The sequence below is a fragment of the Lynx rufus genome, unplaced genomic scaffold, assembly GCF_022079265.1.
Source record: "Lynx rufus isolate CCGP_SWC_20201006 ecotype Redwood Valley unplaced genomic scaffold, mLynRuf1.p SCAF_1, whole genome shotgun sequence".
Lineage (NCBI taxonomy): Eukaryota > Metazoa > Chordata > Mammalia > Carnivora > Felidae > Lynx > Lynx rufus.
The window spans coordinates 9,430,831-9,575,009 of NW_025814823.1; the positions used below are offsets into that span (position 1 = coordinate 9,430,831).

The window sequence follows — 144,179 nt, forward strand, 5'->3', positions numbered from 1 at the left end:
TTGCTTAAAAAAAAAAAAATAGCCAAATCGTTTTCACAAATACCTGGCAAAACACTTCTATGGACACGTGCCTACAACCACTAGGTAAGCCACGCCAATGCTGGGGGCCAGAACCTTTTGGGCAATTAAAAGAATCTCACCTTTGGTAAAAAGCTGAAAACAGTGTGGGCAACTGCCTGGATAGAGCTCACCCTGTATTGGACAGGGAATTAAGGGGTAGTGCGACACTTGGGTCGATTTCTGGTATCTTTAGATTTCTATTCCGCTGCATTAAAAGTACCGGTGTAAGAGAAGAGAGTGGCCCCTAATCTTGACAGCTCCCCAACGGCCATTCACCCCGAGTCAAAAATGGCTCAATGCAAATCAACGTGACCCTATTCACCGTGACTGGCAGGGGTTAGGAACGTTATTCGTCATTGCATCTACTTAGTTCAGAGGGACTGACAAACAACCAGCCTGGGCATCCAGGGCTGCTTTGCGCGGGGAGGAAAGGGAAAAAACTGACACAAAATAAAAACAGCTAACCAGCGGTGTGCTCCAGGGGGCGTGCGGAGGAAGCCCCTGACTTGTAATTACGTCTGCTGGCTTCTGTGGCATAAATAGGCCCGCGCAGGCCAACTCCAAGCTATGCGTGGTTAAAAGGCCTGCCCCTTCCCTTAAAATTCAGCGATCGGCTCCGGGAGAGCCTGCCGGGGGCCAGCGCAGCACGGCGGCTCACGTTTCCTAAGGGCTCACTGCGGTGCCAGAAACTGATAAGCCCTTTAGACTCAGGATGTCATTTCGTCCTCCCGACAGTCCTCTACGTCCTCACAATACCACCACGCCTCTCGCGACCCGGCAGACGGACCCCTTGTGTAAACAGCTGGTAGATCTCCAGCCAGAGAGCAGGAGCGAGGCTTTGACCAGAGCGCACACAGTGCAAGTTAAGACGGGACATCTGTGGCGCGCGGCAGTCTTGGCCTGGTCACAGGAGTACACGCGGATTCCTTCCCTTTGAAAACGCCAGATCCTCCCTCTTCGGTTCTCCCTTCTAGCCGGGACTCTCATAGCTTAGCACTTTTCTGTTAGTAACTAGGAATCTCTGCTCTACTCTCGCTTCTCCCTTCAACAGTTCCATTCACATTCGATGGAAGGGTCCTCGTCCTCCTCCCTCAGCGAGGAGAGGCCACAAGCCGCTGCCTTGGGCGGCTGGCGGCTCTGGAAACGTCCCATGCGGATAAAAGGAGAGCCGCAACAACCTGGCGCCTCTGCGGGGCAAGTTTTGCACAGAAGCCGGAGGAATGGTTGTGCAGGTTGTGCACTGACAAGTGAAAAGGAAGAAATGGGCAGTGACATTCACATGGTATCTACAAGACAGGCATTCTTTGAAGACTGGGAGAGGAAAACTCACAACAGGAATGAAACTTGTCCCAAGGTGTTCAAGCGCTATCACGTCCAGACAGAGCAGAATGGGGGACACTATGGGAGGGGCTGACAGAACCAGGATTCCTGGGCACACACGGAGCAGGGAGGCAGGCAGAAGGAAGACCCAGGTCTCGACCTCGAGTAGGGGCTTCCACTGTTCTGTGATTTTGTTGCCAAAAACACTGAGTCTCTTATTAAAAACTCTAACATGTGCAACTTAAACTTGAATTTTCTTATTTGTTTAAACATCTTCCAAATGAAGCGAGCGGTTCACAGGCTTGGCCAAAGGTAAATGAAAACTTCTGCATAGTGAGCATGAATTTTAATCATTTTTAATAAAGCTCCTGACTTAGAGTTGCAGTCAATGATTTACTTCTTCCACTTGGATCTATCCACTTTTGTGAAGTAACCTTCTCACGACAACAGTCATTAAAACTAAGCAGTGAAATACATTATAAATCACTGTACCCAGTGAGGCGAAAGTTAAAGTTAAAAAAAAGAATGAGGTGTATTTAATCTCATGGCTCTCAGTACAAACACTCTTCATAATTTCTAGAGGGCATTTTTGTACCAACAAAATTATTTGGCAATGTTTTCATATGTTCGGTCTGTAAATTTTCTAATGTCGTGAACATTGTTATAAATTGCACACAAAAACTACTGTAAATTACAAATGTTCTGCAAGCTATCGATACAGTCAGGGTGGAAAACTCACAAATCGCTTCTTGATGGAGAGGCATCGCCACAGAAATTTGCAGAACACTGTCCCAGGTCACCAGTGACAACGGCCAGCACAGTCCTGTCCTAGGAGTCGTATGAAATGAGATGGAATCATGACTGACTTCTAGGCCAAAGGCTTTTGGGAGACAGAAACACAAGCACTGACCAACTTGATTTCCATACACACTGCTTTACGTGTAAGCATATTTCCTTTCTAAGTGATTATCACATAGAAAAATATAAGGTAAAAGGTAAAAATATCCCCTCATGCAAGAGGTTTCTCATTTTGGTTTGAATTTTTAAAAAGTAGGTGTTAATTCTTAAAAGGAATTCATCTATCATAATGCTTTTTCATAAAATATTAAGAGTTCATTTACAGCACAAACTGGCAAGCTATAGAAGAAATTGGTATGCCCTGAAAAGTACAGAAAAGATGTTTTTATCCCACATTAAAAACTTCAGGGAGAAAATGATAGTTTCCACCAAAAACAGGAAGTAAAGAGGTGATTTCTTGCAATTAGCAAATATGTGTTTCATGCAATTCTCTGATGAGAACCCAAGAAAATGGTACCTTTCTTTTAATGTGAATATTTCTGAATAGGGCTTCTAGCTGCCTCGAACAACCTCCATTCCTCTAGTGCTGTGTTTCAGCAAATCATTTCCAGAGTCACTCTGCTGTATGACATTCTGTCCAATTAGCTGTCAGCCTTCTACCTTCACTGCAAGGACCTTACTTTTCCGAAGAAGCTTTCATACAATCACCCCACCCCGTTGAATTAAAACCACACAAAAAGCTGTGCTCACAGCCCGACTGCTGGGCCACACAAACCCGGTGAACGAAATCTCAGGTGGGGAACATTTCTGAAGAGACATGAGAACAATTACAGTCATTGCACGATCAGTTATTAATTTCATCCAGAATACAGCAAAGTCTTGCTTGAATTTGTAAGTATAGGTAAAAACAAACAAAAAAGGTAATCTATAAGAATGTAAGCATTTTATGAATGTATGTGTGTATATTTGAATATGTACACATATTCATCAGTTACATGACGGACCCCCCAAAACAGTTCATTTTGTTTGCCATGTCTGATCGACCCACATTTGTCACCTGTGCTATGAATTCGGGAAGGCAGGATAGAACGTCAGTGCACTGTGTTTTCAAGAAAGCACACTGTTATTTATTACAAACTCTTTGCAGAGGCCTGCTTTGAAGAGAAACAAATTAAACCAGTTCTTTCAGTAAAGGCAGAACAACTTATTACACTAAATTCAGAACTAGCTTAGATTTTGAAATACGGGCTCTGCATTGTAAACCGAAATTTCATCCACATTTATCTTTGGAGGAAAAAAGTTTTGATTGGGGAAAAGGCTTTTAAAGGCTGACGGAATTCATGACAAGGGTTCCTAAGGCTGCTTGGAAACCAAATTGTTCTTAAAAAATAACTTTGATGAGTTAAGTGTAAATGAATCAGAAACATATGGATTAAATTTCCCTTAAAATACACAAGGGCTTGAAAATTAGAGGAAGTATGCCTGGTAAAGTACATTTGAGAAATGTTACAAAACATGTTTCAAAATGTTTGAAAAATAACTTGAGGTATTTTACAAATTGCAAACGAGGCTTAATTCATTCATCTCTAATTACATAATAATTACTAACACTATAGTTTAAGATTTATGTTCTGTAATACAGTAGTCATACCATGATTAGTTATTTGTCTAAAGAAGCTACTCAAGATGTGCTAATTGGAAACATCCTGAACGTTCAGAAGTAAACTCAGCTCTGGGGTAGTGCTTCAAATACAGACCCCAACCCCAGGGCCAGCTCTCCTGGTAACCGACGGTGACCATACACACAGCTCATGACTCTGGAGCTGTCATCCAGTGGGCAGAGCACTGTCAGGGATCTTATTAACCGATGGAGTTGGTGGTCTAAATATAATTTGTGGAACCTCTTAGAATGACTGGTTCGTATAATAAAGCCTGTCCTGAAAATCAAGGTGTATATTTATATACACCTACAGCAAATAACAGTGACATTCTCCAATTCACTTTAATCCCACAACACAAGAGCCTAAAAGTCTCCTGGCAAAAAAGCATCATAGGAAACAGAAGGTAACAGTGATTAATAACCTCAGAAAAAGGAGTGAGTGTAACATTTATTTCAAGAATTGAGTACTTTTAGGGGTGCCTGGGTGGCTCAGTCGGTTGAGCATCTGACTTCGGCTCAGGTCATGATCTCACGGTTTGTGGGTTTGAATCCCACATCGGGCTCTGTGCTGACAGCTTGGAGCCTGGAGCCTGCCTTGGATTCTGTGTCTCCGTCTCTCTCTGCCCCTCCCCTGCTCATTCTCCATCTCTCTTTCTCTCTCTCTCTCTCTCTCTCTCTCTAAGAATAAATAGACATTACAAATTTTTTAAAAAGAAAAGAATTGAGTACTTTTGCATTTACACTGTTAAAAGTAATCTTGGACTATGGCAAAGAAATAGGTTGTGGAGCTAAACTGACCTAGGTCCATTCCTTCCTCCGCTTCTTAGGGGCCAAATGACTAGAGCAAGTCACTTCATAAATCTCAGTTTCCTCTTCTGCAAAAAGAGAGTAACAGTAAATCTTAGAGCTAATGCACAGATTTAATAAAACAATAAAGGTAAGGTAAAGTGTCTAGCACATAGCAAACGTTATAAACGTTAGTGCCAATCTATGGTGTCAGTTTATCTCCTATTTCTTATTTTTAACCATCATTAACTTGGGTGAATAGTCTCCACTGCTATGCTTCAGAGGCTTAAAGGTCCTCAGGAAACATCTTGCTTGCTTGCTTTACAGCTTATCTGTAGCATTCTCTCAGATCAAAAATAGATACAAGTGCTACTTCCCCGTTCAAAATGTGACCTTGAATACACATCAGAACATTTCTCTGCGTTCCGGTCTTTCACCTGTAACACGAGGGGACTGGACCAAGTCATTTGCTCCCAATTTCAGGTCTCAGCACCCTGGGTTGCTGCTGAGTGCCTCTCAAAACTTGCGTGAAAGGTCCACAGAAGATCTCAGGAAACTCACAATTAGAGAAGAGTTGGCCATGAGACTTTTCTGATCATGAAGAGGATAGGAAGTAGCCAGTGAACACCGTCCTGGTGTGACAGGGGCCGTGGTGGCGAGCAAGGAGCCGGACGCATCCCAGGTGAATCCCCGTGTCTGTCTGGGCCAGCTGTATCTGCCTGAGGTCACGTCCAGCCAGGGAAGGAAGAGAGCACGCAGGTAGTCGCCTCCAGAATCCGAGCCTGAGTTGACAGCCCACGTTGCCTTTCCGGCTATCCATCTGCAAGGCGGCAGCTGACGCTGGCCGGGCGATACTTACGCCTTCCCCCACGGTTCCCAACTCAGTCCTGCCTCCACTGGGCAAACACCCCAACATTCAAGTACGCTCCGCCACGTGAGCCAATCCGCACGACACATCACGAGGCAGCATCGGAAACACGTACTGGAGAAAGTAGCAAGGACCAAAGGGAGTGGGAAGGCCCTAGCCACAAATGTTCCCTCTTCTTTTGTCCCATTTACCTAATTCTTTTCTGGACAGCCTGTAATAGAGCAAATCCTCAGCAATGGTCACATCAAGAAGACGGGTGGGGTTGTGGGATTAAAGGGACGCTGGGCGCCTTCCAGCTAGAACTATTATTCTACAACTACGTGACAGCATAATCAGGCATAAACATCTACTTCGCCCTTGGGTCTGCCAGGAACACCTCTGGGCACCAAAGATAAAGCTAAGAAGGCCACACACAGCCTAGGGAAATGACACACAGCACCAGAGCTCAGAGACGGCAGCTCCCTACTAGTCCTCATTCCCAGCTGGCTGTCCTCCTGAAGTTACCCGTAATTCTAACAAGCCTAACGACTCTTTCACTGGGTTCACTACAGACTGGGGGCAGGACCTGGAAGAGGAATAGAGGTTGTCAGTCTGATAACAGAAGAGTAAAAATGCTGTTAAGAGCAAACACCAAAACTCAAAGGCCAGTGAGCGACAGACAGAAAAACGCTGCTACTTCACCCCCCCCCCCAACAGCTGCTGGGGGTAGCATGTCTTCAGGATGACCTCGAATCACAAAGCAAAGGTGAAGTTCAAGTTCTCTGTTACAAACTCGGAGAACAAGTGTGATACATTTTGGCAAGGTTTCGATAAAAGCCAACTGAAGATAGATAAGCATATGAGGAGATGCGTGCCCTGTCACTACAGAACTGGGAATGACGACGGCAATGTTATACTGGGACACACTTTTCAGAGAGGCAAAATCACAACACTGACAACACCAGATGCCGGAGAGGATGTGGGACGACCGGAACGCTCACGTGCTGCGGCTGGGGACGCAAACTGGGACAGCTTGCGTGGAATATGGTTTGGCAGCTTCTTACGAAATTAAACATACTCTTTTGCACATATTCCAGCCACTGCATTCCTAGGTACTTACTCAAATGAGTTGAAAACTTACGTCCACGCAAAGACCTGTACATGAATGCTTTTCGTAGTTTATAGCGATTTCTTAAGCTTGGAAGCAACCAAGATGTCCTTCAAACAAACTGGAATATCCATGTAACATCCGTGTTAGCCCATGTTAGTTAAAAAGAAATGAACCATCACGCCACAGAAAGACACGGAGGAACCTTAAGTGCATATTGTTAAGTAACAGTATGATTCTGACTATATAACATTCTGGAAATGGCGAAGTGCAGATCAGTTAAAAAAAATCAGTGCTGGCCAGAGGAGCGGGGCGGGGGAAAGATGAACAGTCAGAGCCAGGAGGATTTTTAGGGCACTGAAACTATTCTGTATGATCCGGTGATGGTGGATACATGACATTATACTGTTATCAAAACCCACGCAACTGTACCACACAGAGTGAACTTTACGCTATGTACTTTAGTAATTATGTAATGATAACGTATCAATATTGATTCAAGTATAACAAATGTATCATGCTAAAGCAAGATATTCATAAAAGGGGCTTGAAGCATTGCGGGGCGGGGGAGGGAGCAAAGCAGGGAGGAAGAACTCTCCCCGCTGTTGAATTTCTCTGTAAACCTAAATTGCTCAAAAAAATAAAGTCCGTGAATGAAAAAATGGAGGGGGATTCATAAAATAAGATACAGTCATCTGGAAGAGTCACCATACGAAATATCCATTTTACAGTGGCGTCCTATAAATAAGGCAAGTATATTTATTAAACCAGTTAGAATTAATTGAAAAGTCTCTCTCATCTTCATCAACCCTGAAATCAGTAATATAACGCGTGGCAAACGGAAGAGGTCAGGTTTACCATATGTGATCTTTTAAGAACTGATACTTGGAAAAGTCATTTCTTACTAGTGAAAGGTTTCTTGCTCTCATTAACGGCAGTAAGTGCAGCAGTGACCGCAGATCAAATATGAACCACAAAGAAAACACCAACAAGCAACACTCTGGAGATTTATTACCCAATCGTAACCTATGCACAGAGACAACTAAGCTCATGAGACCAGCAAAGTAGCAGCACAGAATGTAAGGAAAAGCACGTTTAATAAATACAATTTAGAAACATCTTTTTCTTTAAATTAGGGTCAAAATACTGAGACAAACACGGAGACAAAATTCGTAACCATACATAAACCATCTTAACGTGTAATGATTCCCTGGGAACTGTCCCCACACAACGGTACCTGAAGTCGATGCCCTGTTGCCGTATCAACACGTGAACAGACGTGTGTCCACTTTTGTGTGTTTTCAGAAAACACATGTGGGTTCTTAGAAAGTGGACACAGGAACGGTTAGGTTCTAAGATTTTTCATGTCATCACATTACTTTGCGTTTATGAAGCCACGAGAAAAGAGGGGGATGTGTGTTGTGTTTGAAACTGCTTGTTGAAATGAAACACATCCCAATAATGAAGCCATACCAAAAAGGGAATTAAGATAATCCAGACATGTCACAGAGGCTTAATTTGGAATAGACGGTTTTGCAAAAGCCAGTATGTTAAATAAAAACTTCAAGATTTAAAAAAAGGCAGCGGGAAAAGGGCAGGAGGAGAGAAAAGGAAGCACTTGAAGAAACAAGTCTGCATAGATGATGAACAGAATTTAAATATGGTTTCAGTTCATTTCCTCCTAAAACTAAGCCTGGGTAACTGAGGTAGACTCTGGAAGTAACAAGTGCAAAGATTCAGGTTTTCCAAAGGGCAATATTTAGTCATCTCAGAGGTTGTCAAACAAAAGTGCGTTTTATAGTCTTGAACACAAAATCAAATGGGAGCCCGTTTATTGGAAGAAAACCTCTACGCTAATTCCCTATTTGTTGTGCCAAATTCCCAAAGGTATAAAAACCTACACACTGCTGGGGACAAAGCAGTATCTAGTTGATTTATAGACATAAATGAAATAAGGTTGATCAAGAAATAAGAATGGGAAAATAAAAAGAATAAGTGACATTACCTTAATAGTTTTCCTTTTTTTTATTAATAAATCACTTGGAAATTTAGAAATACCATAGAGCTAAAGAGTTGTCCAGAGCCAAAAAAAACCTAATAAATATTTCAAGAATTATTGTTAATCTGTGAATGTTTAAAAATGTATCTATTATCTTAGGGATTTTATTTTTAACGTACTCCCACAGTTTCCACATTAAGAAACAAAATTAAAAGCAAATGTCCTTAGGGGCGCCTGGGTGGCTCAGTCGGTTAAAAGCATCCTACTTCAGCTCAGGTCATGATCTCACAGTTTGTGGGTTCGATCCTCTGTCTCCTTCCCTCTCTGCCCCTCCCCTGCTCACGTGCTCTCTCTTAAAAATAAATAAACGTTTTAAAAAAAAGCAAATGTCCTTAAAAATTAAATAAATAAGTATGAAAAGCCCAATTTGAAGGTATAAATAGATAAATATAGTAATTATAATGGAGTTTCTAGCTTTCTCTGCAAAAATAAGTAGTGGAGATGAGAATATAACATTTGGGGCTCACATACTTTTGTTCCCTAACAAGCCCTCCAACTGTAATTCCTATTCTTTTCTGTTATGACAGATTTTTAGACTCACATACATATTATGTGCATCACAGATTAAGTGGTATGTAAAAAATATACAATCGAAACAGTTAAGGAACAAAAGTTACAAAAAAATGTTCAAAGAATAATTACTACTGTTTCACGCAAGTTAATGTGGCCCTTTCTCGGAAAAGGCCAGAAAATATCCTTAACATTTTATGCCTATCACACAGGATACAAGCTAAGGTGATTTATCACTTATGATGAAGGAAAGAGTGGGGCCCTACTATTACACAAAAAAGACGCAATAATCAAGATTAACACTGAAGAAGCCAAAGCCCACACAAGGTGAAAATACCTGCCTGAGCCCTTCACTCTAGCTGCAGTCAGAGTGGGGGAGAGTGACACATAATTATGCCAACGGGCTCCTGTTTTACAATTCCCATCATAGATTCAAGAGTGTACATATAAGAAACCTCCAAGGCAAGGGTTAACAGCAACTCAAGCTGTGCAAAACCCACAGAATATCAATAACTTTGTGTTCAGAGGAGTCAGGTACACTAGCCAAGTGGTAGAGTGACAGTCACATTATAAATCTGGGCTGTTAACGCACATTTTATTCTTGACGTGGTTGTATGATTGTTCATCGGAGATTCACCAGATATTTGCTCGCCCCCTTTTTGAGTAATTAGTGGTTTCAGCCTATACTTTGACAGTCAAATATCACATCATAAAAACTGTAATCTCAGGGGCTCAACTGAAGCCCATAATTATGCAGCTAGACCACGTTTCCTGTTCCAAGCTGTCTTGGTAGTTCAGAAGATAGAAGTCCAAGCCCAAAGCGTGTTTTTGATCATTCTAGAATTTCTACACTGCTACTGACTAGAAGATAAAAGTCTGTGATACCATCGTCTATTTTCCTGCTTCGATTTCTAGAAGGTTTCAGCCTACAGTTAAAAGCCATTTATCTGGCACATTTCATCAACACAAATTTCCTTTAAAAAATAAAGTGATTGTGAGAGCAAACTGTTCACAATACACACGGAACGTGCATACACAATTACATGGGTACGTGTTTACCGTAAACATGAACTTTAGGAAATGATTCATGAAAATAGCCAGATCTATAATAGTGACCTTGTTCAAACAAATTTCTTATTTTGAAACATTTAAAGGAAAAAGAGAAGCACCTGTAAATATTATCTTTCCAAAGCACACACAGATTACTGCGCCTCTCCTTTTATGATGTGGGCTCATCTCATTAGTTGCAGCCAGAAGCCACACGGTGTAATTATACAAAGGGCCCAGAGTCAGTACTGCACGACAACTTGGCCCAACTCTGTAAGCCACAGAGCTCCCCTTCCAAGGGTCTTGTACACAGTAAGCAACCAGTGCAAGGTGGCTGAACAAAGGGACTATCTGATCAGGTATGTGCAAGACAGAACTGCACAAAACTCAGTCCTAACATCAGTTTGTTGCAGAGCCCAAAGCACTCATGTTTCCAGATGAAGTAAAGGAACCAAATCCTTCTAATTTGATAATGCGACATAGAAAAAAAGCAAAAGACAACAATTTTCTCATTCTGGGTAAGGCAACACCCTGTCTTGCAATAAAGACAGTGGACACAGGATGTACAGTAAAGGCCGGATAGAAGACCTGGGGAAGCTCCTTGGGATCCTTTAAGGGGTTTAAGAAATACAAAGCATTAGGGTGCCTGGGTGGCTCAGTCAGTTGAGCGTCCAACTTCGGCTCAGGCCATGATCTCACGATTCATGAGTTCAAGCCCCGCATTGGGCTCTCGGCTGGCAGCCCAGAGCCCGCTTCAGGTCCTCTGACCCCCAGCCCCCCACCACCCCCGGTCTATCCGCCCCTCTCCCACTCACTCTCTCTCAAAGATAAACAATGAACATTAAAAAAAAAAAAGAAAGAAAAAAGAAATACAAAGCATTTGCCATCCACTGACAGAGCAAAATGAGAAATGAGGGAAATAAAAAACCACAGCTGACTCTCAACAAAGCAGATAAGCTTCCAGGAAGCTTGAGTGTCCAAATACTACTTAACTGATAGTTTTTTAAAAATCACGATCACCATGCTATTATCCGTGAAGAATTATAAAAGAAGAAGAAATACATACCAACACGAATAACACAAAACCTAGAAAAAGGGTCTAACTAGTCAACCAAAATAGAAGTTTTAGCGATCAAAACACAAATGTTTTAACGACTGCCCCTAGGACTTCAGGGGAAAAAAAATATGTTACTAGATGGCAACTGTTTGCAAGATTATCTTAGTGTGATCATTTATTTCTTTATTTTAAAAGGTCATGAATAAAAGAAAACTTATTTCAATTTTTTAAATGAATTAAATAAAAAAGAGTTAAAATAAAATTACGACGCCTTATGATTTTAACTCTTATAATCTATACCTCAGGGAAGCAGGGGGTAATTTATAGCATTCTATAAAATACTGGAGTTTAGAATCAGACTTAAGTTATCTGATAATTATGCAATTCTTAGTAGGGGGAAAAAAATCTCTTAAAGCAAGATACTAAGAGGGTTTTTTGTTATGTATCTAAAAAGTTCTATTATTTTTAGTTTTAAACCAGTGGCTGCTCTCCAAAATTGAGAATTCAAGATCTCATCAAATACAAATTTTAAAAAGCATCACCATTAAAGCATAGGATGCCCAACCAAAATGGGATAAATGTAATTTAAAACAACTAACACCAGGATATTTTACTTGTGATTAGACACATCTACTTTCTGGCCTCTTTTGACCGTGACATGTGCATGTCAGATTTCTATCCTAATCTTATCCTGTGTACACTGTGGTGTACAAGTTCTCAACCTAGACAAGGAATAATTCTAACACTTTCAAATGAACATCATTCATTATGTACAATGTTATTGTGTTAAACAAGCTATCTGGATAAGTATAACGATTTTTGTTTTGTTTTGCATTAGCCACAAAAGAGTGGACTTGTTTCGAACACCCACGCATTTATTTAGTATATGAAAGTCAAGTTCAGCAAAAATCAAACATTGCTAGAGCTGAGGAAAGTAAAGGTCTTATCTATTTGAATGTATTGAAAGAAAAGCGAAAACAAACCCAGAAGTCTAGAATGAAGAAATGCATCTGATGCAATCGCTACATTCTTCTCATCCTTCCAACGTGAAATGTTAAGTACCAGCAAAAAATACTGAAGCCCAGAGACACCACCTGACAAAACGTCTCAAAGACCACGAGGCATGAGGATATGTAAAGCTGAAGAAATGATGAGAAGGCTAACAGAAGAAATGGTGGGGGGAGGAAGGGTTAAAATTCAACCATATGATAGACGGCAACAGTAAGAGTTGAATTCTAAAGGTTTAACTAACGAGTTCATTATTTAATTCCAAACTCTCGTTTTTAACAACGAACGAGGAATTTGACACAAATGCAGTGTTGCTGTTAAAAGTCAACGTATCTAGGTCCCTCGTGTTCAGAGCAAAGAATAGAAGAAAACAAAGCAAAAAAAACCAACAGACGCACGTGAGAAAAAGAGGTCCCTCTGAACCTTTTGTAAACAAGTTTCTACAAGAGCACGCGGAGCGCTTCCTTCGGCCTCCCCGACACCTTGGTTTGGATGTGCACTATTCACATGTGCACATGTGGATACCAGCGCAAAGCCAGGTGGTGGAGACTACGAGGCTCTCTGTGTAAGCTCTTCTCATTTCTCAACTACGGTTATACTCTCGGTGGTTTGGGTTTTTTTTTTTTTTTTTTTTTCCTATAAGGGAAAAATCTCTCCAATGAGAAGTTTTAAACCTGTTTTTAAAAAAAACTGCAGGGAATTTCTTCACATTTTATAAGTAAAAATACCAGAAATGAAAGAGCTGACAGAAATTCAAGCAGATCCAAATTCAACCATCCATTTTTCATACTTCTCCAAGTCTGCAGCAGAGACAGACTTAGCAATTTTCTTAAGAGCCAATTCAAAGTCTCCTTTGGTAACAGGCATCTGAAGTTCCTCTTTAGAAAGTGCACGGATCTCTTCTGGACCTAAGCCATTGATTCGCCGTCTCATTGCCATTAAAGAGGCATCCCTAAAAACATACAAAATCAGTGAATACATACTGATGTAAATGTTTTAAACACTTTCAACTGTAAGAAAGTTAACACCAAACATTCAAAAGATCATTTTCTATGTTTTTACGATGCTGCTCAGAATTTCCCATTTTAGAGCTATCTGAGGGTGCAAGAAAGGTTAAAACAGGATGTAAATGACTTAAACATAAAATGTACTATTAATGAATCCAAAAAGTCTAGCTTAGGCTCAGCTAGTACCAAATTTCCTTTTCCTCACTTGCTCTTCAAAGACAGCCAAGAAAGTGAGGAAACAGAAGTGAATTGTGAACTACTGAATTGCATACTTGAAAATGAACACATGGCTAAGGTTAACATAATTCAAATCTTACACCAGTTTGTCTATAACCTAATTAGAGGAGGTAAAGCCAGGAAACTCCTTCTTTGGAACATGAATGTATCTACATATAGTGGATGTGGAATTCTCCACATGGAGCATTGCTGGGCTACTAAAGGGATAAAATCTGGCTCTTCCAGATCTTATTTTCAGCTCCACTCTGATCAACTGTAAATTATTATCAAGGTTTAGAAGAGGCAGATAATGCTCATGAAAAAGCTAATAGGAAGCCAACCCAACCAAAACTTCAAAATTTTATATATTTTATTATAGTGATACTAGAAACTACTGTGAGATTATGTGCCGCTAAACTTAGACGCACATGAAAAATACTAGTATACAGAGTGAGAAACAACAGATGTTATAGTTTTAAAGAAAGGCTACTGATGTCAATTTCAGTACAGTTAAGAAGGTGACAACTAAAAGAAAATCCTGTTGGGGCGCCTGGGTAGCTCAGTGGATTGAGTGTCTGGCTTCGGCTCCCGTCATGATCTCACGGTCCGTGGGTTCGTGCCCCACATCGGGCTTGCTTGCTGTCAGCCTGTCGGCACGGACCCCCTTTCTGATCCTCTGTCTCCCGCTCTGCTCCTCCCCCACTTGCACTCTCCCCTCCCCCCCCAAATCCTCTTCTTTGAGTGATGTAAATTGTCTATAAATTATTATGTCACTAAATTGAAAGGGAAATGTGTAATATATACTTATATAACATAAGTATGTATTTCCCAGCTTAAAAGGATTGAGTGATGTGAATTATCTACAAATTACGATGTCACTAAATTATGATGTTACTAAATATATAAGTATATATTATATATTTCCCAGCTTAAATTGATCAACTTTGCTTGCTCTTCTGCATGTGGTAAAATAATACTAACCAAAACGAAATATTATTTTATGTTGATGCAGCTAGGCTCCAATTTAGGGCTAAACTGACCTTAGCTTGTCAAAATCATTATTACCAAGTAAAATTTCTTAAAAACCAAAGACAGAAAAGGGGACCATACTGTTATATATTTATTCATCTAACAATGACCAATGAAGCTATGTAAAAAAAAAAGAGAGAGAGAAAAGAAGATAAATGAGAAACCATTTCAAGGAAATGGACTGCTGCTTTCACGTCAAAGGTTTTAATAACTATACTGACTTTAAGACCAGTCCTCATGTCAAATCTATACCTGATATCTAAAAGTCACAGACTATTAAAAAAAAAATACCTGCAAACATTAGTTATATCGGCACCAGAATAGCCCTCAATCTTTTCTGCTATATCTTCCAGCTGAATGTCAGGATCCAGTTCAACCTCACGAAGATTGATCTTCAGAAGCTCAGTTCTTCCTTTTGCTGTTAAAAGATTTTTTTGTTGTTACTGTTAGATGTTTTACTTTACAAATCATTTTGATGAGAAATCGCATATCAACATTTAGGAAAATAAAGAGACTAATGCAAAAAGGAGTCAATAACTTGAGTTCACCTAGTATCACCAACTCATTGCATGACTCAGAATTATTTAACTTCCTATGTGCCTTGGCTCAATAACTAAAAATTGAAACAAAACTCAGAGTTTTAAATACAGATTGTGAAATATAGGAAATATAATGACTTCAGAGTAAATATTCTTAAGATATAAACATATATATTCAAAAAGGTGTGAAGAAGATTATGAAATACAGATTTGAAAACAAAGGGTCTGTGATCCCTCATGAAAAATAAAATCCTTATTAAAAATAAAATCATTAATATTCAATATTAATATTCAAGTACCAGACATTCTTTTAGTAAAACAACATTTGGCCTAGTTTTATAAAACTATAGACTACGTGGACTAACTCCTGTGAATCACTTCGCTCACGTTTTAGTGTGATATAGAAAAGATTTCCTATGATAGAGGAAATTGGCAATTGTCGCAAAAAACATATTAATGTATTTTTACTTGGAGAGCTAGCCCACAGACATCTAATGTTCCAGTACGATGAGAATGTGTATTGTGTAAGCTCTAATGAAGTACAGAATTATTTAAATAACCAATCATGCTTGCTTTTTTTACCATCAGTTTTAGTGGCAAATTCGCTATTTAATACAGCACACTAAGAGAATGCAAACTTAGGTTGGATCTGGCTTTCTACTATTTCCTGATATATCAAATTAAATTTAATTTTCTCCAACTTTTCTTTTGAAAAGTTTAGATTTATTTTAAATCTACAGTTTAAAAAAAAAATCAATGAACACCCATTTATCTTCCATCTAGACTCATCAATTGTCAACATTTTGCCATTATCACTCCCTTCTCCTCCTCCCCACTGTTTCCTGAATTGGGAGCTAGCTGTAGGCAATCACACTTCATCTTAAATTCTTCAGCATGTACATCCTAAGAACAAAGGTATCCATTCAACTATCACACTTGCCAGGAAATTTAACATTGGTACTTTAGAATCATCTAATAGACAATCCAGATTAAAATGTCCCCATTTTCCCCAGGACTTTATAACTTTCTTAAAAACCATCACACATTGTATTTAGTTATCTCTTTAGTCTTCTGGCTTATCTCTTTAGTCTTCTTTAATCTAAAGCAGTTCCCCAATGTTTGTTTTGTATTTCATGACATTGACAATTCCTCCAAATGATCATACAGCATATAAAAATGCTTTTGCATTCCAGTAAAGACCACAACAATTTTGTTTGTGGATCTGAACAGTCAGATACTGAAATGTTTATGGCAATGGAAAGAAACAAGAACAACTAAGACAGTCTGGAAAAACAGTAAGATGGGAGGAACTGCTCTATCAGAATTTAAGACTTATGACAAAGCATTAGGACTCAGGTAAATAATAGATCAATGATACAGAATAGGGAGCCTAGAAGTAGATCAAAGCATACACTATGGATACCTGATTTATGACACAGGTGGTTCCAGCAGTTGGAGAAAGGATCCCAGAACTGCTATTTACTGGGGAGGGGGGGGGTGAAATTGGGTCCTACCTCGTACCATACATAAAAATCAGTGCCAGATATATTACAACCCTAAACATAAAATGCAAAAATTATGAGCATCTTAAAAGATAAAACAGGAAATATCTTAATGACTTCAGAGTGAATATTCTTAAGACATATATATATATATATATATATATATATTCAGAAAGTTGACCATAAAGGAAAAGACTGATAAACTGACCACATTAAAATTAAGAACTCTAATTCATCAAAAGACTCTCTAAATAGAGTGAAAACACACAAGCTACAGAGTTTGAGAAGATATTTACAATGTATATAAGTAACAAAGTTCTTATATCCAGAATATTTAAAGAACTCCTACAAAAACTAAAAAAAGATCAGACCACCTAATTAAGAAAAATGGGCAAAAGACTTGAACAGATATATAACAACAAAATCCAAGTGGCTAATAAATAAAGGAAAATATATTCAAATTACAGTAAAACCTTGGAATGTAAGTAACTTGTTCTGTGAGTGTTCTGCAAGACGAGCAAACATTTCTAATAAATTTTGACTTGGTAAACGAGCGACGTCTTGCAAAACGAGCAGTACGTGACACCAAATGTCACAGGATCACAACTGAGCCAATGGTTCTGGAAATTCGCTTCGATATACAAGTGCTTTGGATTACAAGCAGGTTTCCAGAACGAATTATGCCCATAAACCAAGGCTTTACTGTATTTAATAATGAAGAGAATAAAAATTAAACCACAGTGAGATAGCACTGCACACCAAGAGGCTGGTATAAATGAAAAAGGCTGAGGTTTTGGAAAACACTAGGTTTTGGGAAAATGGGAAGCAATAGGAACTCTCACACCTTGCGGGTAGAAGTCTAAAGTGCAACAACCACTTGGGAAGACAGATAGGACTTATCGACTATTGTTCCAGCTATGTAGCCTGACCCGCAATTCGCTGCAAGGATGGAATGCGGCATCTTAACCTAAGGAAGCTTAGACGTTTTCACCATGATACAAGTATAAAAATATTCACAGCAGCACTGTTCATAATTGCCTAAAACTGGAAAGAACCAAAATGTCCACCAAATAATATGATGGATAATCGTGGTACAATCACACAATGGATATCACAGGCCGAATTGTGTCCCTCCTACTAAAGTATTATGTTCAAGCCCTGACCTTCAATACTTCAGAATGTGACTGTATTTGGAGATAGGGCCTTTAAAGAGGTAATTAAAGTAAAAACGAGGTCATATGGGTGGGCCCTAATCCAGTCTGACTGGTATCTTTATAAGAAGAGGAAATTAGGACACAACGCACACACGCACGTGCACACACGGAGGAAGACCACCTGAAGACACTGGAAGAAAATGGCCACCTACAGGCCAAGGAAAGAGGCTCCAGAATGAAATAACACCTTGCTTGACCTTGGACTTGCAGCCTGAGAAAATAAATTTCTGTTTAAGCCACCCAGTCCGTGGTACTTTGTTGTGGCATACCTTGCTGACTGATACAATGGAATGCTATACGCAACAAAAATGAACAGCATCTAGAAATCGTAATATGGATGAATCTTAAAAATGTACTGGAGCCAAAGAAGCAAACTACAGAGGAACACAATCAGTGTGATTCCATTTAAGTTTTTTTTTTTAAAAAAAAAAGGTTAAACTTTGGGGATATATTATTAGGCGAGAAAATTATAAGGGAAAAAAACAAAGTATTTCCATAAAAGGAATAACAGTGATTACCAGTAGGGGGCAAGAAGGGAGCTGTGCTAGGGAAAGAACATACTGGGGGCTTCTGAAGTCTGATAACGTTCCATTTCTTGAGCTACAGAGGTAGTTATCTGCCTGTTTGCCAATTATTGGATAGATTGAACTAAATTTTAATACGCTTCCATTGTGAGTTCTATTTCTCACTCACACAAAGTAAGACAAGAGCAGAGCAACACAAAGAGCAACCACAGTGGAAAGAGAACCAAGCACGCATTATCTGGGATTGCCAGAAAAAAAGAGTGTGACTAGGCGATCTTTACCTCCAGAATTCCTTAACTTGGAAGTAAGGAGGCTCCTTATCTTTGTCCATCCCCAGCCAGCAGGCCCATCACTTGAGGTATGGGGCCAAAGAAGTCCTGTACTCAGGTGGCCAGCCAGAGGGGGGTGGGGAAAAAGAGGGAGGGGCAGGAAGCTCCCAGGTCTGCTGCTACACAAAGTGGCGGTGCTCCCGATGCCTCCATAAGAACTCCAAACTTAACGTAAGTGTGACTTCACAGTGCTCCACACACAACGTGTTAGTGTGAATGTTAGTGAACAAAGATCACTTTGCTCTTTTGGTCCTGATACTAGAATTCATTGTATTTGGAAATCAGAATGTTTAACTGCAGCCTGCCCTAAGAACTCAAATGCCAAGTTTAATATACTGTATTATCCCATAGAAAGAAAGTTCCAAAAAAAAAAAAAAGAAAGAAAGAAAGAAAGTTCCAGACAGTCACCTTAAATGAACTCTGGAGTATAAGCCAGTACTGAAGCCCTAGTTGGAAGCATCCTTTTCCCTCGTAACTGTAATTTGGGGAAAGTGACTTCTAATTCTGCTTGTATCAGTGGTTTGTTAGAAGGTTCCAAGTAGGATTTATCAGCTCTATAAAACTGTATGAATGATATTTAATAACCTTGTGAAAGGATTTAACAAGTAATTAATAGGTTGATAGTCAAGAACCACCAACACTACATAACCAAGTTAATATACATTCTAAATTTAAATAAACATTGTTAAAAGGATCATACACTTCTTGTGATAACAACTTCCCTGAGCACACTTGGAGGTCCAGTGCAGAAGAACACGAGTGCACACTCTGGGGCCAGACCGCCTGGGTTCACTGCCCTGCTCTGCCTCACTGGGTAGGATACTTAACCTCTCCGTGCCTCAGTTTCCTCACATGTCAAATAAAGATAAGAACAGAATCTACCACATAAGACTGTTGTGAGGGGTAAATGGGTTAATAGATGTAAAGCCTGGCCCACAGTCAGCACTCAAAAAACTGTTCATTGCCCCCGCACCCACCCACCACCACCATCAGTCAATCGACAAACAAGATTAGAGGGAGACAGAGAAAACCCAGATCCCTTCTATTAGGGAACATCTGGGAGACGGATAACCCAGGGAAGTGAAGTCTACACAAGGGAGCCAGGCCAGGCCAAAAGAAGCCTTCACAGAATGAGTATGCTTTAATGCCAACTTTGAAAAACCAGTAATTTTTTTTTAAGTTTTATTTAAGTGATCTCTACAGCCAATGTGGGGCTCGAACGTACAACCCTGAGATCAAGAGTCGTATGCTCTACTGACTGAGCCAGCCAGGTGCCCCAATAAAATTTAAATAGAGTGGAAAAGGGAGAAAATCTGGAAATGGGAGTACCATAAATAATGACATGAAGTAGAAAGAAGCACATATATATACCAGAGGCGGGGAGGGAGGATGGTAAGTAGAAAAGTACAAAAGAGGACTGAGAAACACAAATAGACAGATATAAATAAGATAATAAATAAATAATAAATAAATACATAAATAAGATATAAATAAGATAATAAATAAATAAATAAATAAATAAATAAATAAATAATAAATAAATAAATATAAATAAGACAGATATAAATAAGACAGATAAGAACTTACGGTAAACACACACACACACACACACGCACAACTAAACAAAGAACTCTGACCCTGATGTGATGGAAAATTAGACTCAGCTCTAAGAGACTCTATGATGCTTTAATGATTTAGGGAGGTTATTCTAGAAGCAAAATATAATTAAATGAAAGGGGCTGAAAAAGGGAGTTCATTAAGCTGATCAGGCGGTTGCTGCCGTAACTTAGATGCAAAAAGTGAAGGGAGAGACTTATGTAAGGCCAAGCTCCCCCTGGGCCTGCTGTTTTGCCTTTTGTTAACAATGGCAGGTCGTACTTCCCAGGATGGCTGCGAGAGTCTCTCTCATCCCACACACGCTTCTGCGGTGCGGTCTTGACGCTCTCCCACCCAGAGGTAGTCTAATTCCCACCTCTTGAAAATGGGTGGGCTTGTAAATGCTTCAACCCAGGGTACAGGAGAAGTGACACTATATGACCGGTAAGGCTAGGTTATAAAAAGCGACGCCCCTAGCGGAACGTCTGGAGCCACGGCCACCACATATGAAATCGGACTGTCTTGAAGCCACCGCGCCCGAAGCAGCCCGGGCCAATGGAATGACCAGAGACAACATGAAAGTGCTCCAGCAAGACAGCCTCAGCCGGGGCCTCCGGGTGGCTTTGGTTTTATCTATTCTCATTGTTTTACTTTTCGCCTTTTCCAACTAAAAATTTACTTTCATAGGTTGCGTGTGTTCATAAAATGTCCTCCAACTTCTTTTTACTTTCATATAATCTCTTCTTCCCGTTAATTTTACCCTAGATTGCTACATCATTCTTTCAGATCTTTCCACATGTTGCTGTTTTGTCTATTCCAGACCCTTCTATCCTACCAGATGCTTCAGCCACAAGAGCTATCTATCTATTCGTTTTCAAGCAACCACACCTTTGTTTCTGTTTTTCTCTTTTTTTTTTTTTCTGTTTTTCTCTTTGGAAATGAGTGAAAATGCAACTTCCTCCATGAAGTCTCCCCAAAGCACCTCAGTCAGAATTTATCAGTCCTCATTCTCCACTTCGAAGTACCATGGACCAGAGTGGGGGATGGGTTAAATAGGTGATGGGGATTAAGGAGGGCACTTGTGACGGGCACCGGATGTTGTATGGAAGTGATGAATCACCGTATTGTACACCTGAAACTAACATTACACTCTATATTAACCAACTGGAATTTAAACAAAAACTTTAAAAAGAAAAGGAAAAGTACCACGGAGAACAACGGCACCGCACGTTACACTGTTTTCCCTGCAGTTAGGTTAAGTGTATGCCTACTTTCCAACTACAAAGTGAGTTCTCTAAGGATGAGGCCTGTCCATTACTTATCTTTATATTCCCACAGAACCCAATAAATGTCTTTCTAATAGCAAAGAGCTACATAAACACCTACTGAATTAATACAGATGAAAGAAAAAGAGTGGAGTTCTAATTACGGTGATCTGTTTGGACGCACTTTAGGAGAAAGCGATTTCTCAAGGTCTGTGGTCACAGGTACAGACCCTCAGACTAGTAATGAGCAGACAGAAGCACTCAAAAGTGATTACCTATAATGGATATAATGTTTTCATAAGGGAAAACAAGTTTAGAAGAAAACCCTTCAGTCAGCCAAATCTATTTTCTTCTCCAATATTTCAAGGAAAGCTAAGTCCCTACCTTTGTATCATAAAGTATGTGTTTCTCCCCAACACCTAAGTTCTCCTTAGCAGTTTATAAAATCGCTATCATCAACTATTTTTCTAGTTACATTTTTTCCTCCCTATCATGGTAAATTAAAGTTCAAAGTACAAAAGTTTAAATGGTGTCAGTTCAAGTAGTAAAACTTTTATTTTCCCCCATTAGCATTAATTTCTTACTTATAATCATTGTATACAGTAGTAAAATTGAAACTCATTTCATACAAATACACTAGATAGCATAGAGAGATTTGTTTTAGAAAACAAGGAAGAGTAAAAAGAGGAACAAAGAGAAAGTAAAGAAACAGTAAATCAGAAACTGTAACAAACCACTCAAATTTCAAAATTTCATGCGGCTAATATGAGAGCGAGCCAGGCACTAAGGAGCTGATTCTGGGAGGTGTAATATTCCAGAACAGCTTCCAGGTTCTAAATTGAACCACTTCCATTAGTGCTTTAAATAAGTTTCTTATTATTGTAAATCCAACTAGTAATTTAAGCATGTTTTAAGAAAAAGAACATTTTTCTTTTTAAGTAACAAGATTATTAGAATTAATGGTATATACATAGTAGCAGGCAGGAAAGACAATGCGAGATGGAATCGGTGAGCCAATTAATTACACCATAGAGCTTGGAGATCTAGTCACAGAAGTGAGTAAGGAAGATGTTATAAAAATTAAGTTCCAAAAGTCATAGGTGAGGCTTCCACTTCTGATCATCAGGAAGAAACTGGTACCAGACTTGTCTTTTTATGGTAAGCAAATATAAAACAAAAGAGAAGAGGCAACTTTTTTCATGCATTAGCCAAGAGACAGCAAGTAACTGTAAATTGGCTTTTTCTTAAGTTCTGCCAAAAATTTGAGTGCCTGCTGGAATAAAATTCAGTACCCTTCAAAGAAAAACAACATGATCCAGACTCTCCACAGTGTAAAATATACAATAAAAATTACTGAACATGTGAAGAAACAGAAAAGGTGACCCACGGTCAAGAAAATTAAAAAGCAGCCAATACAAACTGTGTTCCACGTGTAAGAATTAGCTGACAAAAACTATAAAGCAGTATATCAATGATCTATTTCCTTATTTTTACAATATTTTTTAATGTTTATTTTTTGAGAGAGAGAGACACACAGAGTACGAGTGGAGGAGGGACAGAGAGAGAGGGAGACACAGAATCGGAAGCAGGCTCCAGGCTCCGAGCTGCCGGCACAGAGCCCAACGCGGGGCTTGAACTCATGAACTGAGAGATCATGACCTGAGCCAGAGTTGGAAGCTCAACCGACTGAGCCACTAGGTGTCCCCCAATTATCTATTTCTGAATAAAAAAGTTACACTAAAGCATGGTGGCCTAAAATAACAATTTATTACCTTCATAGGTTCTGTGCACCAGGAATTTGGGAGAAGCTTAGCTAGAAAGCTGTAGCTTAGGGCCTATGATGTCTAATTTTATGTGAACTTGGCTGGGCCACTGTGTCAGATATTTTGTCAAACATTATTCTAGATGTTCCTGTAAAGATGTTTTTGTATGATGTTAGTATTTAAATCAGTGGATTCAGTCAAGCAGACTGCCCTCCATAATGCAGATGGGCCACATCTAATCAGTTGAAGGCCTGAACAGAACAAAAGCCAGACCTGCCCAGAGCAAGAGGGAATTGTGCCCAGAAAGGGCCTTCAGACTTTAATTGTGACATCAACTCTACCCTGAGTCTCCAGCCTGCCAGCCTACCCTGAAGATTTTAAACTTGACAGTCTCTGTAATTCCATGAGCTAGTCCATTAAAATAAATCTGTCTCTTTATACACATGTTCTATTGGTTCTGTTTCTCTAGAGACCCTGACTAATACAGGGCCTCTCATGAAATTTCAGTCAAGGTACAGGCCAGGCCTACAGTCATCCAAAGGCAGCTAACTCACATAACAGAAAAGCTGGTGTTGGCTCTTGGTGGGACATGTTAGTTCCTTCTCACATGGGCTTCTCCACAGGCTCTTTGAATTCATGGTGTGGCAGCTGGCCTCCCCAAAAGCATATGATCTGAAAGAGGGAGAGCCAGGCAGAAACTGTCCTTTTTATGATCTGGCCTTGGAAGTCATATATAGATAGCATCATTCTGCCATATTCTATTCCTTAGAAACAAATCACTAAATCCAATCCATTTTCAAAGGGAGGGAAGGAAGTTCCACCTTTCGAAAGGAAAATCTCAAAGAATTAAAGGAAAAGATGGACAAAATGGATGAAGAGATGAGGAATCCCAGCAAAATAATGGAGACTATAAAAAATAACCAAATGGAAATGCTAGATTTACAAAATATATCTGAAATGAAAAATTCACTGGACAAGATTGAAAGCAGATTAGGCAATGGCAGAAGAAAGTGTCAATGATCATGAATATAAATGAACAGAAATTATCCATCTGAATAAGACTGAAAAAAAATGTAAGAGAGTCCCAGTGACCTATGAAACAATATCAAAGTCCAACATACATATAGGATAAATAAAAGGAAAACTCCACAGAGGTACATCATAGTAAAACTGCTGAAAACAAAAAGATAAACATGATCTCTTAAAAACAACCAGAGGACAACCACTTAAGAAAATCCAACCCGTTTTCTATAGTTAAACATATAGTACCACATGACCCAGTTATTTCACTGGTAGGTATTTATCCAAAAGAAATGAAAACATGTCCACACAAAGAATTGAACATGAATGTTGACAGCAGCTTTATTTACAACAGTCTCAAAACAGAAACCACGCAATATCCATCAATAAGAGAATGGATAAATAATCTGTCATATGGCCATAAAAGGAAATACTACTCACCAGTAAAAAAATAACATTGATAAATGCCAAAACAATTATGCTGAAGAAGACAGTCCAAAATAATTCATACTGTATGATCCTACTTATGAAATTCAAAATTATAATGGCAAAGATCAGATCAGTGGTTGCCTGAGGTAGAAGGTGTTGGGAAGAAAGAAGAACAGACAAAGGCACACAAGAAATTCTATCATAATGAAAGATATGTTCTGTACCCTGACTGGGGTATGGTTTCACGCTGTATACAACTGTCAACATCATCACATTGTAAGTGGATAAAGTTTATTACATATAAATCATTCTTTGATAAAGCTGATTTTGAAAAACAATAGCCAGGAGGGAAAAACACATTATATATACAATGAGATGAATGAAAGCTAACCTCACAGCAAAAAGCAGTGGAGGCCAGAAGATGACAAAATGATATCCTCATAAGTAATGAAAGAAAAAACAAAACAAAAAAACTTCCCAACCCAGAATTATTTATCGATCAAGAATATCCTTCAGAAATAAGGGTGAAATAAAGACATTTCAGATAACAAAAACTGAACTTGATGCTGGCACACCTTAAACCAGAAGAAATGTTACAGAAAGTTTTCCAGACAAATGGGAGATAGACCCAGATGAAAATCTGGACCTTAAAAAAGAAAAGCAGAGCAGCGGGGGTGTTAAATATGTAGGTAAATGAAAAACACTACTTTTTTGTGCTCCTCTTAAGTTTAAACTGACAATTTAAATCTCATTATATTGTGGGATCTACAATGAATGTAGGTGTAAAATACATGACAAAACAGCACAAAGGCAGAGGGAGGCAAACAGTTATTATATTTTACATGAAGTGGTACAGTATTAGCTTTAAATTGACTGTGAGAAGTTACAGGTACATATTATAATCCCTAGATTAACTGCTAAAAAAATAGGTACAGGTAAAGAAATCCAATAAAGGAATTAAAGTGTATAAAAAAATCAATTATCAAAAGAAATTAGGAAAAGAGGTACAGAGAAACAAACAAAATGGCACACTTAAACATAACCATATCAATAATTACATTATACTTAAATGGACTAAATACTCCAATTAAAAAACAGAGACAAACTAGATAAATAGCAAGACACAACTATATGCTGTCTACAAGAACTACACTGTAAAAATAAGGACAGGGTGAAAATTAAAAAAGAAAGCAGATATATCATACAAACAGTAAGCAGAAGAAAGATGGTGAGGCTGTATTAATATCAAAGTAAACATCAAGCTGGGGTGTCTGGGGGGCTCAGTTGGTTAAGCATCCAACTTGATTCAGGTCATAATCTCACGGTTTGTGAGTTCAAGCCCTGCATCGGGTTCTCGCTGTCAGCATAGAACCCACTTCGAATCCTCTGTCTCCCTCTCTCTCTCTGCCCCTCCCTTGCTCACTCTCTTTCTCAAAAATAAACATTAAAAAAAAAGTTAACATCAAGCCAAAGAGGATGTAACCAGAGACAGAGATATTTTATAACGGTAGAAAGACAAAGAAGGTATAACAACGATAACTATCTATGTACCTAATGACAGAACTTCAAAATGCATAAAGCAAAAATTGAGAGAATTAGGGCAAACAGTTATAAACAAATTCACAATCATATTTGAAAAGTTTAACAACCCATTCTCAGTAATTGATAAAAAAAAAAAAACTAGAGTAAAAACGTCAGTAAGAATCTAGAAGATTTGAACAATACTATCACACTAACTTGATCTGACCAACAATTACAGAATATTGTAATCAACAAACACAGAACAACATTCTATTTAATCGCAACTAAAACATGTCACCAAGAAAGACTATATGTTGAATTATAAAATAAATTCAATACAATTTAAAAATTGACATTCTACAGAGTAGTTCTTGACTATAATGGAATTGAATTAAAAATCAACAAGAAGATATCTAGAGAATCCTCACATATTTGGACAGTAAACCACAAACTTCTAAATAACCCAAGAGTCAAAGAAAAAAAAAACAACAACAAAAAAGGAAAATTAGAAAATATTTCTAACTGAATAAAGAAAATATGCTATAGCAAAATCTGTGGGATAAAGCCAAAGTGGTGCACAAAGAGAAATTTATAGCTGTAAATATGTATACTAAAAAAAGAAGAAAGGTTTAAAATCAATAGCATAAATTTCTACCTTTGGAAAGAGAAAATTAAAGTACAATGGAGAAATGATAAAAATAAGAGAAAAAAATCAATGACATAGGAAACAGAAAAATTTCAAAGCAAAATATTGAGTTTTTAAAAGATTAATAACATTGATAAATCTCTAGAGCAAGATGATCAAGAACAATAGAGATAAAACACAAATGACCCATTTTAGGAATGAAAACTGAGCCATTACTATAGACCCTACAGACAATAAAAGGAAAATTAGGTGTACAGATTTGTATTATGTCAACTTAAGCAAAGCTGTAATTTCATTTCCTAGAATTCTCCTCACTGAATAGTTCTGATTCAGTGTGCACCACATAAGTCATTATGGGTGAAATTTAAAAGGCAGAAATGAATCAACTCAGAAAATTAGTTCAGAATATGAAGTGAAGATGGACCACAGATTTAACTATAGTTTCTAAAAGAAAAATAGGAGAAAACCTTTGCCCCTTGGAGTAAACAAAGATTTCTTAAGACACAAAAAGTGCTATCTGTAAAGGAAAAGCTTAACAAGAAGACCATCAAAATTAAAGCTTTTCCGGGGTACCTGGGTGGCTCATTCAATGAAGTGCCCAGCTCTTTGTTTTAGCTCAGGTCATGATCTCACGGTTCACGGGTTCAAGCTCCGCATTGGGCTCTGCGATGATAGTGCAGAGACTGCTTGGGATCCTCTCTCTCCCTTTCTCTCTCTCTGCCCCTGCCCTGCTCATTCTCTCTCTCTCTCTCAAAATAAACAAATAGGGGTGCCTGGGTGGCTCAGTCAGTTAAGCATCTGACTCTTGGTTTCTGCTCAGGTCATGATCTCACAGTTTTTGAGTTTGAGCCCCGCACTGGGCTCAGAGCTAATGGTGCAGAGCCTGCTCGGGATTCTCTCTCTCTCCCTGTCTCTGCCCCTCCCCTGATCGTGCTCTCTCTCTCCTTCTCTCTCTCTCTCTCAAAATAAATAAACTTAAATAACTAATTAAAACTTTCCTTATCAATAGACACCATAAAGAAAATTGAAAGGCAAACCAAACTGGAAGAAAATGTTCATGATGTGTGTATCTGATAAAGAACTACACAGCATTAATAGAACAACAAATAAACCAATTAAAAACTGAGCAAAGGACTTGAAAAGACACTGCACAAAAGATACACCAATGACCAACAGGCCCATGAAAAGGCACTCCACATTATGAGTCATTAGAGAAACACAAATTAAAACCATAATTAGAGTATTTCAGACTTGTTAGGAGGACTAAAATTAAAATACCGACCATACCAAATGTTGGCAAGGATGTGGAAATACTGGAATTCTCGTTGGTTGATGGTGAAAGAGTAAAATGGTACAACCACTTGGGAAAAGTTTGAGTATTATAAAGTTAAACATATACATATCTACCCTAGGACCCACCTGTTCTATTCTTAGCTATAGTACCCAACAGAATCCAGAACACTCATCCACAAAAAGATTTGCACAAGAATTATTTACACCTTCATTCATAATAGCTCTAAACTAGACATAACTCAAATGTTCAACCAAAAAAGGAATACATAAATTGTGGCATAATCATATCAGGAATATACCAATACACGTAACCACATGGATGAATCTCAAAACATTATGGTGCCTGAAAGTAACAGACACACAAGAGTACATACATATTACGATTCCATTCATGTGAACTTTAATAATAGGTAAAATTCATCTATGGTGACAAAAACCAGGAAAGGTAATGCCAATTAAGGGTTTGAATTAACTGGTAGGGGGCACATAGAAACTTCCTGGGTGCAGAAATATCCTACATCTTCAGTAGGGTACCGATTAAACGGGAAGATTCATTTGTCAAAACTCACCAGAATACACACTTAAGATTTAAATTTTATCTCAATTTTATGTAAATTTTATTTCAATATAAAAAGAAAAAAATTCACTTATGAAAATTTCAACAGTCTTCAATAGGATGAAATTATATTTTTCGGAGCAGCATATTTTGAAGCAAATCCCAAGAGAACTTTATTTTTAATCACTTAAGATTTAATGAGGACTGTAAAAGTAAAAATTCAGGGGCGCCTGGGTGGCTCAGCTGGTTAAGCGTCCAACTCCGGCTCAGGTCCTGATCTCAGTGAGTGAGTTTGAGCCCCACACTGGGCTCTCTATTATCAGCTCGGAGTCCACTTCAGATCCTCTGTCCCCCTCTATCTCTCCCCCTCCGCCCCCCCCCTTGCATGTGCATGCAAACTCTCTCTCAAAAATTAACATTCAAAAAAAAAAGTAAAAATTTAGATATCCTATCAAATTTATTAACACGAATACTGCTCTGAAATGTAAGGAGCTCAAAAGAGAACTACTGTGGCCTCTCTTTCCACTTAAGACCAACTGGTTTTGTGATACTACAACCTTTAAGTAGAATGCCAATGGACTAAATTCTTACGTAAATGGAAAAAGGTAACAGGAAGTAAAATAAAAAAATATATATAGTAAAAGGAAGGCATCATACCTGTTGGGAGAGGTATATATATCCTTTTTTCTAATCTCCTTCTCAAAGCTTCATCAATGTCCCATGGGAAATTAGTAGCAGCCAATACCATAACCATTTTGGAAGGATCATCATTCTCTAAAGCTCCTCCAACTCCTATAAATGGTAAGGGCAAAAGAAGGAGTTTTTCTTACTGTTCCTTATTCTTTCATTCAACTCACATCTCTAAGCATCAGCCACAGGCTTCGTCATAGGCTCAATGACGAAAATAATGCAGTCCTTCTGACCTCTGTATGGTGGCAGAACCAGACACATCAACAGATAACTACAAAACAAGGAGGTAACGATTTACATCATCTAATCCAATAAGAAAAATATTTTTTTTCTGTAAGAAAATGAATATAGATTTAATTTGCTCTGAAAAGAAAAGGCATGGGAGATTATGCTGTTTTCTTCCTTATTTTTTTAAATCATGAAGTTCCTCAAAAAAAATTTTATTTTAGTTGTCAGTCTAATTTATTTTCTCAAGAATAAAAAGGTTCACATCTACTAATGTACTAGCATGCAATCATAACATTTGTTGCAGGTTATATACGGCAACAATTTTATCCTTCAAACTTCTAAGTGACTTGTTAAAAATCAACAAGAAATTTGAGAATAAACCTAATAATCAGTCACTACTGAAAACAGCATTTCTTTTCATACCAAACAAAATGTATGCACATTGAGTCTACTTTTTCAGAATTAAAATTTTAGAATAAGAAGCTTCAGATTACACAATGGCAACTCTGGAAAATGTTCAGTGAAAAAAAAAAAAAAACATCAAATACTCCACAAAGTTTATTGATAAGAGTTTCTAGTTGTAGCCTGGCATAACAAAGTAGAGAATTTATTTTTTTTTAATTTTTTTTAATGTTTATTTCTTTTTGAGAGAGAGAGAGAAAGACACGTCAGTGGGGAGGGGCAGAGGGAGAGGGAGACACAGAATCTGAAGCAGGCTCCCGGCTCCGAGCTGTCAGCACAAAGTCCAATGCAGGGCTCCAACCCACGTACCATGAGATCGTGACCTGAGCAGAAGTCAGACATTTAACCGAATGAGCCACCCAGGCGCCCCACAAAGTAGTGAATTTAAAGCAACCCAGTTCAATACGGTATTTTCTTAATAAATTATTACTAAACTCCTGATTCAACCATTGCCACAAAGAATCAAGCTCTCCAGGCTGCCTGTGTGGCTTAGTTGTTAAGTATCTGACTTTGACTCAGGTTATGATCTCATAGTTTGTGAGTTCGAGCCCCACACTGGGTGAGCTCAAGACCTGCTTGGGTAGCCCCGCTTCTCTCTCTCTTCTTCTCCCTCTATCTTTCTATCTGCCCCTCCTGGGATTTTCTCTCTGCCCTTCACTCACTTGTGCCCTTTCTCTCTTTCTCTCTCTTTCTCTCACTCTCTCTTTCTCTCTCTCTCTCTCAAAAAAAAAAAAAAAGAAAGAAAGAAAAAGTAATCAAGCTATCCAACTAACAAGCAACAGAACTGTAGTCACAAATACCCCTCGATGAAATTCAGCTAAATTTATATTCAGTGATATTTTTAAAACATCTAATAGGTTTCCTCTAGATCCCTCCCCAAAAATATAACATACTCACTCTTTTCTTTCATACTTCAGCAGAAATTAAAATGATAAACATTTTGAGGGGAGGACTTGTACTACATTGTTTTATGTATCTTACAGTGCCTGGCACCATATAGAACACACACTACAAGTATTCAGTAAGTATCTATAGCTGGTGTATAACCTTATTTGTTTTGAAACAGCACATTCTGGATATTAACACATTTTACATATACCACACAACTACCAGAATAATAAACCTCTAAAAGAAGGCTCTGGCCCATCACTCTCTTCCTTCAATGACATTCCTTTGTCTGAAAAACTTCTGCCAAAGCTTCAAAGCCCAACTCAGCTATTCCCTTCCATGATTCCCTTAGTCTGGGTGGCACCTTTCCTACTGTGTTTTCACTACACCCAGAGGTCAGTTCTACCACACAACTTATAATGTATTGTTAAGTTGCCTGCTTCCCAACTAGACCAGTGGTTCTACTTTCTGGTTTCATGCTCCTTTTATTTTTTTTTAAGTTTATTTATTTAGTTTGAGACAGAGAGAGAGAGAGAGGGAGAGAGAGAGAATCCCAAGCAGGCTCCGAGCTGTCAGCACAGAGCCTGCCCGACGCAGGGCTCGAACCCATGAACCGTGAGATCACGATCTGAGCTGAAATCGAGAGTCAGACATTTAACCAACTGCGCCACCCAGGTGCCCCTCAGGCTCCTTTTACACTCTTAAAAATTATTGAGCTCCAAAGAGCTTTTGTCTGTGTGTAATGTAACTATCAATATTTAGCATGAGAAATTAAAATGGAGAATTTTTAAAAATATTAATTCATTTTAATATAATAATGAATCTATTATTTGTTAATGTAAATAACATTTTATGAAAAATAACTATGATTTTCAAAACCAAAAAGAAACCAGTAAGAAGAGTGGCATTTTCTTACATTTTTGTAAATCTCTTTAATGTCTGACTCAACAGAGAACAGCTGGATTCTCATATCTGCTTCTGCTTTCCATCTATTATGACATCCGAAATGTCTTGTAGTCTCTGAAAAACTACACTGTATTCTCGGGGAGAGAATGAGAATCAGAAAGAGTAAATAACGTCTTGATATTATCATGAAAATAGTTTAGCCTTTGCAGACCTTTTCAAAGGGTCTTAAAGGGGTCCTGGGGCCCCGGACCACCTCTCCGGAACCTCTGCTCTTAATAGTTAAGTCCTTGCAGACCATGACGTTCCTTTTCTTTGTAACTTCAGAACCTGAAATGGTACGTGATTCATGACAGGTATGCAAGAAGTGCTTTTCCTGAGTGCACGAACAAATGGGGGGGGATGAACAAATGATCACAAATAAATTCAGGCTGCCTTCTAGTCCCTTCCCTGACAATTTCCACAATATGAATCTCCACAAAATTCAAAAAGGAAATATAATGGTTGGGTGACAGTAATTAAACATCAATTACCATCCATCTGAATGAGTAGTTCAGACTTGACTCTGCGACTTGCCTCGTGTTCATCAGAGGTTCCTCTTCGACTGCAGATGGAATCTATCTCATCAATGAAGATTGTGGTGGGTGCATAAAATCTAGCCTTTGTGAAAAATATTTTAAAGAAACCATTTAATGAGCTCATAAAATAATCTGATTTTTTTAATGCCATTTCCTCCTCCTAAGGAAATGGTAAAAACAAAAAGAGCAGAAATTTTGCACTGCTTTAATGTCACCATGTGGTTACCAACAGCGATTAAATCATTTATATCACATAAAGGAAATTTCTAAAAATAAAAGCTATATGGTTGGTGAAGGTAGCTGACATACATGGGGATTCATAATACTATTATTTATACTTTCTGTATTTGAAAATTTCCAAAATACAAATCTTTTTAAAGACAAATTACCAATCACCATCCTCAAACATACATACTTTCTTAAATAACTACCGCAAATCCCTTATGAAAAAGGAACAAACGTCAATGATAGATCAATTTGATTTTTAAAATATACATTACAAAATACTCTGCTCAACCAGCTCATTAGAAATACAGAAATATCAAACATACACAACTCCAACGTGTCTTCAACCCTCACTGGAAAGGATGCTGAAGGGCCTTCTCTTATGTCAGAGAGGAAAACACACATCAACTACTCCACAAAACCCACTACCCCATATCTTACTCATGGGTCAAGAACTGTTCAACTGTAAGTCCATTTGCCCTTTGAAAAACAGATCCCCAGGTGAATGGATCTAGATTTACAGGGATATCATTTGTCTACACAAACAGTACTTTGAAATCTGAATATATAGATCATCACTCACCATTTCAAACAACAGACGGACTAACTTCTCAGATTCACCTCTATATTTAGATGTCAATGTAGAAGAGGAAACATTGAAGAATGTTGTGCCACATTCGGTGGCAACAGCTTTAGCTAGCATAGTCTTCCCAGTGCCGGGGGGTCCAACCATCAGTACGCCCTGAAATTTCAAAAGATGTATTTAAATGTTTTATCAGATTAAAATACATTCTTATAAAGTATCATCAGCTATTGGCATACATAAAAATCCCCATCAAAAGGTAAACCCAATTATCACAGTGAAATCATGGTGCATTTGATATGAGTATCATTTTACAGAGTAAGAAAAAATGAAGACTGATTTCATAAAATGTCTCGAATCAGAGGTAGTCAGAAATGGGTGTTACAACAAAAGGCCCAGACAAGAAGAAATCTTCTGATACATTTCGAAAGAACCTACCCAGGGGCACCTGGGTGGCTCAGTTGGTTAAGCGTTCAACTCTTGGTTTCGGCTCAGGTTATGATCTCACGGTTCATGAGTTTGAGCCACACTCTGGGCTCTGTGCTGTCAGTGTGGAGTCTGCTTGGGTTTCTCTCTCTCTTAGTCTCTCTCTGGTCCTCCCCCACTCATACTCTCACTCTCAAAATAAACAAATAAATTAAAAAAAAAAAAAAAAAGAACCGACCCAATTTTCTTAAACCTGGAAGAAGATACGTATGTATAGTCTTGAGCACTGCTTAAGAATGACTGCTCTATTTAAACATAAAATAAAACCTTTTCTACCACATCTAGTAGAATTACATATTCCTTGCCCTCCTAAGGGACAAAACCAATCTTCCACAATACATAATACACAGTTTTTAATCAAAACTAGATCTACTTATCAGTTAGTAAGGTAACTGAAATCTAGTGGCAATTCAAGCATAACCAATTTAGCTAGCATTTCGTCAGCTTAATGTGCTAGACAATAGTTTACATACGGTAGTGTTACCGATGGAAGAGCCACTAAATATAACAGACTCAAAACTACATTTTAGTTACTTAATACCTTTGAAAACAAAACTATTCTGTAAAAATAAATCAATAAGGAGTAAAAATTATTCAAGAACACCAATCCTTTAGTGTTGAAGACTACTGGATTTTCAGATACTTCCTATTTTCTTCTGACACTTTTAATGGGAGTGCAGATATATAGGTGACGTTACATTTCTTTTGTATAATAGTGGATGATCTTAATAATTCCTTCCCATTTATTTGGCTTAATAAGCTTCTGGGGATTTACATTTTGAAAACTATGTGCACATAAAAGTTTCAGAAATTTAGAAACTGTCCAAATTCTTTTCTAGTGTAAAAATTAAGAAAAGGAAAACTCTTTTAAAATAGAGCCTGGAGGCCAGAAGGGGGAGCTCTCACACCCTACAACCCCTAGTCGATTGCAGACCCAAGGGGAAGAGATCGGTCTTGCAAGTCTATGCTACCTTAGCTACTTTACCACCCCAGCAGGAGGAAGAAAGGTTTTTCTACTCCCCTGGCAACAGTCCAGCCAATGAAAGAGTGTCATAACCCAGCGAATGAAAAACCACTATACTTTAACCTTACACTTTGCTCCAATAGATTTTCCTTTTTTTTTTTTTTAATGTTTATTTATTTCGACAGAGAGAGAAGCAGCAGTGTGGAAGGGGTGCAGGGAGAGAGAGAGAGTGAGAGCGAGGGAGAATCCCAAGCAGGCTTCCTGCTGTCAGTGCAGAGGCCAACTCAGTACTCTAAATCAAGAGTCCGACAGTCAGATACTTAGCTGACTGAGCCACCCAGGAGCCCCTCCAGTACACTTTTTCTTTGCAACAGGCCTCCCAATTTCTCCTTTCCTCTATAAAAGGGTGTTCCTCTCCTTTGTTCTCCAGTCTTGCCTATGGTTCTGCCATAGCTTGCTTGTCCTAAATTGCAATTCTCTGCTATTCCTAAATAAACCCAGTTTTTGCTGATAAAGTAAGTGAGTTTTATTTTTCAGGTTAACACAGCTATAGAATTCAGACACCCAGAAAGAGCAGAGGTCACTAGGATTTAAAACACTACTTTTGGGGCGCCTGGGTGGCGCAGTCGGTTAAACGTCCGACTTCAGCCAGGTCACGATCTTGCGGTCCGTGAGTTCGAGCCCCGCGTCAGGCTCTGGGCTGATGGCTCAGAGCCTGGAGCCTGTTTCAGATTCTGTGTCTCCCTCTCTCTGCCCCTCCCCCGTTCATGCTCTGTCTCTCTCTGTCCCAAAAATAAATAAACGTTAAAAAACTTTAAAAAAAAAAAATAAAACACTACTTTTATAAAAAGTATTTTGCTTTGCAAGGAGCCTTTAACGGTGCATGAGATTGGTATTTTGGCAACTGTAAAAACAACTAATATAGCACAGCTATAGCCAAATTCATTATTTCTTTTTCTAATGTCCCCTTTGAATGCCCTTCTCAGTTCCTGTAATGTCCTTCAATGGGGCCACCTCCAACAGGAGCTAATTTCCAAAATTAGCATCTGTACATAGATAGATTCACACAGTACAGTATTTATAAACGTCAGCTCCTCTTTCAATTATCTCCTCGGTTTCCTGTATCTCCTTCTCTATCGGCTCCTTCCCTCAGTATATAAGCAGATTTAAATCTGTCCTGTTAACAAAAAATCCTTCACTCGACCCTACATATCCTCTAGCTACTATTCACCTCGCCTTCCCTTCTCAGCCAACCTTCTTAAAGAAATGGTATGTGTTTACTATTTTTTCTTTATGAGCTACAATCCGCCTTCCGCCTCCACTAATTCACTAAAACTGCCTAATTTACTAATGCCAGGGTCATTTTTCAACTTCTGTCGTTTCTCCTTCTCTCTGTCCATTGACGGTGCTGATACCTAACGGTCATTCCCTCTTCCTGAAACGCTTTCTCCCTGGGTTAATTCTATGACCCTCTTCCTTCCCTGAGACTCCTCCTACTTGGGACTCTGTTCAGTGCCTTTCGGGTCTCCTCTTCCTCTGCCCTTTACATTCTCAAAGCGATTCCAAGCCTTTTGCTCTTTTCCCTTTATAGACCTCCTTGAACCATCTCATCCACATGCATATTCTCACTATTTTAATTTAAATCCAAACTCTGTCCTAAGCTCCACACCTCTATTTCCAATTACTTGCTGAGTATTTACCTAAACATATTTTGTTTCTATTTAAACCTGCACCTCTTCTCAATTTCCAGTATCAGTTTATAGTATGCATGCTGTATAATAAAGAATTTGGCTGTTTTTTCCCCCCAGTTCCTGGGAGGTGGAGACCACAAATCCTCGGAATTTCCAAAGTGACAGGAGTGTCTTTGTCGTTTCATTTGAATCCTGAAATTTTATGTTAATGTGGTGACTCATGGTAGGCCCCTATATAGTTTATGCTAATGAGATAATTCAGATGGTAGCTGGCCTTGCCAGAAAAACCAACCATAGGATCAGAGCGTTAGGACTTTGAGCCAACTTTGGCTTGAGTGATGTCAACCAGACCTCTAGAGAAAGGAGACTGGAGACTGAGACACGTGGGCAGTGATTCAATCAATCCCAGCTATGTAATGAAACCCCAATAAAAACGCTCCACAGTGAAGCTTGAGTGCGCTTCCTTGCTGGCAGGACTCTATGTGTTGTCACACACCCATGTGCTAGGAGGGCAAAGCAACCTGACTCTATGGACAAAAAAACAACAGCAGCTTCGCTTCCGGCATCCTCCTGATCTTGCCCCTATGCGCTTCTTCCCTTGGCTAGTCCCGATTTGCCTCCATTTGCTATGATAAAAATTGTGATTGTAAGTACAGTGCTTTCCTAAGGTCTGTGAGTCATTCTAGAGAATTGCCAAATCTAAGGGGATAGTAAGAACCCCCAAATTTATAGCCAGCTGGCCAGAAGTGAAGGAGACCTGGGGACGCCCAAGTAGGCAGCTGGCATCTGAAGTGAGGACAGTCCCACGGACAAGTGCCTTCAACCTATGAGGTTTGGCCCAAAGTAGCTGGTGTCCCAAGTAACTGCACGCTCCTTCAATTAAGCCTGGAATTTGGGGGTCATACACCTTGTCCCTCTTCCTCATCCCTATAAACTATTAGTCATATCTTTTATGTATCTCATAAATCCACCCATTGTTCACTGGCCAAATAACAAATGCCTTTGTTCAGGTCCTCACTGTTCAGCTCGACTGGTGCAACATCTTCTTAATCAGATTCCTCATCTATGCCCATCTCCAGTCCATCCTCCATACTTCTGGTCAAGGTGATCTTTCTACGTTTGCAAATCACCCTCCTGCTAAAGACTTACAGAGCTTGGGGCGCCCGGGTGACTCAGTCGGTTAAGCCTCCAACTCTTGATTTCGGCTCGGGTCACGATCCCACAGTTTTTGAGTTCAAGCCCTTCGTCAGGCTCCACGCTGACAGCACTGAGTCCACTTGGGATTCTCTCTCCCTCTCTCTCTGCCCCTCCCCCCCTGCTTGCTCTCTTTCTCTCAAAATCAATAAGAAAACTTTATAAAAAAAAGATTTACAGGGCTCATCGTGATAGGTGGGTGTATGCCTACTATTCCTGCTGTCTTAAAGCTCTTTTTTTTTTTTTAACGTTTTTTTATTTATTTTTGCGACAGAGAGAGACAGAGCATGAACGGGGGAGGGTCACAGAGAGGGAGACACAGAATCTGAAACAGGCTCCAGGCTCCGAGCGGTCAGCACAGATCCCGACGCGGGGCTCGAACTCACGGACCGCGAGATCATGACCTGACCCGAAGTCGGCCACTTAACCGACTGAGCCACCCAGGCGCCCCTTAAACCTCCTTTAAATACCTACTTTTAAATACCTACTTTTCTCTCTTTTAAATATCGTTTTAACAGTTACAATAAAAAGGGAATATACAGTAATATGTTACCAAAATTTGGTAGATTTGTAACAGTCCACAAAAGTTTTTAAATTGTAGAAGACAATCAAAATGCTATGGGTATTCCAAGCTATTTGTGTAAACACACAATTTCTCCTCTTCTTTACTGTAAGGCATGTCCAAAGAGAAAGAGATATTGAGAAGAGAAACAGACCTTCCTACGTCATTCAGAAGGGCAAAGTAAGATCATGGTTTTATTTCACTCCACCAGTCAGATTTGCCTGTGACTAAGACCAAACAAAGTTCCAGGCAGCCATTGTCAGAAGGTTCTTTTTTAAGATGCCAAATAAAAGCAACGGACTTGGGAACTAGCCCTGGGCAGACTTTTTAATCTGAAGTAGAGGGCATGTCTTAGAATTATACCATGCTTAACTGAAGTGACCAAAATTATTAACAGTGAGAAACACGTCAACTTTTAGAAAGGCATTTATTTGATCAAACACTTATTCTATGAGATTCCCTGCTGTTTAGGGGCACCTGGCTGGCTCTGTTGGGAGAGCATGTGACTCCTGACCTTGAGGTCGTTGAGTCTGAGCCCCAGGTGAGGTGTACAGATTACCAAATAAATAAATAGACTCTTTAATTTGCTTCTTAATTTTTTTATCTACAGAAACAGACATCTAGAAAATTCTTAAAGCTAATCCCTAGCTTGGCAAACCTGAGGGGCGTGACTTAACTGAAGACGGTAATTTCAACACTCTGTCCCTCTCTTGCCATGCAGAGGCAACACACCTCAACTACAAATTCAAATCCAGGTATTTAGGGGGTACACAAACCTTTTACTCACTGTGCTAACAAACACATAAAGAAACCACAATGGTGTCTTTCATTATCACATAAGCCACACTTTTATACCTATTTTATTTTAATACATGCTCACCTTCCACGGCCTTCTAATCCCTTTGAAAAAGTCAGGCATCCACATTGGCAGAACAACAGCTTCCCTGAGCAACTTCTTAGCTTCTTCCAAATCTGCTATGTCATCCCTTTGCAACGACAGCAAAGTTTCGTGTTTATTCAAGGACACCTCTGACTTTTGGGCAATACTAATTCTTTTAAATTTTTTATTTATGAAGTTATTATTACATTAAGAACATGATTTAATTAATACTGCATAAAATGATCAGTGAAAACATATGGCAGTTATTAATTAGGACATGTTATTCAATTAACAACCTTCATCAGTTATGGCAACATCAAATTAACATGTAAAATGTCTTGGTTATATTTTGAAAGAATTGTCCTGTCAATCCTACACACTCATATATTAGGCATGAAGTCACAGTCAGGAAGATTAATGGATAATAAGAAAAGACTCACACCAGGCCACCCAATAACGTGCTTTCTCTGCTACTTTAATTTAAGAACTTAAAAGACTAACCAATGAATGCTAGGATTCCTGGATACGATGTCTCTCTCAAGAGTTTCTACCAGATCCTTATCATAGCCCGCACCATCAAATTTGGGAATTTCACCATCACTTGCACCGTCTTGCATATTCTTCCTTCCCTGGAGACAGATATAAAAACAGTACTGTTCAATAACAAAAGATCATTTTAGGGGCGGCTGGGTGGCTCAGTTGGTTGAACGTCCAACTCTAGATTTTGGCTCAGGTCATGATCTCACGGTTTGTGGGATCGAGCCCCGCCTTGGGCTCTGTGCCAACAACTCAGAGCCTGCTTGCGCTTCCCTCTCTCTTTCTCTCTGCCCCCTCCTGACACATGCACTCTTTCTCTCAAAATAAATAAACATTTTTTAAAAACACACAAAAAAAGATAATTTTAATTAACATCACTGAGTTTCAAAATATAATGTAATCATTTTAAATAATTTGTTTGTTATTTTAAGATAGTGTTTTCTGATTACCCAAATGCTACCCTTCCTTGTTCATTTCCTCAGAAACAGATGAATTGGCCAACTTTATTATCCACTCCTTCAAATTTACATCCGTGGACGGACAGTTGCAAGTAAGACTAAAATGACCCTTGCTAGATATTTCTGAATTTGTGGATGCAGGGAATTTCCACCACCACCAGAGAATACACAGACTATTAATGCAGAGGAGAAAACAACCTTAATTCACTGAGAACCTACTACATGCCAATGAATCTCACATATAACTATCTCATTTAATACTCACAACAAGGTAGGTATTATTATCCTTATTTTTACAAATGAGGACCTAGGACTCAGGTGAAATAACTTAATCACCCATAATTATTAAATGGCAGAGTAGAGATTTTAATGCATCTCTTCCTGACTCCCCGAACCCGTGCCCTTTGCACAACATCAGACCATCTCATGCCTAATGGAGTCAGCTTACAGCTTAAGAGCTTTACAAACTATGACATCCTTCAAAGCAACCAAGAAGAGGCTGCATATAGGGAAAGAGTTGGGACTCTGAACTGCTTCTTACAAAGCCTTTTCCCTGTTACTCTAAGCGCCCCTCAGGATTCAGGGGTTTCTTCCTAGTAAGGTCCTTGGACCACATCATAAAGTCATTGTAGTGATAATGGTAAAAGGACCTTTTTAAGTGGTGCTATTAAGACCACTAAAGCAATATACTTTACCCCAATTCTTCATTTAATAATATGGTGGCTTTAAAAAAAGAATTACATGCTCTGTTTTCTATGGGGTTCTGCCAAGATTTACTCAGCTTTGAAGAGCTTGAAATGAAATGTGCTCAGTTGCTAGAGATAGTTCAACCAATGGAACGACGTCAGAGGACAGAGCCAAATACTTCCCCAGAGCTTCAGCCCCACAGTTACTGTCTAATACAAAAACGAAAGGGAAAGTAGTCAAAAAATGAGTCAATATCCTAAGCTTAAATCTGAAGGGAGAGAACAGCAATGAACCCCTCCTACCACACTTCATCTGAGATACACCATAGGCTTGACCATAAGTGCCGACAGGGGACTAAATGGCTCCCTTTGGGCAAATGCTCTAGTTCATTAAGCCACTAGGTAAATGACCAAATAGTGATCTTGGTAACTCGACCCAAAAAATGAATAATTTTCTGTTTCTAGGTAGCACAGTGCCACTATCAAGCTGAATTTTCAGAAAGATTCTTGTATTTCAGATGATAGATATTAATACTGACACTATGAAAAAGAGTAAATTTCGGGGCGCCTGGGTGGCTCAGTCAGTTAAGCATCCAATTTCAGCTCAGGTCATGATCCCACAGTTCATGAGTTCAAGCACTGCATGGGGCTCTGTGCTGACAGCTCAGAGCCTGGAGCCTGCTTCGGATTCTGTGTCTCCCTCTCTCTCCACCCCTCCCTCTCTTGTGCTCTGTCTCTGTCTCTCTCCCTCTCTCAAAAATAAATAAACATTAAAAAAAAAAGAGTAAATTTCTGGCATACCTACACAACAAACATTACATCTACAAATTTTAAATGAGCTCGGTCTAGAATCACATTTTATAATACAGGTAGGGCACAGTTACAAAGCCACATTCAAACAAATCACCAGAAACTAATCCCTTTAAAAACTCTTCTAGGGCTCAGTCTGTTGAGCATCCAGCTCTTGACTTCAGCTCAGGTCATGATCTCACAGTTTGTGGGTTCAAGCCCCGCATCCGGCTCCGCACTTGGGATTCTCTCTCTCTTCCCCTCCCCTGCTCGTGCTCTCTTTCTCTCTCAAAATAAATAAACTTAAAAAAAAAAACACCTCTTCTAGAAATAAATCAACTAAAGAATGCAACAGAAACTGATATATCTGAGACTTAAGTCTTGAAATGGCATCGTAATTTAAGACCTACCAAAAAATTACTATTAAAAAATGTAGGTAGACATCCATTTTAATATGAATGTCCAAGTGGTAGGAAAGACTTGATAAATACTACCAAGAGAAAGAAAAAGCTGTACACTTATCTGAAAGTAATAGAAATCAGAGGATTTTTAAGAATAATAAATACGTGAGCATCTGTCTAACACATTTCATTGTGCAGTAGGTTTTATCGGTGAATGCATATACACTATCTGCCCTCATTGAGCATCTAGTCTGGTAGGGGAAACAAGGAACAAGTAAACAAAACAAAAACACACATAATCATAAACTGCGAAATGCTACGAAAAATGTGGGTGGTCAGGGTGGCTAAAAGGTATTGAGCAAATAAAACAGATTGGAGAGGAAGGCAGGGGCCAACTCACCTAGGCCCCTGCAGGTCACAGTGAGGAGTTTGGATTTTATTCTAAGTGCACGGGGAAATTTCTGAAATGTGTTCAATAGGGAAGTAACAGGATCCGATTTACATTTTTAAATGATCCTCTGCCTACCATGTGGGAAAAGGATGGGGTGGAGGGAGGAGAAGCAGCAGAGAAAGAAAAGCTTCTATTACACTCCTCAAGGTCAAGCCTCTTAATTTGCAGAAGAGGAAATACAGGTGTAAGCCAGTCAAATGACCTGCCCTAGAATCCAAAGTTTATCAAAGGTAGAGATGAGATCTGAGTACAAATTAAGCAAAAAAGATTCTAGGAACTTTTACAAATCAAAATGGTGAGGTTATTAAAGAAAAAAATTAGGGAAACTAAAAGTAAATCATTTGGTTACATTGAGAAATCAACAAAATGGGTGACCATTATCCTTCAAAACAAATACCCAGCTAACCCGGAATAGGGATATCAAATATAAGTAACTGTAGTTTCAGTTCATGGGCTAGACTAACTGTAATACCTAAAAGGGACTGAGTTTTCAGGCAACTAAGATAACCTCACCCAAGATATTATTACCTGTACAGTTTATTAATGATAACAATACTAGCTGCAATAACACTGAAATGATCTTAGAATTCTTTGCTTAGATTTTCACATTAATTGACAAAGGTCAACACTAGCAAGAATCTGATATTTAGCATGAAGTCTAACAGCCCTTTTTCCTCAAAATATTTTAGTATCTTTTTGCTAACATCTCAATTACCCTTATCAAGAAAGATTTGTTAATGATCTTTCATTAGTATTGGCTCATCATTCTATTTGAAAAAAAAAATTAGGCTAGAATTAGCAACTAACCCAATATTAGATAGAGTCCATTAATAACACAGCTTGGCCTAAAGCACAAACAACGGTTTTTGCATTTTATTGTGCGCCTCCCCACAGGGGCAGATGAAGTGGAAGATGGTCAGTTACAGCTCTGAGTCTTGCGTTTCAGGTGACAAGTGAATTAGACCCAGAGAAGGATACCCAGGGTGAGAAAGGATTGAAAAACCACATCATATAGAGGAGAATCAAGGACACCAGAGACATTTAATGTAAAGAAGAAAACACTAACGGAGCCACATGACCAACTGACCTGTTCACCTCCATCTCCTCTATCTTATTCTAAAAGAAAGAACTGGGACCAATAGAAAGTGACAAAGGATATAAATTTCAGATCAGCAAAACAATTTTCTAACAATGGGTTCTGTCTAACAAAGGGGTCATTGCTCTTGTTAGGTGGTGAGCTACCCAACATCAGAATTACTAGCTAATTAGTAATAAAAAGCCACTGGCCCACAGTCCAAGTGATGTCTAAGTTCATCTCAACTGAGGTCAGCAACATCACGCCAGTAGTTTGGAATCGGTCATAGAAGTACTTATACTACAGAAATCAGCTGATGGTATAAATCGGGGCTTGATTGTTTTGTTAACAGTCTAGACTTAAGAAAATAAGGGGGGAATGTTAATGCAGGTGAAACTTAAAAGTATGTCATTTCCACAGTTGTTACTTCATAAATAGCGCAGAAATTAAGGAAATATTTTTCCGGTATCCGAAAACCATGATCCGATTCATCGAAGTTGCTCAAATACCTGATGAATGAATGAACTACCGACATACATTTCTATTGTTACACTTTCATCTTACTCGTTAATGAAAAAAAAAATACCACCCAACATTCATGTCAGAACTACATTTCTCTTCATCTGTTAACTGCAACCATAGGTTGGCCACAGATACAAGATTAGTAAAAATCAGCAGAGGCCTTGTGTGAGAGTCCATTAGCTCTACAAAATTTACAATAATAGTACTATATATTTTATGATTTGTAATGATGTGCTACACATCCTTAACATCAGATTTATAACAAATGTGTGAATGTGTATATACACACACATTTTCAGGAAACTAGTTACTGAACGTTTACCAGTACACTACTAGTTAGATGATCATCGTTCGTCAAATAGTACCCATATGATGGTATCCTTTTCTTCAAGGAAAAAAAAGTTTTCTTCAAGTCACTGTTCATCTGTACAAGGACCCATCAACAGCTCTCAATCCAGTTTATAACATCTCTCCACATCAGACATCCAGACATCCCTACACTTACTCAGGGATGATAAGGAAAGGAGTCAAAAAGGGTCATTTGTTACATGAAATTCAATGAAATAAAGTCATTGACATGTAATAATTTTAAATTAATTCTATTAATATAATTTACCATGCTTTATTCTGAATTCTATTTAAAAGCATATACAGCTTTAATCAGGAGATCATAATGGAAGCACTGCTCATTTCACTAAGAGTTAATTCACCATAGAGCCATAGTCTGAAAATACTTGAGAATCAGAGTTTTATGAATTAAACTTATTTTCGGTTGTAGTACAAAAACATTTCCTCTGCTACCTAATATTTTTAAACCATCTTTTTTCAATAAAAAAAATGCATTTATTATTTCTGCGTCTATTTCTATACCGACCCTAGGTTTAAACAGTTAAATAATAATACATCAAGGGGCACCTGGCCTGCTCAACTGGTGGAGCACGTGACTCTTGATCTCAGAGTTGTGGGCTTGAGCCCCCTGTTGGGTATAGAGATTACTCAGAAAAGATAAAAATCTTTAAAAAGAAATAATAATACATCGAACGTTCTCAGGTACATTCAAATAAGACTGACAAATATAGCTGTAAAGGTGAACTGATTCTTCTGACTCCCTCTCATCAATAAGAAAATAATCAGCGTGAGGTCAGGAGTCACACTTTATTAGAGTCTGTATTCCCAGTCCCTGCAAAGTATGACTAATACAAAGTACGCACACAATAAAGGTGTGTTAAGTAAACAGGGTAACAAACTGGCTTATGATGAGTCTGTGGACCTCAGGGAGAGAAAAACTGTAAGGGCTGAACAACAGATCACCACACACAGTGATGGTTACTGGTTAAAAACCAGTATTTTTAAGCTTGGACCTCACTGGAAACCTGTCAACAGTTTTTAAAAAAGAGCAGGGGGGGGTAGGGGGGGTGCTTAATCACTCAGAAAAGGAGCTGGAAAATCTTATAAAAGGCATCCGTGATACATTAAAATAAGACAGTAAGCGTTTTCAAACAAGAGGCTACATAGCATACCAATTAAAAGCCCAGGTGTTCAAAGAGTTCAACTCCTAGTTCCTGCACCAACTTGTGCAGGTGCGATGCTGGTGCCTCAATTTCTTCATATGTAGAACAGGGGAAATAATGCTGAGGTCACAGAAACTTATAGGAATTAAGTAAGCCACCATATATATAAAGCTTCAAACATCCAACGATACTGAGAATCTTGGGTGAGGTACAGAATTTCTCATGTCCTCACTTTTTTTTTTTTTACATCTATAAAGTTAAGTTAAGCATTGAAGTACAAATTCATCTGAGATCATGAGCTACTGTATACAAATATATAATTATATAATTTTTATACATATTCATGTAACTAAATACTTTTCCTCAAAATAATAGTGTCCTTACTATCGCCAATGCATTCTGAATTTTCTAGTCTACTCTCCTTTAAAAAAAAAAAAAAAGAAAAAAAAGCTGGTTGCAATACACAAAACTAATTTTAAAAAACCAACAGCACTGGGAACCAAAATATCTCTGAGGAGGCGTCCAATACAAGGTACTCATTTTCAAATTAGCTTTCAAAAGCAGTTTCACCTAAACTTCCTCGAACCCTATCACAGGTCTCAGTGAGTTTTAGGGACATGGTATTCTAATGGGTATTTGAGTGCTTACAATGATCATAACTGAACCACGTACGCTTTTCAAATACTAATAAACTTTGCATTCGTTTTTCTTAATTGTAGTCCCTTTTGTGTCCAGAGTGACTCAGAAGACATCTTTTATCTTCAAACAACTGTAGAGTTCTCTTTTTAAAAAAATAAAGGGCTTACTTTCCAGTGACATTCTGAGTACTTACATGTCAGTGAAAGAATAGGATTTAGAAAATTATTTGGAACTTTTTAAGAGAAAGACAATTTGCAATCTCCAGAAAAATCTGACATTCAACAAATGCTGCCTCATTGCTTTGTTCTTTGCTGACGAATCACATTAAAAATCAACATTTATTTAATTGTTCCGGGACTCTTTTCAAATCCAATCCATATTTTTAATCTAGTTTGGTAGGGATATTCCATAATATGAAAAAATCCTAAAATAAAGAGGAAAAAGATCTGTGACTTCACAAATTCCATTCCAAGCTCCATTCTGTAATCTATGACCTGGGGCTAGTTACTTCGGCTCTCTCCCTCGGTTTCTTCGGCTCTCTCCCTCGGTTTCTTCATTTGTAAAATGGGAAAAAGAGGACTACCTACTTCATGGGATGGTTTCATGGATTAATGTCTAATTGCTCTGAATGGTGCCCAGCAGGGAAGCATCCAAATAAACCAAGACCAAGGTTATTCTCTTGCGTTATGTGAAATTACGGTGAAAGCCTGGCATTTCCTCACACAGTTCTAAAAGTTTTCCTGAAAGCTACGAGCAGAGTGAGGGTTGGACTTTAGCCCCTACTTTATGTTCCAAAGTGCACGCCAGGGTTAACTGACAAAATGAAGAACAAGGAAAGAAACAAAAATGACAGATAACAGAGATTTTTAAGTATCCATTCAGACGGCTTTTGATAATGGGGGGAAAATTTCACCAGCAGGAACAATTAATTAATTTATTGGTGTCCCTCATGAATCCCAAAAAGGATCGGAGATGGAATCACTTACTGTTTTATGGTATAATAGCTCCGACAAATTATCAATGTAAAAATATCTAATTCCTTTGCTGTGTCCTAGCGAGGCAGACAAGTAGAATCTATCTCTGAATCTAGCTCATGAACAGAAATACTCCAAAAACACCGGTTGTATTCTACCAGACACAAGGCCTAGGAAGGTGGTCTGTGCAGAGTCCTTATCTACTAATTGAAATCATACATCATAAAAATATTCCAACACAGCATCTAATCTTTAAGGATAACAACTTGCTATTAGTAGTAAGTTATATTTTCATTATAAGTGTTCTGGTATCGACATGATGACATATCCTGAATCTCTAGCTAGGAAAATGTTCAACTTCTTGGTCGCAATTCAACAATCATCATCATTCATTTATGACGTCACAATGGAAATGGGAAACGCTATCGCTAAAAATCTAATTTTGTTTTCACTAAAACTAAAGCTAAAAGATGGGTCAGATCATCCTGGCTGGCTCCCTACTCTATAAGATTATCTTCAGCCCATGTTTCTAAAGTCCATTGTAAGGGCAGTACAGAATCACCACCTAGTACTATGTTTATTCACTGGGATGAATTTCCCAGATAAAGTAAATGCACACAGTGAACCCCAACCTAGGAAAATTCTCTCGTTAAGAGAAAAAAAACCGATATCCGCGTTAAGTCCTTCCCCTACAACTGTTTTCATTTATTGCTCATTTCAATTCAGAATACTTGTTCAAATATATTTTAATTTTTAAAACTTTATTTTGAGTGTTTCTCCCAAAGACCCATTTTACTAAAGATCTGTGTGTCTTTATTGAAATACACCTCTGAGGTTATTAGCATTGCGGGGTTCTGCTTAGATTGCAAAGACTGCTTGGGGTTCTGAATCAGACTTTTTTTTTTTCCACTCTCTTCCGTGTCAAAACCGGGGGTACCCTGAAAACCCGAAAGACATGATAATATTCACCAAAAGCCATGGGCCTCAAGTGAACGAGTTACAAAGAGAGTCTTGCCTTATCCTCTCTTCCTTTTGCTCTATAATCCTTGTCTCTACTGGTGGAGGGTTTTTCACTCTTCGATATAGGATGTGCTCGGCCCACCGGTCCCCGGGCTCCCGCTCCGGGCATTTCTTTCCTCAGAGGTCTTACTTCTCGATTGGGACGCCTTATCTGAGGTGGAGCTCTGACAGGAAAAAGATGAAAATGAAAATTAATCAAAGGCAAAAGTAGTTTGACGCTCTTGTAGTCAATAAAATTATTCAATCAAGAAGCCCTAAATCTCCATCGTTTCCCTTTTGCCAATGCATGGCTACAACTGTTAGATCAGTTCTTAAAAGTACTTTTCTGGGGGGGTAGGGGGAGCAATAGTGCTTTTCTATAAAATAGACTGGTTGATACAATTTTTAAGTACATATAAATGATATGTATAACAGCAGTTATTTTGTCAAAAATAACTATTAATCACCAATAGAGGGCAATACAGACTATTTCCATCTAACAATCTTAATAGTGTAATGGAAAGTCAATTACTTTATTCATTACTGTCTTAAACCCAAACTAAGTAACTTTTAAAAAAACGAAAGCATTTGAAACTAGTATCACATTGCATGTAAATTATACTTCAACTTTTACAAAAGCATTAAAAGCTGAAAGGACAGGAATTCAAAATACAACTATTCGTGCAGTTGACTCAATTTACTGATTTCAATCAAAATTGTTTCCTCTGCTTCTGTGCTGGAAAATCCACCATTTCATTCATCAAATTATAAGCAGTAGGGCTAAACAATGCAATTTTTCATATACAAATTCACTTTTGTGTGAAAATGTTATTCTTGCATCGAAGGTGCCAAAAATCACAGGACTGTTCAAATTACACAGGCCCCCAGATGTGAATGAAGAACTCAGAGCACCATGTATGGCAAAGGATGTTAACTAGACACATGGCAGCCCATTTCACAACATATAAAAATACTGAATCGTCAGGTTCTACACCCGACCCTAATGTTGCATGTCGATTATACCTCAATGTCTTTTAAGTTTTGACAACTATATAAAGGTAAGCATGTGCACCAAGTGACGCATTTTGTTCCCTGTAATGCAAAACACTTCCTCTTCAATAGCGAAACTCTAAGGTTTCTTAGCACAGTATTTAGCATCTCTCTTTGGGTGCTACGGGGACTCTATCCACTCTGTGCCTAATCTCTTGGTTCTTCTTCCTTGGACTGTCTCTGCTTCTGTTTTCCTATCTTTTCTCTCTCTACTGCTCTGCCTTCACTGGTAGCCCTTGAGATCCCATATGTGTATTCCTTTTTTTTTTTTACCCATATGCCATACCTATTATTATCCCTTTTCCAACTTCATGCTTTCAATTCATCCAACTCTTCATGGAGTCTCTCTCCCTGATATCAGAAGTGATACATGTATATAACTCAGAACCCAGCAACACGGAAAAACAGATGAAAAGCCAGGAAGGATGCCAACTTAAGGCAACAGAGGTAAAAAAAACAAAAAACAAAAAACAAAAAGCTGTTGACATAAGGCAGGTCTAATACAGCATCTTCAGACTGCTGGAATGAGACCGCCGCATGAAACTGCTGGGATAAGAGAAGCGAGGGCTCTTCGGTTATTACACACTGACATCTGAATCCTTGGAGCTGACTCAGCTCAATAATTATTTATTGACCACCTATTAGGAGGTATATAGCCACTAGTGTGCTAGGCCCCAGGAGGAGACAAAGATGAATGGGCAATCTTGTGAAAGACATCATGGAAAAGGAACTGGTTACAAGGCATTTTCAAATACAAAGATATTACTGCATTATCAGTTTAGGGCAAGCTTAGTCTCTTAAGCATCTGCCAACAAAGCAACACTGTGATGAGACGGATTTAAGACAACCAAAAACGTTACGCGCTCTGTTCCCGGCATTTCACTGCAACAACTATCTTTTTGACCGAGCGTTTGCTCCGTTTTGCTGAAGGAGCGGAAAGCAGCAGGGCAGCCCTTTACTGTGGGGCGCGCGCATTTGCGCGTGCGTAAACGGCTTCCCTGAATCGGACTCGTGGGGAAGGCCCAAGACGACACAAGGAGAGCCGCGCTCTCTTCCACGCACAACGTACGTCAAGTCCGCCCTTCTGGTGGCAGCTGCGCCTGCTACTTAAACAGTCCGTCGTTGTCTGTGGGCCTGCTTTTTAGAGGCACAAGCAGCCTGAAGCTTTTGCTCCCCAGCAGCAAGCCCGTCCCCTCCAGCTGCGCGCCAGGCTGCTCGTCAGTTGCTGGGCTTGCCCGCGAGGCCTCAGCGCCCAGGGCTGAGCCGTCGTGAGTCCCGAAACGTTTCTTCTGCCTTCGCGGCTGGCACATTCCCCGCCTCGGCTTGCTCTCCAGCGGTGGCTTAGGGGTCCCGCTTCAGTCCCGTTGGCACACGCGTCCAGCCCAGGCAGGCTGTGCCGTGAGAAGAATGATGTCCAAGCTCTCGCACAGGCTTGCGTCCCAAGTGTTCGCTGCCGCTGACCTTGTCCCGCCACTCACCATTCTGATGGGCTTTTACGCGGTCTGAACGAAACTGCTCGAGAAGCCAGAGGTGCCCTTTGGGGCAAGACCCGCAACCTCACGGAAAGGGTGCCTGTGCTCCGAGAAAAAGTCTTCGGTTCCATCTCGCTGCGGTTGGATATTACATTTGTAACAGACCCTGGCAACTTCCCAAAGGACATCCTTGATTCTGTTCTGTACTTCCTCCATTAGCGCATCACTGCACAATGTCATGCTTCAATTTAAGGATTCAGTGACAGCTTCCAGGCTGAGGGGAAAAAAAAGAAGTCTCGGGGCTTCTTTTACTGGTCTCGTTTAAAAAGAGGCTTCAGTAGGGTTACACGGCACCACCAACCTCTGCCCCGATGGTCAAAGAGAAGACGACACTGTACTAGCTTACAGTATTCCCGAGATAGAGAATATCTGATCGATCTGCAGACACAAGATTAGAAGGTCTGCACTATACTCAGTTCTCCTAGATTCCCCTCTAGAAACGGAAAGAAATGCGCTTTCTGTCATATGCAAATAAGCCTAATTTGTTCCAAAATCCAGTTTCCTCTTTCTAAGCTATATTAAGTATCAATATTCTATGGAAATGTTCTTATCAGCACTAGTTGTAATAGAAAACACCTGAAAACAACCCAACTGTCCAGTATCAGAACAAATGCATATATATTCACATAATGATATAATTCACAATATACACATGAACGTGAATTATAACCACATGGAACAACACTAGATGAATCTCAGGACAATTATGTTGAGTGAAAAGGTAGGTTCAAAAGACACATACAGACAGCAACATAGGATACTGTCTGGGGACATAAATATGTGTACTAAAAGTAAAGAAAGGCAAGGGAATGATAAATCCCAAGTCCAGGACAATGTCTGACTCTGAACAGGGAGGGAGGGGAATGGAATGCAGAGGAGCTCATAGGGGATCTTCAAAAGCAATAGTTCAGTTCTTTATCGTAAACTCTTCGCGGGGTCCATGGAAGCTATTGTGTTGTGACGCCTTATACCGTCCGTAATTTGAATTATTTACATTATCTGCTCAGTAGTTAATAAAACTTTAAACCTGATTATACTACAACACTAAGTAAAAGATCCAGGCACCTAAAAAGGGAAATTATAGAATTGCTACAAAGTTTTTGGCATGTTCCAGAAAGACGCACGTGCTAGGGGACGTGATCTCAGAGTCCACATCCTCGGTTGAACCTACTAGACTACTGCCTGGCAAATCTCCATAAAACATCAGGCAACAGAAAGAGAACTGTCTGTATTATAGCACCACTCTTCCATGGTTCCAGAAGTCAAGGGAAGAAGCCCTCTTTCGAAGACACCCTTCATTCCACACCATATTAAGTAACAGGGTCTACAATACTAGCACAATTTTCTCCAATTGTTATATAGGCTCCTTCTTAAGATTCCTACCCATTGACCTCTATTTCTTCTAGCATTTTGTTTCATCATTATTCTAATTTTTTTTTGTTCATACATTGTTAGAATTCTGGTATAAGAATAAGTAATTTAGAACAGGTCCTATACATGCCCAAGAACATAATCCAGATTGTTTACATTTCACTTCTGGACAAGAAGGAAAAATAATCTTATTTTGCTATTAGATTAACTTACATAACTCCAGAATTAAATAAACAGAAAAACAACTCCTCCATATCTAATAAAAAGATAAGAAACGTAAGTTCCAAGTAGTTCATACTGATATTTTTGCTATAAGAACTTGGGAGTCAACATATGAGACTTCTGAGTCCAGGAGAAATTATCTGTTAAGAAATCAGGAGGTAAAAAACAAAGCTTAAATAGAAATGAGAGGACTTAGGATTTGAAACTAAACATTAATGATTAAGAATTTTATGTCCACTCTCATCATATATATGACTGCTATTTTTTCAAATCAGTAAATACTTATTGTTTACCTAATAAGTACAGAACTATGCTGGGTATACTACTGCCACAAAAACACTGCAGGGCACCTGGGTGGCTCCGTCAGTTAAGCGTCTGACTCTTGATCTCAGCTCAGGTCATGATCTCACTCATTCGTGAGTTGGAGCCCTGCAAGCTTGCTTAGGATTCTCTTTCTCCCTCTCTCTCTGCCCCTCCTGCACACTCTCTCTCTCTCCCTCAAAATAAATAAATTAAAAAAAAAACCATCACAAACACTATTCCTATCCTCACAGAGAAACAACACGGTGATCTGAAGTCAGCATGAGATTTAGAATCCTAGGGGAAGCCGGGTGGCTCAGTCAATTAAGCGTCTGACTCTTGGTTTTGGCTCAGGTCATGATCTAATAGTTCGCAAGATGGGCTCTATGCTGGCAGTGTGGAGCCTGCTTGGGATTCTCTCTCCCCCTCTCTGCCCCTCCCCACTCGTGCTCTCTCTCTCTCTCTCTCAAAAAAAAAAAAAAAATTGGTCTACCAATTATTGATTATATGAGCATATTACTTACTATCTATACTCGTCATGTTCTTCCTCTGTAAATGGAGATGTTAATACTTCATAGAATTTGTAAATCTATTTGTCACTAATATAACATGTTCAGTAAAATGTAAACACAGTACACAACTCAATAAATATTAATACCATATAACCACCAGTAGATGAAGATATAGAACACTTCCCAATATCTCAGAAAGCTTTTTCACGGTTCCCTTTAGTCAATATCAACCCAGAAGGTAAGCACCGTCTGACCTTATTATCGTAAGTTAGGTTTGCCTGTTTTAGTTTCAGAGAAATGGAATCCTACAGTACGTACTTTTACTTGGTCTTTCTCTCAACATTACCTGTGAAATCCATCCATGTTCCTGCACGGAGCATGAGTTCATCTTCCTTCAATGTTGTGCGGTATTTTATTGGGTAAATATAATTACAACGTATCCATTCTACCGTTGATGAACACTTGAGCTGTTTTCCATTTGACACTATTATTAAAGCTTCTACGAATATGGGGTTATGTTCATGGTAAACATAAGCATTCATTTCTTTGTTATGTACCCAGGAACAGAACTGCTGGATCAAGTACATGTAAGAGTAGCTTTAGTAAACGTAGCTAAACAGTTTTCCAAAGTGATGACGTCATGCTACATTCGCATCAACAATATATAAGAGTAGCAGTCACCCCATCCCAGCCATTCTGGTGGGGGTACGATGGCATCTCATTATGGCTTTACTTCGCCTTTCCTGACTATGGATGCTGAGCCCCTTTTCAACAATATGCTTCTTGGCCATGTAAACGCTGTCTTTTGTACAGTATCTATTCCAGTTTTTAGTTCACCTTTTTTTTTTCAATCGGTTGTCTTTTTCTTATTGATTTATTGACCGTCATTCTTTATATATTCTGGATGCAAGTCCTTTGTCAGATACATGCACTGTAAATATCTTCTAGTATATGGCTTGCCTTTTCACTCTCTTAATGGTGTCGCTCTTCATGACGAGAAGTTCACAGTTTTAGAATTCTGATTTACCAATCTTTTCTCTTTAATAATTTTGTGTCCAGTTTCATAAGTCTGTGCTACTCCAAAATCATGATATTATCCTTTCGTGTTCTCTTCTGGAAGCTTTATCTTACTATCTTTTACATTTTAGGTAATGATCTATTTCAAATTAATTTTTCTATATGATGTGAGGTAGGAGGGGTCAAGATTTCCTCCCCCATAAATACTCAATTAACCCGGAAGGATTTAGTGACAAGACCCACCTTTCCCTACTAAGCTGCAGTGGCACCTTCTGCATAAATCAAGTGACTTCACAAAAGTTGACCTTCAATGATAAGTCCCAGTTCTAAAAAGAACTTTAGACATTTTAGTTGTTAGGCCTAACAGGCCATGTTAAGTCTTCCCTCATTATCCAACGAATAAATCAATCACACCCAGAAATACATTGAATACTATAGGTCTTCAAACACATTGAACAACTATATGAGTTGTCTTGTATCCTCAAGGGTACCTTTTGTACTCTTCAGAAGCTTAATTGGATTTTTAAAAGTATTCAACTTATTAAAGTTAAAAAATGTAAAAATTCAGTTATTCCTTAAAACTTTTAGATTCAGCTTACAAATCTTTTCCTATATACAAGACTGGCAGATTTTAGAAGTCATTTTTAAGATGCTTTTGAACAATGTTTTGTCCCATTTCAAACCTGGTTAATTAAATGCCACCAAATTTTTTACCTACATTTATAAACGTATTTTATTTCCTTCTTAGTTCCTCAACTGTCTTACTCAATAAAGCATAATCATTTACATATAAATACTTTTATAAACCTAGTAAATTAGACTTATAAATAAGCCTAAACTTCTTCTAAATGTTCCACAAAAGTGACTTACCATAAATTTTTATGTAAAAAATCACAGACCTCCATTATTCCATAATACATTAAAAATTTTTTTTAATGTTTATTTATTTTTGACAGAGAGAGCATGAGCAGAGGAGGGGCAGAGAAAGAGGGAGACACAGAATCTGATGCAGGCTCCAGGTTCCGAGCCGTGAGCACAGAGCCCGACGTGGGGCTCAAACTCACAGACCGCGAGATCATGACCTGAGCCAAAGTCGGACACTCAACCGACTGAGCCACCCAGGCACCCCGTATTCCATAATACATTTAAAGGTGGAATTGCATGCTTATCACCCTCACTAGCCATATCTCCTTAAATTACAAGTACATAAAAATAAGTAAATATGCAAATATGCACATATCCCTTAACAGAAAAATATTACTCTGATTCTCTTAGACATTTCTATTCTTAATTCTAAATCTTCCTGGAGTTGAAAGATGCTTATCCACTACAGAAGACAACTGTCATCCAAGTTAACCAAGGGAAGATTTAACCAGAAATTTCAGCTGGTATGAGATCTGGAGCTACAGACACCCTCACACCAAATATTATGCAATACCACTGAATGTCACAGGGGTTACCTTCTTAACATTTTGCCATTATCCACAACCAGACAGCTGGGATAGAAACTAAATCTTTGTCAGTAATTTTGAGGGGACATACTGATCCTTATTTAAAGCCGCTGTGCCTGTCATTCTACCACTTCAGAGGTGGGGTGGAGAAGAGATGATACCGTTACTAATTCATCAGTCTAATGGTAGAATTCTTCCACTCCCAGGAAGGTTAATTACCTGATTGTACTTTGCTCTTCTTTACCTAAAGATAGACAAGCCTTGTGTTTTCCATGAAATTCTAAAGACTTTTAAATCTGAAAAACTTGGGGCGCCGGGGTGGCTCAGTCAATTGAGCATTCAACTCTTGATCTGGGCTCAGGTCATGATTCCAGGGTCATGGGATTGAGTTCCCAATCGGACTCTGCACGGAGCATGGAGTCTGCTTAAGAGTCTCTCTCTCCCTCTCCGTCCCTCTTCCCTACTGGTGCTCTCTCTAGAATAAAAAATAAATAAATAAAAATAAAAGTAAATTTGAGGGGCGCGTGGGTGGCTCAGTTGGTTGAGCATCCAACTTTAGCTCAGGTCATGATCTCACAGTCTGTGAGTTCGAGCCCCACGTCGGGCTCTGTGCTGACGGCTCAGAGCCTGGAGCCTGCTTCCGATCCTGTGTCTCCCTCTCTCTCTGCCCCTCCCCCACTCACACTCTGCCTCTCTCTATCAATAAATGAATAAATGTTAAAAAAAATTTTTTTTAAATAAATAAATTTGAACACTTAAAATATTTATTCTCTGCCTAACTCTAAAGACCTCAAAACTAGATGTATAATGGCACTCTTACGGGTTATAAAGGCTACATAATTTCTACAAATATTAAAATTATACCAGTTGAACTTTAGTTATCTCACAGTTCTTTGTCTAGCTTATAGTCAAGTTCTAAGATTATCCTATTTATTTTTAAAACACACAGACACAAAAAACATATGAGATAGTCCCTGCATCCAAGAAGCTTAAAATTTGGCTAAAAATATATTCATATTTTAAGAAATATACTGGACATCCCGTTCTGTCCACACATAAATCTTACAGCTAAAGCCTTGCTGAGCAGCTCCCCACTAAACTAGAAACAAGAGTCCTCAAAGACAACAAATTGTAGGATAAGACCTTCAAGAACTTAAAATAATAGAAGTATGAAAAAACACGGTAACAACAACAAAAATAAGCTGAAACCCTTCCCACTATCAACCGTGTAGGAATTCTGGATAAAATGTAACAAATACCCTTTTACATACATAGGTGATATTACCAGAGGGTAAGAGAAATACCTAATGGCCAAAAAACAAATAAAAGAGAGCTGATGACATGACAGTCCTTTAGACTTTCCAGGCCTCACACACTTAAGGACTTGAGATTTAAATTTTTTTTTTTTAACCTTTATTTATTTTTGAGACAGAGACAGAGCATGAACGGGGGAGGGGCAGAGAGAGAGGGAGACACAGAATTGGAAGCAGGCTCCAGGCTCTGAGCCGTCAGCCCAGAGCCCGACGCGGGGCTCGAACTCACAGACCGCGAGATCGTGACCTGAGCTGAAGTCAGACGCTTAACCGACTGAGCCACCCAGGCACCCCAAGGACTTGAAATTTAATGGCCACACAGAAAGACCAGAGACAAGGCCTGAGGCCCCACATCAATCAAAGAAGTTGCACTGAGACTATCACATAAAGCCAGGACTGTCCAAGGACTACAATCTCAGTGAAAGAGTTGAATTTATTTATTTATTTTTAAATGTTTATTTGTTATTGAGAGACAGAGTGTGGGAGGGGCAGAGACACAGAATCCGAAGCAGGCTCCAGTCTCTGAGCTGTCAGCACAGGGCCCGATGCGGGGCTCGAACTCATCAACAGTGAGACCATGACCTGAGCCGAAGTCAGACACCCAACCGACTGAGCCATCCAGGCGCCCCAAGAGTTGAATTTAAAACACACATGTGGAAGAAGCAAGTACATCTGTTTATCTGGCCTATGTTCCATATTTGTGGAGTGAAGCAAATGTCTCCCCTAGAAGTAGTAACCAAGGGCCTGCTGTCATGTGACTTGGGATTCAGTTTTATAGCTCAAAGAAATTTTCCTAAAAGTGGTCCTGGGCAGGTAACATTCCAGGGCACCCGGCTGAAGCAAACACAGACTCTCGGGAGTGACACCCCTCCAAACAAGCCACATCTTAAAATGACTAAAACCATGGAGAGACATTAACTTTACCACCAACAAGAGCCATCAGGAAAAAAAAAAAGAAAAAGTTAAAACTCCCAATAACTTCTGATAATAGAACTATCAATTATAGACTATAAAATGAATGTTTAAGATGGTTTTGGGGGGCACCAGGGGGGCTCAGTCAGTTAAGCATCCAATTTTGGCTCAGGTTGTGATCTCACGGTCATGTTGGGCTCTGCACTGGGCATGGAACCTGCTTAAGATTCTCTGTCTCCCTCTCTCTCTGCCCCTCTCCCCCACTTGCATGCACACATGCTATCCCTCTCTCTCAAAATAAATAAATAAATAAATAAACTAATTTTTTTTAAAAAGATGGTTTTTAAAAGCATAAAGAATTTGAAACAGGGGCCCCTGGGTGGCTCCATCAGTTAAGCATCCGACTCTTGATCTCAGCTCAGGTCATGATCTCACGGTTTCATGGGTTCGAGCCCCATATCAGGATCTGTGCTGACAGTGTGGAGCCAGCCTGGGATTCTCTCTCTCTCCTCTCTTTCTGCCTCTCCCCAACTCGTACTGTCTCTCTCTCTCTCTCTCTCTCAAAATAAACATTTTAAAAAATTAAAAAAAAAAAGAATTTGAAAGGAAAGAAATACAAGTCTTAAGGAATATAAGTGAAAATAAAGCCACACTTAGATAAGTCATCACAGAACTGTTTAACACCAAAGACAAAAATAAAATCAGGAAAACACGGGGAGAGAAAAGACAAGTTATCTACAGTTAGGCTGATAATGTAAATGAGAAGGCAAAAATAATACAATTACTAATGTCCTCTTCAAAGCATAGAGAACAAAGAATCTAGTATTCGATACTAAACTATCATTTAAACTTACAGGAAAATAAGTCTGAGACAAAACCCGAGGGTTTACCACTAAAAGAGACATGTGTAAGAACTACTGAAGAATGTACTTCCGCAAAGAAACTGATTCTAGAAAGAGTGAAATGCAAGGAATGGTGAACAGAACAATTGGTAAACACATGGATAAACCGAAGCATTTTATTAGCTCATTCATTCGACAAATATTTACTGAATGCCTACACCGTGCCCAGCACTATTCTTGGTGTTGGGGGTACAGCAGTGAAAAGGTCAAAGGCCTTGACCTCACAGAGCTTCCAATGTAGTAGGGATAGTTAACAGTAAGTGTAGACCATAGTATCAGGCATCAATAAGGACTGTGAAGAAAAGCAAAGCAGAATAAGAGGACCGAGTGACGACAAGCGAGGGGGTACATTTTTAAAAAAATTTTTTGAGTATAGCTGACACATAACATTACATTAGTTTTACATGTACAACATAGTGATTCAACATCTCTACGTTATGCTGTGCTCACCACAAGTGGAGCAACCATCTGTCACCACACAACGTTATTACGATATCATCGACTACATTCCCTAGGCTTTACTTTTTTTTTTAATATGACATTTATTGTCAAAGTGGTTTCCATACAACACCCAGTGCTCCTCCCAACAGGTGCCCTCCTCCATGCCCATCACCCACTTTCCCCTCCCCCCCACCCCCATCCACCCTCAGTTTATTCTCAGTTTTTAAGAGTCTCTTGTGGCTTGGCTCCGTCCCTCTCTAATTTTTTTTGGTCCCTTTCCCCTCCCCCATGGTCTTCAGTTAAGTCTGTCAGGATCCACCTAAGAGTGAAAACATATAGTAGCCTAGGCCTTACTTTTTGTTCCCATGCTTATTCACTCTATACGTGGAAGCCTGTACCTCCAACTCCCCTTCACCCATTTTGCCCATCCCTGCGCCCCGCCCCCTGCCAGGGGGATAAATATTTTAAATAAGGTGGTCAGGGTAAGGCTTTATAGGTGACATGTGAAGAAAGACCTAAATAAGGTGTCATCTAAATAAACATTAGTCTTCTAAATATCTATTGGGGCTGGGGGGAGGGGGGACGGGAATGGGTGATGAAAACTACAAATATTTCTTGAGCACATCCTCATGCGCCAGGCTGTTCTTCACATTTGACTTGTATTCAATCACTTAATTCTCAAAATAACCCCACGAGGTAACCGTACTATCGATCCCCATTTTACAGAGAAGGAAAACGAGGGAAACGTTGAATGGCATGTCCTCACAGACACTGAGTGACAAAATTAGGATGAACCCTCAAAGTCTGACTAATTATCAAGCTCCCGGCAAAGGAAGCCGCCTTCCTAGAATCTGATTTCCTAGAGCACAGGAACCTTCCTCTTATTCTTTGCATCCATAGTGCCTAGGGCACCGTGGCTGCTGGGTACGTTGAGCTGGATCGGACAGAGAAGAAGAGAGATGAGGACTAGCGAACAAGAGGCAGCCATGAGGGAAAGAGAAGAGGCCACAGTCAAAAAAGAAAAAGAAGAAGAAAGGAATACTGTGATGTCACAGAAGTCCTACGAAGAAAGTTCCAAGGAAGAAAGATGGTAAACATTACCAAATGTTACAAAAGTTAAATACAGGAAGTCTTGAGACTTGTAGGCATTCGGTCATTAAATTAGGAAGTTATCTTCAAGAATTCAGTCCCAATATCGCAATGATGGAGACCCAAGATCTCTAGTTCTTCAGGAAAGTGTGGCCATGAGAGACGAAACAGGCACAGTCCACATTCCACAGTCTGCCAAAGGAGCAAAGGGGGGCAATGACAGCAGCTCAAGTGCAGCAAGGTGAAGATTTTTTTTTTCCGATAAAAATTGAAAAATCCTAATGTGTTAGGATTTCGTTCTGACTTACCACTATTTTGTGCCCATTCCTTAGTTTACCTCTAATGAATTAAAATTTCTATCTTTCAGTTATCTTTCCTGTAACATAAAAAAATGGTAGAAATAACAAGTTTCTAGGTACTTATTGTAATACATATCTACAATTCCAAAATAAAGACTTCAAATGGGTGACTAAGTTCTACAAAACAAGAGAAATGTCCCCTAGGGTAAACTTACATAAAAGAAATAAAATAATATGAAATAGCCAGACAAAATGACCTCCCACTCTCGGGATACGTTCAATCAGAATTTAGACCCCGGAAAACATCTGCTCCTTCTGTCCTCACTCTCAGATGACCCTGCTTGCTTTTTTTTCCCCTTCATCGAAATAACCAGAAGAGAATTTCCACAAATGCTCACCTCTCTACCTACACACTTCTCTACATCCATACCCTTGTGACAACGAGCCTTCCCTCCGGTTACCATGAATCAGCTGTCCATGCACCCCTGCCCTTGTACACCAGACCCCATCTCCCTGTCCACTCCGGAACACTGCCCAATACCATCCCCTCCCTCCCTGGCGTCATCAGTTTCCCCCTCCCCTGCAGCATTCGCACCAGCCTACAAACACCCCGCCAGTCGTCTCCTCTCCGAAACAACAAATCTTGACTCTGCGTCTCCCCCAACTACCGCTCAACTTCTCTGCTCCCCTTCTCAGCATACACTCTTTGTTTTCAAATCCTCTCTCCAGTTCTCTCCACCCACTCCGCTATTTGCTACCATTCCACGAAAAGCGTTCAGCACAGTCACCAATGAGCTCTATGTCGCTAAATCTAATAAAATTTTCTTTTTTAAATTTTTTTAATGTCTATTTATTATTGAGAGACAGAGAGAGACAGAGCATGAGCATGGGAGGGTCAGAGAGAGGGAGACACAGAATCCGAAGCAGGCTCCAGGCTCTGAGCTGCCAGCACAGAGCCCAACGTGGGGCTCGAACCCACAAACCGCGAGATCATGACCGGAGCCGAAGTCAGACGCTTAACCGACTGAGCCACCCAGGAACCCCTAAACATTTTTTTTATGTTTATTTATTTTTGAGAGAGACAGTGTGTGAACAGGAGAGGGGCAAAGAGAGAGGGAGACAGTATCCTAAGTAGGCTCCAGGCTCTGAGCTGTCAGCACAGAGCCCAATGAGAGGCTCAAACCCACGAACCTCAAGATCAGGACCTGAGCTGAAGTCGGAGGCTTAACCGACTGAGCCACTAATACAATTCTCAATCCTTATCTTACTTGACCTACATGCAGAATTAGATAAAGCTGTTTATTAGAATCCTTAAACCCCAATTTGTCCTAAAAAAATAGGGATGATAGGGGCAGCCTGGGTGGCTCAGTTGGTTGAGTGTCAGACTTTGGCTCAGGTCACGATCTCACATGACATTCATGAGTTCCAGCCCCGTGTCGGGCTCTCCACTGTCATTAAGAAGCCTACTTTGGATCCTCTGTCTTTGCGTCCCCCCCACTCACACTCTGTCTCAAAAATAAATAATAAAGCATTTAAAAAATAGAGTTGATAATAATAGTATCTATTTTGGAGGGAGGTTGTAAGGATTAAGAAATAAATCCTGTAAAGAGTTTATTAGCACAGTACCTGGTTCACAATTAGGAACTCAATAAATGTCAGTTATTATGGTTAATCAACACTGCCAGCCACTAAAAATATTCTAGCTACTAAAAATAAAGTCCACTCCACACTCCAGAAACAGAATCTTGGAAGAAAATGGGACTCTAGAATGTTTTTTAAAAAGGGGTATAATCTCAACCTGCCAATCATATTAGACAAATAACCTATTCCACCATATAAAGAATGATCTTAAAATTTCCTTCTTAAAATTCCTTACTTGCTGATGATTTGTAAATAACTAACACTAACCCCAACCTCTCAAGTTCTGGTTCTCATTTCCAGTTCCTATATAAATAGCTTGGTCTAGATATTTAATTAACTGCTCCAATTTTTCTCTCATTCTCTGTATGTCATTAATCACCAAATCCTGTCCATTCTACCTCACTGATGGCTCTCACAAAACCATATGCTTAAGAGGGCAAGGACGGACTGTGTCTGTTTCTGAATCCCACCATACCCCCAGCACAGCACTGGCACCTGGCACAGTACTTGGCATATAATAGGTGCCAGCATCCTGGCTCAAGCTTCCCAGGATGCCTGGATTATTTTCTCTTATTGGCTTTTTGAGGCCAAGGTCTGTATGCCTGTTACCTTTATACTTTTCACAAGGCCAAAGATCATGCCTAACATAGGGTGAATGCTCCTAAGATATACGCTGGATAGATCATGATACAGTGCTTTTATTCCTAAGACTTCAAAACAATTTTACAAAACAATCTCATCATAATCTACATGTTACAGGGAGAAACATGAAGGTTGGAGAAATGAATGTAACTTGGAAGACTAGTCAATTAGTGGTGGAACTGCTAAACACACACACACACACACACACACACACACACACACACACACACACACACAAAACTTGCTCTCCTGCCTCTTCATCTCCGGAAAGTAACCGAGCCACAATCTGGATGAAACACCTATAAGGATGAGATGGTAGTTTACTCTCTATTGGTACTTGACCTTGGCCTTACTTGATCTTTTTCCACTGCAAATCAGGCTTTAAAATGCTAGCAGTAACATAATCTATTTAGGTATCCAAAGAAACATAAAGCAACAACCCTAATACCAAGTCAATAAGAATTTCCTCTTTGCTGAAATTCTACAGAATAGCACAAATCGGATAAAAAATAATTTTACTATTTCTGTGTACACAGAAACACATTATGCCATTTCCCTTGGTTCCAGATGAAACAACATTAAAGGGCCTATTAAGAGTTCTATTTTACCTGCACAGAATGAGCCAAATGATTAGTTTCAGGCTTGTGGATCCTATTCCTACTGACATCTATCCCAAAAGCTGCAACTTAAAAAGACCTAATGCATTTATTTTTTAAGTTGATTACAGAATAGTCTCTTGAATATATGCTACATCAAACATGGCTCCGATGCAGAAAATCTCTTCCATTGCTTCAGATCTCACCAGGAGAGACCATTTTTAAGTGGTCTCATTAAAAAGAATACACTAAATAAACTTACATGGAAAATATTATAAATAATTTAACGAATACAAAATACCCTTTCACTCAGGACACGAAAAATGATCTGGAGGCTTCATCTCCCTGGAGTTTAGTTCTAATATTGCCACCAGCTCCTATCATAAACCATTTGTAGCTCAGCTGCCACACATTTAAGGCAATGAATCTAATTCATTTTCAAAGATTGCTTTGATACACGCAAGCAGCTGCTGGTGATTTAAAACATGGAATCATGGGGCGCCTGGGTGGCGCAGTCGGTTAAGCGTCCGACTTCAGCCAGGTCACGATCTCGCGGTCCGGGAGTTCGAGCCCCGCGTCGGGCTCTGGGCTGATGGCTCGGAGCCTGGAGCCTGTTTCCGATTCTGTGTCTCCCTCTCTCTCTGCCCCTCCCCCGTTCATGCTCTGTCTCTCTCTGTCCCAAAAATAAATAAATGTTGAAAAAAAAATTAAAAAAAAAAAAAAACAAAAAAAAAAACATGGAATCATGATGGAACTCAGCAGACATATGACATATAAGGCATAACTTGAAACGATGCACAAACCACTGCCGGAAACCACAGTATAAGGATTATCTTAGCGTGCAGAAACAGGGATTGAGAAGTGTTACAAGTGTGAGAAGTCCATTGAGTGAAAAGGACAGAACTACAAGCGGGGTTGCCAAATTTGTAACTAATGCCAAACAGATCAGATGCATCCCAGAAACATTTTGTCCGAAACAAGGTAAATTATATTCTCCTATTGACTCACACTCTAATTCCAGTGTAGTGTTCCCATAGGGGGAAAAAAAAAAACAAACGTAACTATATTTAAAATATCAATAAGTGGGGCGCCTGGGTGGCTCAGTCGGTTAAGTGTCCGACTTCAGCTCAGGTCACGATCTCGCGGTCCGCTGGTTCGAGCCCCGCGTCGGGCTCTGGGCTGATGGCTCAGAGCCTGGAGCCTGCTTCCGATTCTGTGCCTCCCTCTCTCTCTGCCCCTCCCCCGTTCATGCTCTGTCTCTCTCTGTCTCTCTCTGTCTCAAAAATAAATAAACGTTAAAAAAATTAAAAAAATAAATAAATAAAATAAAATAAAATAAAATAAAATATCAATAAGTATCTTCAGCTTCTTTATTCTCTCACAATCTCTAATGAGAATTTAACCAAGTAGGTAAGAGATCTATCTATGTACTAGGATATATTAAAACACACCCATAGATACCACTGAATACATGTAGGAAAGTAACACAGCAAAGCAGATATAAATAAGGTGAAAAGATTTAGACTCAAATCCTGGTTCTGCCACTTATTCAGATGACTTTGGGAAAATAACAAACTCCATAAGCTTCAATTTCCTCAGCTGTAAATGGGGTTCATAATAATAAATTAGCAATAGTAATGTGAGCAAAGAATAACAGTAGCTACTTCGTGGAATTGTTGGAGGTTTCAATAAGATAATGCTTATAAAACACACAGTAAGTGACCATTAATTAGTTTTCATCCCTTCCCTGAAAATGATCACCCACTTCACAAGACTTGGACATTTACAAAATCATAACCTCTCTGCCAGAGTTATTCATGATGTTTCAGAAAACAAAGGATGTATGCAGAATGAGCAGGGACGAAATAAAGGAATTTTATAAAGAAGGTTATAATTTTTTAATTGTTATTCTTATTTATCTGAACAATAATACTGCAGTGCTTTATTCCAGAAGTGACCATTCATTTTAATTACTCATTATATGTCAGTTACTTAGGCATTAAATTCTTTTAATTAATTCCATCAGGTAGAGAGATTCCCACTTTACATACAACAAAACTAACATTTGGAGAAATTAAATAACTCGCTCAAGGTCCTGAAGCAAGTGAGTGGCAGGAATGGAATTCAAACTCAGATCTCATGGATTTAACTCAAGTGCCTTCCCATGAAACCAAGAATATCTAAGGACTATACCCACTACCCACTATCTCTAGGTGAAAATTTCATTACGTTTTGTTGTATGTGACCTGTAGAAGAAACAAAACTGTAAAAGGAGGAAAATATTATACAACTCTAACCTCCCAAAACTTCAAACCCTAAACTTACAATCTTAGTATTTACTTATTTTATCAGCCCATGCACAATACTCAAGAATTCTTCCACTGGTAGAACCTTGTGAAGTTATCAAAAGTTTTCCCATTGTTGTTGATGACATACATGAGAATGGGAACCTGTTCCCACCCAACCCACCGCCACCCCCCCCACCCCTCCCCCAAACAATATATAGTCTTGGATTTGTTTTTATTAAGGTTTTCTGGTCCATAAAAAATCTTTATATATAATGGCTATATACAGGGAAAATTCTTTTTTGGTTTCGTATGGAGAAACGAAGTTCAGAGAAATACATTCTGGTCCATTCATCTGTCACTTTCATTAAGAATAAGGATTAAAAATAAATAAAATCTGTGTTATGGGCAGTTAACAGAGGATAAATAAAAGGAAACAGTGGGCTAATGATGTTTCTCTAATAAGAAGTTTTCAGTAAGTGTTCATCAATGGGAAATTACCAGCCACACTTTTTTATTCAGTTTGAGCCACAAATATTAGAGTTAATATCTGCGGCCACAGCTTTTTAAAATAAATCATGGTGCTCTAGCAATTTGGAACAGATATTTCCTATATTCTAAATTATTTCCAGGACCAGATGACTTCACTGGCAAATTCTACCAAACATTTAAAGAACAGTTAACACCAATCCTTCTGAAACTCTTCCAAAAAATCAAAAAGAGGGGACACTTCCAAATTCATTTTACAAGGCCAGCATTACCCTGATATCAAAGCCTGGTAAGAATACTACAAAAAAACTACAGTCCGATATCCCTAATGAATACAAAAATTCTTAACAAAGTATTAGCAAAATATTCCTATTGAATATAAATTCAACAATACATCAAAAGAATGATATACCCTGACCAAATGGGGTTTATCCCTGGGATATCAGGGTGGTTCAACATCACAAACCAATAAATGTGATACAACACATTAACAGAAGGAAAACTAAAAATCGTATGATCATCTCAATAGATGAAAAAAAAAAAAAGCATGTGACAAAATAAAATAGTCTTTCATGATAAAAACCCTCCATAAATTGGGTACAGAAGGAACACACCTCAACATAATAAAGGCCTTATACAATTAAGCCCACAACCAACATCATACTTAACAGTGAAAAATGGAAAATTTCTGCTCTATGATCAGAAACAAGACAAGACTGCCCACTCTCATCATTCTTACTCCGTGTAATACTAGAAGTCCTAGCTAGTGCAATTGGGCAAGACAAAAAAAAAAGGCATTCAAGTCAGAAATGAAGAAGCAAAAGTTGTCATTATTGGCAGACAATATGATCTTATACATAAAAAACTCTAAAAGGCTCAATCAAAATTCTCTTAGAACCAATCAAGAAATTCAGTACAGTTGCAGGATATAAAGTCAACATAGAGCAATCAGTGGTGTTTCTACAAACTAACACGGAAACATCTGAAAAAAGAAAGACAACGATCCCATTCACAACAGCATCAAAAACAATAAAATCCTTAGGAATAAATTTAATAACCAAGGAAGTGACGATCTGTACAACAAAAACTACAAAATTTTAATGAAAGAAACTGAAGAAAATACAAACAAGTGGAAAGACACCCCATGTTTACGGATGGGAAGACTAACACTGTTAAAATGTCTATACTACCCAAAGCCATCTACACATTTAACACAATCCCTATCAAAATTCTAATAGTGTTTTTCACAACAATGGGGAAAAAAATCTAAAATTTGTATGAAGCCAGAAAGACCACCAATAACCAAAGCAATCATGAGAAAGAACAAAGCCAGAGGGATCACACTTCTGATTTCAAACTATACTACAAAGCTTTAGTAATTAAAACAGTAGAGTACTGGGCGCCTGGGTGGCTCGGTCAGCTGAGCATCCAACTTCAGCTCAGGTCATGGTCTCACCGTCCGTGAGCGCAAGCCCCACATCAGGCTCTGCACTGCCAAGTGTGGAGCTGCTCGGATTTCTTGCTCTCTCCTCTCTCTACCCCTCCCCTGCTTGCGCTTTCTCTCTCTTTCAAAATAAATAAATAAACTTGAAAAAAAAAAACAGTACAGTACTGTCATAAAAACACATACAAAGACTAATGGGACAGAACACAGAGTACAGAAATAAACCCTTGCATTTATGGTTAACTAATATTTGACAAGAGAACCAAGAATACTCAATGGGGAAAGAATAGTTTCTTCGACAAATGGTGTTGAGAAAGTTGGATAACCACAAGCAGAAAAATAAAATTGGACACCTATCTTATACCATTCACAAAAATGAAGTCAAACTAGATTTAAAAGAGTTAAACATAAGATGTGATATTGTAAAACTCATAGAAGAAAACATGGAAAGAAACTCGTCGACATTGGTCTTGGCAATGATTTTTTGGATTGGACATCAAAAGCAAAAGTCAAGTGAAACTACATCAAACTAAAAAGCTTCTACACAGAAAAAAACAAGTCAAGAATGAAAAGGCAGCCTACTGAATGGGAAAAAATACTTGCAAACCATATATTGAGTAATGGGTTAATATTCAAAATACATAAAGAACTCATACAACTCAACAACAACAAAATCCAATTAAAAATGGGCAGAGGGGGGCGCCTGGGTGGCGTAGTCGGTTAAGCGTCCGACTTCAGCCAGGTCACGATCTCGCGGTCCGTGAGTTCGAGCCCCGCGTCAGGCTCTGGGCTGATGGCTCGGAGCCTGGAGCCTGTTTCCGATTCTGTGTCTCCCTCTCTCTCTGCCCCTCCCCTGCTCATGCACTGTCTCTCTCTGTCCCAAAAATAAATAAACGTTGAAAAAAAAAATTATAAAAAAAAAAAAAATGGGCAGAGGAACAAAAATAAGTATTTTTCCAAATGAGACATCCAAAATGGCCGATGGGTACAGAAAAAAAATGTTCATTACTACTAATTATCAAGAAAATGCAAATCAAAACCCCTATGAGATATCACCTCTCACACCTGTTGGAATGGCCCTCATCAAGAAGATAAAAGGCAAGTGTTGGCAAAAATGTGGAAAAAAGAGAACCTTTATTCACTGATAATGGGAATACAAATTGGTTCAGCCCCCGTGGAAAACAGTATGGAGGTTCTTTAAAAAAATTAAAAATAGATCTACCAAATGATCCATCAATTGGTAGCTGGCTACATATCCAAAGGAAATAAAAACAGGATACGGAAGAGATGTATGCACTCCCATGTTGACTGCAGAATTATTCACAATAGCCAAGCTATGGAAACCATCTAAGTGTTTGCTTATTTGGTGGAATATTACTCAGCCATGAGAAAGGAGGAAATCTTGCCATCCATAGCAACATGGATGGACCTTGAGGGCATTATGCTAAGTGAGATAAGTCACACAGAAAAAGGCAAACACTGTATGATATCACTTATACCTGGACTCTGTAAAAACCAAAATTGTAACAACAGAGAGTTAAACATCAGGGGCTGAGAATTGGGAGGATGCTTAAGGGTACAAACTTGCAACCAGTAGATAAATAAGTCCTGGAAATCTAACATACAGCATAGAGGTAATATACAACAATACTGTATTACAATTTTCGAAGGTGCTAAGAGACTAAATCTCAATTGTTCCCCCCAACACAGACAAACACGAAAGACAATTATGTGACACGATGGAGGTGGAAGCTAATGCTATCATGGTAATCAAACTGCCATATATATACATATCTCAAATCAACACATTGTATGCCTTAGCTTCTATAATGTTACATGTTAACATACGTAAATAAGGTGATTTTCAGCTTTTAGCTGTAAACTAGAAGTATATTTCTGAATTAATGCCTTTCAGAGAAAGACGAAGGTATTTTGTTACACATACATACATAAAATCTCCAAGTGCTGATCAATCAAAATGCCATTATTTCTTTTTTTCGGTATTTACTTTGGGACTTCCATGGTAACAACCCTATGACTCCTGAAATGTTGACTTTGGAGAGATAAGGGTTATCTTAATCCAAAACACCTGAAAGTAGTTACATCTGCCAAAAGGGCTATGTTGTTGCAGACTTTAGAGAAGAATCATCATCTAGTGTTTTTATGATGGGAATCATAAAATTATCTGTAAGTCTGTGGAAAAAACCCTGAAGGAGTAAATTAACCACTTTTCACAGTTTTTTAAAAGCTTTTAGAAAATTCTGAGATCAACAAGTTAAACACATGATCACAGCTACTGACCGAAAGGAAACTTATTTTGTATGACGCAACACTCTGGTCACAACAGCACTTCACGATCTGAAAGCCAGAAAGACCTAACCTCAGATCCTGGTCTAGCTCAGCTTATAGGTGAGGGTCTCTCAGGTCTCAATTTCCTCACTTGTGAAATTAATGGACTTATTCATTCAATGTCGGTTGAATGCCTACTATGTATCGAACACTGTTTTAGCAACAGAAGTCTGTTGTTCATAATTCGTTTTGAGAAAATAAAAACATGGCCCTTGCCCTAGCAAAGCTCCTAATTTTGTGAAGAGACAAAGAAATGCAATGTGCTAACTGCTATGAACAAACTGCTGTGCTTGAGCAAACTGAGAAAGGCTGCAGAGAGAAAACACAGTTGAGCTGAGACTCGAACAATGAATATGAATTGCTCAGATGGGGATTATGGGAATCCCCTGAAGAAAACAAACTGGGCAAAGACAAAAAGACAGGAAAAAACAAGACTAGACGGGTTTAATGTAGATGATGCGTAGGCTGGGCACCAGGGAGATAAAATTTAGAGTATTATAGACCACACTGGGGAATCTGACCTTTAACTTTTAAGGAATGATAAGGTTCCTTCTACATTATGATTCTGGAAACTGGCTGCAGGCCCAACCACATGAATCCAATCGGTCCACCATTTCATCTAAAGCTGTCAGAATCTTCTAAAGCAAAAAAAAAGTTCTAAAACAAAAAAGCCATCCGAGCTTTGATGCTGATAGGAAATCTAAAAGACCTCACTCACTTAACTGGTAAATTTTAGGACTAGCAGATTTCCATTGTTATGATTAGAGTAGTCAAACATTCTAAAAGCAAGATATATGACAAATGATTTACTTCTATTCTACATCAAATATAAACTCTATATAAATGGAGAGGTGTGAAAATTGTAAACAAGCATTAAATTTACATACCCCCAAAATATTTTCCATACTTTGTTTAAATAAAGCTTCACTCTCCTCATTCAGAGTATCAGTCACCTATAAAAGTACCCAAAGAGACTATAAGGTCCCATTTACCTGTGTTCTGCAGGTACAGGGGGCGGCCAAACAGCAGGATCTCTAAATGGCTCATCTTGACAGGACACAGGGAAATCTGGGGGCTTGTCAATTTTAAAACTTTCCAAAGTGCTGACAATACTTTTAACTTGTTCATATTCTTCCAGTAATTCCTGCCGAACCTTAAAAGGAAACAATCTTTACGCTAGAAACTGTTTACGGTTTACATGAATGGCAAATAACAAATTGCTGCTGAATGCAAGTTTTCTCAATATCAAAGTATGCAAAATGAATCATTAAAACGTTAAAAAAACAAAGAACCATGTAAAGTAATATAGATAGAGGGCAGGAATTGGACTGAAAAAAGACATTATGCACTTTTTGTAAGGGAAGTAGTCGTGATTTTTTCAAAACGGAACTCTATTTCTACCAATGAATGTGATGACCATTACTATAATTTAAAACAAGCAGTAAGGCAGTAACAAGGTAACCATTCCCCGAAATCTAAAATGTTATGCTAAATCCTTTTAACATATTTGTAAAATAGCTTCCAGAATACTATCAGCCAGAATTTTCACCAGCATTAGGAAAGGCTAACTCCGAATATCACTAAATATGAAATGCCTATTACAAACATCTGAAAACCTGAAATGGTGTAATACTAAGCATTACCCAGTTCCATTTTTTTTTTTTAAGTTTATTTATTTATTTTGAGAGAGAAAGAGAGAACGAGCATGGGAGGGGCAGAAAGAGATGGGGAAAGAGGATCCGAAGTGGGCTCTGTGCTGACAGCAGAGAGCCAGAGGTGGGGCTTGAACTCACTAACCGTGAGATCAAGACCTGAGCCGAAGTAGGACGCTTACCCGACTGAGTCACCCAGACGCCCCTCCGATTTTTATTTACATTCTCTTTCACCTAAAACCTGAATTCTTCTGGCCTTGTTTAAATTCTTTCAAGTGTTGGATAAAGTTCATTTTGAATTCAAAGGCAAGATTTTTTCCCTCATTTAAAAAACTTCACTGAGTTCCTACTACATGGAACTTCTTGTGTTTTCAAACTTTGAGACCAAACTAATTTTCAAAGGCAAATAGATAATAGATTGAAAATTATATTCATAAATTCCTTTTAACAATTCTAATTTGTTTTTTGACCAGAAAGTATACTTTACTGTAGAGAAAAGAAAAATCTAGATAAAATTCAACTGCTAATATATGCTTTATATACTTGGAGAAATAAAATTACAGAACCTAAGGGAAATGAACCGTAAAAATAAATGACTAGAAATGGTCACTATTTAACACAATTAAGGAATTGTCAAAAATATTTCCGTGCTAGATTAATAAACCACTCTTGCCTGTGGCTACTGTGCAGGATAGAACACAACTACAAATTTCAACTGGAGTTAAAGCAAGTATATTGTTCTCACTCAACATAATTTGGTAACACTTAAGTCAGAAAATAAGTCAAATTTACCCTGAAACCTTAGTGAAATATCAATTTCTGACATGGAAAAATTAGAAGAAACACTTGAAAGGCATTAGTACATTAAATAGAAACTTCAAAGAAATGCTTGACTTTGTACTTTTAATTTTAAAAGGATTTTAAGTTTTAAGACTAAGTGGGGAAATCCTAATTCAAGTTTTTATTAACTGTACTATTATATAATCAAGTTGTACAGTCAAGAGACACAGCAAATATATTAGCTTTATTAGATTATTGGTTCCTTTGTATTTGTAGGGAGTCTTTCAAAATACTCTTTTAAGAAGGAGGAAACTTTCTTAAAGGAAAAGTTTTGTGAAATGGGTCAAAACTCCATGGAAAAATGAAAGGGAAAAGGGTGAGTAGAAATACCTTATATCAAAAATTTATAAACACACAACTAGGTGACTGATCATGAAAATTTAAAAAATTACAAGTAGATTCCATGACAATTAAGTATCTGCAAAATATGCCTCGTGAAAGATATTATCAAAAATATTCACCAGGCAAGACAAAATTATTCAGAGTACATTTTAAATACATTTCAGTATTCAGACAAATAAGAAACAACTATTTACAAAACCTCCAACTAATAGTCCAACGGTCTATACTCCAACTAACAGTCCTCCAACGGTCCAACTCTGGTCTCTCAAGTATAACAAACTATTACCCTCACCTGAGCGTGTCTTACCTGTTGCCATTTGCCTTTGACAGCCGGGTCTCTGACTGATTGGCAATGTCTCTGAATCTGCTGTATCACCCCCTGGTAATATACCATTGATGAGTCATAGTTTCCAAGAAGTGCAAATTCTCTTCCTTTCTTTGCATTGTCACAAATCTCAGCCAAATTCATCTTCTTGAAGAGAACTAAAGAGAACACATAAGGTCTTCTTATTAAGTTTTCAGCACCAACTTTAGAACATTTTTTCTTATTCTTTAAAATATCTGCTTAGGGGCGCCTGGGTGGCTCAGTCGGTTGAGCATCCGACTTTTGCTCAGGTCATAATCTCACGGATCGTGGATTCCAGCCCCACATCCGGCACTGTGTTAACAGAAAAAAAAAAAAAAATTAAATTAAAAAAAAAAGTATCTGCTTAAAAGTACTTTCAAAGTCAAAATGGTTCTCTCATTCTTTGAGGTTATCTGAATGCATCTTATAATACTGAGCAGAGTTTCTAATTTTGGAAGCACAAAGGAGATCATAAAAGAACACCCAAGAAGATAACACAGAAATTACACAGCTCTGAACTACTGGTTTATGTTACAGGTACATAAATTGACACTAGTTTTCCCGTTTATAATTACCACAAGCTGTAACTACAATAAAGATGAGCTTGGGGCGCCTGGGTGGCGCAGTCGGTTAAGCGTCCGACTTCAGCCAGGTCACGATCTCGCAGTCCGTGAGTTCGAGCCCCGCGTCGGGCTCTGGGCTGATGGCTCAGAGCCTGTTTCTGATTCTGTGTCTCCCTCTCTCTCTGCCCCTCCCCCGTTCATGCTCTGTCTCTCTGTCCCAAAAATAAATAAACGTTGAAAAAAAAAAAAAAAAAAAAAAAGATGAGCTTGATTTTATTCAATTTATTTTTGACCATGTAGAAACATATAACTGCAGAAATTAGTTCTCCCTAAAACGTTTTGGCCCCCCAAACAAAAGGTCATACTTTCTTTTTCTTTTTGGAAAGACAAAATGTTTTATTTTAAAACATTGGGAAAGCTATTGAAAAGACAAATATCCATTATATAACCATGAACGTTAAATATCTGGAAACTGTCAATCTTCGAAAAGGTGGTAGTCACTTCCAAAGAGCTAAATATTGCAAATTATTCTACCGTATGTCTTCTCTATTATCAACAGTACTTGATGTGATGTAAAATACCAAGAAGACTCAACTAATTATTCAGTCTCCATCTTAGGGTTCAATTCAATTACCCAAGTAAAAAAGATTTGTCCAAGATGTTCCTGTCACAAGAAACTTCTGGGTGAATTTCAAAAAGCTTCGCTAAAGGATCTTCGTTTGTTTGAGTATTACTGTACTGTTGGTTACTGGCCACTACAGATGCTGGTTCTAGGCCAGCCCAAGGGTCTTCAAGCATTGAAGGCTTGAAATAACTTTCCAACTCATTAGACATTCTTTTTTCTCTACCACGATCCAAATGGTGTAGATGTCCTTGGAGAACCCTGGGGGTGAGGCTGCTGCTCCCCTGGGGAGTAGCCAAAATCACTGCTGGGACCCCGCGGGGTACTTGGAATAAGGAGTGAGGGCAGCCGCCAGGGGGCGCCAGGGAATGGAGACCCAAATCAGCCTCCCACCCCCCACCCCCCCCCAAGCTGCCGCCCTGTCGCGGTGGGTGGCTGCTCCCTTTGGGCCTTGATCCTTGATCGGGGCAGAATGGTGGCGTGTGTTGCGGATTCTCATAGGGTCCCGGGGGGGAGGGCGGCCGCGGTTGGCCTCCAACCAGGGTAACCCGGAAGCCGCTCAAGCTACCCCAACCTCCTACACCCACGCCAGGGTAGGGAGCAGTCGGGGTCAAAAACTCTATCGGTGCATATCAGGAGACGACGACGATGAAGAAGACCTCACTGCCATGCTCTCCCCCAAAAAGTCACACTTAAGGAAGACATTTTAAAGGAACAGCTTGTAGTGTGGTCCATGCATCGTTTATATGTATTTAATTGTCCCATACAACTGAAATCTAAGCAAAAACCTGTGAATGAAACTACCTGAGCCCCTTTTGCTCCTCAAATTGTAACCTTCTATGATCTCATCATTCTCTATAGCTTCCTGTCTGTGCAAATAACTATCATTTTTCTTTCCCCTTCTACAGATGCTAGGAAGAACATCGTCTGACCTTCCGGTTTCTACCAAAGCTCTCTGGCCCGGTAATTCTAGCTTTTCTTCCTGGCTTCCCAAAAGTCTCCCAGAATCATCCAAAGGCTCCAAATGCCAAGACACTTGCCACTAAAGACTACAAATTGGGGGGACTTCAGAGATATAGACGAACGGCATCCTGGAGGAGTCCAAATTGCCCTGCTTATTTCCCAGAACAGTAAACCAAAGGATCCACTTAGTAGAGAACATCAAAGTTTCTCCACGCCTTTCTGAGGCAATTAAATTCTGGTGTGAGCTTGGCTTTCTCTCTACATCTTATCTATTCTTAAGGAGCTCAAAAACCCTTCCTCAAAATTAAGCACATCTAGTTCTAGGCATTTCAACAGACTCCGGTACATTCTTAAAAATAAAGCTGTTTCCTTTATGTGTTTTGATTATTAGTCCCTTCCCCCAGCATAAGTTCCTTGAAGGCAGCATCTGTGTTACTTTAGAATTACACCACAATGAAAGGTACACTAGCTTTGCACAGTTAGAAACTTCAGCATTTAACAGATCTACCCACAGAACACAGGGTAACCGGGCAAAGCCTCTTCGTCAAACTAGAACATTAACACAAAGCAATAAGATCTCATACTGAATGAGCTGTAATTAGTAAGTCCGGTAAGGAAAAAAAAAAAAAAACTGTTCCATATACTATTTTCTTTTAAAAGCACTAATTCTGCTAATATGTGCTGTCACACAACTATGCAGGATAAAAATATCTTCATGTAGGGGCCGCCTGGGTGGCTCAGTCAGTTAAGCATCCAACTCTTGATTTCAGCTCAGGTCATGATCTCATGGTCGTGAGATAGAGCCCCATGATTCTCTCTACTTCTGTTCTCCTTACTCCCAAATGCTCGCTCTCTCTCTCTCGCTCTTTCTCTCAAAATAAAAACCAATATCTTGATGTAAAGCAGGGGTCAGTAAACTCTTTGTATAAAGAATCAGACAGTAAACATTTTAGGTTAGAGTAATAACCATTGAGTGCAACTTGTTATAAAACCAGTCTCCTAGTAAGAATGAAGTTCTTTTGGGGGGATAATATTTCACTTAGTTGAGATTCAAAATTAGCGTTCCCTATAATCAAAATCAACTGCAAACGTTCATATGGTAATGCTACTTTTTAAATAAGAATGTATGTATTTCATGTTTGAAAGTGTCTTTTTACCCTGAAAGGTGCCGGGCCGTCACATACACACGATTTCAATTCAGCATATTCATTGTTTGGAAGATATCTACAGACTTAAATCTTCTCTTAATATTTGTCTTTCATCTTTCAGTATGTCCTTCCACTGCAGATCAATCACCTCCAATCGGAGGTTAAGGTGGGTGCAAATGCCTCAACCACACAACGAAACAGATTTTGTAATAGGGTCGTTTCCTTTGCACTCGCATCAAAGTCTGAGACCGAGCTCAGAAAATACGTCTACTGCAACCCTGAGTGGGAACGGCGACTTCGTTTTCTTTACCTTAACTTCTGATGGCCTGCAAAGCTACCTAAAACAGCTTAATGTTATTTGTGATTCAAACAACACTCGCTGGCATCGAAATCACTTTTCATTTTGCATATAAGCACGGTTTGGCTTATAATTTTAGGTTGAATACTTTAAGAAACATGACCAAGTCTGCAGCAAAAACTGACTTCCAAAGCCATTCGGTGTTCAAGCACAGTGGTTTGAGAGCAGTTCTTCTCATTCGGAAAGATCTCAAATCAGCCCAAAGCTCAAAAGACTGGAATAGAATTTTACGGTTACTACTAAGCCACTGAACTGCAATGTGGTGGGGCAAGTCAGGGTTTTCGGCTTCTACTTCTGATCAAAATTCACGCAGCTAACAATGACTAAGTCCACAGGAGCAACACGACCAGTTCTGTATTTCATGCTACACTCAAATATTCTCTGCAAAATACCTGCTGATAAATACAATAAATAACCCTATATTTTAGCCGCTTTACATTTCCACAGTTTCATAAATTTGCTCACCTAAGCCGTTTTCTGTTAGAGACATATTTTTACTTCCATCAATTGTAACGCATCTTAACCGATCCCACCTCTCGGGTCATACAAAATTAGTGTTTTCCGAATGTCTTGTAAATATTTTTGTCAGCAGTTATTCCTTGAGCACTATCATTAAAACTAATTCTTCAAGGGGCGCCTGGGTGGCGCAGTCGGTTAAGCGTCCGACTTCAGCCAGGTCACGATCTCGTGGTCCGTGAGTTCGAGCCCCGCGTCGGGCTCTGGGCTGATGGCTCAGAGCCTGGAGCCTGTTTCCGATTCTGTGTCTCCCTCTCTCTCTGCCCCTCCCCCGTTCATGCTCTGTCTCTCTCTGTCCCAAAAATAAATAAAAAACGTTGAAAAAAAAATTAAAAAAAAATAAATAAAAAAAACTAATTCTTCAAAAACTTCAAGCTTAGACTTGACTTCTTGAATAACAATAATTGAGCTGTATTGGTAACCTCTGTCAATCCGCAAAAGCCAGGGAAAACCACTCGAAATCATTCGCTTTGTTTTTTAATTGATTATTAATGTTCTCAACCCTTGCAGCAACTGTTCTTGCCAAAAGGCTAATAGCTTTAAACAAGTTTATTCTCTCCAGACACATTTCTTTGGCTACTACAATCAAAGGCGATTTAGTTAAGGCACCATCACTAGTAAATGACTTCCTTACTTGACTAACAAATGAAATACTCAGAAACTTAATCTGGGTACAGTCTGATTTTCATTTTTAATAATCCTGTGAAGAAATTCTGCTGTGGTTAAGATGTTCCTTTTTCAATTTTCTAATTTTTCTGGCCATTGTCTTCCTGTGAGTTGGGAACATTGTGATGAGTGATTAGTCTGGTAAATGTCAGCATATACTGTATTTCCTTAGCACAGCTATAGTCTCACCGCATAATAATCAATGCTTTGTCATCATATTTGATAATCTATACTCTAGTGTACTTTAGAAGTGTAACATGTTGGAGCACCTGGGTGGCTTAGCCAGTTGAGCGTCTGACTCTTAATTTCGACTCAGGTCATGATCTCACGGGACTCCACGGGTTGTGGGATCAAGCCTCACATCGCTGAGCTTAGGATTCTCCCTCTTTCTCCCTCTGCCCCTCTTCCCCATGTGTGCATGCTCTCACTCTCTCTAAAATAAAAAATTAAAATTAAAAATAATAATAATAGGGGCACCTGGGTGGTTCAGTAGGTTAAGTGTCTGACTTCAGCTCAGGTCATGATCTCACAGTTCGTGGGTTCAAACCCACCATCCGGCTCTGTGCTGACAGCTCGGAGCCTGGAGTCTGCTTTGGATTCTGTGTCTCCCTCTCTCCCTGCCCCTCCGCTGTTCATACTCTTGTCTCTCTCTCTCTCTCTCTCTCAAATAAACATTAAAAAAAATTTTTTTAATAAAAATAAAAGTATAACATGTCAAGTCCATTTTTCTCATCTTTTGTTTCAACGTGATGGGTACGTGCTGATAATAAAGTAGAATGTCACAGTACAATGATATACAAGGTACGTGAAACAGTGATTATAGTGCACCCAAGTAGTGCAAAACAGTGAGAAAGTCACAAAATCTCAGTCCCAATGACTCAAGCTCACAAAAGCAGCCATAAAGAATATGTAAACAAGTGTGTGTGCCTGTGTTCAAATAGACCTTTATTTTTTTTTTTTTCAACGTTTATTTATTTTTGGGACAGAGAGAGACAGAGCATGAACGGGGGAGGAGCAGAGAGAGAGGGAGACACAGAATCGGAAACAGGCTCCAGGCTCTGAGCCATCAGCCCAGAGCCCGACGCGGGGCTCGAACTCACGGACCGCGAGATCGTGACCTGGCTGAAGTCGGACGCTTAACCGACTGCGCCACCCAGGCGCCCCAAATAGACCTTTATTTATGGACACTGATAACAGAATTTCATTTAATTTCCACACGTCACAAAACAGTATTCTTCTTTTGACTTTTTTAACCATTAAAAGAATGCAAAAACCATTCTCAGTTCATAAGCCATTCAAAAACAAGTGGCAGTCTGGATATGGCCCCTAGATTGTATTTTGCTGAGTCCTGCTTTCCACTTCTATCTTAAGAATCCAGAAAAATACAAGCAAATTAGACAGCAAGGAAGTAAAAGAGCATAATAAAGTTAAGAGCAGAAATCAATAAGATAGAAATAGAAGAATAAAAAAGTTTCAATGTAGCCAAGCTGGTTCTTCAGAAGTACCATCATAATGAATATATCTCTAGTAATATTGACCGAGAAAGGGAGAGAGAAAACAAGATTAACAAAATCAGAAATAATGGAGGGGCTAGCACTACAAACTTTAGAGATATTAAAAGGCAAACGAGGGCTTAATAAAATATGCAAATGCTATAAAGGTCACAAAATACCAAAGCTTACTCAAGAAGAAACAGAGTGATTAATCTGAATAGTCCTATATCAACCAGTGACACTCAATTTGAAATTTAAAATCTTCCCCAAAAAAACAAACAAAAAAACCCTCCAGATCCAAATGGCTTCACTAGTGAATTCTCCCAAAGCATTAAAGGAAAAAATAAAACCAATGCTAAACAAATTCTCAGAAACAAGAAAAGGCATGGGGCGCCTGGGTGACCCAGCTGGTTGAGCATCCAACTCTTGATTTCAGCTCAGGTCATGATCCCAGGGTCATGGGATCAAACCCCTCATTGAGCTTCACGCTGAGCAAGGAGCCTCATGTGTCAGATTCTCTCTCTCCCTCTGCCCCTCTTCCCCGCTCATGCTCTCTCTAAAATAAAAAATAAATAAATAAATAAATAAATAAATAAATAAATAAATTTTAAAAGGAAAGAAAGAAAAAAGAAGAGGCAGAAAAACTTCCAACTCCTACTTTAAGGGCAGCATTATCCTGACAGCAAAACTAAACATTATAAGAAAAGAAATTTACATAGCAATATCCTTCAGAAACACAAATACAAAAATCTTTAAATTTTAGATAGTCAAATGCAGTAATACATAAAAAGGATAATGCATTATGACCAAAGAAGGGTCAATACCAAAAATTCAAGATGGTTTATATTAAAAACCAATCAACAGGATTTTAAGAGACTAGAAATGAAATGTATGATCATCTCAATAGAGGCATAAAAAGCTCTGACAAAAAATCAACGCCATTCATAAGAATTTTTAGCAAACTAAGAAGAGAATTTCCTCAGCCCAATAGGGTATTCACGAAATCCTTACATCTAAAATCATATTTATTGTGAAAGACTAAATGCTCTCCCCAAAGATCAAGAAATAACAAGCCCAGTATATTTGCTCTCATTCCTTCTATTCTACATTAGAACTAAAGGTTCTAACCACTGCAATAGGCAGGAAAAAAAAATAAAAGGCATACAGATTGGAAGAGAAGTAAAGTTGCTTTTATTCATATACAACCTGATTATTAATGGAGAAAATCCTAGGGAATCTACAACAGCTACTAGAATTAGTGAGTTTTGTAACTCAAAATTTATTTTGTAACTCAGAAGTTATTATGCTGCAGGACACAAGGTCAATATAAAAAAAATCAATTGCATTTCTACATACTAACAATAATTGAAAACAAAAGTTAAAAAACAAAATCACCAAAAAATATGAAATATTCAGGGATAAATTTAACAAAATACATTCAAGAATGTAACATGGAAAGCTACCAAATATTGCTAAGAGAAGTTAAGGATGACCTACATTAATGGACACATGTATGTTCACACATTAATGAACTGAAACGTTCAATGTAGGTAAGATGTCAATTCTCTTGAAAGTGAGCCATAGTCAATACAATCACCATCAAAATTCCAGCAGCCTTTCTTGTAAAAACTGACAAGCTGTTTCAAAATTTACATGGAAATACAAAGGGCATAGAATAGCCAAAATGGGTTAGCAAAAGAGTAACGTAAGACAACTTATACCGTCTGTTTCCAAGATTTACTATAAAGTTGCAGCAATGAAGACGGTGTGGGATTGGCATACAGACAGACTCACAGACCAATGGAACAAATTAGACAGTCCAGAAAAAGATCCATACCTATATGGCCAATTAATTTCTGACAAAGTTCTCAAGGCAAGCCAACAAGGACAAATTTTTTTCGAAAAGGGGTGCTGAAACAACCAGATATCCATATGCAAAAGGAACCTGAACCTCTGCTCTTATCTCACATCATATACAAAAATCATCTCAAAATGAATTGATGACCTAAACATAAGTTAAAACTATAAAACTTTCAGAAGACAACCCAACCCAAGGTATGGAGGGGGGAGGGGGCACCAGGTCCTCAAGCCCCAGTTCCCACAGGGCATGATGAGTCAGCTGACATCTTTATGTACAGTAGGTTGCATTACAGAAGAATCCTCAGTTAGGGAACCCAACCTATTATATTGAACAGCATATGCAGGTCTTGTTCCAAAGGAAGATATTCTTTCCTCCGGGCTATAAGCAAGCCCAACCTTTGCTCTGGAGGAAGAGACAATACCTACTTTTCAAGGCTGTTCAACTTCGTATCAGCTTTCAACCTGGGGAGCCCCCTTGCCTCTTCTATGTTGAATCCTTTGTGTGTTGTGTCTAGCACATGTCTTTCTCTTTCTTGGTTTACTCCCTTACTTTTATAAAGCACATTTTCTTTCCAGAGATGGGAGGTAGAGTTTTTGAGATTTTATTCTACCTTTATTCTACCCTCGTACGTTTGTCATAGTTTGATTAGCTACTGAATTCTAGTTTGGAAACAATTTTCCTTCAGAATTTTGAAGGCACTGCTTTATTGCCGTCTAGGCTTCAATTAAGTTGGGAAGACTGAAGTCATTCAAATTCCTGACCCTTTATAGATCACCTGTTTTTTTCCCTTTTCTGCAAGTTTGTAGGATCTTCTCCTTGATCCAAGCTTTCTAAAATTGTTGATGATATATTTGAAATGGGTCTATGTGGGGGAAAGATCCAACATGGTGGAGAAACAGGGGACCCAAAGTTCCCTTGTCCCTCAAACACAGCAGTGTTGAGGCCAAAGGACTTTGAATTCCAAGAGTCCGGGCTGCAGAGTGGCAGAGACACTGAGACAACCTGGCAGGCCACCGGTGCGTGATTGTGAACTGGGAGAGAGAAAATGGGTGCGTAGGCCGGAAGGGGAGGGATCCCCTTCTGCAGAGTAACGAAAGGAAGAGAAAGAGAGGCTGTGAAAGTGTAGGGCTGTATCTGGACAAGAGAATTACCATGGACCAGGGGTGGAGAAGGATCCAATCTCTAACTGTGGGGCGTTCTCCAGACTGGGCCAGCTGCCCAGTTTGCACACCTGGGGAGGAGGGGAGCCTGCCCCTGGCTCAGTAACTAGTTCAGAGCTGCAGTCCACAGTAGGAGAAAGCAATCCCCTCTCTGGAGTGTTGTGGGAAGAAGGAATATAACCATTCAAAGGACAAAGGCTGCCTGCGACCGCCAGCCAGAGGCCATATATTGGCGGAACCGGGGGCACTCGGAGAGAGCCCCTTGAAGACATCGGGGGTTTCAATCCCAGCTGAGCACCAGGGAGGCGCGGGAGTCGGCAGAGAGGGACAAACTGCCTCGTTCGCCCCGCGGCACAGTGAGGCTGGCCTAAACTGAGTGGTTTGGGACACCGGTCGGGGCAGGAAAACTGAGGGGTCGCCATTTTTCTCCCCACCACCAACGGGGTGGGGCTTCAGGGAAGGGACAGCGGGTCCAGAGGGGAGGCGGTACCCCCTACACCAAGCCACGCCCCTCCACGCCCGGTAACTGCATACCCACCGGAGATTGACGCTGGCCAACCAGACAGCCCCCCCTCCAGACAAGGCGCCCAGCGGTTTTGCATTTTCTGATTTAATTCTTGGACAGTTCTCCTTACATACATTTTTTTCCTTTCTTTTCTCCTTCTTATTTCTTCCTCCTCTAGTCTGGTTATTCTGGTTGTTGGTTTGTTTAAGCAGATATATGTAATCTATTCTCTTTATACCTGCTCTATATCACCTTATTTTCCTCTCTCTCTCTGGATTAAGCCATACAGTTTCTCTGCCTGGTCTATTTTCTTTTCTTTCTTTTTTTCCCGCCTGTCATTTCTCTTTGTATGGGATAAGGCCTCTTCCACCAACACTGCTCCCGCCACCCCCCCCCATTGGTTTGTTGTTGTTGTTTGTTTGTTTGTTTTTCTCCAGGGCTACTTCAATGAACAAATCAAAGCACACCTGGCGGAGGGTCCAAAACATCACTACGAATAGGGAGATAAAGCAACCAGAATCATAACAACTGAGAACAAGCAACACACTCCAAAAAAACACCTCCTGAAGGGCCAGGCCCAGGACAGCGTATGACCCCTCTTTAATACACTAGTGCTCGCAGTTGCAGGACACATAACAAGCTTTTAAAACACATAAGGGACAGAAAACTAGCCAAAATGACGAAACGGAAGAATTCTCCTCAAAAGAAATTCCAGGAAGAAATGACAGCTAAAGAACTGATCAAAACAGATATAAACAATATATCTGATCAAGAACTTAGAATAATAGCCATAAGATTAATTGCTGGGCTTGAAAAAAGCATAGAAGACAGCAGAAAATCTATTGCTGCAGAGATCAAGGAACTAAAAAATAGTCATGATGAATTTAAAAATGCTGTCAATGAGGTGCAAAATAAACTAGAGGCAATGGCAGTGAGGATTGAAGAGGCAGAAGGGAAAATAAGTGAAATAGAAGATAAAATTATGGAAAAAGATGAACCTGAGAAAAAGAGAGATAAAAAATATTCTAGGCCACAAGGGAGGAATTAGAGAAGTGATTCAATGAAATGTAGTAATATCCTTAGCACAGGAATTCCAGAAGAGAGAAAGGGGTCGAAGGCGGTCAAACAAATCATAGTCGAGAACTTCCCTAATTTGGGGAAGGAAACAGACATTGAACTCCAGGAGGCACAGAGAACTCCCTTCTGATGTAACAGGAATTGATCTTCTGCACGACATACCATAGTGAAACCGGCAAAATACAAAGATAAAGAGAGAATTCTGAAAGCAGCTAGGGACAAACAGGTCTTAATCTACAAGGGTAGACACGTAAGGGTAGTGGCCAAGCTATCTACTGAAACGTGGCAGGCCAGAAGGGAGTGGCAAGAAATAGTCAATGTGCTGAATAGGAAAAATATGCAGGCAAGAATCCTTTACCCAGTAAGGCTGTCATTCAGAATAGAAACAGAGATAAAAGGGGCGCCTGGGTAGCTCAGTCGGTTGGGCGTCCGACTTCGGCTCAGGTCATGATCTCATGGTTCGTGGGTTCGGGCCCCGCGTCGAGCTCTGTGCTGACAGCTTGGAGCCTGCTGCCTGCTGCGGATTCTGTGTCTCCCTCTCTCTCTCTCTCCCTCCCCCTCTCTCTCAGGGGTAGGTAAACATTAAAAAAAAAAAAATGTAAAAAAAAAAACAGAAAGAAAGATAAAGGTTTTCCCAGACAAACAAAAACTGATGGAGTTCATCACCACTAAACCAGCCCTACAAGAGATCCTAAGGGAGACTCTGTGGGTGGAATGTTGCAAAGATCACAAAGGACCAGAGACATCACTACAAGCATGAAACCTACAGATAACACAATGACACTATGTCCATATCTGAATAAGTCCATATTTGACACTAAGTCCACTGAATGTAAATGGACTAAATGCTCCAATAAAAAGACATAGGGTATCAGAATGGATAAAAAAAAAAAACAAGACCTATCTATTTGCTGTCCACAAGACACTCATTTTAGACCTGAGGACACCTTCAGATTGAAAGTGAGGGGATGGAGAACCATCTACCATGCTACTGGAAGTCAAAAGAAAGCTGAAGTAGCCATACATGTATCAGACAAACTAGATTTTAAACTGAAGGCTGTAACAAGAGATGAAAAAGGGCATTATATCATAATTATGGGATCTATCCATCAAGAAGAACTAATAATTATAAATGTTTATGCAACCAATTTGGAAGCACCCAAATATATAAAATAATCACCAACATAAGCAATCTTATGTGGTAATTGCGGGGAACTTTAATACTCCACTTACAACAATGGACAGATCATCTAGGCAGAAAAATCAATAAATCAAAAATGGCCCTGAATGATACACTGGACCAGATGGACTTGACAGATATATTCAGAACTTTTCATCCAAAAGCAGCAGAATACACATTCTTCTCAAGTGTACATGGAACATTCTCCAAGATAGATCACATACTGGGTCACAAAACAGCCGATAAATATAAAAGAATTGAGATCATACCATGCACATTTTCATATCACAATGCTATGAAACTGAAAATCAACCACAGGAAAAAGTCTGGAAAACCTCCAAATGCACGGAAGTTAAAGAACATCCAACTAAAGAATAAATGGGTCAACCAGGCAATTAAAGAAGAAATTAAGAAATATTTGGAAACAAATGAAAATGAAAACACGACAATCCAAACCCTTTGGGATGGAGCAAAGGCAGTCCTAAGAGGAAAATGCATTGCAATCCAGGCCTGTCTTAAGAAACAAGAAAAATCCCAAATACAAAACGTAACACAACACCTAAAGGAACCAGAAGAACAGCAAAAACCAAAATAAAACAACAACAACAAAAAAAAAAAACCAAGGCCAGCAGAAGAAGAGAAATAATAAAGATTAGAGCAGAAATAAACAATACAGAATCCAATAAAACATAGAACAGATCAATGAAACTAAGAGCTGGTTTTTTGAAAAAGTAAACAAAAGGGATACACCCCTAGCCAGACTTCTCAAAAAGAAAAGAGGACCCACATAGATAAAATCACGAATGAATTTGGACTTATCACAACCAATCCCTCAGAAATATAAACATTTATCAGAGAATACTATGAAAAATTTTATGCCAACAAACTGGACAGCCTGGAAGAAATGGACAAATTCCTAGCCACCCACACGCTACCAAAACTCAAACAGGAAGAAACAGAAAATTTAATAGACCCATAACTAGTGAAGAAACTGAATAAGTTATCAAAAATCTCCCAACCAATAAAAGTCCTGGGCCAGATAGCTTCCCAGGGGAATTCTACCTGAGATTTAAAGCAGAGTTAATACCTATCCTTCTCAAGCTGTTCCAAAAAATAGAAACGGAAGTTAAGATTCCAGAGTCATTTTATGAAGCCAGCATAACCTTGATTCCCAAACCAGAGACCCCACAAAAAAGGAGAATTAAGGCCAATATCCCTGATGAACATGGATGCAAAAATTCTCAACAAGATACTAGCAAATCGAATTCAACATCATATAAAAAGAATTAATGGGGCACCTAGTGACTCAGTCGGTTAAGCGTCAGACTTCGGCTCAGGTCATGATCTTGTGGTTCCCGAGTTCAAGCCCCATGTCAGGCTCTATGCTGACAGCTCAGAGCCTGGAGCCTGCTTCAGATTCTGTGTGTCTCCCTCTCTCTGCCCATCCCCTGCTCGCACTCTGTCTCTTTCACTCTCCAAAATAAATAAACGTCAAAAAAAATTTTTTTTAAAGAATTATTCATCATGATCAAATGGGATTCATTCCAGGGCTGCAGGGCTGGTTCAATATTCACAAATCAACCGATGTGATACATCACATTAACAAAAGAAAGGATAAGAACCATATGATCCTGTCAATAGATGTAGAAAAAGCATTTGACAAAATATAGCATACTTTCTTACTAAAAACCCTCAAGAAATTCAGGATAGAAAGAACATACCTAAACACCATAAAAATCATATAGGAGAAGCCCACAGCTAATATCCTCCTAATGGGGAAAAACTGAGAGTTTTCCCCCTGAGATCAGGAACACAAAAGGGATGTCCACTCTCACCACTGTTGTTTAACATCGTGTTTGAAGTCATACCTCAGTAATCAGACAACAAAATGAAATAAAAGGCATCAAAATTGGCAAAGAAAAGTCAAACTTTCACTTTTTGCAGACAACATGATATTCTACATGGAAAACCTAAAGGACTCCACCAAAAGTTTGCTAGAACTGATACATGAATTCAGCAAAGTCTCAGGATACAAAATCAACGTACAGAAATCAGTTGCATTTCTATACACCAATAATGAAGCAACAGAAAGAGAAATCAAGAAATCGATCCCATTTACAATTGCACCAAGAACCATAAAATACCTAGGAATAAACCTAACCAAAGACGTAAAAGATCTGTATTGTGGAAACTATAGAAAACCTTTATGAAGGAAATTGAAGGAGACACAAAGAAATGGAAAAACATTCCATGCTCACGGATTGGAAGAATAAATATTGTTAAAATGTCAATACTATACAAAGCAATCTACACATTCGATGCAATCCCAATCAAAATTGCACCGACATTCTTCTCAAAGCTAGAATAAACAATCCTAAAATTTGTATGGAACCACAAAAGACCCTGAATAGCGAAAGTAATGTTGAAAAAGAAAACCAAAGCAGAAGGCATCACAATCCCAGACTTTAGCCTCTACTACAAAGCTGTAATCATCAAGACAGTATGGTACCTGCACAACAACAGACACATAGACCAATGGAATAGAATAGAGAACCTAGAATTGGACCCACATGTGTATGGCCAACTAATCTTTGACAAAGCAGGAGAGAGTATCCGATGGAAAAAAAGACAGTCTCTTTAGCCAATGGTGCTGGGAGAACTGGACAGCAACATGCAGAAGAATGAAACTACATCCAGATGGCCAACCGACACATGAAAAAATGTTCAACATCACTTATCATCAGGGAAATACAAATCAAAACCACAATGAGATACCACCTTTCACCTGTCAGAATGGCTAACATTAACAACTCAGGCAACAACAGATGTTGGCAAGGATGTGGAGAAAGAGGATCTCTTTTGCATTGCTGGTGGGAATGGAAGGTGGTGCGGCCACTCTGGAAAACAGTATGGAGGTTTCTCAAAAAACTAAAAATAGAACTATCCTACGACCCAGGAAGTGCACTACTAGATATTTATCCAAGGGATACAGGTGTGCTTTCGAAGGGACACATGCACCCCCATGTTTATAGCAGCACTATCAATAATAGCCAAAGTATGGAAAGAGCCCAAATGTCCATCGATGGATGAATGGATAAAGAAAATGTGGTGTGTGTATATATATATATATATATGTATATATATATATATATACACACACACACACACACACATACACACACACACATACACACACACACACACACACACACACACAATGGAGTATTACTCAGCAATCAAAAAGAATGAAATTTGCCATTTACAACTATGTGGGTGGAACTGGAGGGTATTATGCTAAGTGAAATTAGTCAGTCACAAAAAGACAAAAATCATATGACTTCACTCATATGAGGACTTTCAGAGACAAAACAGATGAACATGAAGAGAAACAAAAATAATATAAAAACAGGGAGAGGGACAAAACAGAAGAGACTCATAAATATGGAGAACAAACTGAGGGTTACGGGAGGGGTTGTGGGAGGTGGGATGGGCTAAATGGGTAAGGGGCATTAAGGAATCTACTGAAATCATTGCTTCACTATATACTGACTAGTTTGGATGTAAATTTTAAAAAATAAAGTTAAATTTTAAAAAAAAAGAATGAAACTAGACCACTTTCTTACACCACACACAAAAATAAACTAAAAATGGATGAAAGACCCAAATGTGAGTGAGGAAACCATCAACACCCTAGAGGAGAAACAGGCAACAACCTCTTTGAACTCACTCGCAGCAATTTCTTCAACACGTCTCCAAAAGCAAGGGAATTAAAAGCAAAAATGAACTATTGGGACCTCATCAAGATAAAAAGCTTCTGCACTGCAAAGGAAACAATCAACAAAACTAAAAGGCAACCAGCAGACTGGGAAAAGATATTTGCAAATGACATATCGGATAAAGGGTTAGTATCCAAAATCTATAAAGTACTTACCAAACTCAATACCAAAAAACAAATAATCCAGTGAAGAAATGGGCAGAAGACATGAATAGACACTTTTCCAAAGAAGACATCCAGATGGCTAACATGAAAAGATGCTCAACGTCACTCATCATCAGGGAAATACAAATCAAAACCACACTGAGATACCACCTCCCACCGGTCAGAGTAGCTACAATTAACAACTCAGGAAACAAGAGATGCTGGTGTGGATGTGAAGAAACAGGAACCCTCTTGCACTGTTGGTGGGAATGCAAACTGGTGCAGCTGCTCTGGAAAATAGTGTGGAGGTTCCTCAAAAAATTATCCAAAGGATACACGAGTGCTGATTCAGGGGCACATGTACCCCAGTGTTTATAGCAGCTCTTTCAACAATAGCCAAATTATGGAAAGAGCCTAAATGTCCATCAACTGATGAATGGATAAAGAAGATGTGGTTTATATATATATAATGGAATACTATTTGGCAATGAGAAAGAATGAAATCCTGCCATTTGCAGCAACATGGATGGAACTGGAGGGTATTATGCTAAGTGAAATAAGTCAATCAGAGAAAGACAGATATCATATGTTTTCACTCATACGTGGAACTTCAGAAACTTAACAGAAGACCATGGAGGAAGGGAAGGGGGAAAAAATAGATACAAACACAGAGAGAGGGAGGCAAACCATAAGAGACTCTTAAATACAGAGAACAAACTGCAGGTTGATGGGAGGGGTGGGGGAGAGGGGAATATGTTTTAATTAAAGTATTTTCATTCTCACACTTCCATCACTCTCTCGTAATGCTCTTCTTTCTTCTAGGAGTTGTGAATCCCTGAAATTAGATATTTATTTTAGAAACACTGAAGCGGCCTCAACAACAGCGATGTGAACAAAATAACACTAATTAGAACAGTGGTGGCAAAACAAATCAGATTTAAGCATTTTGTCCCACACTGAATTCGACCAATGTGGTCCAGCCTCTACATATATTTTTCTTTAAAGTTTATCAAAATCACCAAAGTCCAGTCTATTTCATGCAATGACTACTATAAATCCCAGCAATTAAAAAAAAAAAAAACATAATCACAACTGCTAGAATTACGGCATCTTGAAGTATGTTTTAGTAGGAATAAATTGACCTAACTATGTGAGCCCCAGTCAGCAAAACAGCTAGCTTTGAAAGCCACAATACCCATCTCTTTATGATGGGTTATACTCTCAAGGACTATAGCTTGCCATGAATAATCGAGAATATGACACAATCAAAAACCCAGAGACAAGAGGGAAATGTCTGTAGCAATGAAGCCTTTTTGTTTCCTTACCTATGCTCACTTCTCAAATACTTGGGAAACAGAAAAATGACTGTGCATACAAAATAAAAGAATCTAAACAGATTATCCTAAGAGCTTAAATGTTTCTCAGAAGTAACCATCATAAAATTTCTGCCCGTGGATTAAACTCTTTAACATACTGAAGCAGCAGATAATGTTGACCATCTGCCAGTCTGTCTCAAGATGGCATCTTAAACTATAAATTTTATTGGGGCTCCCGGGCGGCTCAGTCGGTTAAGCATCCGACTCGGTTTCAGCTCAGGTCATGATTTCATGGTTCATGGGATTGAGCCCCATGTCAGGCTCTGCACTGACAGCACAGAGCCTGCTTGGCATTCTCTCTCTCTCTCTCTCTCTCTCTCTCTCTCTCTCTGTCCTTCCTCTGCTCTAAAAAAAAAAAAAAAAAAAAAAAAAAAAAAAGAATTACAAAGTTAGAAAGGGACTCAAAAGGTCATTTATTCCATCTCCATACCTTCAAATAGGACCTCATCGAACGATCCATAGCAAAAGAAACATAAAGACATCTAGTGGAGATTAAATAACTCACCTTAGAAAATACTCCTTTTTTAAAAAAACCTCTCCCATAATCTATGCCTTAAATTTGTCTAGCTAATGACTGTATGCACCTAACTTTGACTAAGTATTCTAAGGCATTCTTTCACTAGGTCTACCATATATAAAATAGTTATCTAGGAGAAAACAATGTCTGAAATAATAATGAGTCCCGGGTGGCTCAATCGGTTAAGCATCTGACTCCTGATTTCGGCTCAGGTCATGATCTCGAAGGTAGTGAGTTCAAGCCCCACATCAGGTTCTGTACTGGAGGTGCAGAGCCTGCTTGGGATTTTCTCTCCCTCTCTCTCTCTGCCCCTCCCTTGCTTGCTCTCTCTCTCAAAATACATAAATAAACTTAAAGAAATAACGCTGAGTACATTAAAATGTACATATTTCCATTCACAAATAGATGCTCAAAATTAGTAACATGATAATATAAATCAGTCCAGAAATGAGAAGTTGAGGGCTATCGGGATCTCAAATCACGCAGCGCAATTCCCAATTTCTTTGAAGATGAAACCAAGGCAAAGATGTTATTCTTATTAATGGTCTATGAAAGAACATCTTATAGCATTTAAGGAAGCCTTACTTAAAAGAATTGACGAATCTTTTTATTGATCAAATCATTATTTTGTAATGGAACCACCGCCTGATCCACCTGCTTAATATAGTCAGGTAAAGTCACAGGACATGGCCTCTTGTCAAACAGAACCGACAATCCTGGCATATTGTTGCTAAGGGGGAGAAAGGAAAGTAGCCTTCAGTTACTGAGCACTTAGGGTTTACCTCCATTAAACCGTCCAATCTTCCCAAAAATCCTATGAAATAGTATTAACATCTTTTTTTTTTAATAAGAGTACAGGTTTGGAAACTTGTCTGTGATTACACAGAAAATAAGTTGCAGTTCCAGAACTGGACAACAGATATAACTGGCCCCTTCCACTCTTACCACATGCAGTAAACGATCCTTGGAGAAATGTTCTCTAGAAAAGAATATCACTGTACATACTGCAAAAATCAAAGTATTAATCCAAAGAAGCCATAAGGGCTTACTGTGATATTTACACAAAATAGATAATAATTATCAGGTAAATGATAAATCTAAAGTTGTTGGTTGTTGAGGAACAACCAATCACAAGTTCTTGGCCTGGATTCTCTTCTCTTTAGTCACACATTAGGCTACTGGTCTCAATATTTTAAGCTCTCCTTTAGTAAATCAAAATTTAAGGGGGGTAAAAAAAAAAAAATCACACAACCTTATGTTTTGCTGTCATTGAAAATTACCGAATTCTAATCTCAGCTCCATGAAACCATTCTTAACCTGTCCTAGCTCAGTGACTATTCCAAAACCCCACCATTCTCCTTTCCCACCGAACGCCCCACCCCCATCTCCTCTCATCAAGGGACCTTGACTCCTATCTACCTCTTAGAGAACAAAAGCTTTGAACTCTCGAACCTTTTACCACCCAACCTATAAATATCCGTATCTATTCTCACTTCTTTTCTTCCTTTTTCAGTGCATCTCTCCTCCTGTCTACACTAGCACACTGCCTAGGATCACAGCTAGCTAGCACTTAGTTGATACTTTAAAAATGTAACAAACTAATTCTAGACTGATTCTTCCAACTCTGCTCGTCCATCGTTCCCTACATTTTCAGAGATAGATCCATCCACTATCTCCTCTCTCTCATCTCCTACATCTTCAAACATTTCCTCTTCATTGGCTCTTTCCCTAACAGCTCATCAGTCTTTAAAGAAAAAAAAAAAAAAAAACCTATAAACCTTTTTCAGTTACTGCTTTATCCCTTTCTTTCCTTCAGAGTCAAACTTCTTTAAAGAAAAGTGTGTCTGGGGATTTTATATTAAGGAAGTACTGTCCATTTCTTTTAAGCAGGATAATAGTACAGTTTTTTTTTTTTTAAGAAAGAATCCTTAAAAAATTTTTTAAGTTTATTTAAGTAATCCCTACACCCAACGTGGGGCTCGAACTCACTGCCCTGAGGTCAAGAGTTGCGCTCTCTACCAGCGGAGCCAACCGGGCACCCCAAACAGATATATATTGAAAACAATTACAGATAAAAAGATATGATACCTGAGCTTAGCTTTAAAACAATCCAAAAATAAATAAATTAATTAATCAAAAATAAATAATCTAGTTGGGGGCAGGGGTTATAGATGAAACAAAATTGGTGATGTGCTCATTCTTCAAGCTTAGGTAATGACTACATGGGACTCATCATTCTATTTTCTTTTGTATTTGTATTATTATGGAAAAAGCAAATGTTTTTTTTCAAGTGGCTTAAGCTCACATTCCTCTTTCTCATTTTTGCAAAGTTTAGAAGTGATTTGAAGTCACCAGATCCACTGGGTACGTTTCAATCTTTACCTTACTTGCCCTCTGCAAGACACATGATACTCTGGGCCATTCCTGCTTCTAACTTTCCTCTCGTTTGTCATTTGTTATGCATGCCCGCTCTGATTCTTCTCTTTCTCTGCCTCCCAATCTCTCAGTCTCATTTGTGGGCATTTCTCCCCCTTGCTTTCAAACATGGTCCTCCCTCCCCTCCTCAAACACACACACACACACACACACACACACACACACACACACCATAAATGCTGCTTCCCAAACTTATTCAAACTTTTCCTTTTTCGTTTCTATATATTCCTATGTGAGCTGACTCATTCTCTCCTTTAATTTCAACTACTTATGCACATGCAAACCTCCACCTCCAGCCCTGAACTCTCTCCTGAACTCCAGATCCAAATGCATCCTTACCTGAATATCCCACAAGAACTTTGAATGAATACTCAAAACTGAACTGATCTTTATCTTTCACCCCATCAAAACCCTGCTCCTTTTCCTCTCGATCAATGGTTTTATTATCCTTTCAGACATCCTAGGCAGAAAACTAGGAATCATTTGTCTTAAGGTTCCAAGTATGTCTAGCCCCCAACTTAAATCGTACTAATTTTATCCCTTAAATACTTCTACAATCCCTGTCTTTCCATAACTCCAACTGCTTAGTTCAGACTCTCTTCATTTTTCCACTGTATTTTTTTCCCCCTAAAACTGATTGCCCCATACCACTCTAATTTCCCCCCTCCTGGGTCTATTCTTCACACTTCAGCTGGAGTTATCTCTCTAAAATACAAACCCAGGGGCGCCTGGGTGGCTCAGTTGGTTAAGCATCCGACTTCAGCTCAGGTCATGATCTTACAGTCCATGAGTTCAAGCCCCACATCGGGCTCTGTGCTGACAGAGCAGAGCCTGGAGCCTGCTTCCGATTCTGTGTCTCCCTCTCTCTCTGCCCCTCACCTGCTCATGCTCTGTCGCTCTCTGTCTCAAAAATAAATAAAAACATTTAAAAAAATTTTTAAATACAAACCCAATAACACCACTACTCCATTTGAAATTCTTCCATGGTTGCCCCATGATGAAAAACAAAAACAAAAACAAAAACTTCCAAACTCTTTATCACGGTACCAAGTACTTTAATATCTGGCCTCTCCCATCACTATACTGCATTCACTCTGGAACTGGGGCATCAGAATGACCTAGGATTCTCCAAACAAAACACTCAAATACATCCTTTGCTTTTTGTTGCGCCATTTGCCTAGAATGAGTTTCCTCAACTTCCCTCCAGTGAAAGCCTACTCAACTTTCTTTAACGCGGGTCAAATGGAACATCACACTGGAAACTTCCCCTGATCTCCTTAGGGTCAGGGTATTTCTACCAATGGGTACAGAGAACAGCCATCAGTGGCTGAGATCACAACTTAGATGAGTTAGACCCACTTGGGTTGAAATCCCAGGTTCAAACCTTACCAGGTACGACTCTGGACAAAAATCTTTAAGCCTGTTTCCTCATCTCTGAATAACAGTAGTTAGGGATTTTTATGAGGATTAAATAATGGACTACATACAAAATACTGTATAGTGCCTCGCTGAGATTAGGTAATCAATAAATGTTACTGTTATATTGCGATTTATTCCCACTCTGGGCTCCTATAGCAACTTGCACCTATCTCTGTCATACCGTTACGATAACATGACTGTTTGCCCATACAGAACACATCGTCTTTTTATTCCCACTATCTGGCATAATGTCCACAATTTAACAGTTCGTTAACAAAGCTTGAATAAATAAATAAAACACTTCCAATCCCTATAGTATTAAGGCGTCAAATTTTTTACTAACCGTCTTACTAGATTTAAGTTCCGTCTCCTTGTACAAAATCGGTAATTTAAGTAAAAATTACAGCCCAGTCTCATTTTAATGGAGGAAAATAGGAATTTTGTAGTGGCCTTATGTTGTTTACTTGTTGAAAACACACCCACAAAATAAACCCGCCGTGCTACCAAGGATATTTCTGCATACTATATAAAATACCAAATTTCTAGGATGGTTGTCTCCCTGTTGAAAAAAATGTAAAGGTTTTCTAAATCTGTGTCAGCTTCCTTACCACCAGGACCTAAGCCAACCCTAAGGGCTAAGGTGTATTACAGAGTTGCTGTTTCGTTTTGTTTTGTTTGGGCAATTTTCATCCTGAAAGCACGCTCCTGAGAAATTCCGAAGAATACTGAAATAACCAAAGAAAATAATTAGTACCCACTGCTAAAAAGCAAAAAAATCAATCAATCAATAAATAAATAAGAAAGAAAAGTCTGTGCTTTAAAAATTCCAGTAATTTAAAGTTAAACTAATCTTCAAAATAGAATCAAAATATGTGCAGGCAGCGGCCAAGCTAGTAAGTGGGAAGGTGGGGGTCCTCATTTTGCCATCTTAACCCTCAATAAATACAATGCAAAAGGCAAAACGGTTATGAAAAAAAAAAGATACTACTATATAAAAGCATGGTCTCTACTTCTACACTTGACCTTTAAACATTAATGCCTTTTGAATAATAATTAATTAGGGGCTTAATATGCAAACACCTCTGAGCTACTTCAGAATAATCATGAATAAAAGCCTAGAAACCACACGTTCTCAGAAAAAGGAGAAAGGCCTGTTAAAATTTTTTTTTTTAGTTTCTCAGGTCTCGCATCAAATGTGTGCCATACATACGGTTCGGCACCGAGAGGCAGCAACCTGGGAGGGTCAGAGGCGCCGCAGGCCCGAGGCCCTGCGGCTGGGGTGGCTGCTCATCCCTGAGACTTACGCGGGGCGGTGGCCCAGCCCAGCCGGGGTGGGGCTGAGCGCTGTCAGCCGGGGCGGGCCCAACGGCGGGCCACCCAAGTCTCACCTCCACTTCCCTTTCCCAGCGCAGAGCCCAGTTCCGCGACCACCCAAGAGCCCCCGCACCACAAAGACAGATTTTTTTTCTCGCCCGGTCCGCTCAAAGTTTATCGTTCTGTGCCAGCGGTCGGGGCCGCCGGGCTTTGTAGTTCGCCGGTCCAGGCCGCCCCGCCGAGGCCGAGAGCCTGTGCAGCCGCTAAACTACAACGCCCATAATGCCCCGCGAGCCTCGCGCTCCCACGGCCCTCCTCCTCTCCTCCCGGCGCCCCAGGACCGCGGCACTGCCCTGGCGGCGGGAGACCGGGTGGGGCTGTCCACCTGAACGCCCCACCACCTTCCCTCTCCTGCCCGCGGCGCTCTCCCTCGGATTCATTACCTACGAGCCGCAGGTCGGCCGGCTGTGGGTGATGCGGTCCGGGTGGGGGTGGGGCACAGGCCGCCGCCGCAGCCGCCGCCGCGGAGTCCGTTAGTTCCCGACGTGCGTGAAGAGGCGGTGGCGGCGGCGTACGGTTGCCATGGCAGCCGCGGACCGAGCGGTGGGGGGCGCGCGGGGACTCCAAGACAACTCGGGGGAGGAGCCTGGGAACCCCACCCGGATGCGGGGGAAGGGAGGCGCCCGGGTGCTTCGGGGGAAGGAGGGAGACTGTGACATTGAGGAGGGCGAGTGACTAATGACTCGGTGGGGCCGGATGAGCCCTGCTGCGGCAGCGTCCAATCCCCTTGGCATGACGCGTGTCCTGTGCCGTCGGCGGAGCGCGTTGGTGCCCGCTCTATTCCGAGAGGGTGCCTGTGGCGTCAGAGGAAGGAGCGCCCCAGCGGCTCAGCGCCGGCTCTTTAAAGGTCGTCTGGTCCGGCCCCTCCCCCGCCGCCTCGGCCGAGTGGCGGGGTGGGACCCGAAGCCACCCTGGGGCTTTTCACCGGGAGAGTCGCAGCCTCTCACACCTTTCTGCCACTCTCTGAGGAGTGGGCTAGAAATGAATCCGTTAGTAAAAATGTAGTGCCTATAGCCTTTAGGCTCATTCGGGAGGTTTGAGAACTTGTACGTGGCAGTGATTTCAGCTGAATTTTTGATGTGTAATATTTCTTAGGTAACCGTTTGCGGACTCTCCAGGACCCACCTGAGAGATGCAGTGCGGTAGAAACTGAGGTCAAGCGCATGGGCTTCCGAAACCCGCTTCTGGGTTCACGTCCTGCCCCTATACTTGGTAGCTGATAACCGGGGTGGGGGGGAGCAATTTCTTTACCCCCTGTGATGCTGAAAGTTTTAATCTGCAAAATGCAGGTAATGGCCAGCTCCCAGTGCTTGTGAGAAATTTAAAAAGCATTAATGCTGATGAAGCACTGTGAAACAAAGACTGGCATTTAACAGTAACTTTTAAATCTTAGTTATTCAACACTTCCTGATAAGAATCAGAAGAGTGGGTAGCCTGGAGGTGAGGGTGGGACTTTTTTTTTTTTTTTTTTACAGGGGAGGGGGAGGGGGAGGGAGGGTGGGCAGAGACCGAAAGGGAGAGAGAGAATCTTGAGCAGGCGCCCGCTCAGTGCGGAGCCGGAGGTGGGGCTCCATCTCCTGACCCGTGAGCCAAAATCAAGAGTCAGATGCTCAACAGACCGAATCGCCCAGGCTCCACTGAAGAGGGAATTTTCCGCGGTCATGGAGAAGATGTGTATCATGCTTAGCGTTTGGGTTACAGAGGTCTGTGCATTTGTCAAAACTCATGGAATGGTGCAGGTTAATGAAGTGCGTGCATTTCACTGTGTGTGAATGTACCTCCAAAAAAGAACGTAAGAATATTTTTTTAAGATCTGCCTTCGCAACTTTCAAATAGACAACACAGTGCCATTAACTGTAGTCCTGCTGTACGTTACATCCCCAGGAATTATTTTATAACAAAATTCGTACTCGGTGACCCCCTTCACCCATTTTGCACCCCCGCCCCCACCTCTGGCAACCACCAATTTGTTCTCTGCCTCTGTAAGATTGTTATTAGAGCGGTAGACTCTAATAGCGACCACAGAGCTATTCTGCATCCAATCTCCAGATTTTGCAAAAGAGGAAAATGAGACCTAGAGATTTAAGTAAATGGGGGAAATTACTGACCCTGTCGTTTTCTAGCAATAAACGTCTCTTGAGAAATTATGATTGAAAATAGCAAGCTACTGTGTATATCATCCAGTTCTCAGTCGGGGTCACCTTGTCCACAAAAATCTTGTTGAGATTGACTCAAGTCCCTTTTCCACCTCCTGTGGAAAGGCCAATGTCTTCTCCAAGATTGTACATCCCCCGTGGGGGGCAGGGGAACTTACCATCACAGGGTCACTTCTGGCTCTGAGTTCTTCCTCTGAACACAGGGACACATCTCGCCTTCTGCAACTCTTTTCTCTCCTGCTGACCCAGTGTGGAAATCAAACACTTTTCTTTGGCTGTGTGTGTGTAGCAGGCTCCTCTGAAGGTTTGGAGCAACTAAAGGGTTTTTTGTTTTTTTATTTATTTTTGAGACAGAGAGAGACAGAGCATGAATGGGGGAGGGTCAGAGAGAGGGAGACACAGAATCGGAAACAGGCTCCAGGCTCTGAGCTGTCAGCACAGAGCCCGACGCGGGGCTTGAACTCACAGACCGTGAGATCATGACCTGAGCCGAAGGCGCCCCGCAACTAAAGGGTTTTAAATGAAGGATGTAAATAGCCTAAAGTTAGAAGTCCATGGTCTTGAAAGGCCTTCAGTATCACAATGGCATTGGTATCCACCAACCCCTCCCCCATCCTTTCTCAGCATAAGCTGCAACTCCCCACTAATCAACATCTTCCTGGTCCCATCCCTCTCCCTTCCTCTTTTCTCTCTTTATACAGTACTTTTATCTCTTTCTCCTAATCTGTACCTTCTGGACCACCTTCCACTCCTAAACTGTTTATCAAAGTGTTTTCCTACACAAAATATTTTCCCCAAGAGGAACTCTGGTGCCAGCTATTAAAAGCATATGTTGCAACACAGTATATATCTGCATATTCTACTTGGTTCGGTCCACAGTATACTCAGTAAATATGAAGCTTGTGCAGAAACAGAAGCAAAAATGAACTGTTGGGGCCTCAACACGATAAAAAGCTTCTGCACAGCGGAGGAAACAATCAGCAAAACTAAAAGGCAACCGACAGAATGGGAAAAGGTATTTGCAAATGACATATCAGATAAAGGCTTAGTATCCAAAATCTATTTAAAAAAACTTACCAAACTCAACAACCAAAAACACATAATCCAGTGAAGAAATGGGCAAGAGACATGAATAGACACTTTTCCAAAGAAGACATCCAGATGGCTAACAGACACATGAAAAGATGCTCAACGTCACTCATCATCAGAGAAATACAAATCAAAACCACAATGAGATACCACCTCACACCTGTGAGAGTGGCTAAAATTAACAATTCAGGCAACAACAGATGTTGGTGAGGGTGCGGCGAAAGAGGAACCCTCTTGCACTGCTGGTGGGAATGCAAACTGGTGCGGCCACTCTGGAAAACAGGATAGAGGTTCTTCAAAAAAATTAAAAATAGAACTACCCTATGACCCAGCAATTGCCCTCCTAGGTATTTATCCAAAGGATACAGGAGTGCTGATTTAAAGGGGCACGTACCCCAATGTCGATAGCAGCACTATGGACAATAGCCAAAGTATGGAAAGAGCCCAAATGTCCATCAACTCATGAATGCGTAAAGAAGATGTGATATATATACACAATGGAATATTACTCGGTGATCAAAAAGAATGAAATCTTGCCATTTGCAACAAGATGGCTGGAGCTAGAGTGTATTATGCTAAGTGAAATAAGTCAGAGAAAGACAAATATATGATTTCATTCATATGTGGAATTTAAGAAACAAAACAGATGAACATAGGGGAAGGGAAGCAAAAATAAGATAAAAACAGAGAGGGAGACAAACCATAAGAGACCCTTAAACACAGAGAACAAACTGAGGGTTGCTAGAAGGGTGTTGGGTGGGGGCAGATGGGCTGAATGGGCGATGGGCATTAAGAATGGCACTTGCTGGGGGGCGCCTGGGTGGCGCAGTCGGTTAAGCGTCCGACTTCAGCCAGGTCACGATCTCGCGGTCTGTGAGTTCGAGCCCCGCGTCGGGCTCTGGGCTGATGGCTCGGAGCCTGGAGCCTGTTTCCGATTCTGTGTCTCCCTCTCTCTCTGCCCCTCCCCCGTTCATGCTCTGTCTCTCTCTGTCCCAAATATAAATAAATAAAACGTTGAAAAAAAATTAAAAAAAAAAAAAAGAATGGCACTTGCTGGGATGAGCACTGGATGTCATATGTAGGTGATGAATTACCAAGTCATTATTACACTATATGTTAACTAACTTGGATTTACATTAAAAAAAAAAAAAAAAGGCTTATACACATGACCTGTCCAGGCTACCTGCATAGTGGGTTCAATTATGAGAACTACTTAGTATAAATGAGGAAGCAATTGATTGTGGCTGGGATTTGCTGTCTGAAAGAAAGAAAAGAAATTCAGGTCTCCATGATCGTAGCTTACATTATGCAGAAGAAATGATAGCATTCACGCAGTAAAACCCAGAACAAAATCTGAGTTAATACTTGATAGCGGGGCGCCTGGGTGGCGCAGTCGGTTAAGCGTCCGACTTCAGCCAGGTCACGATCTCGCGGTCCGGGAGTTCGAGCCCCGCGTCAGGCTCTGGGCTGATGGCTCGGAGCCTGGAGCCTGTTTCCGATTCTGTGTCTCCCTCTCTCTCTGCCCCTCCCCCGTTCATGCTCTGTCTCTCTCTGTCCCAAAAATAAATAAACGTTGAAAAAAAAAAATTAAAAAAAAAAAAAATACTTGATAGCAATGACATCCTTATAGAAGCAACACCTGGACTTGTCACCTCTAGCAATTTGATCACAACTCTGCATATATAATGAGCATATAAATAGAGTCTCCTTTACTCCCGGAGAAGATAATACTGATCTGCTATCGGCAGAACACGTGTTTTTGTAGTGGGGATGATAGGCTCACTTGACCCATCCGGCCCTCATCTGGTTTCCCTTGTGACCAGTCCCTTGCATTTACAAGGGTTGTAGTGCAATCTACAGCCACGAAGAAGTCTGCAAATGCAAGGTCCCAATGCATAACCCTCCTTGTTTGGGAGAAGTCGGGACCCCAGAGAAACAGCTCAGCGGGACAAGCCACTGCAGGAGAATGATGACAGCAGGGGAACGCAACAGTTGCCTTAAAGTAAAGCTGAAGGAGGGTGGTCACACCAAGGAAGACCATGGGCAACTGAAGCATGGCCTTAGGAAACCTAGCGTGGCTATGGAGTGAGGACTGACAAGAATGGTTTGTGGTTTTCACTGGAGACTTCGGATCATTTCAGGTAATAAGCACACTGTGCAAATCTGCAAGTAATAACGGGTTAATCTACAGACAATATGGTCCTGGGCCTCAGTAAAGACACTTAGCACATCTGGGGCAGCCGGGTGGCTCAATCGGGTGAGCGTTGAACTCTTGATTTCAGCTCAGGTGGACGATCCCAGCCAGGGTTGTGGGGACTAATCTTGCATTGGGCCCTCGCTAAGCACGGAGCCTGCTTAAGATTCTCTCTCTCTTCCTCTCAGCCCCTCTCCCCCACTAGCATGCTCTCTCTCTTTAAAAGATAAAGACTTTTAAAAAATTTTTTTAGGGGCGCCTGGGTGGCGCAGTCGGTTAAACGTCCGACTTCAGCCAGGTCACGATCTCGCGGTCTGTGAGTTCGAGCCCCGCGTCGGGCTCTGGGCTGATGGCTCGGAGCCTGGAGCCTGTTTCCAATTCTGTGTCTCCCTCTCTCTCTCTGCCCCTTCCCCGTTCATGCTCTGTCTCTCTCTGTCCCAAAAATAAATAAACGTTGAAAAAAAAAAATTTTTTTTTAAATAAATTGAAAAAAAAAAAAACAAAACCCGGAGACTTAGCACATCTGGTTCAAAGTCAGGCATTTTCCCTCAGTTCTCAGTCTTGGCTGCTATAGCATTTGACTTTGCCGGCCACCTTCCTTAGTGGTTCATGACCTTGGTTCTCCTGAAAGCATACTTCAGTGTGCTCACCAGCTCTTTCTTCTACCTGCTCCTTCATTGTGGCAATAGTTCCCAACATTCAATCCTACACCCTCTCCATGTATAGGGTTTCATCTCTCAGTTCTGGTTGACACACAGATTTCCCTGACTAGTTCTGATCCCCAAGCTCCACTCCTGCCCCAAGTTTGCTGGGTCCTTCCTCACCTCGTTCTAATGTTCTCTTCACCTGGGATGCTATCCCCCTCCCCTAAATTCGACCTGTATTCTGCAAAAACTAACTCAGGCCTCTACATGAAATCTTTCCAGGTCATTCCTGCTCACAATAGTACCAGCCTACTCTGCACTCACAAAATTTCCTGCCTATACCACCCACTTTGACAACTAACCATACTGCCTAGTGGCAGCTTGTGGGTTGTTGACCCATTGGCCTTTGTCTTTTCTCCTTACTAGATCTCAAGCTCCTCTGATGAACACTTATGGGTATTTCCAAATACATCTTTATAATACCTTTTATACAAGGGCACAGTATTTTTGACTGATGGCTGGCTCCTTAACTTTTCTCCTGAGTTAACCCTGCTCTGTGTGGCTCTCCCCCTCTAGTGCTATAGAGGACATTTACAGCCTCCTCATATAAATATCCCTGAAGCCTATAGAAAATCATGGGCCCCCATATGTATTCGGTGCGAGGGTGCCTCACGAGGAAGTTCCTCCAAGTGACTTTTGGTAGGGAAGGAGTTCAGGAGGTAAGTGGTTCTGAATTCCGACACTCAAACTCACTACTAGGACCTAGAGCAAAGTTTAGCAGGTCATGAGATCAAGGTAATGCATCCCGTCCAGCTTTTTAATGCTTAAAATGTGAGAGGGTAAGATAGAGTAGGGGAAGGTAGAATCAAACAGAAGCAATAGGAAATGAAATGCAGGGCATGTACGCGTAGCCCTGGTCAAGTACTATATGGCGGTCAGTGGGCTTCAAACCTACCCTCTCTCCACTGTTCCATGCTGGGGGAGCTGGAACCCCACAACCCACATTTCTCCCTTGTCTCTGGCTCGTGGGTGCACTCGTAGAAGAGCACAAGGCTGGAAGACGGGGAAGCCACTGCTCCCAGGGTCCCTTCCTGTCAGCATCACCCAAGCAGTGGCCCTTTGGCCTGGTGGCCAGAACTTGTCTCCACCTTCTAGCTACACTTCCAGAACCAGCCCCCTGGCGCCTCCTCTCCCTCCACCCCAGACTTAGCAGCAGGAACCAGGCAGTGCCTTTCTTCAGAGGTCTGGGTCCCACCTCTGGGTTCCTTCTCCTGGCTGCTAGGTTCTGAGGACCCCACCCTCCTCTCCTCTCTCTGATCTCTGGCCCCAGAGGCACTAGCTGCTTTTTGCAGTTACTACTTACATGGTGACTCCCGTGTTCCTTTTAAATTTTTTCACCCCTCCAACACCTATTTAATCAATTCCCTATGCGAAGTTCTCTCCGTGGAAATACTTCCTTTGGCTTCCTTTTGCCTGACGGCTGGACGCTGACAAATACGGATTTTGAAGTGAAATATATCTCCCGTGAATGTCGATCCAGAGGGTTTAAGAAACACTATCTCAGAGGAATGGGAGAGTTCTTCACCAAACAGATGCCCTACGTGCCAAGGGTCCAGTCCTTCTACAGACGGGTGCTCTGCGTCTCAGGTCTGTGAAGAGCAGAGACCCAATTCTGCCACAGGAACTGTCACCGTTGGACCCTAGGCCTAGCGTGGCCTTAAGAATCACTGGCGATGAGCTTACAGTCGCCTACCACAGTTTGGCTGGAACCCGAAGCTTCATGTGGACTCTGACCTCTCTCAGGTATGTAGAAATGCAGCTTTATTTTTAATTTTTGGTAATGTTTATTTTTGAGAGAGAGAGAGAGAAAGAGACAGAGTGGGAGTGGGAGAGGGGCAGAGAGAGAAGGAGACACAGAACCTGAAGCAGGCTCCAGGCTCCCAGCTGTCAGCAGAGAGCCCCGTGCAGGGCTCGAACCCCCGAGCTGTGAGATCATGACCCGAGCCAAAGTCGGAGGCTTAACCAACTGACCCACCCAGGCTCCCCAAAACGCAGCTTTTTAAGTTGCTACCCTTAGCAAGTGGGGGGGGGGGGGGAGGAAACCAGAGTTAATGATGAAAAAGCAAGAAAGGGGTACCACAGACCTCACCAAGTGGGACCTGGTGAGGCCAAGAGAAGGATGAAAAAGAGAGATTTTCAGGGTGGATTTTTTCTCTCTGATGTTGCCCTTTCTCACAGGTCACATGAGGAGGTAATAGACAAGAGAAGGAAACGAAGAACCTTATACCTATGTTTCTGCCATATCCAGCCCAAATGGGGCTTTTGCTCTATTTTATTCATGAACTGACTATACTTCTGCTTCAGTGCTCCCATTAGCAGTGAGGCACTCTTTAAAGACCAGAGCTATTAGGCCAGCCTCACTTAATCACCCATTCTTAATGAAAAGAACTGCTCCACATTTGGGGAATTCAAAACATTTCTTATGTATGCCAAAATAAACACAGAACCTCTTGGCAGTCGCCTGTGGGGATTCTCCTTGCTTATGATTTTGTATTTCCTTATGCTAATTTAGAAATAGGAACAGGAAACCCAGGACTCGAGGCTGTTAAGCGGATTGGTAACACTCTGGAGTGTTGCGGGTACGTAACTCAATGAATGAATGTCGAGTCCTCCGTGATAGCTGGAGTAATAGTATTTTCATTGAGCACCGCAGGAAGTCATTGCCTCCACCCGGCGAGATGCTAATACATTAGCACCTAACTGCGCGAGGACCTTACATTTAGTAGAGGAATCCATCACCGGACGTGAATTACTCGGGCAAATGTTGGCAAGTTACCTCGCTGGTGACGGGCAGAACATTTTCTAGCGAGCTGAAAAGCATGTTACAAGGTAGCTGGCATGTCATAGAGGGAGAGCAGCTTGTGATCAGGTTTTCTATTTGGAGAAGGCAGTGCTGTGCCAAGCAACCCCAACCACAACACATTTAAAGTCTGAATGGGAAAAGGAGCGGTACATCTGGGATCCTATTTCCCCTTCCAAGAAGATACAAGTCACTCTAGACGGCTTCTCCTGGTTCCAGAGTCCTTTTCCTGCCTGGTTTTTTGTTTTTTTGTTTTTTTTTTTCTTCTGTGTCCTGTTTTACTTCAACTGTAGGGGATTGAGAGTGATGGGCTTGGGAGGCAAATTCTATTTCCTCTCTTTCCGCTTGTTTTTCTGCTACATTTTAGGTCTTCCTCGTGATTTATGTGCATAAATGATGGCTTACATGAATCATTCCTAAACGGTTAACTACGCAAGCAAACTGTTCATCACCCAGTTCTCCGTGATAGCCTCTCCTTATGTTCACCAGGCTGCCTCACTCCTTTCTCAAATCCCACCGCAAATTTCACGTTTCCAAAAAGCCCTCTCTGACAGCTACTATGAAGACTTCTAACAGCCCTTATTCAACCTCACCTCTGTCCCTTTTCCCCAGCTCACCAGTTAGCTGTTCTCACTATCTGACGGTGCAGTCACAATAAAATAAAGTAGGGACAGCAGACACATAAGTTTTGTACTGTTTCTTCCCTCTTGATCTGTGCCTGGATTTATGCCTTCCTGACAAATAAGCAGGTCGTTGTGTTTAAACATTACAACCTAAGTGAGAATTATAGAGAATTATATAGCCATACCTTGGAGATATTGTGGGTTTAGTTCCAGAACACCACAATAAAACGAGTATCACAGTAAAGCAAGTCAAATTAAATTTTTGCTTCCCCAGTGCATATAAAAGTTATATGTATACTATAATCTTTTAACTGTGCAATAGCATTGTATCTAAAAAAAAAAAAAAAAAAAACAATGTACATACCTTAATTCAAAGATCCTTTATTACTAAAAGATGAGTTTTCAGCAAGTCTTAATCTTTTTGCTGGCAGAGGGTCTTGCCTCAATGTTGAGGGCTGCTGACTGATCAGGGTGCTGGTTGCTGACGGTTGGGGTGGCTGTGGCAATCTCCCAAAATGAGACAACAGTGAGGTTTACCTATGTTTATACGTGGAGGGTTCGGTCAATCATTTTAACTGCTGCAGTCATAGAAGACAGTTCATCCCTTTCCCACTGATGGACATTTCGTTTCTTTCCAATCTTCACGTCCAGGTACGTCCGGGCTGCTGTGACAAAAATACCATAGGCCAGATGGCTCATAAACAACAGAAATTCATTTCTTCCATTTCTGGAGGCTGAGCAGTTGCAGGTCAAGTCACCAGCAGATTCAGTGTCTGGTAAGAGCTGGCTTCCTAGTCATTGACTGTGGTCTTCTTGCTGGGTCCCCATGTGGCAGAAGGGGACAGGGAGATCTCTGCGGTCTTCATGAGGACACCAGGCCCACTCATGAGAGCTCCACCCTCCTTACCTAATCACCTTCCAGAAGCCCCACCTCCAAATACCATCACTTTGGGGGCTGGGGTTTCAACATACGAATTTAGAGGGGACACAAGCATTTGGTCCGCAACATTCTACCCTTGGCCCCCCCAAGTCCATGTCTGTCTCACATGTCATCAACCCTAAACTCCAAAATCTCATCTAAATATCATCTAAATCAGGGGTGCCTGGCTGACTCACTTGGCAGAGTGTGCAACTCTTGATCTCGGGGTCATGAGTTTGAGCCCCATGTTAGGCATGGAGCCTACTTAAAATTTTTAGAAAAAAGTAATCATAAATAAATATTAATAAATAAATATCATCCCAATCAATTATGGGTGAGACTCGAGATTCATCCTGAGGCCAATTCCTCTCCAGCTATGGGCCCGCAAAACCGAACATACCCTGTGCTTCCCAAACATGAACTGGTGGGACAGGCCCCGGACAGACTTTCCCATTCCAAAAGGAAGAAACAGGAAGGAAGAAAGGAGGGAGGTCCAGAGTAAGTCCAAAACCCAGCGAGGCAAATTCCATTAGACCTTGAGACTAAAGAACAATCTTCTTTGGCTTGATGCTCTACCCTTCACGTACACTGGGGTAGTGGTCCTGGCCTCCCAGCTTTTTTGGGCAGAAAATGGCTCCCAAAGCTTCCAACGGCTCTGCCCCCATGGCTTTGGATGGCCTCACCTGCCATGACTCCCCTGGGCACCACTCTTAGGGCTCCAGGGTCCTATCCTTTGAAATATAGGTGAAGGCAGCCATGTCCCCAGCGATTGTACACACTGGAGGCAGTGCAGATACTACTCTCCCTTTCGGGGCGCGCAGGTTGGGGGGGGGTTGCGTGGGGGAGCAACCATTTAGCCCACACTGCACCTGGGCCCACTGGCTGCTTACCTGAGGCAGCCGGCTGAGGAGCACGGTTGGGGAGCGCGGTGGCCATCACACGGCGTGAAGTGAGGCAGTGCCCAGCAGCCCACACCGAGCTCCTGAAAGTTCCAGCAACCCCTCTTTTGAAACTGCCCCTCCCTGCCCTCCCACTCTGGGCCTGTGTGGGAATGGTAGGCCTGAGGATTCTGAATCACCTTGGTCATTCCCGCAGCGTCTTGGAGAAAAGCACCTGGCTTCTGCCAACATGGCGGATCTCCTTATCCAATGGTCACTTTGCGGCGCCCTACCGTTCTCTCGCAAACAGGCTTTCTCCTTCTTTTCGACAGGAACAGATGGAGAATTACCCAAATATTTAAGTTCTGATTGCTTTTTTTATTAACAGTTCCATCTTTAAGTCATTTCTGTCTTGTTGAATTTTACTGTGAGCCGTCAGGAAGAACCAGTCTGCTTCTGCAACACTTTGCTTAGAAACTGCTTCAGTCATGGGGCGTCTGGGTGGCTCGGTCTGTTACGCCTCCAACTCTTGGTTTCCGCTCAGGTCGTGATCTCGTGGTTTGTGAGTTCGAGTCCCACATCAGACTCTCTGCGCTGATAGTGCAGTCCCTGCTTGGGATTCTTTCTCTCCCCTCTCTCTCTGCCCCTCCCCTGCTCACGTGCCCCCCCCCCCAAATAAAGAAACTTAAAAAAAGAAAGAAAGAAACTGCTTCAGCTATATATCCAATTTCATTCCTAGAGTGAAAGGATTTCAATCTTAAATGGAACCAGAAGATATGAAATGCGGAATCTCAAGAATGTACCCTCTGAAGAATGGACCTTAAGAACCAAGAGACTGATTTCCATTAAATGCCCGATTTACCCAAGACCAAGACTCACTGCCTCACCAATGAACATCCAACAAGAATCTCTCCCCTTTCTCAAGCCACTAAACTTATTGCTCGGACTCTGGCTCAACCTCCCCTTCATTGCACTCCTTGCCCATAAATATTTAAATATTCTCCCTAGATGCTGACCGGACCAGCCTAGAGCTTGCATTGCCCAAGTTGTATCCCTCTGCTATTCCCAACTCAGTTTTAGGCCAAGACAACACACTTCTCTGTGGGTCAGGAATCCAGGCACAGTTCATCTGGGTCCTCTACTTCAGAGTGTCTCATGAGGCTTCCATCAAGGTGTTGGCCAGGGCTGGGGTCTCTTCTGGGAAGAGCTCTCTTGGCTGGGAAAAACCCACTTCCAAGCTCACTTGGTTGTTGGCAGGATTCAGCTCTTTGCAGGCAGTTGGACTGAGAGCCTTAATTCCTTGCTGGCTGTCGGCCAGAGGCTACCTTCAGTTGTCTGCTATCCGAGCCTTTTCACGGGACAGCTCATAACATACCGACTTGCTTTGTCAAAACCAGCAGAGGGGAGACTTTGAAAGCAAGACTTGACGGTCAGAATCTTCAGTACTATCTCTTCATGGATAATAATATTCATGGATAGTATTCTTGAATATTAACCTACTCATCTTGCGTATTCTATTGGTTAGAAGCAAGTCACAGGTCCCACCCCATGATCAAGGGGAGGGATTACCCAGACATGTGAATGTCAGGAGGTAGGGATTATCATGGGCCATCTTAGAGCTCATCTGTCGTAGGCAGGCATAATAGTTAAGAATATTGGTTAGCCTGTCAATTAACAGCAAAAGAAACAACAGATGTTGGCGAGGAAGTGGAGAAAGGGGAACCCTCTGTTGCACCTTTGGTGGGAATGCCAACTGGTGCAGCCACTCTGGAGAGCAATATGGAGGTTCCCCAAAAAACTACAAATAGGGGTGCCTGGGTGGCTCAGTCGGTTCAGGTCACGATCTCGCAGTTCGTGAGTTAGAGCCCCACTTCAGACTCTGTGCTGACAGCTCAGAGCCTGGAACCTGCTTTGGATTCTGTGTCTCCTCTCTCTGCCCTTTGCTTCCTCTCTGTCTCTCTCTCTCTCAAAACTAAATAAACATTAAAAAAAAAACAAACCTAAAACTAGAACTACCCTACGATCCAGCAATTACACTACTAGGTATTTACCCATAGGATACAAAAATACAGATTCGAAGGGGCACATGCATTCTGATGTTTATAGCAGCATTATCAACAATAGCCAAACTATGGAAAGAGCCCAGATGTCCATCAAGTGATGGATAGAGAGGATGTGGTATATATGTGATTGAATATTACTCAGCCATCAAAAAGAATGAAATCTTGCCATTTGCAACGACATGGATGGAGCTAGAATGTATTATGCTAAGCGAAATAAGTCAATCAGAGAAAGACAAGTACCATATGATTTCACTCAAGTGTAGAATTTAAGAAACAAAACAAATGAACATATGGGAAGGGGGTGGGGAAGAGGAGAGAGGGAAATAAACCACAGGAGACTCTTGACTATAGAAAACAACTGAGGGATGATGGAGGCAGGTGGGTGGGAGATGGGCTAGATGGGTAATGGGTATTAAAGAAGGCACTTGTGGATGCCTGGGTGGGGCTCAGTCTTAAGGGTAAGCATCCAACTCTTGATTTCAACTTAGGTCATGACCTCACATTTTGTGAGATTGAGCCCCACGCTCAGTGTAGAGCCTGCTTGCTCTCCCTCCTCCCTTCCCTGCTCACAAGTATGCGTGTTCTCTCTGTCTCGAAATAGATAAAGAAACTTTCAATAAGTAAATAAATAAGGCACTTGTTATGATGAGCACTCAGTGTCGTACGTCAGTGACGAATCACTGAATGCTCCTGAAATCAATATTGCACTGCATGTTAACAATTAAAATTTAAGTAAAAAGTAAAAAAAAAATAAAAAAGAATATGGGTTAGCCTGTCATTACAAACCCAAATAATGGTGGGCTCAACTAGACTAGAGATTTATTTCTCCCTCATTTGGAGGACCGGATACATGTACAGGGCTGGTATGGTAGTTCACCATCATCAGAGACCCGTGCTCCTTTTATCTATTCATCTGCCATTTACAACATGTGGATCCTATCTCATCCTACAAGATAGCTGCTCTAACACCTGCCGCTATGTTGTATTCCAGCCCCTCAAGTCCATTCTACATACCGCGGCTAGAATAATGGTACTAAAATGCAAATTTAATCATGTCATCCCTCGGCGTAGAAACCAGTGGCACTTCCAGCCTACAGTAGAGTTCCTCAAACTTTTTTTTAACCATAAATCCCTGTACTCAGTACAGACATACATATACATGCACATCACACACACACACGCACACACACTCAAATGTGTATCTCCAACACATGTAAGTTTCATGAAGCAAAACACACTCTTACTACTACTCTGATATTTCCTATTCTATTTCTTTTACATCGAATTCATGAACTACTAATGGATGTGGGCAAACACAGGCCTATGGGGTGGTGACCTGTTTGCTTTCTCCCTGCACTCCAAACCCCTCCTGCTCCAGACCTATATACCTCCTCCTTCCAACTATAACCACCTTTCCCAACTGGCCCTCTCACCTTCCCAGTCCCGCCATGCTTTTCAAGAATTAGCTCAGGCATTGCTTCTGGAACCCATTCCTTGGTGCCCAGTCCATTTCCGTGAGCTCCGTAACACTCTATGTCTCCCCCATCATAGCACTTAGGCTGATTCTTCTCCTCTGTTCACATCTCTGCTCCCCCCCTAAGCCACTTCCTTGAGAATGGGGACTATGACTAAGGTTGACATATCCTCAGCCCTTGCGTGGTGCCTGACATAAAGTCAAACCCTAATAAATGTTTCTTGCATGAATAAGTAAATGAATGAATGTCACAGAGAAAGAAGTTGCTGACAACATTTACTGAAAATCTATTCTATGTAAGCGTGGTGCTAGAGAGAATCATGAAAAAGATAGCAGAAGTTGACAGTGATGAATTTTAAAAAAGGTATAAATGACCAGAGTTCATAAATAAGGAGAGTCTTTATATCTACAACTAAGTGCCATCAAGTGTCTCACTGACAATGGATTGAGTGGTGTTAGGTGGCATTGAAAGACCCCATTTCTTGCATCCCTTCTCTTAATCCATTTCCTGTTTCATCTCCTACGAGAAAACTCAGACGTCCCTCAGACGTCTCTCTCCTAACCCGGGCTTATTCTCTGACAGTGAGGCCCAGTGTAGAGCAAAGGAATAGAGCGCTATCCATGTGATTTTTTTTTTCAATTTTTTTTTAATGTTTCTCATCTTTGAGAGAGAGAGAGAGAGAGAGAGAGAGAGAGAGACCAAGCAGGGAAGGGGAAGAGAGAGAGGGAGGCACAGAATCTGAAACAGGCCCCAGGCTCTGAGCGGTCAGCACAGAGCCCGACGCGGGGCTCGAACTGATGGACCGCGAGATCGTGACCTGAGCCGAAGTCGGACGCTTAACCGACTAAGCCACCCAGGCGCCCCAAATAGCCATGTGATTTTGGATCAAGTACCCCACGTGACTAATTCAGGGCCTTTCAAAACAGGCCCAGGGAGCCAAAATGAGGTAATATGACGTGTTACAGACTTCGAGGGTGGTTAAGGACACACACAGCAGCTGCTGCAGCTGCTTTCATGAGCCAGAAAATTCAGGAGTTCAGCAGGAAGGGAAGTGTGAATCCAAAATGGATGCAGTGTCTCACTTTCAGACACTTCTTTGACTCTGGGAAACCTGGTCTTCTCAGGTCAGTTCTGGATTCCTGGCTGGTGAATTCATGAATAAATCAGGCCAAAAACATACGCAGGCGACACGGAAAAGAATAAAATATTACAAGGCAGCAACTTACACTTTGGGGTTAATTTAAAATCCCAGATGCAGGGATGCCTGGGTGGCCCAGTCGGTTAAGCATCCAACTTCGGCTCACAGTTCATGAGTTCGAGCCCCATGTCAGGCTCTCTGCTGTCAGCTCAGGGCCTGCTTTGGATACTCTGTCCCCCTCCCTTTGTCTCTGTCTTTGCCTCTCCCCCAGTCACACTTGTGCCCACACTTTCTCTCTCTCTCTCTCTCTCTCTCTCTCACAGATTAAAAAAAAAAAAAAAAGTAGCATTATCTCCTTTGATCCCAGAGCAGCCCTGTGAGGGAGGTCCAAGTATTATCCCATTTTATAGATGAGGAAACTGAGAGGTTAAGTGACTGTCTCTGGGTCACACAGTAAGTAACTAGAATTGTATGGAATTCTAATTCATAATACTATTGATCTGTTACAAGGGAACCGCAATCAGAAGGCTGGATTCTAACCCCAGCACTGCCAGCTGCTTAGCTGTGTCATCTTGGAATGTCATTCGGCCTTTTTGAGCCACATTTCCTCATCTACAAAAAATGCACATAGTAATACCTTCCCTATCTGCCTGGGGCGGGGGCGGGGGGGATGCTTATGGGGACAGAACCCAGGGTACGTGTGAAAGTGCTTTATAACTGGTTTGGTAATTTCAGCAAAATAATGAGAATACTTGTTACAGTGCCTTTTACTGCAGTCAATAATTTTGCAGCATATATTGCCTTTGTGACACCCCGGCGGCCCCCACCCCCACAGGTGCACCTGCAGCAGGCCGATGGGGGAGGAGAAGCTTTCTTCTCCGAGGGACTTTAGGGCAGCAAATTCTCAACGTTGTAGCACGTTAGCGTCACCCGGAGCACGTTAAATACGCGCCTGCCTCGACCCCACTGTGACCAATGAAAATTTTAATGGGGGTGGGTGGTAGTGGAGATGGGACTGGGCATCGGGATTTTTTGACGGTCCCCAAGTGGTTCCAGTTTGCAGCTAAGATCGGGAAGCACTGCTGTAGAGACTACGGATGTGCTCCAGAGATGCCGGTACATAAGCAGAGTGGGTCCGAGGGTCGCTTGGGAAAGAGGTCCAGGCGTTGGACCTTGAAGCACAAAGATCCCAGGGTCCTTCCATCACCTATGCAACTGACCTCCTTTCTGCAGCCACTGTCAGGAGAAAGCAGCCCAAGCAGTACAGAGCCCCCGTCCTCGTCACTGTTTCTCTACTAAAATCTGCCTCCCCAAAACATTTCACAGTATGTTCCCATGTCAAGGACTAATCACCTATGAACTCCCTCCTCGTACCAGAAATGAGGAAACAAAATCAAGAAAAGGATTCGATTTGGGGGAGAATCCCTCTTTAGATCTGGGCACCACAAGCAAGGGACATTTCTCTTAAGCTGATCCCACTGGAAATGACTTCGAGATGAATGACACGGTCTCATTTGATCGATTCTCTCCCAAGACTGGAAACGATTTGGTAGGAGGAAACTCCTGCTACAAGACCTGGAGATTTCAATAATGAAGCGGTTTATCTCTCATCTGAGAAGAGTTTATAGTCCACAGCATAGCCTGGAGACAAACACCCAGCCTCTGGGACCCCACAAAGGCAGTAATTAGGCGGCATTTTATTGTGATGCAATGGGTGTGTGCGAAAGAAGGAGCCAGGCTACTCTCAGGGGCTTTGGAACCAAATTGGCTTCCCGGAGAGCCAACAGAAGAAAACTGGCAACCTAAAAATATTTAAAGAGCGTAGGACCCCCAAGGGAAAATTTCCAACTATTGAAGTGAAAAAGACTGAGCATTTGCTAAGTCCAAAAAGGAGCTTTTTAATGAAAAACTCAGCAAAGTGCACAGACTTTGGGCAAGGATCTTAAAAACATAATAATTAAGGTCATACCAACACAGACAGAGTAATCAAACCGGAGACTTTGTATTTTCTTTATAAGGACATAAGAGAAAATATCTAAAAATAGGCTCCACAGATAATGATCCCTTCTTTCTCCCAAGTTCGTGAGGTTACAACACCTTCACTGTACAGAAGATAGGTTCCATCTCACCATCTGTCAGGCGTAAACCTGAACATGATCTCAAGATCTCTTTCTCTGGGCTGTAATTACAATTCTGTTACTTATTCCTCAACACAGCCTACATCTCACATGCTCCTTATAGGAATGATATGCAGTGGGTGCTATGGTTAAGGAAGCTCTCAGGCACCAGGCTCAGCTGCCTGACCCAAGCTGTCTGACCTTGGCAATGACTTCACCTCTTTGCGCCTTGGTTTCCTTGGCTGTATAATGGGGATAACGATAGTGCCAGCCAGACTCACGGTGCCTGACACACAGCAAGAACTCAAAAAACATTCGCTGTTGATATCACTGCACTTTGCTTTTCCCTTAGTGCCTGTAAAAATATTTAACCTATTTTAGAAACAAAAAGCAAGACACATGGGCTAACAAAGGATTGTTTTCAGATTCGTGGGCTTATATTTATGTGGAGCGTCTCAACAAGCCATCGAGTTACACATTTAGGGTATTGTTTTTTTATTACAAGCAATTCTACATCCAGAAAGTATTCTACAATGTGGTCCCTGATCTCAACTAGTTTATGCTGCATTTGAGAGACAGAATATACGCTCATGAAACAGTAATTACAAATCCAAAACTTCACGATTGTGTATAAAGTAAGCGGGTCAGGGCAGCTGGGCGGCTCGGTCCGTTAAGCATCTGACTTCAACTCAGGTCATGATCTCACGGTTCATGAGTTCAAGCCCCACATCGGGCTCTCTGCTGTCAGCACAGAGCCCACTTTGTATTCCTCTGCACACGCCCCCCCCCCCGCCCCCACCCCTCCTCGGCTCACTCTCTCTCTCAAAAATAAATTAAAACAAAAAAGTAAGTAGTTGGGACCATAAGAGCTAAAAAACCTGAGGAAACCAGGTCTTCATTGTGTACGTAAAGTTGACAGAGAACAGAGACCGCGAAATACAGGTGAGAAAATGAAGGAATGTTCTAGCAGGAAGGGGAGACGGGAAAGGACGGGCAAGTAAACAGAACCATTCGTCTGGAACAGGCCATTTGTGTCCGACATTAGATGAGACAGATTGACACATCTACTCCAGCAGGCGCAGGCTACGTGGTTGAGGGCTCCGAATGCCCTCACCCTGAGAGCCCCTGAGAGTATTCTACAATGTGGTCCCTGATCTTGAGGTTTTGTTAGTTGGGAAGCGGCACAGATGCAGATATAGGGTTCACATGGGGAGAGACCAGAAGCAGGGAGAAAAGTTGGACGACTTTTAGTAATAACCTAGGTACGAGGTGACGAGGTCCTGGACCAAGGTGGGGGCATTGAGAACACAAAGTGACAGGCATGAGAGATACGACACAGATTTGTCCCCTTCACCCCACTCTCATAGCCTAAATGCTCCCTGGACTCAGCCTTTGTTATCCGAGCACAGGAGGCCAAATTCGGGAGCACCAGATGCATTCCCGAGGTTTCCAAGCATGTCTGGGCTCTGGGGCTTCTCTAGCTCCTTTTCTTGGGTGCTAGAGCGTGAAGGCTCTGTGGGCTCAGGAAGCTATTCTTGTGTCCTAGTGGACTGTCTCATCCTAATTCCCACTTGCTCCCTCTTGCCCTTCTATCTAGACAGTAAGACAAAATCACATTCATTTCTTGCTCGTTCTGAAGGTTATACGGTATTCCCAATTGTGCGGGGCTTTTTAAATTATTTGAAATTATCTTTGAATTTTTTAACGTTTACTTCTTTTTGAGAGACAAAGAGACGGCATGAGTCTGGGGAGAGGTAGAGAGAGAGGGAGACACAGAATCCGAAGCAGGCTCCAGGCTCTGAGCTGTCAGCACAGAGCCCAACGTGGGTTTCGAGCTCACGAACCGTGAGATCGTGACCTGAGCCGAAGTCAGACGCTCAACCAACTGAGCCACCCAGGCGCCCCTGTGTTAGTGAATACTTTTAAATTAATACGTCATTAGTAAATTAGAACGTAGGTTAAAAAGGTCACAAAAGTATACTTTTTAAATGAACGCAGTTTACCGTACCTAAATTATTCCTTGATAAGTTGAAAAGAAAAACAAGCAGGTTTACTGAACATACGAAACAGTGACAATCACAGATCGAAAGCCAAGTAAAAAAAACTCAACTGACTAGTTACTTTACTCCCAAGGTCTTTATTTTTTATTTTTTATTTTTTTGAGAGAGAGAAAGAGAGAGGGAGACAGGCAGAGAGAGGATCTCAAGCCGGCTCCGTGTTATTAGGGCAGAGCCCAACTCAGGACTCCAACTCACAAACCATGAGATCATGACCTGAGCCGAAATCAAGAGTCGGTCGCTCAACCAACTGAGCCACCGGGGCGCCCCCAGTCCCGAGGTATTTGCTATTGGTCCAGAAGGCTAGACATTTGTTATGTGTAGGATAATATACCTCACGTTGTATCGTGGGATCATCCCTTATGCAAGATTAACAAAATGAAAAAGCAGAACATCCACCTTCTTATTTCTGATGAAACTGCAACCCATCCGCTTTTTCTTAACACCCCATCGAAGCAGATACGGTTGTCCCCTGGATAGTAGTTTAAAGGGATGATTAGTCTCGGTAACCTCTTAAAATGCCTTTGGACTCGGCAAGTCACACGCGGCTTGGTGCTTTCTGTGTTGAATTTAATGATGGAGACAGTGACATGTAGAGCCCCCCGCCCCTTGGAGTGGTCTCCTGGTGGGCAGCATGAGTGTCACCTGGGGGTGTGATGCTCGAACCCCACCCAACACCTTCTGAACCAGAGTGGGAGGGGCCCAGGTCCCTGTATGCCGCGGTCCACACAGCAGGTGGGAGCAGAAACCTAATGAAAAGCCACGTGGCTGAAAATAAATAAATGTAGTCGCTTCATAAGCATAGTTTTATAGTCACACACCTCTTCGGGCAGAATAGTCTCCTAACTATTTTTGAGCTTCAGAACTTACGATTTTCTCAACGTTTACTTATTTTTGGGACAGAGAGAGACAGAGCATGAACGGGGGAGGGGCAGAGAGAGAGGGAGACACAGAATCGGAAACAGGCTCCAGGCTCTGAGCCATCAGCCCAGAGCCTGACGCGGGGCTCGAACTCACAGACCGCGAGATCGTGACCTGGCTGAAGTCGGACGCTTAACCGACTGCGCCACCCAGGCGCCCCAGAACTTAGGATTTTCCAGTCAACGTTCCACAACACTGGCGTACCTTTAGGACTATCTTACGGCAATCTCCAGGAAGAGAAGGAAGAAGAGGGTGTGAGTGGGAACGACCTGATTTATATTCGGGCCCAAGCACTGAGAAACACGCACCTCGCTCTTTTCCTCACGCCGCCATCACTTGGGGGAGTGAGAGCACGCTTTAGATTAAAAATGGTTCAAACCGACTTGGCCATAAATTGGCATTCTCATGCATCTTAAAAAGCACGCGCCTTCCGAGACACTTGGCTCCTAGAATCTAATCACGGCAGACACTCCCCTCACCCCCCACCCCCAGCCCCGTGTTGGAGTCGCGAGGCCTCTGCTTTGCTATCTGTGGTTGTCAGGTGCACTACCTCCCGTGCAGGCCATGTTCAACCACACCCACAGCCGCCTCTCACAGTGTGCGCGCCGTGCTGTGAGCGTGGGCTCTCCCGCCCCACGGCCGCCCTCTCTATCCATGAGTCTCAGCTCAAATGCTTGGTCCTCCGGAAGCTCTTCCAGAATCGCCCAGGCAGATTCACTCCCTTTGTACACAAATCCATTATAGCCATTATATTTTCTGTATTTTTAAAATATTTTTTTTTAACTTTCTATTTATTTTTGAGAGACAGACCATGAACAGAGGAAGGGCAGAGATAGAGGGAGACAGAGAATCCGAAGCAGGCTCCAGGCTCTGAGCTGTCGGTACAGAGCCCGACGCGGGGCTCGAACTCACAGACTGTGAGGTCACGACCTGAGCTGGAGTCGGACGCTTAACCGACTGAGCCATCCAGGCACCCCTGTTTATTTATTTGGCGAGAGAGACAGTGCGAGCAGGGGCAGAGAGAGAGAGGGAGACAGGGAGAATCCCAAGCAAGCTTCAAGCGGTCAGCACAGAGCCCAAGACAGAGCTCAACCCCACGAACCGTGAGATCATGACCTGAGCCGAAATTATGAGTCGGATGCTTCACTGAATGAGCCACCCAGGCGCCACTCTCATAGCATATGTTCATACTCCGATTTCTCTCTCCATTGGACTACATCCCTTAAGGACAGGAATGATGTCTCACCTTTTGCGGGCTCAGCAGCTGGTTTATTGCCCCATAACAAAGTAGTGTTTAATGAATACATCATATGAATAATTGAATGAATGAACGAGTGAATGAATTATACCTAAATGGAGTTCTACAGAAGCATAGAGACGGCAGCTATAACCACTGACCAGCCACACCAAGGAGACAGCATCTGAGCTCGGTATTAAAGGACAAATCTGATTTTTAGGAAGGGAAAGGGAAATAAGAATCACAAACAGAAGAAGGGCATGAACAATGTCATGGGGGTGGGAAATATGGCAGCCTTCCCAGAAAGCGAAGGATACTCTACGTCCAGTAGCAGACAGACATTAAAAAGGAAGAAGCCGGGGCTGACACTTAGACCAGGATAATGTGTGAAGAGCTTAGGCTTTATTCTGGACGTAGTGACAAACCATGAGGGGCGCCTGGGTGGCTCGGTAGGTTGAGCGTCTGACCTCAGCTCAGGTCACGATCTCGTGGTTTGTGAGCTCAAGCCCCAAAGGGAGCTCGCTGCTGTGAGCACAGAGCCCGCTTCGGATCCTCTGTCTTCCTCTCTCTCTGCCCCTCCCCGGTTCACGCTCTCCCTTTCTCTCTCAAAACTAAATAAACATTAAAAAAGAAAAAAAAAAAAAAAACGAATCATGAAGGAACTTTGATACGTGATCAGATAGGTGACTTCCCTGGAGATCGGTTAGGAGGAAATTGCTGCTGTCCGGGGATTTATAGTTATAGCTGATAAAGCACAGCAACAGTGGAACAAAGCAAACAAGGGAAACCTGAGGGACCTTTTGGAAATAGGAGCGACCCGTTGAATGTGGGAAGCGAGGGACCCGTGCGGCTGAAGACTGACCTGAGCCCTCTGACCTGGTGACTTGAGTGCAGGCTCAGACAGCACCGCCCACGAGGGCCATCTCGTCTTCACGAGCAGGGTTTTGGTGGACGCCTGGCACTCACTTAGCGTGCAGCTGGGGACACTGAGCAAACATGCCTCGCCAGAATTCATGTTCCTTATGCGCGCCAAATACATTAAAAAAGGGAAATATTGCAATCCTTATGATGAATGTCTTTTTCAGAGACTCTCTGAGCGTTTCTTAGACTCTCAGCATGTTTTTCAACCACAGATGGATTCACAACCCCTTCAACCGTCTCGTTCAACCTGTCCACCCACCAAACTGCCCCCTGCCCCCTCCATAAACGGAAATCACCTTGACGACCGTGTGTGTTGGGAGGGGGGTGGGGCGAGACAGGCAAGTGCTTGGTATTTTTGCTTTTTTGGAAGGGAGCGCTAGGACAGTTTCAGCCCACCGAAAAGAAATCCAAAACAGTAAAACGGGCTGAATGTTTTTCTCCGGTAGAAGAAAAGAAAGCAAACCTACTACAGGTAAATTGAAATCTGCAAATAGACCCGCAACGCATCGCTGAGACATTCTTGGGATAATGGCTTAGTTAGACTGGGGCCACAAATCTTTACATTTCTTCACTCGCCTGGCAAGACTAATGAGATTTTATGGCGGGCAGGCTGTTTATCCCTTGGGTGACATTGGCAAGAACAACTATATCTTTATTAGTTAAGACTTTTCTGTACTACAGCTTTTTTCCCCACCAAAGACTGCCCCAGCCTGGATCACAACACACACAACACGTAAGAACCTCATTTCTTCGTATAAACACTCCACCGCCCCCTTCTGTTGTTTGGCTCCAATCCTTCTCTCCTAACGTCACGTCACTCCGTCAAAGGGGCTGGCAGAAAAAAATGGACCAATGGAAAAGGGAAGAAAAGGTCTCAAGGGGACCTGCAAAGAGAGATAGGGCTGACAGCTCCACTTCTAGAACATTCGGTGTGCCCCAAAGCCATTAGGAATAGAGCTGCAGACCCTCTGTTACCGGCAGTACAGGCGGGGCTCTGCTCCCATCAGCAGTGGCAAGAGATAAGAGCACGGTGACCTCCACTTCCGTCTGGGAAAAGGATTCGACCCCTTTTGTGGTTTTCTTCAGCACTTAATTAGCATCCACATACACACAAACAGACAAACTCACATATTTGACAATTGCCATCACAAATGCCTACAATGACGTATCCATCCTACCTTTGTAACTAGGAAAGTGGCCCCAGGACTCAGACCAAAGGATAGGGGAGAAATTGCCCAGCCAGAGTCAACGCACAGGTTCTATTTTGGGATAAGGCGGAATAAACACACTCCACCCTGCTTCTCCCATTGAACGCAGCTAGAATGGATGGACACAATGCTCGGAGCAGCTCTATGAAGTCTTTCTAAAAAGGAAAGAGTAGCCGGTCATTTGGGGAAGAAAACAAGAATTCAAAGAACCTTTAAACTGGCTGTGGACTTAATGTTTCTTTTCCCTTTGGTGTCCCCTAGACAGGACTCAAGGCAGACCGAACCCCAAAAGGAGACACCCGTGTGGACAGAGAGAACTCGAGCAGAAGCCTACTAGCTCAGGTTCAAGATGTGAGAAAGAAGTCTTCCGGCAGTGACAGCGGCAGCACGGAAGGTCCACGGCATAGAAAATGCCAACGAAGGGGAAGCTTCCTCTCCAGTTAAAGGAGGGGTGGTCCAAGGACCATGCTCTTTTCCTCTCCGTGTGTACCCACCACTTGGCCCAGGACATGGGAGAGTCACAGGAATGGCACAGAGTAGACTAAATAAAACATCAGCTTTCTAGATGGATGAACCCAAAGGAGAACCTGCAGAAAACTGGAAAATACAGGGAAATCAGGGAGAGAAAGGAGTTTGGAAAAAACAACCCCATAAAGTTCTTTGCGAATTCGGGGGGGTCTCACCCCAAGCTACGCACGCTTAGATTTGATCACGTACAGCATACAAAGAGTCTGAGAACTGAACTAACAGATACACCACCATCCGGATCCCAGACTGACCGTGAGATGGTGGGCGCTCAGGAGAAATCTAAATAGTACCGCAAAGAGTTTGCAAATGGAACTGATAGTGGAACCACAACCCACAGAAATCTGGTCAGAACTTGCAGCCTAAGCCCGACTGTGTCAATTGTCTGCTTAAAAAAAAAAAAAAAATCAACATTCTCTGCAAGATTTAAGTAATATCCAGTATTGGGGCACCTGGGTAGCTCAGTTGGCTGAGCGTCCGACTTCGGCTCAGGTCATGATCTCACGGTTTGTGAGTTTGAGCCCCGCATCGGGCTCTGGGCTGACAGCTCAGAGCCTGGAGCCTGCTTTGGATTCTATATCTCCCTCTCGCTCTGCCCCACTCCCACTTGGGCTCTGTCTCCCTCTATCTCTCTCTCCCTCAGAAATTAAATAAATAAATAATCAATTAATTAAATAAGATCCAGTATCTCATAACATAATACTCAAACTGTCCATGATATGTAATGTTAAATTTATTTACTTTAAGTTTCTATTTTTAAATTTATATTACCATTTATAGATTCAGTTGGGAAGCATTTTGAATGCAGTAATACTTATTTTTAAGCTACTGTTGAATAGAGGTGCCTGGATGGCTCAGTTGGTAGAGTGTGCAACTCTTGTTCTCAGAGTTGTAAGTTCGAACCCCATGTTGGGTGTAGAGATTACTTAAAATAAAATCTTTAAGAAGAAAAAAGCTGCTATTGAATATGTGAACATTAATACTAAAAAAAAAAAAAAAAAAAGTCCATGAAATGATCCAAACATACTTGGCATATAAACCAGGAAAATCTCAACTCACATGGGAAAATACAATTGATGGATGTCAATGCCAAGATGATACAGATGTGAAAGTTATCTGATAAAGATTTTAAAGCAACTATTATAAAGAATGGTCCAAGGAAAAATAAACATTCTAGAAAGGATCTGCAAAAAATAACAAGACAAAACAAAACAAACACCTCAAACAGATATTATAGAACTGAAAATACAATAATAAAAATTTAAAACTCACTGATTGGGCTCAAAAGCAGAATGGACATAACAGAGGGAGAGTCAGTCAACTTGAAGACAGAGCAATAGAAATGCTCCCATCTTAACAAGAGAGAATAGAGATTGAAAAAGAAAGAATACATGGGGCGCCTGGGTGGCGCAGTCGGTTAAGCGTCCGACTTCAGCCAGGTCACGATCTTGCGGTCCGTGAGTTCGAGCCCCGCGTCAGGCTCTGGGCTGATGGCTCAGAGCCTGGAGCCTGTTTCCGATTCTGTGTCTCCCTCTCTCTCTGCCCCTCCCCCCTTCATGCTCTGTCTCTCTCTGTCCCAAAAATAAATAAAAAACGTTGAAAAAAAAATTAAAAAAAAAAAAAAGAAAAAGAAAGAATACAACTTCAGGGTCCTGTGGAACAATTATACAAAGTCTCATACTTGTGTCATCAGAGTCCCAGAAGGACAGAAGAAAGAGTCTGATGTAGAAAAATACTTGAGAAATGTCTTTCTTTAAAACTTCCCAAATTTTCATGAAAAGATGCTCAACGTCACTCCTCATCAGGGAAATACAAATCAAAACCACACTCAGGTATCACCTCACGCCAGTCAGAGTGGCCAAAATGAACAAATCAGGAGACTACAGATGCTGGCGAGGATGTGGAGAAACGGGAACCCTCTTGCACTGTTGGTGGGAATGCAAACTGGTGCAGCCGCTCTGGAAAACAGTGTGGAGGTTCCTCAAAAAATTAAAAATAGATCTCCCCTATGACCCAGCAATAGCACTGCTAGGAATTGACCCAAGGGATACAGGAGTACTGATGCATAGGGGCACTTGTACCCCAATGTTTATAGCAGCACTCTCAACAATAGCCAAATTATGGAAAGAGCCGAAATGTCCATCAACTGATGAATGGATAAAGAAATTGTGGTTTACATACACAACGGAGTACTACGTGGCAAGGAGAAAAAATGAAATATGGCCTTTTGTAGCAACGTGGATGGAACTGGAGAGTGTGATGCGAAGTGAAATAAGCCATACAGAGAAAGACAGATACCATATGGTTTCACTCTTATGTGCATCCTGAGAAACCTAACAGAAACCCATGGGGGAGGGGAAGGAAAAAAAAAGAGGTTAGAGTGGAAGAGAGCCAAAGCATAAGAGACTCTTAAAAACTGAGAACAGGGGCGCCTGGGTGGCACAGTCGGTTAAGCGTCCGACTTCAGCCAGGTCACGATCTCGCGGTCTGTGAGTTCGAGCCCCGCGTCAGGCTCTGGGCTGATGGCTCGGAGCCTGGAGCCTGTTTCCGATTCTGTGTCTCCCTCTCTCTCTGCCCCTCCCCCGTTCATGCTCTGTCTCTCTCTGTCCCAAAAATAAATAAAAAGCGTTGAAAAAAAAATTTAAAAAAAAAAAAAAACTGAGAACAAACTGAGGGTTGATGGGGGGTGGGAGGGAGGGGTGGGTGGGTGATGGGTATCGAGGAGGGCACCTGTTGGGATGAGCACTGGGTGTTGTATGGAAATGAATTTGACAATAAACTTCACAGATTGAAAAAATAAATAAATAAAATAAAACTTCCCAAATTTAGCAAAAGGCATAAACCTGTAAATTCAAGAAGTTCAGCAAATCTCGAATAGGATACACCCGAGAAATACCTGCCCAGACACATCATAATCAAACTGCTAAAAACTAAAGACAAACAAAAATCACGAAAACAATCTGAGAAAAGGCAACGTATTATTTACGGGGGAGCAACAATCACATAAACGGCTGTGGAATTCTCATCTGGAACCGGAAGCCGGAAACCGGTGGGGGTGAGAAGGCAGCTGAAGAGCAGTGTGAATGTGCTGGAAGAAAAGCAATTGGCATCCACCAGCATTCTATATCCCAAGACAATAGCTTTCAGGAACAAAGGTAAAACAACAACAACAACAACAAAAGCATTCTCAGGGCGCCTGGGTGGCTCAGGAGTTTAAGTGTCTGACTTCGCCTCAGGTCATGATCTCACAGTTCATGGGTTCGAGCCCCACTTCGGGCTCTGTGCTGACAGCTCGGAGCCTGGCCTGGAGCCTGCTTCGGATGCTGCATCTCCCTCTCTGTCTGCCCCTGCCCTGCTCATGCTCTGTCTTTCTCTCTCAAAAAATAAACATTAAAAAATTAATTAATTAATTAATTAACGCATCCTCAGATGAGTGAAAAATTAAGAGGGTTTTTTGACAGCAGACATGCTCTAGGAGAACTGATGAAGAAAGATCTTCAGACAGTGGCACCTGGCTGGCTCAGTTAGTAGAGGGTGCGACTCTTGATTTTGGGGTTGTGAGTTTGAGCCCCATGTTGGGTGTAGAGAGGAAAGAGAAAGAAAGAAAGAAAGAAAGAAAGAAAGAAAGAAAGAAAGAAAGAAAAGAAGGAAAGACCAAAGGAAGGAAAGAAGGAAGGGAGGGAGGGAGGGAGGGAGGAAGGAAGGAAGGAGAAGAAGGAGAAGGAGGAAGGAAGGGAGGAAGGAAGGAAGGAGAAGAAGGAGAAGGAGAAGGAGAAGGAGGAAGGAAGGAAGGAAGGAAGGAAGGAAGGAAGGAGAGAGAAGAAGAAGGAGGAAGGAAGGGAGGAAGGAAGGAAGGAGAAGAAGGAGAAGGAGGAAGGAAGGGAGGAAGGAAGGAGAAGAAGGAGAAGGAGGAAGGAAGGAAGGAAGGAAGGAAGGAAGGAAGGAAGGAAGGAGAGAGAAGAAGGAGAAGGAGGAAGGAAGGGAGGAAGGAAGGAAGATCTTCACACAAAATTACCCTGCATGCAGGAAGCTGGACTCAAAGGTTATGTACTATACCAGTTTCATTTATATGATACTTCCAGAAAGCTAGAACTATGGTTCTGGAGAATGGATCAGTAGTTTCTAGGAGTCGGGGGTGGGATGAGGGTGTGAATAAGGTGGGATAGCACGAGGGAATTCTGGCCTGATAAAGATGTGTGTATGCTGATTATGATGGTGCTTACACAAATCTCTGCATATAGTAAAATGCACAGACCACTACAGCCACATACACAGAGTCGTGTTGCTACCTACTAAATTTTCTTAAGTGGACAAATCGAGACGTTGGCCCCTACGAAATTTCGAGTCTTTGAGTGACACTCTAAGCTTCACCGTCTCCCTTGGATGCGTGCTTGTGAGGGTCATCTCTGCGTCATGGCCACGGTCAATATCAGGCTGTTTCTGCCGCCCTTGCGTGCAACTAATACCTGAATTGACCTCTGCACCGGCCCCACTACCAGCTCAAGCACAGAGAATGTTACGTGCTTGAGCTGAACAATGAGTGAAAAGTGAGGAGTCATTCTGTGGTACAGCCCTCTTGTTCTCCAAACACTGTAAAGCTGACCTCCCTTCAAACCTCCTCACAAACAAGAAAAAAACCCACTGGACTCCTCATGGGAGCACCAGCTTCTGAGTTTCCTTCCTAGCTGCCGCACCCACAAAAGTGCAGCAAATCCCCAGCAGGTCCTGGAGCCTCTGTACCATTCTACCACTTTGCGGACGCGTGGACTATTTCTTTTATAACAGATAACCTTTGGGTCGAAGCAATAATTCTCCCCTGGCATCAGGTGGTTGGTATTGTTACTTTTGCCTTTGGCAGACCCATAGAAGGGAAAGGGAATCCGCATGTCTGCAGGGGAAGGAACAAGATAAAGACGAGACCTTTAGCGCCAACACTGAAGTTTTGCATCATTTAAAAGTTGTGTGCGTGTGGCTCTCTCCTCCGCCCTTCCCCCCACGTAAGACAGGAAGTGTGCTTCACTAAGTTTTATGTCTCCAGAGACCTGCACAATGACAGACACGTAGAGGCGCTCCTCTAACTAGGTTGCCAACCAGTGAATGGATGCCTCCGTGACCGAATAAATGAACTCTGTGACTGATATGGGCAACGTCCCGCAAACCCATCAGAGGGCCACGCTCTGCCCCGTTCAACTGTGTCTCTTGCCGTTGAAGGCAATGGGCTGTGGTGATCCAATGGCCTGGGACAGACAAGGGTGCCAACTGAAGGACCCGAGCTGGCAACAGGAAGACAGGAAAGCTGGGTCACCGCAGGTGGCTCACCATCCTGTCCCGACGGATTGGCATGAGAGGTCCATCTCTATGTCGAGCAGAAGGAAGGAAATAAGGAAAAGAAAACCGCACGGTGAAATACTCTCCGTTCAACGTGCAACCCAAAACATCCTCTAAGGCATTTTCTGTTCCCTGTTGTTCCTTCCAAAAGCAACTGGTCTTCAGGGGCACCTGGGTGGCTCAGTCAGTGACGTTGTCCAACTCTTGATTTCGGCTCAGGTCATGATCTCACAGTGTCACGTGTTCGAGCCCCATAGTGGGCTCTGTGCTGACAGTGCGGGGCCTGCTTGGGATTCTCTCTCTCTCTCCCTCTCTCTCCGCCCCTCCCCCGCTCACTCTGTCTCTGCCTCTCTCAAAATAAATAAACTTAAAAAAAATTGGGGAAATAAACGCACATATGTGTCGAAGATTTTTATTAAAAAAAGTGATTGGTGTTCAAATATGTTTAAGAAACACTCTGTATACTGTATCTCCTTCTTAAAGATGTACAATGTATATTTGCTTGATTAACAAGCCCTTAGTAAAGAAATACGTTTTACTTCAAAGTCCCTTAGTAAAGAAAGATGTTTCGCTTTTTAAAAGATTTAATTGAGGTATAATTAACATATGCACAGACCGTTAAGTGTTCAGTTCAATGAGTTTTGAGAATTGAATATTTAAATCTTCCACCAGCCAAAGCACGACATAAAACATTTCCATCACCCCAGAAAATGTCCCCATTTCTGTAAATCCCCTGTCCCTGTTCAGCAACAGCCAGTATCTGACTTCTTTCTCATCACTAAAGTCCGTATACTTCTTAGACATCACACACACACACACACAAAAAAACCCAAATCATGTTGCATAGATTTTGGGGGGTAGGATCTGACTTCTTTTGCTCAGTATGAGATTTTTGAGTTTCATCAATGCTGTTGTGGGTATCAATAGTTCATTCATTCATGATTTGTTTGTCCATTCTCCTTTCAATGGACATTTGGGTTGTCTCCAAGTTTTGACCGTCATGAATAGGGCAGGTATGAACATTCTTGTGCAAGAATGTTTGGGGCCATATGTTTTCATTTTTCTTGGGTAAATCCTTAAGAGAGGAATTGTTAGGCCAGAGGGCAGACACATTTAACTTTATAAAAACTGCCAAACAGTTCTCCAAAGTAGTTGCACCTGTTAGACTTTTTTAACTTAGTATTTCCTGTGTTCATTTGACCCACAGACCCCCACCCCCTAACATCTGTAAAATGAGCAGGTAGGGTTAGATAGCTTTTCAGATTCCTGCTAGCTTTATGCGATGAGAAAATGGCCATACGCTTCAGGAGTGGAGTTATTTTGTCTTCTTTGTATAGATCTTGTAGGCAAAAGCCAATGAGGTGAAACCCAGGATGGCCAGAATCTAAAAGCCTGGGAGTAGAAAGAAAGAAGACAGCACTGAGTCCAGTGGGTGGGGAAGAGGTGCCGGCAGGTAGTTATCTGGACAGAGGCATGAAAAAAGATTTTTAAGCCACAGGGAATTGTGATACCAAGGTTAGAAACAATTAAAGCAGAGGCAATGGCGTAGAGCGACCCCCCACAGCGTTTAAGAAGTTTCTCTGGTCCAAGGACATCACTAATGACAAGATATTAAGAAAACTCTTCAGGGTGCCTGGGTGGCTCATTTAAGCGTCCAACTCTTGATCTCGGCTCAGGTCATGATTTCACGGTTCCTGAGTTCGAGCCCCACGTCGCACGCTGCGCTTACGGCGCGGAGCCTGCTCAGGATTCTCTCTCTCCCTCTCTCTGCCCCTCCCCCACTCTCTTTCTCTCAAAAATAAACATTTTTAAAAAAGAATCTATTGCTGTACGGCTACCACCCTCCATAGGTTTTTCAAATTGCTGCACATCTTGTGTAGAAAAACTAACCACCCCTTATTCTGGACTTTCTTTTGAGGGACGTTTATGTAATGACCAGCCTTGAGGAAAAGAGACAGTGTCTCCTTCTGGAGCAAAACACAGGCTTGCTTGTATCCTTGGAAGAGAGAGATAATGTCTACCTCTGAAGCAAAGGGCGCATATGCTTACTGCCCTTTATAAAAGATTCGGGCTGCTTAACCTCAGGATTCCTCTCCTGAAATGCAACCCACTGCACATGCAGGTATAATCCGGCCCTCTTTGCATTGTTCTCTGGAAATTGAGGTTTGGGGAATCAGTATAAAGAACAAGCTGATAGTCCGTCTACCGGTCTGGCCGTGAGTAACAAACTGCCCTTCTCTGACCCAGCAGACTCTCGTCTTCACCAGTGGCTACTGGTGAAACTGTAGCAGGCTAACTTTTAAGTGTGATGTAGTGTAAGATCTTGGTCCCTTCAAAATTCTTGACAGTCACATGTGAACTTCTTGAGTAGCAGTAGCAAAAATTCTTCCTCCACGCTTTTCTGAAGTCTAATTTGTAAACAAGGGGAATCGATTCTAAACTCAGGAGATTTTTTAAAAGAACAGTTCAAGAAATTGAGGATTGCTTAATATGCTGTTAATTTCCAAACTTCGGGGCTCTGGGGCAAGTATTTTGCCACACTTTTTAGGAAGTTATTTTGCCGACACCAGCTGGGGAGAGATAATTCCTTTGTTCTAGGAGCCCACACACTAAGGCTTCTCTCTCAGATCCTGTATCACAGAGAAGAGACTCAAACTCAGCCTCAGCTGCCAGAATCACTAATGTTGTCCAAGGGCAAGGGTCTCTCCTGCTTCTTCCGTTTCAAAGGGGAACTGGCTCACTGCTCCCACGGCAGCCCTGAGAAGCGCACATTTCCTCCGTGGCTTCTGAAAGGGAGAGGACAATTGCCCCTCCACGCTGCAAACAGTTGGAGAACCCTTAAATCTCCAACCAGAAAACAGAGGCTCCGTGGCAGGTGCCTTTTTCCCAACTTGCCAGGGTTACGCCTGTTGTTCCCCGTTTGGAGCGTAAATTTGTCGTCCTAGTCAAAGAAGTCAGGAAGACTCTTCCCCTCTTTGATTCCAACTCTCACTGCACACAGTCACCTCCTCCTACATTCCAGCCACTTCTTCACTGAACTCATCTTTGGAAATGATTAAAGTCAAATGAGTGCTCCCCACAACCACTACCATTGTCACGTGAATTTCATCCACCTCGAAAATCATGACCTTCCCTTACACCTTTCTCTGAAGGACCAGGATTGCACCCATCCTGGGGAACAGCCCCCTTCTCTACTCTGAACTCAGTGACTGTCTTCTTCACGGCGTTCATTCCCACCTTCAACCATCGGACCAGATGATTTCACGACATTCTTTCCACATCTAGTATCTCTCATTTATTGCTCCCTATGCATTTATTCACTCCCCTTAAAACAGGCACATACCACCCAAAATTGACATTGACCCTACATGTTCCTCCCCTTCTAATACGACCTCCTAAAGTGTCCAAGTACAAGTCAATTCACTTCTAGCTAATTCCCAGGGTGTAGTTTATCTGTGTGTGCCACAGAAGCTGTGTTCTTAATAAGGTCCCTAAAGACCCACTCATTTCAAATCTGATGAGTATTTCCCCTCCCTCTTCCTCATTGCCCTTTATCTGAGGACGTGTGGGGGGGTGGGGGTGTGCACTCATGCACCCGCCTGCAATTTATTGGTCCTTAACCTTGTTATGCCTGGTAAACTATTAAAATGAACGATGCTTAGCACACTGTATGTCATGCATTCTATTCTACATAGTATAGTCTACATAGTACATTGGTCTTATCAGGCTACCGTATCAAAAAAACCATAGACTGGGGGCGCCTGAGTGGCTCAGTCGGTTAAGCGGCCGACTTCGGCTCAGGTCATGATCTCACGGTCCGTGAGTTCGAGCCCCGCGTCGGGCTCTGTGCTGACAGCTCAGAGCCTGGAGCCTGTTTCAGATTCTGTGTCTCCCTCTCTCTGACCCTCCCCCGTTCATGCTCTGTCTCTGTCTCAAAAATAAGTAAACGTTAAAAAAAAAATAAAAAAAAAAACCCATAGACTGGGAGTCTTACACAATAGACATTTATTTTTCTCACAGTTCTGGAGGCCGAGAGGTCCAAGATCAAGGTGCCGGAAGGGTTGGGGTCCGGTGAGAGCTCACTTGTTGGCTTGTAGCTGGCTGCCTTCCCCCTGTGTTCTCCCATGGCCTTTCCCCTATGCAGGGGAAGGGGAAAGGAGTGAGGATTGCTAATATTTCTTCTGCTTTTCATAAGGACACTTGTCCTATCAAATTAGGTCTCCATCCCTATGTCCTTAATTACCTCCAAGGCCCCATCTCCACCTCGAGTCGTGTTTGGGTTCAGGACTTCCAAGTACGAATTTGGCGAGACACAGTGTGGTCCATAACAATAGGATGCAAAGCACACACGAAACAATTACAGAGCGGCAAGGGGAAAAATAAAGGTCACGGCTAAAGGCAGAATGCTGGCTATTATCTGTAGAAACAAGGAGCACATTGCAAATACAGAGGTTGTTTTATTCATATTTTAAATAAGCTCTTCTAGCTAACATGCTGATATCTTGTCTACTCACCCTCAGTGGCCATCGTTAAATACAATGATTTTGACTGTACAAGCACGACCAGATTTTACAAAAAAGGGCAGGCTCGGTCAATATTTCCATACCGTGCCACCTGCGATGGTGGGGAAAATGTGACTTCAACATTCAACACAAAAAGGCACACAGTTCATGAATGGCTCTGATGTCCTCTCTCTGACATTGATTAGAGATCTTTGCTGAAGATCCAGTCATTCTGAGACAACTGGGGAAATTGGCTGTGTCTTAGATAATGTGGAAGAATTATCGTTAATTTTGCTGGACGTGATAAAGATATTGTGGTTATGAAAGAAAATGAAGCAACATACAGAACTATTCAAGGGTAAAAAAGGAGGAGGAGGAGGAGAGAGATAGGAAAATATGAAGCAAATATAGTACAACATTCATAACTTGAACTGGGGGAGGGGACATGAGCTTCATTGTATGTTGTGCCTACTTTGTGTACGTTTGAAAATCTTCATTAAGTGTTTTTAAAAAGCATACCGGTGAGCACTTACGAAATGCCTAAAATGAGAGTCAGCCGCCGGCTGCCTGCCATTAGGGGTAGGTCTAACTTCTGCGATGCCTGAAACTTTTACAATCTGGGGAGCACTTTGTAAGAAAGATCATGAAGACAACATTCTCTTGGAAGAGGCCTAGGTAGTGGGAGGTCCTGATGCCTGAACTTCAGCGGATCCATGGTAAACCCTTCTCTGTCTGTCATGGGTTACGTTTGGCTGGCCAGTGATTTTCCCTTCTTCTAGTCCCCCCCCCCCCGCCTTTTTTATTATGAACATTTTAAACATAAGCAAACAAGAGATTAGACAAGGACCTTCTCTGCACCTATCCAGCTTCCGTGACTGACAGTCCTTGGTGAGTCTTAGCCTCTACTCCGTCCACTCCCCTCCACACATACTGCTATCCCAAAGCAAACATCTAGTATCATTTTTCTCTAAAATATTTCAGTATGCATCTCTAAAAGATAAAGACCCTTTCTTTAAAAAAAAAAAGTTTATTTATTTTATTATCTTTCTTTCTTTCTTTCTTTCTGAGAGTGAGAGAGCACATAGGAGAGGGGCAGAGACAGAGGGAGACAGAGAATCCAAAGAAGGCTCAGGGCTGTCAGCACAGAGCCTAATGCAGGGCTCAAACTCACGAGCCGTGAGATCATGATCCGAGCCAAAGTTGGACACTTAACTAACTGAGCCATCCAGGCTCCCCATAAAAATGAAGACCCTTTCAAAAAACAGAACCACGACATCATTAGCATACCTGGAACGGTAATTCCCTAACCAAGTCAAATTTCTCTAATTGCCTTGAAATATTTTTTTATAGTTTGTTTGAATAAGGAAGCAAATGAAACATATATTTCAATGGGTGATTATCGTGTTTAAGTCTCTTTTAATATGTAGGGTTGCCCTCCACATTGTTGCTTTTCCTTGCAATTGATTTGTTGAAGAAACTGGGTCGTTGTGTCCCACAGGGTTTCCCACAGTCTGGATCTTGTGAGTTGCATTCCTGTGGTATCATTTAGCATGTTCCCCTATCTCCTTCCTTCCCGTAAACTGGTAGTTAGAGCCAGAAGCTTGAACAGAGTCAGGTTTTGCTTTGTTGACAATAATTCTTCCTAGGAGTATACTTGTGTCAGAAGGCCGTGACTATATGCAGGTGTTGCGTACAAGTTGCGAGATGCTGCCTTATCTTTACCCCAGGCCCACTCCACAGTTTCCCCGGCAGGCTCCCAAAGGTGCTGAACCATTAGAAGGATTAGGCCTGGAAACACCCCAGACAAAAGACAAAGTGGAAGCCTCGTCCTAAAGGAGTTCATAGCGTGGGTGTTGTAAACGCATGAAAATAACAACAAAAGAGGTGTCCTAAGGTGGTACAAATGACTTGTGTAGAGGTCCCCCGGGAGTACCGAGGGGAAGACAGCCATCAGTGGGGACGGTCAGGGAAGAACTTTAACCCAAACACAGATTTTCTCCGGCTGATGTGGAATATTGTGGGACGACGACTGCTCCATAGTCCTGGTTACAAGTTGGCGTCCACCAGCCCACCTGGGCTTCTTGTCACAAACTGTCCTGTGCCTTCTTCTCCACTGTGTGTGTCGGGCCAAAGTTTAGACAGGAGTAGGGCTAGGGTTACCCTTCCTGGAGACTCCATCCGATCCTCACAGCCTTAGGACAACATCGCCGGTCTCAGAGATACAAATAATCCTGATGAGGCCGCTGTAATGTTGGAAAGGTGAGACCCCAAACTCTAGATAGTTCTTAGTACTTTTTACATTCCCAGGTAATTTCAATATGTGGACGAAATTGACTTTTATTTTAATTTTTTTTTAATGTTTATTTATTTTTGATCCAGAGAGAGACAGAGCATGAATGGGGGAGGGGCAGAGAGAGAGGGAGACACAGAATGTGAAGCAGGCTCCAGGCTCCGAGCTGTCAGCACAGAGCCCGACGCGGGGCTCGAACTCACCGACTGTGAGATCATGACCTGAGCTGAAGTCGGACGCTCAACTGACGGAGCCACCCAGGCGCCCCCAGAATTGACTTTTAAGGAACTGCCTTGAGTAGGTAGTGTCTAAGCTGTGACAGCTAATAAAAGAGGTATTTCGCTGTTGCAATAATCTAAGCCCGAGGCAACAAAGGCTAAAAGGGTGGTGGAGACGGAAAATGGGAAATGAGGCAAAAACTATTTTAGAGCGAGAATCTCAGGGAGGGGCTTAACATAACTCAGGTCTTGAGAAGGCTGAAAAAATGTGGTGCTACCTGAGAAACACAGGACAGTGATGAGAGGGGGAGGGGCCCTGGGTCCCCAAGGGATGGTGATTGTTCGAGTTTCCGTGCTGAGCTATAGTTCTTGGCATCATGTCCAGGTGGAAGTGTCCAGGAGGCAGGTGGAGATGGGAACTGGATCTCAGAAGGCAGAGTTACAAATTTTGCAGTCATTTGTACCCAGGTAACATTTGAAGCCTGAGGAGTTTAAAAGTCTTTCCCAGAATGCACTATTGTCCAAGGTATCACCCATTTATAACTGCTGGGGGTCCACAGGAATGACTGGAGTTCACGTTCCACCTCTGCCACCAACCAGCTGTATGGCTTTGTACAAGATACCCTGCCTCCTGGGCCTCAGTTTCCTTATGTGGAAAACAAGAATTATCATACCAACCTCTCTGAGCTGTTGTGAATAATAAGCAAGCAAATCCTCGCAAAGCACCTGGCATTCTACCTGGTGCAAAGCATGGCCTCAAGTCTCGTTAGATCTCTCTGATTTTGCTTCCCCTATCCCACACAGCTCCCAAGCAAGCCGTGGCACAAGTCCTTTCCACAAGTAGAAAATGAGTCCCGCAACAGCACACAATCAATTTGCACTCACCTCAATGGTATTTGAAGATCAAATCTTGGCAGACCGATTTAATTCTCTTTGATAAATAGATAGGCCATGCAGATAAGGAGTGAGCGAGAGATATAATCTCTCCGTGCTGGAGTATGACCTCAGATTCCACTGCCAGTGACTTTTCATCACCGAGAGAGAAAGAAAGAAGAGAGGAGTGCCTAGGTGGCTCGGTCAGTTAAGCGTGCAACGCCAGCTCAGGCCATGATCTCATAGTTCGTGAGTTCCAACCCCGCATCGGGCTCTCTACTGTCAGCACAGAGCCCACTTCGGATCCTCTGTCCCCCTCTCTCTGCCCCTCCCCTCCTCGCTCTCTCTCCCTCTCTCTCTGAAAAATAAATAACTATTAAGAGAGAAAGAAAGAAAGAAAGAAAGAAAGAAAGAAAGAAAGAAAGAAAGAGAAAGAAGAAAGGAAGGAAGGAAGGAAGGAAGGAAGGAAGGAAGGAAGGAAGGAAGGAAAGAAAGAGAAGGAAGGAAGGAAGGAAGGAAGGAAGGAAGGAAGGAAGGAAGGAAAGAAAGAAAGAAAGAAAGAAAGAAAGAAAGAAAGAAAAGAAAGACTTATTTCTAAGGGGCAGGTACCGAGAGCTGAATAATATCACCCAAAATGTGGCTTATCGATGACTCAGCCTCAACCCGGAAGTATCCTGCATGATCTCACTCTTGTCAGAGCTGGAGCTGGTGCTGAACATCTCTATCTTTACCCCAGTGATGTAACTGAGAACTTCCTAATTAAATCACAGATGACACCAGGTTGTAAGAGGGTAGGAATAGAAGTCAAAATAGCATTAACTGACTTAAGAAATAGTTCATGATGCGGGCGAGCTTCCAGAGGAACAAGTGCCACTAGCACATTTTGAAACAAACTGAGGAGACAAAAAGAAGGATATGTATTGACTAGTTCGCAGGATCATCAACCAGTTTCACCCAGAGCTGTAGGCAGGTAAGCAATGCTCAAGCACGGTAGGGATGCCTGGGTGCCCCTGATGGTGAGAGAAGAGGGCAGGGAGGCAGAAGAAAAGAGAAGGAGAGGCAGGATGAGAAAGAGAGACAGGGAGAAATGATTGACAGGTGGGATGTTAGAGTGCTGTGATGTATGTTAAAAGTGGAAGGTTCTAGTTCATTGGAATCTGAGTTCACTTATACAGTCAATAAAAAATTTACTGAGCACATAGCGCGTGCCAGCAACCGTATCCAGAATCTTGCCCTCGTGGGGTCTTCTTCTTCTACCTGGCTTCTACATGTTGAAGAGCCTCTACAAGCCCTTAGACGACTTCTCTTTCCATCTATACTCACTCCTTGGGTGACGTCACCCACTACCAAGGCTTTCCATACCATCCATCTGCCGATGACTCACAATTCAGTCCTTCCATCCTAGACCCGGGTGACCAGCCATCTACTTGTCCCTTCAAAAGATCACAGACTTGGGGCACCTGGGTGGCTCAGTCAGCTGAGCATCCAACTCTTGATTTCGGCTCAGGGCACGATCTCACGGTTCCTGAGTTCGGGGCCCCGCGTCGGGCTCCGCGCAGGCAGTGCGGAGCCTGCGTGGGATTCTCTCTCCCTGTCTCTCTGCCCCTCCCTCCACTCAAAATAAATAAGTAAACTGGAAAGAAAATGTTTTTTAAATCACAAACTTGGTTCATGTGAAGTGGACTCTGGAGGCTTCTCTCTCCCGCCCAAATCTGTCCCTTCTCCGGTCTTTCCCATCTGCGAACGTAGCACCCAACGCGGCCCAAATACAGGACTTGTCCTGGATGCCTGCGTCCCGTGTCCTGTTGCTTCTAATTCTCCAGGATCAGAATTAGATCTCACGGCTGAAAAACAACAAGACCTAATTATTTCACCTCCTAAAGATTACTGCACCCTCCCTGTGGGGAAAGGAGATGCTGGGAGGCTCTAGGACAGAGGTCGGGAGACTTTCTCTGTGAAGGGCCAGATGGTAAACATTGTAGGACTTGCTGGCCATACAGTGTCCGTCACAAACACTCCACGCGACCGCCGTAGCGTGAAAACGGCCATAGACGGTAACGAATGAGACATACATCAATGAGCGAGGCCGTGTTCCAATAAAGCTATTTACGGGCACTTGAATTTGAAACTCCTATGATTTTCACATCTTCTCATTTTTTTAAACCACTTAAAAAGTTAAAAAAAAAAAAACCCCAAAATTCGTAGCTCACAAGCTATACAAAAACGGAGCGGGCCAAGTTTGGCCTCTTGTCCGTCGTTTGCCAACCCTGAATCCAGGGGAAGCACGCGCAGACACGGTGGGGACCTGCCAGAAGGGGGGACAGTGACATGGGACTCCCCAGTGGACACAGCTGATGACTGTGGCCTTCAAGCCCATCCTGGGTGGAGTGAAGTGTGGTGAGAGGGCTGTGCGGTGTTTCCTTCTGGAAGTGGGAAACACACAGGAACATAAGCCTGGGCCTGCTTCCTAGCTGGGGTCTCTGAAGGCAGGACCCTCTGTGATGCGGCCCCTGCCCCGAGAGGAGTCGATCTCAAAACTACTGTATTTTTATAAAATGGTGTCTCCCTAACTCCAGCTCTCTCTGAAGTAAACCAAAAATGTACCAACATGGTTACAAGTGACTTATCGGCACGGGGAGCTTCTTGTATGGGTTTTTGGAGTATTTGTTTCTAAATTTCTACTATTGTTGGTGTCATTTAAAAAATATATTCAGGGGGGGTCCTGGGTGGTTCAGTCAGTTAAGCGTCCGGCTTCAGCTCAGGTCATGATCCCACAGTCCATGGGTTCGAGCTCCACGTCGGGCTCTCCTGACGGCTCGGAGCCTGGAGCCTGCTTCAGATTCTGTGTCTCCCTCTCTCTCTACCTGCCTACACTCATGCTCTATCTCTCTCTCTCAAAAAAAAAAAAAAAAAATATATATATATATATGTGTGTGTGTGTATATAACACACATATGTGTGTGTGTGTGTGTGTGTATTCAGGGGCGCCTGGGTGGCTCAGTCGGTTAAGTGTCTGACTTCAGCTCAGGTCATGATCTCACGGTCCGTGGGTTCGAGCCCCACGTCAGGCTCTGTGCTGAACAGCTCGGAGCCTAGAGCCTGCTTTGGATTCTGTGTCTCCCTCTCTCTCTACCTGCCTACGCTCATGCTTTATCTCTCTCTCTCAAAAAAAAAAAAAAAAAAAAAACATATATATATATGTGTGTGTGTATATAACACGCATGTGTGTGTGTGTGTGTGTGTGTGTGTGTGTGTGTGTGTATTCAGGGGCGCCTGGGTGGCTCAGTCGGTTAAGTGTCTGACTTCAGCTCAGGTCATGATCTCACGGTCCGTGGGTTCGAGCCCCGCGTCGGGCTCTGTGCTGAACAGCTCGGAGCCCAGAGCCTGCTTTGGATTCTGTGTCTCCCTCTCTCTCTGCCCCTCCCTTGCTCACACTCTGTCTCTTTCTGTCTCTCAAAAATGAATAGACATTAAAAAAAAAATTTTAATTATTCAAATGAAAGAAGGTTAAGCACTGATACCAGTTAACAAGAGAGGCTGCAGGATGCCTATACCTGAGAGCTTTAAAACTATGACCCACTTGGGGCGCCTGGGTGGCGCAGTCGGTTGAGCGTCCGACTTCAGCCAGGTCACGATCTCGCGGTCCGGGAGTTCGAGCCCCGCGTCAGGCTCTGGGCTGATGGCTCAGAGCCTGGAGCCTGCTTCCGATTCTGTGTCTCCCTCTCTCTCTGCCCCTCCCCCGTTCATGCTCTGTCTCTCTCTGTCCCAAAAATAAATAAACGTTGAAAAAAAAAAATTTAAAAACTATGACCCACCAGCCTCTGTTTTGGAGGTTTTAAGGAAGAGTCCAGCCTGCCTCAAGAAGCTAGGTGGGATAGCCACTTGGAATTTCCTCCATCTCCCATAATTCCGGGGTACGAAAGGAGACAGATGCCCACGGGGATCAGCGTTTAGAAAGAGCTACCCTTCTTTCCTTTTCTCTGACAACAGAGACAGGGGAGATTAACTCCCTAAATCCCCCCGTAACACCGAATACCCAGCAAAAGGGGTTTCCTTTGAAATTACATCTGCCTGCAGAAGAGGGTCACCGAGCCTGCATTTTAATGCTGAAATAAGTCCAGCTATTAGAGCTGCTCTGATGCTAAAAGATTTTTGAAGAGGACAAAGCAGAAAGCTTCTCCATATGACAAAGAATTTGTCAGAAAGGACCGGGTACAAACAAGGTGCTGATGTATTTTTCCCTATAAAAGGGGTGGGTGCCCTTGAGAAATTGCCTCAAGTCCCTGAGAAGACACAGACAGCCTTTTTAGGTCGAAAGTTTCTCTGTACCGAGTGGCCACTGAGTCTCTCAGGATCTGTAAGTCAGGGCATCTTCTCTCCACCTTCTGAGTTTTCCCTAGTGCTAGAGAATCTGGAAACCCATATGTAATTGGCAAGTTGTGTAGAGGTCACAGAGGGCAAAATTCAGTGCGGTTTGCTCTTCCTGGGCTGATTTCAAATCACTGAATTACCAAGAGCCAACACTGACTTTTCGCCCCCAATTACACGGTATTTAACTGGTGTTTTAAAAATAACATGGAGATAGATAATTATGTAAGATCTTCTGTTTTCCAAAAATGTTTTCTGGCTGTCACCTTTTGCCGTCCAATCTTATCTCTGCCATATGCACAGCGCAAGCTTTGCCGCTGTGGTATCATTTATGCCTTGTCATTATCAATCAAGGCGTCCAGATAAGTTGCTTAACAGAGAAGCAGCAGAGACCCCGCTAAGCCCGTTCAATAACGATCCAGCCGAGAAAAGAATCTTCGTTCACTCACCCCCTTCTGTCCCGGACAGAACTAGGTGGCTTACGTTCGCAAGCAGCACGCTTGCAAATCGCTTCTCTTGGCTGAATGTGCTTCTCGCTATTGCAGGATCAATAATGATGAAAGGATAAATACAGAAAAAGAGCAGCATCGCTTCTACGATGCCCCCCCACCCCCCACCCCCCACCGGTTGGGCACCGACCGTGTACCTGCCGCGGAGCATGCGTGCTCCCCTCCCCCAACAACTGCACAGGCACGCATTTTTCATCCATTTTTACAGCTATGTAAACTAAACTGCAGGAAGTTAAATAACTTGCCTCGGCTCATACTTCTGGTATGAAGTGGAGGCTGGCTTCAAGCCCAGCTCTATTTGCCTCCAGTGCGTCGTTCTTCCCAATCTTCCACAACGCCTCCCTCAGTAACTAGCCGGGGCTGACCGAGCATTTTCCGTGGCTGTCCCTCAAGCACATTTATTTGCCTCTTTATATGACCCCTTTCCCACCTCTTTCAAAACTGTTGCTTTCCACTGTAATCGCACAAGGAAGACTTGAAAGAAAAATGTCAAGCTGGGGGTGTCCCTCTCTTCCACCACTGGCTTTAGTTTTTGTATTTTCTTCCAGTCTTCGTCCACGCAGATTGAACTGGTACATCGTTCTCAAATGCGAAAAATTTTATCCCCTTTTTGCACTTAACATTACACCATGAACATATTCCTATGTTTGGACGTCACCATTATAGTTACTAATTTAACAACTGCAGACAATTCCATTAGGTTGATACACCTCAATTTCTTAAACCATTTCTCCTATGTCAAATCGTTTGTTTCCCTAATATAAGTAATGTTACAATAATTTTTTTTAATGTTTATTTATTTTTGAGAGAGAGAGAGAGAGAGAGACAGAGCATGATCGGGGGAGGGGCAGAGAGGGAGGGAGACACAGAATCGGAAGCAGGCTCCAGGTTCGGAGCCATCAGCCCAGAGCCCGAGGCGGGGCTCGAACTCACAGACCGCGAGATCATGACCTGAGCTGAAGTAGGACGCTTAACCGACTGAGCCACCCAGGCGCCCCTAAATTTTATTTTTTAAGTAATATTTACACCCAAGGTGGGGCTCGGACCCACAACCCCAAGATCAAGAGTCGCACGCTCCACCAACTGAGCCAGCCAGGCGCCCCTACAATAAGCTTTTTTCACATACGTGTGCTTTTTCCTCTTCCCGGGAATTTTCTTTAGGCTAAATTCCCAAAACTGTAACTACAAAACCACAGGGGTTGCCCGTTGTACGTTTGACCCTTGATCCTCCATCTTGAACACGTGAGCTTCCACCTTCTTCTCGTCTTAGGAACACAACGTGCTAGAGCCAGATTCGATTCAGCGTTTCGTTTCCCTCACGCCTGGTGGGCGCTGGGTTAAAGTGGAGGCTGCTGACACTCACAGCTGCGGCCAGTTGGTGACTGGAAGCTGCGCTTCAAGAATTCTTATGTTTCCCGTTCAAATACAGGCCAGAAAGATTAAAAAAAAAAAAAAAAAAAATTTCTCGTGCCCCGCAAGGGCAGGAAGAAATAGACACCCTAGTAAATTTCACTGAGTATCAACCGGTATAGCCTCTCTGGAAGGCAGTTTGGCAATATGTCGAAAAAGCTCTAAAAATGTACAGATGCCTCAATCTAACCGTTCCACCTTAATCATTTATCTTAAAGGGGAAAAGTCAACGATAGGTACAAATATTTAGCGACGCGCTGAATCTATAGCATTTCTTTATAGCATCTCTTTCATTAGCAAAAATGGAAATAAACGTATATTCAAGAACAAGGAAATGGCTTAAAAAGGCACGACACGGGGCGCCCGGGGGGCTTAGTCGGTTGAGTGTCCGACTTCGGCTCAGGTCATGATCTCGCGGTCCGTGAGTTCGAGCCCCGCGTCGGGCTCTGTGCTGACGGCTCAGAGCCTGGAGCCTGTTTCAGATTCTGTGTCTCCCTCTCTCTGTGACCCTCCCCTGTTCATGCTCTGTCTCTCTCTGTCTCAAAAATAAATAAAAACGTTTAAAAAAAAAATAAAAAAAAAGGCACGACACATAATGGGGTACTGTGCAACCATTTAAAACTATAATTGTAGGTGAGAGGTGCCTGGCCAGCTCAGTCAGTGCAGCCTGCAACTCTTGATCTCGGGGTTGTAAGTTCGAGCCCCACATTGGGTGTAGAGATCACTTAAAAATAAAATCTTAAAAATATATATTTAATAAATAAAATTATATGGGGCGCCTGGGTGGCGCAGTCGGTTAAGCGTCCGACTTCAGCCAGGTCACGATCTCGCGGTCCGGGAGTTCGAGCCCCGCGTCGGGCTCTGGGCTGATGGCTCGGAGCCTGGAGCCTGCTTCCGATTCTGTGTCTCCCTCTCTCTCTGCCCCTCCCCCGTTCATGCTCTGTCTCTCTCTGTCCCAAAAATAAATAAACGTTGAAAAAAAAAATTTTTTTAAATAAAAATAAATAAAAAAGTTATAATTGTAGATGATATAATACACTAATGGCATAAACACAGGCTCATAATATACTTAAGAGACAATTCGCAAAACGGCACTCATTATATTACCTGTTTGTGTAACACAGATAGATAGAAATAGTTGTAGAAATGCTACAGTTGCTAATAGTGTTTATATCCAGATAGTGAAATTACGGGTGTCTAATGGTTTTGCCTTTTTATTTTTTACACCACAGATATTACTGCTTTTGTAATTAAAAAAGCGAGAGAGAGGTTCTTATTTAGACCAGTTTCTAAAGCCTGCATGTGCACAAAAAATGTTTTCCATACTCCACCCAGCTGGAACAGGGACAGAAAGAACTGTCTGCGTCATCCTCTGGATTCTATGTGTGCTTTATCATCCATCCATGCAAATATCAAAGGAACAGACAAGGGATTAGAAGTGTACGATGACTGGGGTGCCTGGATGGCTCAGTCAGTTGAGTGCCCAGCTCTTGCTCTCAGCTCAGGTCATGATCTCACAGTTCGCGGGCTCGAGCCCCATGTCAGGCTCCCCACTGACGGTGTGGAGTTTGCTGGGGATTCTCTCTCTCTGCCCCCCCCCCCGCCAAAATAAATAAGTAAACTTTAAAAAAAAGAAGTGTATGATGATGAGTGTAAGGGAAATATCATTCTAGATCTCATTCAAAACACCAGTACCCCCAGTTCAGCAAAGGAAGCGAAGGTGATTCAACTCCTCTACCAGAGACCTATAGACAGCTGAGATCAGCAGGAGGTAGGCACCATGAGGTGCCATCTTGGAGGCGGCCTACCGCATCCCCCAGTCAAGATGCCGCAATGCTGAAACCCCTCAGCAAGAGAAGCGGGGGCCCCGGCACCTAAAGCCGCCAAAACGAAATGAGGTTGGAGGACCAGGCTTGCAAATGTATCTACAACATTTCTACCAGGTAAATTTTTAATTTTATTAACACGAAATAACAGACAATACAGTAAATACAGAGCTTACCAATGCCATTAGATTAGAGGTACCCGGTACCATACAATTAATTTCCATTTTGTTAATGCTTTGCTTTACCAGAACCTTTTTCAGGTTTCCTTGCCAGGAGTTTCAAGGAGATTTTCATAAATGTATTTTGCTCAGATGCAAACACTATACACATCAAGAAGGTTTTTTCCTCTGCATCTGGTCCCACGTATGAGGGCCACTCCCGCTGATTTCCTCTGAGTCTTGCTCTGGTCAATGCCCTACATTACCTTCCACTACCGCCTTGGCTTCCTCTTCACCTCCTTTTCCATTTCTTGCTTCCGACTCATCGTTTAGATTGTTGCCAACAAGACTGACAATCTCCCTACACCATCCCCTAAATTCTAGACCCTAATCAAAGGTATCAAGGAAAGCGAAGAGTAGAATTTGTACAAGAATTAGTGTGGCCCTTTAAAGTCTTCTAGAGACTTGAATGTCAGCTTGTTGTATACCCTCAGGGCTTAAAGCAGTCTTTACTAGCCTTGTTAACAAATAAATGAATTAACGATGGCAGGATTCACGTAAGCTTACTGGCCCCAGTTTGGCAAAATAAAAGTCAGCAACTCTATGTTTTCCCCTACCCCTACCCCATAAGAAAAAAAGGAATTCTACCCGTGAAATTGTGCAGTCTGGGGACCCTTACTGGGCCCGGTACTGCCATCATGTCATTTGTACTGTTAATACCAGGACTGTTCTGCCTCTTGAGGTCAGAAGACTACGTAATGCACATCAACTCTAAGAGGTCCACATTAGGAGGCTTGAGCCAAGTAAGAAGAAACAGAGAAGAATCTTATGGATGAGATACAGAACGTGCTTAGAAGGGGAAGTAGATGGGAATGCAAGCTGGTGCAGCCACTCTGGAAAACAGTATGGCGGTTCCTCCAAAAAAAAACCCAGTATGGCGTTGGGGCGCCTGGGTGGCTCAGTCGGTTGAGCGTCTGACTTTGGCTCAGGTCATGATCTCACAGCTCTGTGAGTTCGAGCCCCACATCGGGCTCTGTGCTGATGGCTTGGAGCCTGGAGCCTGCTTCCGATTCTGTGTCTCCCTCTCTCTCTGCCTCTAACCCACTTGCATTCTGTCTCTCTCAAAACTAAATAAGCATTAAAAAAAATAAATAAAAAAAAATAAAAAACCCAGTGTGGCGTAGAACTACCCTACGACCCAGCAACTGCACTACTAGGTATTTATCCAAGAGATACAGGTGTGCTGTTTCAAAGGGGCACATGCACCCCCATGTTTAGAGCAGCACTATCAACAATAGCCAAAGTATGGAAAGAGCCCAAACGTCCATCAACTGATGAATGGATAAAGAAGATGTGGCTTATAAAATGGAGTAGTACTCGGCAATCAGAAAGAATGA

General features: G+C 41.6%; 1 protein-coding gene and 1 pseudogene across 1 annotated transcript; both read right to left on the reverse strand.

The window, feature by feature from the left end:
- Nucleotides 1-11,017: 11,017 nt before the first annotated feature.
- KATNAL1 (katanin catalytic subunit A1 like 1) lies at nucleotides 11,018-96,907 on the reverse strand. The gene is made up of 11 exons (XM_047078345.1): nucleotides 96,659-96,907; nucleotides 73,084-73,259; nucleotides 70,935-71,095; nucleotides 48,102-48,270; nucleotides 39,545-39,672; nucleotides 39,044-39,149; nucleotides 33,267-33,425; nucleotides 32,414-32,540; nucleotides 29,367-29,501; nucleotides 14,804-14,930; nucleotides 11,018-13,212 (listed from the first exon to the last, which is right to left on the reverse strand). The coding sequence occupies exons 2-11, from the start codon at nucleotides 73,243-73,245 to the stop codon at nucleotides 13,014-13,016; spliced, it is 1,473 nt and encodes a 490-aa protein (XP_046934301.1). The 5' UTR covers nucleotides 73,246-73,259; nucleotides 96,659-96,907; the 3' UTR covers nucleotides 11,018-13,013.
- LOC124507183 (M-phase-specific PLK1-interacting protein-like) lies at nucleotides 74,316-74,977 on the reverse strand (annotated as a pseudogene).
- Nucleotides 96,908-144,179: the final 47,272 nt, after the last annotated feature.

Bases quoted from the DNA above. Each gene is read 5' to 3' on its own strand.
- KATNAL1 (XM_047078345.1), bottom strand. From the start codon at position 73,245: ATGAATTTGGCTGAGATTTGTGACAATGCAAAGAAAGGAAGAGAATTT. The intron at 71,096-73,083 runs GTAAGACACGCT...TTTCCTTTTAAG, and splicing joins TCAAAGGCAAATGGCAACAG to GTTCGGCAGGAATTACTGGA. The intron at 33,426-39,043 runs GTGAGCATGTAT...TTGAAATTTCAG, and splicing joins GGATTAGAAGGCCGTGGAAG to GGCGTACTGATGGTTGGACC.